Below are 133,423 nucleotides of genomic sequence, written 5' to 3'. Positions count from 1 at the left end.
ATCCAATCCAATCAAGAATCCCAGGGCTGGCCCAGGTTTCAAGGACATCCCAAGGTCAGACCTGGGGGGGGAGGGAGGCTGTTAGGGGAAAGGCACGAGGGTAATCAGACTGGGGAAAAGCCCTAAGTGAGAGGGAAGGGAAGGGTTTCTACCTAACTGGGGGATGTGGTGGACAGACAAGCGCCCCACCCCTTCTCTTTAAAAAGTGCGTGTGACTTTGGCAGAAAACAGCTCGGAAGCAAGGTCACAGAGCAGGAAAGACGGGGAAGGTGTTAATGGGTCACCAGGGCTGCGAGAGGGGGTGCGAGAGGGGGTTCCCCTCCTCTCGGAGGCCAGGGCGGGCGGGCGCCCCCTCCCCCCTCCAAGGCGGCAGCCAGGGGTCCCAGGGGGAGCAAAAGGACCCCTAATGCTTTGCATCAGAGAGGGGGGGGGAGTCCCTTGGTGGGGGGGGGGGGGATATAAGAAGGAGCCGGTAGTAAGATGGCCCTTCGTCCCGCTTCCTCCCCCGCCATGACTCAGCGAGCGGAGCGGCGGCGATGCGCAGCAGGGCCGGGGAGATGCCGGCGCGCGGCGGGGCGGGAGCGGGGCTCGGCGCGGACCCCGGCCCCGGCCCGCGCACGTGGCGAGGGGCGCTCACCTGGCTCGGAGGGGGCGGGCGGAGGGGGGGCGGCGGCGGCGGCGGCGGCGGCGGCGGGCGGACGGACGGACGGAGCCACGCGAGCGCAGTCACCAGGGCTCGGTTCTGCGCGTTCCAAGAGAACGCAGCCTATTCAGCGCCGAGGGGGCGGGCGGGGGCGGGCACCGGGCCTTTTAAAGGCACCGCTCCGCCCTCCGCCGGGCTCCGCCGGGGCCCGGGCCACCACGCCGCCAATGGCAAGCGAGGAGGCGAGCGCGCCGCCGCCCGCGGGCCGGGCCGCGCGGGGAGGCGCCCGGGAGGGGCGGGGCGCCCGCGCGGCCCCGCCCGCCGCCGCCGCCCCCTTTGGACGTGACTCGGGCCACATCCCGCGGGCCGCGGCCCTGCCCCCCCCGCCCCCCGCGTGCTGGGCCCCCGCCGGCCCCGCGCGAGCCAGCGCGGTGACTCAGCGGGAACTGCGGGCCCCGGGAGGACGGGGCGGGCGCGGGGCCGCGGCGCCCCGAGGGACGCGGCGGGCGCGGGCTGCCCGCTGCTCCCAGCCCCGCTTCCGGCCGGCGCCACCTAAGTCACCCCAACCCAAGGGCGAGGTCGGGCGGAGCCGGCCGAGGCCTCCGGGCGGCCACCCACCCGGGGCCAGAGGCGGGGGAAAGGGCGGCGGGTGGGCGCACTGGGAGCGGCAGGGGGCGGCGAGGCCCCTCCGGGCCCGGCCCCGGCCGGGGAGCGGGGCCCCGGGCGCACGCGCACTCCGTCCAGCCGGGCCAGGCCGCGGAGAGCCTGACTCGGGAGCACGGGCCGGCTCGGGCTGGCCCGGCGTGGCCTGGACAGGTCCCGGAGGAACGGCTCCCCCCGCCCGCCCGCCCCGGGGCCTGATTTCCTTCTCCAAAATAAAATCAGCCCCCGAGCTGTCCGCCTTCCCCGTGCTTGGCCTCCCGTTCTTCCAGGCCCGATCGATCGCCTTCCTACCCCCGGCCCCAGCCCACCTGCAGCGAGGCGAGGAGCGGAGCGGGGCCTGGCGCGCGCGCGGTCTGCAGTGAGCCCCGCGGGCCTGGGCTGGGTTATAAGGCAGCCCCTGCCCTCCCCCGCGCCAGTGTCCCCAACCTTCGCGGTAACCCCTGCCCTTTCCTCACCACGGATCCCGCAGCAGGGACCTATATTTAGGGAAACTTGAAGCCCCTGACATTCATGCCAGCATGGGGCCCTGCGTGGGGGCAGGCGGAGGCCTTGGGTCCACCCAGTGGGGAGGGCACCGCATCCCCCCACCCTCCCCCAAACCAACTCACCGTTATGTTTCAGAGGAATTCTCTTCCTTGCAATTCCAGACTGAGGCTATTGGTTGTTACGAGAAATAATCCTCTGAGCAGGGATCTGTGGGTGGAGAGGAAGGAGTAAGGGGGGGGGGGGTGCCTCCCTGCTGCCTGCCACCCATTCCTTCTAACCCCCTCCCGTCCCCACTCTGGGCCGGTTGGTGGGTTTTTTATTTTATTTTTTTTCTGAAGAGGGAGAGCATTAGAAGACAAGACACTCACCTCCAAAATAACCAAGAGTCCACGCATAGGGTGCAGGCGGGCACCCCTACATCCTGACGCTCAAGGCCCACTGGGGTCTTCCCATAATGCCTTCTTGGTCAGAAGTATCCTGGCCCTCACCTGCACCTGCAGTCATTTACTTGGTGAGGGAAGGAGGGGCAGAGGCACGGGCCAGAGAACGAGTTCCTTTCCCTTCCAGCCCTCCAAATTCGCTGCAGGCCAGCCACCCAAAGGCTGCCAGGGGCCAGGCTTTCCACTGGGGGTTCCCAGCCTGGAGAGCTGGGGAAGCCATTTGTAGCTCCAGGAGTCCGGAGAGAAATGTCCTGATGGCCCTTAGGAAGGGGGGCATGTGGGTCCCGGGGGCTGACCGCTCCCCAAAGACCAGGGGTCCTGGGTCCTCATCGGAGCTTGATCTCAAAGCAGAGACAGTTGAGGCTCTGGCAGTCAGGGAGCTGGCAGGCACAGGCACAGTCACAAAGTGGGCAACAGTGAGGGCACTGCGGAGCCCAGCCCTGCGGGGAGAGGAGAGAAGGGTCAGTTGCCCTTCGAAGGGGGAAAGGAACCAAGGGGCTTGCTCAGTGGAACAGAGGGTGCCACCCACTATTGGGGTGAACAAAACCTGTTCGCTATACCGTTGAGAAGTCAGGCTGTGTTCAGGAGCCAGCTGGAGGGGTTCTCTCCTTCCCCCTGCATGAACCCAGGGGCAGAAGGCCCTGTTCCTGCTACAACTTGGGTGTCCCAGGGTCCAGCTCAAGAATGGTTCTGCTGCGTACCCTCAAGGCCTTTTGCCATCGAATTAGTACACAGGAAGTACATACACTCTTCTGTCCATGAACATCATTCTTGGCATGAGACCAGGCTACAGGATATCATTCTGTGTGTGTGTGCGCGTGCGCGTGTGCGCGCTGGTACTAGGGCTTGAACTCAGGGCCTATGCACTGTCCCTTAGGTTTTTCACTCAAAGCTGGTACTCTACCACTTGAGCCATAGCTCCACTCTCTTCCCTCACTCCCTCCCTCCCTTCCTCCCTTCCTTCCTTCCTTCCTTCCTTCCTTTGCTTCTCTCTCTCTCTCTTTCCAGTACTGGGGTTTGAATGTAGGGATTCCCATTTGGTAGGCAACACTGCACAACTTCACCTATGCCCAGCCCAGCCTGTCATTTGTTTTTGAGCACCAAACACCAAATACTTCTTGTTTTGTTTTTGTTCTGGGGCTTGAACTCAGGGCCAGGGTGCTGTTCCTGAGTTTTTTGTTTTTTGGGTTGTTTTTTTTTTGCTCAGGGCTAGTACCACGTGAGCCACAGTTCTAATTCCAGCTTTTTTCGTGCTGAATTGGAGACGAGTCTCCTGAACTTTCCTGCCCAGGGATGGCTTCGAACAGCAATTCTCAGATATCAGCCTCTCACAGGCGTGAACACTGGTGCCTGGCATAATGCTTTCTAAGGCTAGCTCAAGTGGTAGAATGCCAGCCTAAGAAGCATGAGGCCCTGAGTTCAAACCCCAGTACCACAAACAAAAAACCCACTTTCCTAGTTTCCTCTGAAATATTTTAAAGAAATTTTAGTATTTGTTTTGAGACAATGTAGCCTATGGTGGCCTCAAACTCACAATCCTCCTGACTCTGCCTCTCAAGTGCTAGGATTACATATGTGCACCACATTTGGCACACAATTTTAGAGCTGGGATGAGCCAGGGCTGGCTGCCCTCGGGCTTGAGATACCCCTGTCCCCACTGCCGCTGAGGAGCATGAGTAGGGGAGGGGTAGATAACCCCTTGTTCTCCACGGAGCGGGCAGGGAGACTCTGCTGAGCAGGTGTCTGAGACACAGACACTGAACAAGTGGATGAAGTGAAGCAGATCGTTTTCCCTCCGTAGGCAGACAGAAGAGGGCTCTGGGCTCCAAGGAAACAGACTTGTCTCTTGGGGAGAAGGAACATCATGTCCTTAGGGACAAAATGGGAAGCTGTAACCCCTGCAGTGCACGCTCCTCCACCCTGGGAAGGGAATGATTTGCAACTGCCAGGGGCATGGACTGGAGGCCGGCCAAGGGGCCGAAGTGGGACAGAAGACTGGCTCCTCAGGGCCAGAAGGGGAGCTAGTGACACAGTTGCACAGCTCAATCAGAGACCTGGGCCAAGCCAGGAATAGGGAAATGACCTTTCCAACAGCTGAGGTTTCGGGGTGCGGTGTCAGATGACTGGTGAGATCAGCTTTCACTAGGGGCTCCAGCAAGGGGAGGGGATCTGACAGAAGGGGCTATGAAGCTGGCTGTACTATTGCCAACAGCCAGAGAAGGTAGGAAGAACCCTGGTGGGAGACCAGAGGTGGGTTTTGTTGGTGTTGATGAGGGGGTGGTTTGGAGGCATCTCCAGGGAGCCCCATGCTGTGGGTTTTTAGAGGCCTTACACTCATTCTCTGTGCAGAGCTGGAGGCTGAGAGGCCCTGTTGCCTTACCTCAGAAAAGAAGGGCATTAAAAGCATCTCTTGGCTGTGTCCACAGAAGGGTTTAGATGGAGTCATTAATAACAGGCTAATGGATTTCTTGACTCACAACAGTGGCTTCTGGAAGGAATCTGCTGTTTAAGTACATTAAACAAGAACTCCACAAGCCTGTTAACCCCTTACATGCCTCTCTGCTCCTGAATGAGTTTTTCACTTTGAAAGTTTTCCCACAGAAAAAGAATTGTTACTCCTTGCAAACAATTAACATTTGTATCAAGTTTCCACTACTTGGTGACACAGACACAGAGGCCGAGAGAGAGAGAGAGAGAGAGAGAGAGAGAGAGAGACAGAGGGGCCAAGAGAGAGATGGGGGGGGGTGGCAGTTACCATCTTTATTGGTTAGAGTTCAGGCCCTAAAGCTAGGAAGACCTGGATTTAAATCTCAGCTTGGCTAATTCATGTTCTGAACCTCAATTTCATCATCTCTGGAACAAATAGAACACCTGCTTCACAAAGTTACTGCTGGGAATCTGGAAAGAACTGAGTTCCATGTCTGACACCTCGTGAGTGCTGGGAGAAAGAGCACGCTAGCCGGCACCAGTGGCTCACGCCTGTAATTGGAGCTACTCAGGAGACTGAGATTTGAGGACCATAGTTCAAAACCAGCCCAGGCAGGAAAGTCCAAGAGACTCTTACCTCACCAAAAAGCCAGAAGTGGAGCTGTGGCTCCACTAGCCTTGAGCATAAAAGCTTAGGGACAGCCCCCAGGCACTGAGTTCAAATCCAAGGTCCAGCATACACAGAAAGAGAACTAGCTTCATCGTTAGATGAAGGGGCCTGAACTCTGGGTCTGGGTGCTGTCCCTCAGCTCTTCAGCTCAAGGCCAGCGCTCTACCACTTGAGCCACAGCGCCACTTCTGGTTTTCTGGTGGTTTATTGGAGATAAGAGTGTCATGACCTTTCCTGCTCGGGCTGGCTTTGAACCATGATCCTCAGATCTCAGCCTCCTGAGTAGCTGGAATTATAGGCATGAGCTACCAGTACCTGGCTAACTTTTTTTTTTTTTTTTTTTTTAAGTCAATGCTTCTGTTCTATCTTGTGAGGGGCCTGGAGGCCTGACTCTTTTGAAGTGTCTTATCTGCTTCGGATCACACGCAGGCAGAGCTCATGCACAGCTGATCTTTCCCCTACTCTACTGTCATAGCTTACCTATCTCTCTGTCCTGGGAGATCCCCCAAGACAAAGGATTTGGTCTATGGTCAAGTTCCAGGGTCCAGCCCAGAGTCAGCAGTGACTCCATACACACGTGGTGGTGGTAGAGGGGAAATGAAGGTAGGGATTCAACCCTCACCACAGAACAGCACAGCAGGCAGGCTTGTCTCCCAGAGGCAATGAGAAGCCTGGTTTATGGTCTGGCTGGCCCAGCTCCATGACCTCAGGCAAGTCACTGAAGTATCTATGAGCCTTAGTGTCTAAAGCTATTGAACAGGCAAGAGCTTTGTTACCTTTGTGGTTGTTATTGTTACTATAAGGAGAGGAGAACACAGAGACTTCAATGTACTTTGAAGAAAGACAACTCAAGGACAGAATCAGAGCCCCACTCCGGGTTAGCCCAGAACTCTTCCAGATTTCTTCCAGGTTCCAGCAGAAACTAGATAAGGCCAGATCCTGAAGGCTACAGTTTGGGAAATTCCTGAACCAGCAGGTGGAATACTTTGACTCTCTAAAGTCACCTCAGTCCATCCTCTCCTAAGGAGAAAATGGCCAGACTATTCCCTTTGTGTGGCCAGACAGGGAAGAGGACAGTGTCCTCAGGAGAGAGGAAATTCTGTAACTGAGCAGCTCCAACCAGAGTTTTGATAATCCAAGGTCTCCATTTTGTTGGTGGTGGTGGTGGTGGTTATGTGGCTTGAACTCAGGGCTCAGGTGCTATCCTTGAGCTCTTTTGCTCAAGGCTGGTACTCTACCACTTTGAATCACAGAGCCACTTCTGGTTTTCTGGTGGTTCATTGACGATAAGAGTCTCACAGGCTTTCCAGCCTGGGCTGGCTTTGAACTGTGATCCTCAGACCTCAGCCTCCTGAGTAGCTAGGATTACAGGCATGAGCCACCAGCGTCCGGCCCAAGGTCTTCATTTTTTACCCTCTGCCCTATCAACCCAAACCCCTGGAGCCCCTCTCCTGACTATCCCTAGGGAACCAGAAGTAGATTTATGACAGAAAAGCTCCTTACCCCAATTTATTTTGAAACTTAAAACATCTGCCAGGGATTTCCGGACCAAGAGTTTGCCTAAGGCTTAATATATTTTCTCCCACAACTGTAGAAATGGGCTCATCTTCTGTGTCAGGGTCAACCCTGAATATTCAGTGGCAGCCAATAATCCTGTAATCCTACTATTCAAGAGGCTGAGATCTGAGGACTGTCGTTAGAAGGACTTTCCCAGAGTGGGAAAGTCCATGGGAATCTTATCCCCAATTAACCAGCCAAAAAGCTGGATGGTGTTTATGCTGGCTCCACGTAACTCCGGAACCATGCTTGGTATAGAGTTGGTACTCAGTTAATAAAAAGGCTGGAAAGAGAGAATGAAGGACAGCTCATACTCAGATCGAGGATCTGTGGCCCAAGGGTATGAGTGGCACTCACAGTTTCACTGGGCTGGGGGCAGCAGGCATCCAGGTAGTGGGCTGGACTGGGCAGAGGGAAGTCACAGGCTTCTGCGCAGGTCCAGCAGCAATCTTGGGGTTCAGAGGCACCTTGCTTCTTGCAGGTGAAGCTGCAGTCAGTGCAGCAACCCTGGGCCTAAAAGATGACAGCACTCAGGATTTGGGCCAGGCAAGAGGTAGGATAAGACTGGCTTTGGATACCAGGCGCCAGTGGCTCATGCCTGTCATCCTAGCTACTCAGGAAGTCTGAGATCTGAGAATTGTGGTTCAAGGCCAGCCTAGGCAGGAAAGTCCATGAGACTCTTATCTCCAACTAATCACAGAAAAAGTTGGAAATGAATGCAGTGCTAGCCTTAAACAAAAGGAGCACAGGGACAGCACCCAGGCCCTGAGTTCAAGCCCCAGCACCAGCAAAAACAAAACAAAACAAACTGGCTTTTGAGACCGGGGCAGAAGGGTTGACTAGGAGCAGGTAAGTGTGAAGCGGTAGAGGTGTTTCGGGATAAAAGCCTGTAGGTGAGGGGACACACTGATCAGTTCTCGTCCCCAGAGCCCATCCTGTAACTCCCCACCAAGTTCCTCACCAGCAGGCAGTGCCTGGTCAGCAGCACCAGGCCCAGGAGCAATAAATAGATGCCCACGGCGATGAAGACGATGGCAGGAATGGGGAGCAGCAAGGGAGGGCTGCTGACAGAGGCCGGGGCTGGGTTCCACGAGCTAGAGACCTGGGCAAGCAGAGGAGGAAGGGGTGATAGGGAGGTAGCAGGAGCTACAGACACACAGGAGTAACATGAGGGACACAGAGGTGGCTTGGGGTGGGGGGAGAGGCGATAGGATGACGCTGCTGAGTCTCATCATCTTATCCCCAAGCGGGCTTCCCTTTCCTCCATCTTCATTTTACCAAATACTTGTTGGTCATTCTAGAACTTTCCAAGACTGACAACTTACTGCTTTTTTTTTTTCTTTTTCAGAATGCTTCTCCCAACACAGTTCTTGTACCTGACTGCCCGAACCACGGCTTTCACTTCCCCCAGCCCACATTACCTGCACACCCCCAGATTTCATCCAGCTGGCTGGTTTGTCGGTTTTTCACATCAGCTTCCTGTGCATCCCTCTCTCCCCCTCCCTCCCACCCTCCTATCCTCCCAATCCCAGTCTAGCCCTGAGGGTGTCTCTCTTCCTCCCACAAAAACACACACACACACACATACATATACACACACACACACCTCTGCCTGTACTGCTTTGCCCTGCCCACAATCCCACAATGCCTTTGTCCCCCTGATCACACACACACACACACACACCCCCTCTGCCTGTCCCCCTGATCACACACACACACACACCCCTCTGCCTGTACTGCTTTGCCCTGCCCACAATCCCACAATGCCTTTGTCCCCCTGATCACTCTCTCTCTCACACACACACACACACACACACACACACACACACAGAGCCTCTGCCTGTACTGCTTTGCCCTGCCCACAATCCCACAATGCCTTTGTCCCCCCCCCCCCCCCATTACTTAGTAAACCCTTTATCTGGACGGGGATTTGCTGTCCCCTGGGAAGTCCACCCCGCACCGATCGGGTCTTGGCCTTCCCCTCCTCACCCCCTCCTCACCCTCCCCCGGCCCCCCCCCCCCCGTGCGGACAGTGAGGCCAGCGCGGGGCTCGGGGGAGGGGGGCCTGGCGGGACTCACGTCCATGGGGCGGGGCCGCGCCTGCCGTCCGGGAGCTGCGGGGGAGAGACGGAGGTGGGCTCAGGGCCGAGCGGCGCCCGTTCCCCGCCACCCTTCCCTCGGAGGGGGGAACTTGAGGCCCCGCGATGGCCGCGGAGGGGGTGGGACCTCGGGGGGGTGCTGGAGGGCGGCGCCTCCCTCGGGGGAGATCCCCGCGTCGGCCCGAAGCGCACCTGCCCGCCGCCCGCGACGATCCCCGCACCCAGCGACCACCCGTCCGCCGGCCGGCCGCACCCTCGGGGCCGCGGGCCGTTCGCAGATTTCCGCGCCACGCGGGGTCCAATCGGCCGCCGAGCCAGCACCGCCCCGCAGCCCGGCGCGGCTTCCCGCCGTTGCCATGGCGACCGCGGCGCCGCGCTACGGCGGCCGCGGGGACCCAACTCGCTCTTCCCGCCGGGCCTCTCCCGCCGCCCGATCATCCGCGGCCACAGGTTCCATCCTCCTCGCCATCCTCCGGGCTGCGCCGCCGCCACCGGGCCGGGATTAGCGAATTCTCACCATCTCCGGCCTAGATCCCCATCCTCTTCAGGTGCCGGATGTCAGAGGAGGCACCGGGGGTCCTGGGGGGCAGGGGGGGCGGGGGAGGCTCTCCAGAGAGGACTGAGCCCCCCCGAGCTACAGGACCAACTTGCTGTGTGATTTGGGCCAAGTACTGAGCCTCGCTGAGTCCATTTCCTCATCTGCAAGAGGATGGACGGCTTCCTTCACAGGGATTTTTATAAACAACAAAACACCAAAGCCAATTCGTTAATTCTATGGAATCATCCTTATTTTTTCAACCTGACCTCTCTTCTCCATTTTTACTTTTATCCTCCTCCTCCCGCTCCCCAGTCTTCTCATCACTTACAATGATTTCCTCCACCCATGGCGCGTAGATCGTGTTCCTTCCCTTTTCCTTTTTTTCCTGGTGTAGGGCTTGAACTCGTGGCCTGTGCCCTGGCCGGGAGCTCTTTTGCTCAAGGCTAACACTCTACCGCTTTGAGCCACACCGCACCACTTCCGGTTTCCTGGTGGTTCATTGGAGATCAGGAGTCTCAAGACTTTCCTGCCCAGGCTGGCTTCTTCTTTAATCCCACTCCTCAACCTCCAGAAAGGCTTTCCACTGACTCCAGGATAAATTCCAGGTTCACTGGCCCACCCTGAGCTCCACTTACTTTCCATCTGTTCATTCACTACACACCCTGCAAGAGGTGCAGGGAAGATCACAGTTTAAGGCAAAATTTCTGCCATCCAGTTTCTGACATTAAACTGTAGGAGAGAGTTCAGATAATATTTATAAAAACAAAAATCTAGGGACCTATCAACTCTTCAGGGCTCCACCTAACAAGACTAGCTGAAAGTTTGTAAGTCAGTGCAAAGGACCCATCACAAGTCCCCTCCCTCCCCTGATAAACTCCATCTTCCCTCCCATGGGTGCTGATTTTGCCCCTGTAGGTCTTGCTGTCCAAGATGGAGCCGCATACCCACAGGCCTGGATAGATCCTACTCTTCAGCCTGGGCCTGGGCACTGTTCCTCAGCTCTTGAGCTCAAAGCCAGCATGCTACCACTTGAGCACAGCTCCACCTCCTTTTTCTGTGTATGTGGTACTGAGGAATCAAACCCAGGGCTTCATGCATGCTGAGCAAATACTCTACCACTGAGCCACAGTCCCAGCCCTCTTCAGCCTTATCACAAGGTACTGTCCACATCAGCCTCTGGCCCTCACTTACGCAGCTCTGTCTAGTCTTGGGGATCCTAGGAAAATAGATTCAGATTCTCTGAGTGCAGAAGTCCTGTTCCCTTGGCTCTCAGGGCACCCAGGCTCCTGTTAGTTCCTCCTCAGCACAATGCCAAGATGCTCCTCCTATGTTCACTCCATTGTACCTTGCTGCTGTCCCTCGAGTTTTCTCATGCCACAAGGCACCTACAGAAGTTGCCAGAGCCTGGTTTCCCTGGACTCTGAATCATGCCTTCCACATCAACCACACCAAGAAGTACCAGCAGCCCCTGGCTTCTCAGAGGGGATTTTTTTTTCTTTTTCTTTTGTCAGTGGTGGAGTTTGAACTCTGGGCCTGGGCGCTGTCCCTGAGCTCTTCAGCTCAAGGCTAGTGCTCTACCACTTGAACCACAGCTAGAGCACCACTTCCAGTTTTCTGGTGATTGGTTAGAAATAAGAGTCTCAGGGACTTTCCTGGCCGTGCTGGCTATGAATCATGATCCTCAAATCTCAGTCTTATGAGTAGCTAGGATTACAGGAGTGAGCCTGGCTTCAGAGAGGATTTTCAACCCAGAAAATAGGAGACTAGCTGTTCCCAAATGTCACCACTGTTGATTCAAAACCAGGGACAGATTGTCTCATTGGGTCTGTGTGGGTGTGGTGCTAGAATTTGAACTCGAGGCTTCTGCTTGCTAGGCAAGTGTTCTACCACTTGATCCATTTTGACCTCAGTGCTTTTTGCTCTAGTTGTTTTTCAGGTCCCACATTCTTGCCCAGAGCCAGCCTAAAACTTCATGGATCCTATCTCCCAGTTTCCCAAATAGTTGGAATGACAGCCATACACTACCATACCTGCCTTGTAAGTCAAGGTAAAATCTCTAACTTTGTTTTCCCTTTCTTTTTCTTTTTTCCTTTTTGTCGGTCATGGGGCCTGAACTCTGGGCCTGGGCGCTGTCCCTCAGCTCTTCAGCTTAAGGCTAGTGCTCTACCACTTGAGCCACAGCCCCACTTCCAGCTTTATCTGCTGAGGAATGGAACCCAGGGCCTCATGCATGCAAGGCAAGCACTCTACCACCGAGCCACCTTCCCAGCCCCCCCCCCCTTTTTTTTTCCTTTGCCAGCCTCAAGCCTCCCAAACCTCTGCTTCCTGAGTAGCTAGGATTAAAAGTGTGAGCCACTGTGCTCAGCTTGTCTTCTTTTTTGAGAGTCTTAAGAATGAGGCCATTCCCATCTCAGCCCCAGAAAAGACTTCTGGGAATACATCCTCTCTCCCTTCTTCAGCCCTGCCAACAGAGAACCATTAGTCTTGGCAAGGGGCGCCAAACACATCCATGGGCTGCAGTGGTCAGACTCTCTGCTGATGGTGTTCTGTTCCTACTATTGGCTCCCATAGTATGCAGGTCTGCTTGCTGCCAGGAACGCAAGAGGATGGGTGGTGTATTCATCCCACTTTGCCAAGGCTCTGCTTCTGCCCACATGTTACCATCTCTGGGAGGCTGACCCTCACTGACTTCCCAAGAGCTGATAACCACTAGGCCTCCCTCTCCTGGAGGTTCAGAACTGGAGGTGTCAGCTGGTATAGGTCATTTTTGCACTGCCCCTGGGATGGGGAGAAAAGGAGTAGTCACTCTGGGTTGTGAGCTGCGTGAGGAATGGGAGACATAAGAGGGCTCAGGGATTCAGAGAAGAAGAGGAAAATAAGAGGAGGAGGAAGAGAAGGAGGAGGAGGGAGAGATGAAAAAAGAAAAACTGGATAATCCTGCAGCCCTTCCTAAAACTATCAGACAATACTCACCTAGAGATTAGGAAAAAGGTTTGCCAACTTCCATAATACGAAAAATGAGCCGGGTGCCGGTGGCTCACGCCTGTCATCCTAGCTACTCAGGAGGCTGAGATTTGAGGATCTCGGTTCAAAGCCAGCCTGGACATGAAAGTCTGTGAGACTCTTTATCTCCAGTTAACCACCAGAAAACCAGAAGTGGCTCAAGTGGTAGAGCGCTTGCCTTGAGCTGAAGAGCTGAGGGACAGCGCCCAGCCCAGAGTTCAAGACCTATGACTGACCAAAAAAAAAGAAAGAAAGAAAAGAAAAATGAAAGGCCTGTACGTAGTTCATCATCCCGGAGGAAACAAAAAAGCTGTACTGGAGGCTAGTACTCCAGCACTGTGATCCCAGCACGTAGAGGCTGTGGCTGGAAGATTGTGAATTTGAGGCCAGCCTGGGCTACAGAGTGAGGCTCTGAAAATTAATTATACATATATATATATTATATATATATATAAAATATATATATGAGGTGGGGGTGTGGCTCAGTGGTAGAGTGCTTCCCTAGCATGAGGCCCCAGATTAATCCCCTGCCTCACAGAGAACAAACAAGAAGAAAAACAATCATTCATGAATCCCAAAAGGTACACTAATATTGGAACTGTGCCTTACACTGAGCTTTTTGTTGTTATTGTTGGTGGTTGTGGGGCTTGAACTCTGGGCCTGGGCACTGTCCCTTAGCTCTTCAGCTCAAAGCTAATGCTTTACCACCTGAGCTACAGCACCACTTCTGGTTTTCTGAGTGGTTTATCGGAGATAAGAGTCTCACAGACTTTTCCTGCTCGAGCTGGCCTAGGATTACAGGCATGAGCCACCAGCGCCCGACTTACTGAGCTCTTGAATCACTAAGTAGTACTTTGTAAAGTTCTTGCCCAGCTGCAGTGGCTACTTAGAAGGCTGAGATCTGAGGGTCACAGTTTGAAGGCAGCCTGGGCAGCAAAGTCCATGAGACTCTTAACTCCAATTAAACCACACAAAAGTCAGAAGTAGAGGTTTGGGTCAAGTGGTAGAGCACCATCCTTGAATGAAAGAAGCTATAGGACAGCAGCTAGGGGCCCTGAGTTCAAGCCTCAGCACTCTCTGTCTCTGTTTCTGTCTCTGCCTCTCTGTCTCTGTCCGTCTGTCTGTCTCTCTCTCTCTGTCTCTCTCTGTCTCTCTCTCTCTCACACACACACACACACATATACACGCACTCCTACCATTGTCCCATTGATAGCAACTGGAGGCTCACAGGAGTTGAGCAAGTTTCCTGGCTAGTGAGTTGTTGAACTCAAAAATTCAGGCTCAAACAATGGGGCTTTTCTAATATGTGACAGCAGCTCAGAGAGGTTCTGAAACTTGGTCAAGATCACACAGCCAGGCCATGGGAAAACAAAAGGCCTTAGCCCCTGAATTGTCTGCCTCCTCATACCTGTTGTTACCCCCACTTTTCTTTGCAAACCACAGTAGTTTGGAACTGTACCTCACCAGGGGCAGGTGCAAACAAAAAGGACTAAATAATACATGCCTGGACGCCCTGGCTAGGACTCTCAGCGGGGCACGGGTGTAGGGGGGGGAATCGGACCCTGGTGTGGGTATCAGGTGGGGAGCAGGCGCTCCTGGCTGCTCACTGGCCACTTATTCACAGCCTGCGATGTTATCAGAGCTGCACGGCGGCAGCGCGGAGGAGCCAGTGCCCAGGTACAGAGGATGAACACCACGGCGGCCCCTGCGCAGCCGAACCTGAAGCCACGGGGAACCGGTAAAGTCTAAGCCCAGGGTCACCTGATGGCAAGTCCCCGGGGACACCTGGTGAGGGAAGGCACCAGGCCCCGCCCACACCACTGGCTCTGTGCTTTCTGGCTGAGCTCCCAGGCCAGGACTGGCTGGTGGTGGATCTGTCTCTCCAGCTACTTTCTAGAACACCAGATGAGGTTACTGAGGGAGTGGAGGGTTTCCCACTGGCGGGGAGCAGGTGTATTTTTATTTATTTTATATGTTTTTTTGTTAGTCCTGGGGCTTGAACTCAGGGCCTGAGTGTTGTCCCTGCGCTCTTCTTCACTCAAGGCTAGTGCTCTACCACTTGAGCCACAGCGCCACTGCCAGCTTTTTGCTGGTTAATTGGACAGAAGGGTCTCAGAGACTTTCCTGCCCGAAGTGGTTTTGAACTGTGATTCTCAGAACTCAACCTCCTGAGTGGCTGGGATTACAGGTGGAAGCCACCAGCACAGGCTTGGAGGTGGTTATTTCGGATGGCATACAAGTTCAGCAAAAAATGCATGTGCATGCGTGGGTGGGCACTCTCTCTCTCTCTCTCTCTCTCTCTCTCTCTCTCTCTCTCTCACACACACACACACAATTGTCTTTCCAATTCCACCAATTTGCTGCCAAGAGCCCTTTCACACCTTTCTATCTTCTATCTTATCTTGCATATCTTATCTTTTCTTTAACTGAATCTGAGGCAGCCCAGCCTCCCAGGACTGTAGTAGGGGATACTGCTGTCTTGCTTGGATATTAAAGTGAGTCACTTTATTTTACATATGTGTGTTGTGTGTGTGTGTATGTATGTATGCACGTGCTAGTACAAGAATTTGAACTTAGAGCCTGGGTGCTGTCTCTTAGCTGTTTTTTTTTTTGTTGTTGTTGATCATGGGGCCTGGGCACGGTCCCTGAGTTTCTTTTGCTCAGGGCTAGCACTTTACCACTTGAGCCATAGTGCCACTTCCAGCCTTTTCTGTTTATGTGATACTGAGGGACCCCAAGCTTCATGCACACTAGGCTTGCAAGCAAGCACTCTACCACGAGGCCACATTCCCAGCCTAGAGTCTCATTAACTTTTCTGCCTGAGCTGGCTAGCTTCAAGCATTGTTTTTCAGGTCTCAGCCTGAGGATTACAGGCATAAGCCACTAGCCCCCAGCCCATTCCCCCTTCTTAAAACAATTTCAATAGATATTTTTGTTCTATTTTCTTTTCTCTCTTTTTTTTTTTTTTTTTTTTGTCGGTTGTGAGGCTTGAACTCTGTGCCTGGGCACTGTTCCTCAGCTCTTCAGCTCAAGGTTAGCGCTCTACCACTTGAGCCACAGCACCACTTCTAGTTTTCTGAGTGGTTTATTGGACTTTCCTGTCCAAGCTGGTTTTGAACTGCAATCCTCAGATCTCAGCCTCCTGAGTAGCTAGGATTACAGGTGTGAGCCACCGGCGCCCAGCTCTTACTCATTTTCATTTTACACAATTTTCTCAATTTTTAGTTGCTTGTCTATTTACAAATCATGTTGGTGTTTTATTTCCTTCCTTCCTTCCTTCCTTCCTTCCTTCCTTCCTTCCTTCCTTCCTTCCTTCCTTCCTTCCTTCCTTTCTGCCTGCCTGCCTGCCTGCCTTCTCTTTCTTTTTCCTGTGCCAGTCCTGAGCTTGAATTCAAGGTTCTATCCCTGAGCTTTTACACTCAAGGCTGGTACTTTACCACTTGAACCACTGCTCCACTTCCAGCTTTTTTTTTGGTGGTTAATTGGAGATGAGAGTCTCACAGATATTCCTGCTTGAGCTGACTTCAAACCAGGATCCTCAACTCTCAGCCTCCTGAGTAGTAAGGATTACAGGCATGTACCACCAGCAAATGACTTGGTCTTCTAAAAATTACTTCCTCTTGGAAGACAAAGTTAAAAGCCCATACTAGAGGTCAGGCTACTAGGTTCATAGCCCAGCTACTATCTGGATGGGCTTGCTTGACTTCCCTCAGCTGTCTGCAGAGTTAGCCCAGGTAATCTCTCTGGGAGGTCTTAGGGAGAGCTACAATACCTATTGTATATAAAGGTATGGCTGGGTACTGGACACCCAGGAAGTGTACAAATATGAGTAGGTCAAATGGGGCAAAAAAAAGAAAACAAAGCCATTTACTAACTGGGCCCTGGTGGGTCCCACCTGTAAGCTTAGCTACTCAGGAGGCTGAGATCTGAGAATCACAGTTCAAAACCAGTTCTGGCAGGAAAGTCTCTGAGACCCTTCTGTCCAATTAACCAGCAAAAAGCTGGCAGTGGAGCTGTGGCTCAAGTGGTAGAGCACTAGCCTTGAGTGAAGAAAAAATAAAAGCAAAAGGACAGCACTCAGGGCCCTAAGTTCGAGCCCCAGGACGCACACACACACACACACACACACACACACACACACACACACACACACTCTGCTTTTACAAAGCAACAAAGCCTTGCAGTAATTCATTGCGGTCTCCCCTCATCATTCATTTCGCAGACAAGCCTGTGCAATCTTGGACTATTTTGCCTGAAACAAGAAGAAATTGACAAGGAAGGAAAGAAATGTAAGAGTCCAGATTCCAATGAAACTTGAGCATCTTTGCCAGCTCCTGGCAGGGGAGTTTTTTTCCCTTCTGAATTCTACATTCCAGGGTAAGCCACAGGTCCACAGGAAAGCCATCCTTGGGTACTCCAGGGCCATTGTCTCTCCTCCTTCCTTCTCCTTGCCTTCCCTTTGTCTCCTCTCCTCCCTGTCTCCTCTCCAGCAGCTCTGCCACTTACTGTGTGTCCTAGGACAAGGCATTGACCACTCTGAGCCTCAGTTTCTTCAATAGTCAGAGGGGACTTGAGTATATGATTGCAGGAAGGGACAAAGGCAAGCATTTACCAAAAGATAGCTCAGTGTGTATACACTATGGATGCTTGAAAGGATAGCAGCTTGAACACTGTGGGAAGTCATTTATTCTCTCCATTTAACTCTCACAGTGACCCTAGACAGAGTAGAGCAGATAAGAGTCTCACAGACTTTCCTGCCTGGGCTGGCTTTGAGCAGGGATCTCAGCATCCTGAATAGGTGGGATTACAGGTGTGAGTCACTGTATTCAGCTTTGCCGGCCTTTCACAGTGATAGGTGATTGGGTCTTTAGAGGTGGAGGAGGCTGAAAGGAAAAGTTCAGGATGTTGTGCTGAGATGTCCATGGTCATCTTTTCCTTTCTCTTCTTCAGACAGGCATGCTCCTGCTGTTTGTACTAGGTTGCATCTTCTTCCCACTGTGTTTTGCAACCATCCGCTGGGGCCTACAGAACCACACTAGCCTGCAGATGGAGACACGAGAGGCTGTTTTGGTGGCATCCAAGTAAGTAGATAGAGTGAGGGTATCTTCCTGGGGGGATCTCATTATAGGGGGAGCTGGTAGTAGACACTATGTTGGGCCGGGGGTACAGTAAGTTTGAGAGTCAGATCTTGGCTGGGAATATGGCTTAGTGGTAGAGTGCTTATCTTGCATGCATGAAGCCCCGGGTTCAATTCCTCAGTGCCATATACACAGAAAAAGCCAGACATGGCTCTATGGCTCAAGTGATAGAGTGCTAGCCTTGAGCAAAAGAAGCTCAGGGACAGTGTCCAGGCCCAGAGTTCAAGCTCCAGGACTGGCAAAAAAAGAGTCAAATCTTAAAACAATCACACTTTAACTTGGAAATCTAGACCTCTCCTATGGAAAGGAGTTTAAAAATAACACAAGCTTCTTAAAGGGCTTGTGATGTGAAGGTAATGTGAGTGAAAGTCTCTGAGGGATTGAAAATTCTTGCAAAGAGCGGGGTGCTGGTGGCTCCTGCCTGTAATGTGAGTGAAAGTCTCTGAGGGATTGAAAATTCTTGCAAAGAGCGGGGTGCTGGTGGCTCCTGCCTGTAATCTTAGCTACTCAGGAGGCTGAGCTCTAAGGATCACAGTTCAAAGCCAGGCCAGGCAGGAAAGTCAGTGAGACTCTTATCTCCAATCAACCACCAAGCAAACACAGGTTTGAAATCTCACTTTAGCCAACATATTTCACCAAGTTTTTGTTTCCTAAACTTGTTAATTTTTCTCCCTCACCTGAGGAGATTCAAGGATATATAAATCCTTTCTGTGCCCAGAATATAGTAAAACTTAGGAGGTTGGGGGTCTCTTTTCCTTCAGCCCTGAGGTTAGGAAGTCAGGTCTGTATTATTTCTCACTGTCTGGTTATGCTCCGGTCTTTCCTATATCTTGCCACCAGAGGGCAGCATGAAACTGCAAATCACAGCTGTTGGCCTGTAGGAGAGGCCAGAGAATGAGTGGGCTTTAGTCTGGAAAGGCCAATGGCAGAGTTGGTTATAGAGGGGGAATCTCAGGGCCAGAAAGGAGAGCAAAGAACTGTCTGTAGGATAGTTGGGATCAGGACACACAGATAGAGGTCCAGGGAGGCCACGGAAACAGTGAGAAGTACCATCTCAGAGCTGAGCCAGGCTACTGACCTTTGGTGTGACACTGGCCTCAGTTTCTTTATGGGTGAATGAGGGGACTGAATAAAACAACTCCCTTTTTCTCCCTGAGAAACAAGGCTGTTATGTGACATGGCAGAGGAAAGAGAGTCAGGCGCTGGGCACCGGTGGCTCACCCCTGTCATCCTAGCTATTCAGGAGGCTGAGATCCGAGGATCATGGTTCGAAGCCAGCTCAGGCAGAAAAATCCCCGTGAACTTCTTATCTCCAATTAACCACTCAAAAACGGGAAGTGGTAGAGCATTAGCGTTGAGCACAAAGAGGCTCAGGGACAGCGCCCAGGCCCTGAGTTCAAGCCCCACAACTGATGGAGAAGAAAAGAAGAAAAAAGAAGAAAGGAAGGAAGGAAGGAAGGAAAGAAGGAAGGAGGAGGAGGGGAGGGGGAGGAGGAGGAAGAGGAGGAGGAGGAGGAGGAGGAAGAAGAAGAAGAAGAAGAAGAAGAAGAAGAAGAAGAAGAAGAAGAAGAAGAAGAAGAAGAAGAAGAAGAAGAAGAAGAAGGAGGAGGAAAGAAAGGAGGAGGAGGAGGAGGGAGCCAAGAGCACAATGAAAGGGAGAGAAAGTGGTAGGTAGCATTTCAGAAAGCTGAGAAAGGCCAACAGCCCAGGAGAGGCCTACTCAGGCTCCAGGTGGGTTTTCTCTGGAGGCTATATTTTTTGTTGTTGGTGGTGGTGGTTGTGGGACTTGAACTCTGGACCTGGGTGCTGTCCCTGCATTCTTCAGCTCAAGGCGCTCTACTGCTTGAGCCACAACACCACTTCTGGTTTTCTAGTGGTTTATTGGAGATAAGAGTCTCACAGACTTTCCTGCCCAGGTTGGCTTTGAACCTCGATCCTCAGATCTCAGCCTCCTGAGTAGCTAGGATGACAGGCGTGAGCAACTGGTGCCCGGCGGGGGGCTGTATTTTATACTTTTTTCAAGCCCCTTCATTACCTCTCTGGTGCCTGAGGGATGCTGCCTTATATTAACTTTTTATAACCCAGGAGAATATTGTCACCCACGGCTCAGAACCCTTTCCTGATGGTCACAAATGGCCAGGCCCTGCTGCCTGGGGCTGTAAAGCAAGGACCTGGGCCCTATGGAAGCAAAGTCTGGGGTGCATCAATTTCCCCCCCCCCTCACTGGGTTGGGGCAGGGTATGAATAGTGAAGAGGGGTCCAGGTGTTGAGGGACACCAGGCGTGAGGTGTTTGGGGCTTGGGGGGGGTCCTTTCTCTCCAAGGCTTCCTTGGTGGGGGGGGGGGGGCAGCAGGTGTGTGCTTCTTCCGGAAGCTCCTTTTCCCAGGGAGCCCCGGTGGCTGGGGTGGCGGGGCTCTGAGCTGTGATGCCAGGCTGGGCATCTCACACCCTCCTGGGTTGCCTTGGTCAGTTGGGTGGCCTTGTCAGAAAAGGAAAACGCCAGGCATTTCTCCTCTTAGGCCCATCTGGGGGATACAGAGTCCCTTCCTCCCGGCTGGTGTGGCGATCCCCAGGGGTCACCTTCTTTCCCAAGAGAAGCGCCTTCCCCCCCCCCCCCTTGTCTCCAGCAACCTCCTGGTGCTGCAGATGCTGTCTCTTTAAGGGCCTCCCCCTCCCTCTTTCTGTGCTCCCCCCCCCCCCCAATCTCTCTGTCGCAGCCGCTGCTGTGCTCAGAGCTGCTTGGGAGAAGCCCGCTGCAGGTCCAGTTCCTCCGTGTGTCCGGTCGGTGCCATCCTTAACCTCCCCCTTCCCCTCCCTCCCCCCTCCCCTCCCAAGCTGGCCACCTCCCCCTCCCCCTCCCCCTGCAGGGGGCAGGGGGCTGGGCACCAACGCGCTAGGATGCCATGTGCAGCGTCCACGCTGGGCAGCGGGAGAAGGCGGTGGCGGCGGTGGCAGGGCAGAGCTGACCGCTGACCACTCGCCGCCCAGCCGCTCCTCTGGCTCCGTCCTCTCCCTCCCTCCCTTCAGGGCTGGCACCATCGTCTCCCCCCCCCCCCACCCCGCCTCCTCGGAGCCCTCCCAGCCTCTCCACGTAAGCCCCCCCACCTGCTGTGCTGCCGCCCTCCCTCCCCTCCCCGCCCCTCCCCCAGCTGCATCCTCCTGCTGTCCCCTCTCCCTTTCGGTCCTCTCCCCAAGTCCTCTCCTGGTCGCCTCTCACCCGCTTTCCTCCTGCTCCCCCCACCCCGCACCCCCCCCCCCATTCCAGCCTCCAGCTCCTGACCTGGCCAGCCGTCTCCCTCCTAGTCTCATCCAAGTAGCTCTTTTCCCAGCTCCTGGGCCGGCTCTCTCGTCCCGCTGCTGTCCCCACCCTGTCCCCTTTGTGCCCTTCTGCTCTTCCTTTCTCTGGCTTGGAGTCCTTTCTTCAACCTCCCAACTGCCTTCAGCTCCGTGGCCCTGGTCTCTTCTCCATCCGGCTTCCTCTCCCTGCCTGGGGGGAGTCCTGAGCCACCATGCTGGCCCCGATGGTGGCTGGGGGGGTGGTGTTCCCCGGACTCTTTCTCCTCTCCAAGAACACTCTCCAGCGGCTGCCCCAGCTGCGCTGGGAGGAGCCCGACGCCGTCATCGTCTCCGCCAGGTAACCCGCATCTCCCTTCCCTCAGCGCAGCCCCTCTCCTTGTCTGGCCAGGCTTTGTGGGGATCTCTGAGCACCCTTGGCCCCAGGGGTGGACTAGGAACCCCCCATGATGGTCCAAGGGCTTTATCTCCCGCTTCCTTCTCCCCCCACCCCCTCCCGGGGCCTTATCTTCCTAGGAAAATCTCATTGCCACCCAGCTTGCCTGCTTCCACTACTACCGACTACTGTTCTTTCTCTTCCCCCTCCTGCTCACCCCAACATCCACTAAAGCAGGCCAGCATGGGATGACAAACATTCTTATAAGATACGGTGGGGGTGTAGTGAGCCCCATGGATTGCAGGGGCCGGGGCTGGAGGAGGGAGGCATGGGGGGGTTACAAGGCACAAAGCAGTAGATGGTGGAACTTGTCCCCAACCAATACAGGACAAGGGGCCAGCATCAGGGAGGGAGGGGAGCTTGAGAGAAACTTGGGGTCACTGTGGGGCCAGGGGCCAGGGTAGCAATCACCATGGAGACCGGGTGACCCAGTGGTCCAGGAGCTGCTCAGGGATCTCTCTGCCCTCTTAGATGTCCCCTCCGTCCTTCTCCAGGGAGAGGCCTGGCTCTTTGCCGCTGTTCCCTGGACTCTCACCTTAGGATGACCTCCTTCATGTCCTGGGAGGAAGGCCACCCAGTGTCCTCAAACTGAGTTGGAGGGCTGGGGTGGATGAGGTAGTGGTGTGGTGGCAGTGGTGATGGTGGTGGTGGAGCCAGGCCCCCGGGAGGAGGGTGAGCTAGGAATGGTGCTGAGAAGTGGACCAGGTTTCCAGAGCAGCAGAGAAAGCCAGGCCTTATACTCTTGTGCCTTCTGCCCCCTTTGCTCGTCTCTCTAGGCTGGTGTCCTCTGTCCAAGCGATCATGGCCTCCACAGCTGGGTACATCGTGTCCACCTCCTGCAAACACATCATTGATGACCAGTAAGTGCCATGCACCCGCCTCTGCTCATGGCCCCTGGCCTACCCCAGATCTTCAGGGAACTGTCAGTGGCCCCTTAGCCCTTTGCTTGGGTCTGAGCAAGTTCTTACAACCACTGCAACTCAACACCCAGAGATAAATTTATCCCATCCGGTTCTTAAAGGTCAGAACCAGGGGGGGCAGGATTGAGGGGTGGGGGGGAGAGGGGAGGGGACGGAATCAAAGAGAATCCTTAAAGTAGCTCCTGGTTGACTTCCCAGACCTCTTGTATTGTAGTGGCTTCTGAATGTCACCTCTTCCCCAGCCTCCTCCTGCTCTCCCACCTCTCGGACCCCATTTCTTAACCAGCACTCTAGTGGGGGTGTCCCCTCTTCTCTTGGCTCACCCACCAGCACCTCCCAGAATCCAGATGCCCAGCCCAGCTCCATGCATAGAGGAGGAGAGATGACACAAAGCCACTAAGGGTCAGGCAGTGGGGGAGGGAGGAGGGTAAAGAGGGCCAAAAGTTGGCAAAGGCAGTTGCTGCAGTGCCTAATCCTTGCCAAAATGGCCCAGGCCTGAGAGGTGGGGCAGGAGGAGGAGGAGGAGGAGGAGGAGGAGGAGGAGGAGGAGGAGGAGGAGGAGGAGGAGGAGGAGGAGGAGGAAGAGATGGGCCCTGTCCATGGTGCTGACCAGCTCTTAACAGGCCACAGGCTGCTCTGAGATGCTTGTGTCTCTGTCCAGGATGTCCGCTCAGCTTTCAGCTCTGCTTCTTCTTCTCCAGTGTCTTTTGAGACCCAGAAAATATGGCCAGGGTAACCCAGGTGCCCCCCCCTTTTTTTTTCTATTGGCTCCAGTTTTTCCGTAGATAATAAATTCCCTCCATTGTGAAATGAGGCAGGGCTGCCTGGAAAGACTGATGTAAGGAGCAAATGAGTTGATGCCTGGAATTGGTTCTTTGCTCCTCCATAAAGATGCTTAACTCTTCTTCAGACCGAGTACTTGGCTGCTTCTATTTCATATTTACTTTTTGTGCCACTACAGGGACTTGAACTCAGAGCCTGAGCCCCCCCCCCCCCTTGCTCTCGCTGGAGCCACAGTTCCACTGCCAGCTTTTTGGTAGTTTTCACTGGGGATAAAAAGTTCCACAGACTTTCCTGCCCATGCTGGTTTTGAACCAGGATCTTCAGATCTCAGCCTCCTGAGTATAGCTAGGATGACAGGTGTGAGCCAACCAGACACCAGCTACTTGACTTCTCCCCCAACCCTTTCCCACCACCAGGTCCACGATGAGCTTGGGCTTCCAGGCATCGCCTTCTTCTTACCCAGAGGTCACCTTCTCGCTCTTGCCCCTACTCCTCACTCCAAGTCTGTTCTTGCCCCCCCCCAACCTTTAATCCTCAGGTAGGTGGGAGGATCAGGGTTAATCCCAGAGCAACAGCTGCTCTGGCTTCTGAGCACCTAATTGCTGACAGGGTGAGGCTAGGACAGAATACTTCTTATGGTAGCCCAGGGCTTGGGGCCTTTTCTGATTGTCCCTCACAATCCAGGATCTTAGGGGTCTCCTTCTTCCATCCTGTCGGCTGGCTGGCTCTCTAAGTCTCTACCCTGCTTATAACTTTTCCATTTCCTTTCTTGAGTATTGTTGCCAGCTTTTGTTTTGTTTTGTTTTTCGGTCATGGGGTTTGAACTCTGGGCGCTGTCTCCAAGCATTTCAGCTCCATGCAAATGCTCTACCCCTTGAGCCACAGCACCACTTCTGGTTTTCTGGTGGTTCATTGGAGATAAGAGTCTCATAGACTTTCCTGCCCAGGCTGGCTTTGAACCATGATCCTCAGATCTTAGCCTCCTGAGTAGCTAGGATGACAGACGTGAGCTACTGGTGCCTGGCTTATTGCTGACATTCCCCCCCCCCCCAACCAGCTGCCTGTCCCCTGCCAGCTCCCCCATAGAATATGCCCCAGGCCAGTGCAACCATGGGTTCCTGGAAATTCAATAGGGAGGAGGTCTCTTGGCTTTTGCCAGCCAGCCTGCTCGCCACACCCCGCCCTGTCCTCAAGCCCCAGATTTCCCACCTCGCCTCAGCAGCTGCTCACATGACAGTGTGGCTGACTTTACTTTCTTCCTCCAATATCCAAGGCAGGTTCCACCTCGTGTGTGTGTGTGTGTGCGTGTGTGTGTGTTGGTACTGAGGCTTGAACTCAGGGTTTGGACACTATCCCTTAGTTGTTTTTTTTTTTTTTTTTTGGCGGTCGTGGGGCTTGAACTCTGGGCCTGGGCGCTGTCCCTCAGCTCTTCAGCTCAAGGCTAGTAGTGCTCTACCACTTGAGCCACAGCACCACTTCTGGTTTTCTGGTGGTTAATTGGAGATGAGAGCCTCACGGACTTTCCTGCACAGGTTGGTTTTGAACTGGAATCCTCAGATCTCAGCCTCTTGAGTAGCTAAGGTTACAGGCATGAACCCCTGGCACCCGACTTTCCTTAGCATTTTTGCTCAAGGCTGGTGCTCTACCACTTGAGCCATGGCTCCATTTCTGTTTTGTTGTTGTTGTTGTTGCTGTTTTGGTGGTTAATTAGAGATTCAGGGTCTCTCAGATTTATCTGCCCCAGCTGACTTCAAACATGGATCCTTAGATCTCAGCCTCCTGAGCTGCTGGGATTGCAGGCGGGAACCACCAGCTCTGGGCTCCCACACCTGACCTCCCAGCCCTCCCCCAGCCCTGTTTCAAGACCACAGTGTTTCAGGGAAAGTGCAGAGGTGCTGACTCAGGAGGGAAAATGCAATGCTGCATATTCATGTGCTTTTTTGTTTACTCACAAAGTCCATAGACCTTTCTCCATTCTCAGCAGCTTTTTGCTCAGCATTTTCTCCTTCATGCTTGGCCGAACCTGAAGAAACAGGAGATGGGGGGCAGCACCTCTGTTTTGCCAATTAGGTCTGGCTCTGATGGCTCTGAAAACAAAATTTTTTTTTTTTGGTTGGTCGTGGGGCTTGAACTCTGGGCCTGGGCTCTGTCCCTCGGCTCTTCAGCTCAAGGCCAGTGTTCTACCACTTCTGGCTTTTTCTGCTTATGTGGTGCTGAGGAAAGCATGCAAGACAGGCACACTACCTCGGGGCCTCATCCTTGCTAAGAAGGTGCTCTACCACTTGAGCCATTCTGCCATCCCTTTTGCTTTCAATATTTTAGATCGGGTTTTGTGCTGTTCAGAGCCAACCTGGACAGAAATCCTTCTACCTATACTTCCCATGTGCCCTCGGGCCCTGCTCCCATTACATTTGGCTTATTTGTTGAGATGGAATCTCACTAACTTTTATCCTGGTTGGCCTCAAACCATGGACCTCCCAATCTCTGCCTCTCAAGTAGCTGGGATTATTGGTATGAGCCACCCACAGTGGGCCCATCTCTTAAACCTTCTAGGGACAGTGGGATTGAGAATGAGGACTCATTGGTTATTCCTTGGCCACATTGGCTAGCCTCTCCAAGACTCAGTGTCCATGGGGATCAAAACCACACCTCACTTTTATGAGGTTGGATGAGGACCAAACCAGGTTAGCCATGAGAAGTTTGTTGTTTCTTTTCTTTTCTTTTCTTCAAACTTGAACTGAAGGACTCACACTTAACCAGCTTGTTTGCTCAGCTGGCACTCTACCACTTGAGCCATACCTCCAGTCCTGCATCTTACTGGTTACTTTGGAGCTAAGAGTCCACAACTGATTTCCTGCCCAGGCTGACCTGGAACTGCAATCCTCTGGCTCTCAGACTCCTGAATAGCCAGGATGACAGGCTTGAGCCACCAGTGCCTGGCTGAAGATTTGGATATTAATGTCGGTGCTTGGATAGGGCAGGCAGAGACTCTATGTTGGGCTTTTTCCACTGCTGTGTGCTGTAACCTCGAGTTTCTCTCTGCTGTAAGCTGGGTTCAGTCTCTGCTTTTTGACCTATAGGTATTCTGTATTCTGTGGTCTCTCCCTCCAGCCTCCTTCCCCCCCCCCCCAATTATTACAGAAAGACAGATTGGGGACAGAAAGAGGGAGAGGTGGGTTCTGAGGTCTAGCTGGCTTGAGGCCCAGCCTTACGGCTCTCTGGCTTCGTGACTGTGCGACCTTGGACAGGTCTCTCTCTTCCTTCCTTCAGTTCCAGCATCTGTAACTTGAGACTTGCTTCTGTCTCGGAGTTCTGCAGGGCGATCCCTTGAGATCTTGCTCATGTGGCTAGAGCTGCTCACTTGAGAGTTGCCTGCTTCCTCTCTGCTGTGATCTCTCTCTCTCTCAGCTTGAGGGCTGTCCCTGAGCTTTTTCACTCAAGGCAAGAAACACTACCACGTTGAGCGACGGCACCACTTCTAGTGTTTGACTGGTGAATTGGAGCTAAGCGTCTCACAGGGACTTTCCCGCAAAGGCTGGCTTCGAACCGCGATCCTCAGATCCCAGCCTCCTGAGTAGCTAGGATGACAGGCGTGAGCCACCAGCACCGGGCCCCATCTCTCTTTCTGCCCAACAGGCACTGGCTCTCCTCTGCCTACACGCAGTTTGCTGTGCCCTATTTCATCTACGACATCTACGCCATGTTCTTGTGCCACTGGCACAAGCACCAGGTCAAAGGGCACGGAGGGGATGACGGGGCGGCCCGAGCTCCCGGCAGCACCTGGGCGGTGGTGCGGGGCTACCTGCACAAGGAGTTCCTCATGGTGCTCCATCACGCCGCCATGGTGCTCGTCTGCTTCCCGCTGTCTGTGGTGAGTCCTCCTCAAGTCCTCCCAGCACTGAGTGGCAGAGAGCTGGTGCCCCATCGCTGCCCAGCCAGCAGCTGGGGACGGGGTCGGTGGGGGGGGGGTCCTGGGTACCAGCTGGGCGCAGTGTCAGAAGGGAGGCTGGCCAGGTGGCTCAGTGGTAGAGCTGCTTGCCTAGCATGCATGAAGCCCTGGGTTCGATTTCTGGAAGTGGCGCTGTGGCTCAAGTGGTAGAGCGCTAGCCTTGAGTAAATGAAGCTCAGGGACAGTGCCCAGGCCCTGAGTTCAAGCCCCAGGACTGGCCAAAAAAGAAAAACGGAGGGGTGGGGGTGGGGTGGGGGGAAGAATGCAGGCAAGGATCACCTTCACCATCTTCTTCCTGCTAAGGTGTGGAGACAGGGCAAAGGAGATTTCTTCCTGGGCTGCATGTTGATGGCAGAGGTCAGCACCCCCTTTGTCTGTCTTGGCAAGATCCTTATCCAGGTGAGTGGATACCTTAGGAGACCAGAGCTTGGAGGGGTGAGGGGAGGGGAGGAGATGGGGGGGGAAGAACACAGGCATGGAAGGGGGGAGGGGGGCAGATGGGCCCACCCCACCCTCCAACCCTACTCTCTGTCTGTTCCGTCTGTAGTACAAGCAGCAGCACACACTGCTGCACAAAGTCAACGGGGCCCTCATGCTGCTCAGCTTCCTGTGCTGCCGGGTGCTGCTCTTCCCTTACCTGTACTGGGCCTACGGGCGCCACGCCGGCCTGCCCCTGCTGGCCGTGCCGCTCGCCCTGCCGGCTCACGTCAACCTGGGCGCTGCTTTGCTCCTCGCTCCCCAGCTCTACTGGTTCTTCCTCATCTGCCGCGGGGCCTGCCGCCTCTTCCGACCCCGAGGCTCCCCACCACCCTCGCCCTGTCAGACCCAGGACTGAGGGGGAGGCCGGGCGCCCTCCACGCCACGCCCCCACGAGAGAGAGAGAGAGAGAGAGAGAGAGAGAGGGGGCTGGGGTGGGGGTCAGGGCCTCTCGCCTTGACCACCCCAAGGCTGATCAGGCAGACTCCGAAAAGGGGAAGGGGGGTCACCTACCCTCAGGGGCTGAGAACCGGTGACCGAAGGCAGGGAGAGTGGGGGAACCTGTCTCCCCCACAATGCTCCAAGCCAGGGAGGGGGTTGGCGCTCAGAGCCCTCCTCCTGCACCCCCTGAACATGCTCCCTGAGGCTGGAGCATCCTGAGGGAGAGGACAGGGACTCACGGGGACCAGGAGTCAAAAAAAAGACAGGGGTGTGGGCCACTCTGCTACAAACCCCCCCCACACCCCCAATCTCTCGCTATCCCCATCCATCTGGGAAGAGAGGAAACCCCAACTCATCCGCCCCCCCTACCCTACCCCGTGGGCTGTGTTAGGGCAATTGTCCCCCCCCATGGCTTCTCTCTGGAGAGGCCAGCCTGAGGAATCTTATTTATTTTATTTATTCGCCCGTATCACAGTAATCTGTAGGGGTTGGGGGGTGGGGATGTGGCTGCTGCCCTGCCCCCCCTGGCCTTCCCAGTGCTGAGCACCCACCCCACCCCCCAGGGGCAGGTGAGGGGTGCCCCGCCTCCCCCCTCCCACCAGGCTGCGCACGCACCTCACCCTCGGGGCCCTGGCTTGTCCCTGGTGCTACCGACCTCTTAAGGCTTCCTCCAGTCTGGGGTTCCTGGGGGGGGCCTGGGAGGTACTTTACAGACCGCTAATAAAGACGATCTGCGTGAACGCCACCAAGGTGTTCCAGTCCTGGTTTTTAGGGGCTGGGAAGGGATGGGGGGGTGGGAATGGAAAGGGGGGGACGACCCTCCCCCTCCCCAGGACCCTCCCATCCCAGCCAGTCTGTTACTAGGAGGAAGAGGTGAAAGCTAAGACCTTTATTGAATCAGCCGGGGAAGCTGGATCCCAGAAAGCCCAGTGCATCGCGCAGAGATCCTCTCCCAATCCTAAGCCCCTTTCTCAAAACTCCTGTGGGAGAATGGGGGGGATCACAGGGGTGGGTGACACACGGGGTGGGGGGAAGGTTGCGGGGGAGGGCCAGGGCCACAGGGGCGCCTCACATGTGGGTGCAGAACTGGAAAAGGAGAAACAAGAAAGCCAGCACCAGGACAGTCACCAGGATATGATGGAAGAGGCCAGGGTCGGAATCTGCCAGACAAGCCGGGTTCAAAGGGCTGCTCTCCTCCAGCCCTCCCCCCGCCAGGAGGGAGGGGTGCATCCTTCAACTGGTTCATACCTGTCTTAACAAAGATGACAGGTTTCTCTCCGATAATCTGGGCCACAGCCAGAAGGCTGGCTTGGTCCGAGTCTGGATAATCAAAGAAATCAACTCTGTCTACGAAGATGGGAGAATCAGCTTCCAGGGCTAAAGGCCCGCTCCTCTTCCGGCTGGGTGCTAGGACCCAGAGCAAAGTTTGTGACAAGAGCCCTGAAGACCCTGTCCCCAGGCCAACAGGACAGCTGGGGATGGGGAGGTCTAGCAAGGAGGGTGGAGGGAAAGGAGAAAGTCCTGGGATTGGGCTCTCAGTCCCTAGAGGTGAATGCCCCTCAATGTCCCCCCCCCAACACCTTTCTTCCTAGTATCCTCCAGCTGGCTTCCCACCTGTGTCGATGGTGCCCAGCCCTGCCAGCCACACCCACAAAGACACCCATTGCCACAGCCCCATGATCCCCTCCACTCTTGTTCTGGGTTGGGGCTCTATGACGTCATAGTCCAGAGCCATTCTGATGGTTCCCTCCGGCTCAAGGGAAAGAAAGTGCTAGAAGTTGTGACTGTTTCCCCAAGCACGTGAACTACGAGAGACAGGGACCACCCTGTACCTTCACTGGTGCTAAGATAGTGCTAGTGGCTGTGGGAGGAGGAACTGGGGTGCTGCTGGGTGGGGGAGCTCTTACCTAGGATGTGCAGGGCCCTGGGTTCCATTCCATGCACCACCACCACCAAAAAAAAAAACACCAAAAGTAAAATAAAATACTATATTGTGTGAGGCTGGTGCTCACGCCTGTAATCCTGGCTACTCAAGAGGCTGAGACCTAAGGATCACAGTTTGAACCTGGCCCAAGCAAGAAAGTTCATGAGATTCCTAGCTCCAATTAACTATCAAAAAGCTGGAAGTAGGGCTCAAGTGGTAAAGCACCAGCCTTGAGAGAAAAAGCTTAGGGGGCAGTGCCCAGGCCCTGAGTGTAAGCCCCATGATTGGCACACACATATACACACTAAAATACAGTCAGTGTTGCCTGTAGCTTATGCTTATAATCCTAGCTACTGAGGAGGCTGAGATCTGAGGATCATGTTCCAAAGCCAGCTTGGGCAGGAAAGTCTGTGAGAGTCTTAGCGCCAATAAACTACTCAGAAAAAACAGACGTGGTGCTGTAGCTCCAGTGGTAGAGTGCTAGCCTTGAGCACAAAGAGGCTCAGGGACAGGGCCCAGTCTCTGAGTTCAAGCCCCAGGACAGGATGGGGGCCAGGTAGGATGATAAAAGGAGGTTGTTATAAAACACAGGTTCAAAGCTTTGCTCTTTGCTAGTAGACTTGTGTGTTTGTTGGCATGTCATGGCTGGACATAAAATACGAAATCACTTCAGGGTGAGTGACTAATGCTCATTTTGCTCTAGAATATATGGGCTTTCTTCTTTTTGTTTGTTCAGTCCTGGGTCTTTTTTTGGTTGATTGAGGGGCTTGAACTCAGGGCCTGGGCGCTGTCCCTGAGCCTCTTTGTCCTCAAGCTAGCCCTCTACCACTTAAGCCACAGCATCACTTCTGGTTTTTGTGTGGTGAATTGCAGATAAGAGTCTCATGGAGTCTTTTCTGCCTCCGCTGGCTTCAAACCTCAATCCTCAGCCTCCTGAGTAGCTAGGATGACAGGCGTGAGCCACCAGCACCCAGCCAGTACTGGGTCTTTAACTCAAATCCTCACATTCTTGTCTAGCTTTTTTTGTTGAAGGCTGGTGCTCTACCACTTGAGCCACAGCTCCACTTTTGGCTTGCTGCCGGTTACTTAATAAGTATTTTGGATTTGTCTGCCTGGGCTGGCTTCAAACATGGATCCTCAGTTCTCAGCCTCCTGAGTAGCTAGTATAAAAAGGGAGCCATTGGTGCTCAGCTTATCTCTTATTTATGAATGGTCACACAATTCACTCCTCACCAAGACACATTTGTTTCTGCATATGAACAATTGTATAGTGATCAGATTTATTGTTTTTCTTCCCTCCCCCTCCTGCTGGAGATTGAACCCAAGGCCTCATGCATGCTAGCCAACTGATCCACCACTGAATCACATCCCCCCCCCCAGCCTATAGACTGATTATTTATACCGAGGAACAATGTGGGGGGAGCGGAGGGAAGAAATGTGGGGATCACACTATTCATGAAGACAAAAGTTTTCCTTCCTGGGGTGGCAATGGCAGGCTCTCGCCACCAGGTGGCAGCACTGCCCAGGCCTCCACTTCACCTCTTCTCAACCCGCCCGGGCCTCCTCCCGCTTCTTGCCACAGGTTGCAATTGGTGAGGCAGGAAAATGCAAAGCCAGGTGAAGGCCATCAGAGGAAGCCCCAGCCTTTCCCAGGGCAGGTCTCTTGGTCACCCACAGGGCCTCTGCAGGCTCCCCTCCGTGCGTCTATTTCCCCTTTGTTGCCCAGGGCACTCCCCCGCGACGTCTTGTCCCTGCTCCCCTCCCCCTTAACTTCCCAACAGCCATCTGCACTCCAGTGGCCCCATCTCAGCTTGTAAGAGGGAGCTGTCTTCTGATTGGCAGGTAGGCCTGTCAGTCACTGACTCGGTTCAGCCTACCGCAGCCAAGGACACTTCAGGGTCTCCTTGGTCTTAACTCCACAGATGCACAGATGGCCTCGTTGCATAGCCTCTGAGCGACCCGGTGCTATGACTTTCCCTCAAAGCCAGGCATATGTGAGGGCCTCTGCCCAAGGATGTCCTGTCCTCAGTGACCCTAGGTGCTAGCCCACCTGTTTTCCACGCAGCAATCCAGGAAAGGAGGGGGAGAGAGAGAGAGAGAGAGAGAGAGAGAGAGAGAGAGAGAGAGAGAATGCTTTCTATCTGTATGTGTGTGTGTGTGTGTGTGTGTGTGTGTGTGTGCTGGTCCTGGGGCTTGAACTCAGGGCCTGGATGCTGTCCCTGAGCTTCTTTGGTTTAAAGCTAGCAATCTATGATTTGAGCCACAGCTCCACTTTTGACCTTTTTTTTTTTTTTTTTTTGGTCGGTCGTGGGGCTTGAACTCTGTGCTTGGGCACTGTCCCTGTGCTCATCAGCTCAAGACGAGCGCTCTACCGCTCCAGTCACAGCACCACTTCCGGTTTTCTAATGTTTTATTGGAGATTAGAGTCTCACAGACTTTCCTGCTGGGGCTGGCTTTGAACCGTGATCCTCAGATCTCAGCCTCCAGAGTAGCTAGGATTACAGGAGTGAGCCACTGGCACCCAGCTCACTTCTGACCTTTTGTTGGAGATAAGAGTCTCATGGAGGGCTGGGAAGGTGGCTCAGTGGTAGAGCGCTTGCCTTGCATGCATGAGGCCCTGGGTTTGATTCCTCAGCACCACAGAAGAAAAAAGCCGAAGTGGAGCTGTGGCTCAGGTGGTAGAGTGCTAGCCTTGAGCTGAAGAGCTGATGGACAGCACCCAGGCCCAGAGTTCAGGCCCCACAAATGGACCCCCCTCCCCCCCCCAAAAAAAAGAGTCTCATGGAATTTCCTACGCTGGCTGGCTTCCAACTACAATCCTCAGATCTTAGCCTCCTGAGTAGCTAGGATTATAGGTGTGCCAGTAGTACCTGGCTTCAGCTCTTCTTTTCTTTTCTCTTTCTTTCTTTCTTTCTTTCTTTCTTTCTTTCTTTCTTTCTTTCTTTCTTTCTTTCTTTCTTTCTTTCTTTCTTTCTTTCTTCTTTCTTTCTTTTTTGGTTCTGTCGTAGGGCCTGAACTCTGGGCTTGGGCGCTGTCCCTTAGCTCTTCAGCTCAAGGCCAGTACTCTACCACTTGAGCCACAGCGCACTTCCAGTTTTCTGGTGGTTTATTGGAAATAAGAGTCCACGGGCGTTATGTCGAAAAATGAACTTTACAACTTTGGCCGGGAGGGTGGAGAGGGTGGGGAGGTAGGGAAAAAGGGGGAAGCAGGGGGGAGGGGGAGGGAAGATGGAAGGGATGGGAAGGGGAAACTAAGGAGGAGGCAACAATGCTTGATAAGAAATGTACTCATAGGGGCTGGGAAGGTGGCTCAGTGGTAGAGCACTTGCCTTGCATGCATGAGGCCCTAGGTTCGATTCCTCAGCACCACATAAGCAAAAAGAAAAAAGTCGGAAGTGGCGCTGTGGCTCAAGTGGTAGAGCGCTAGCCTTGAGCTGAAGAGCGCAGGGACAGCGCCCAGGCCCAGAGTTCAAGCCCCACAACCAAAAAAAAAAAAAGTCTCAGGGACTTCCTTCCCAGGCTGGCTTTGAATCACGATCCTCAGATCTCAGCCTCCTGATTAGCTAGGATTACAGGTATGAGTCACCAGCGCCCAGCTTTCCCCTGTATTTTCTCTTCAAAAGAGGGAATGGCTGGGCACAGGTGTCTCACACCTGAAATTCTAGCTACTCAGGAGGCTGAGATCTGGATGATCTTAGTTCAAAGTCAGCCTGAGCAGAAAGATCCATGAGACTCCAGCTCTACTTAACCAGCAAGAAGTCTGGCTGGAGGTAGAGCTCAGGTGGTAGGGTGTCAGCTGAGCAGGCAAAGCTGAACAAGCACAGGTCATGAGTTCAAATCCTGGTGCTGCCAAAATAAAAAGGAAGTGACTGGTCCAAGGACACAGGGCATAGGAGGGGTAGCTGGGGCATCCTCACCCAAAAGCAGTTGCTCCTCAGGGTTAGCTAGCAGAAGAGGTCTACAGTTTACAACCCTTGGGGCTGAGTACTGAGCTTCTCGTTCACCTCTAAAGAATACACACAGAGCTGTGGTATGGCTCAGTAGGAAAGTGCTTGTCTAAAATGTGCAAGGTGCTGGGTTTGATCCCCAGCACTGGAAAACAAAAACCAAAAACCAAACCCCAGCTCACACCACCAACAAGCCTAGTGGTACACACCTGTGAACCCAGCTACTGGGAAGGCCCAGGTAGGAGGATCAGAGTCCAATGCCTGCCTAGGCTAAAGCTCTAAGCTCTATCTGAAGAAGAATTTAAAAGCGAAAAATTCTGGGGGCATGGTAGAGCACCTGCCTAGCAAGCTTGAGGCTCTGATGTTGATCCCTAGTGTAGTGAAGGAAGAAAGAGAGAAAAAGAAAGGAAAGAAAGAAAGAAAATGGAAAGAAGGAAAGGGAAGAAAGAGGAAAGGAGAGAAAGAAAAAGGAGCCGGGCACCTATGGCTCACGCCTATAACCCTAGCTACTCAGGAGGCTGAGATCTGTGGATCACAATTCAAAGCCAGCCCAGGCAGGAACCTCCATGAGACTCTTATCTCCAATAAACCATTAGAAAACCAGAAGTGGTGCTGTGGCTCAAGCGGTAGAGCGCTTGCCTTGAACTGAAGAGCTGAAGGACAGCGCCCAGGCCCAAAGTTCAAGCCCCACAACTGACAAAAAAAAAAAAAAAAAGGAAGAAAGGCAGGCAGGCAGGCAGGAAGGCAGGAAGGCAGGAAGGAGGGAGAGAAAGAAAGGAGGAGAGAAGAATATGGGCTGAGAATGTGGCTCAAGTGGTAGAGTGCTAGCCTTGAGCAAAAGAAGCTCAAGGACAGTGCCCAAGCCCCGAGTTCAAGCCCCAGGACTAGCCAAAAAAAAAAAAAAAGAATCCATAGACAAGACACTTTTTTTGGGTGGGCAGGGGTCAGCCATGGGGTTTGAACTTGGGGCTTGGGCACTGTCCCTAAGCTCTTCAGCTCAAGACAAGCACTCTACCAGTTGAGCCATAGTGCCACTTCCAGCTTTCTGGTGGTTTATTGGAGATAAGTTCCATGGACTTTTGTGCCCGGGCTGGCTTTGAACACGATCCTCAGATCTCAGCCTCCTGAGTAGCTAGGGTTACAGGCATGAGCCACCAGCACCTAGCAAAGACACTTTTGGTTCAAATAGTAGATGATCCATTCGTCCATTGATTGCATCATTAAATAAATGTATAATGTATGCTTTTCTGGCTTTGTGCTGGGTGGGACTCCACTATTTATGGCTTAGATGGAAATCACCAGTATGCGGTTTGTGTCCTCAGAGATAGTGGGAGAGAACCCAAGGATGACTGTCATTCTAGAACAGGTGATGTCTATGAGACGTCAACATGCGCTATCTCTACGTTTACTTTGATTTTTGTGTCAGTACTATGGCTTGAACTCAGGGACTCACATTCTCACTTAGCTTTTTTGCTCAAGATTGGTATTCTACCACTGGACCCATGGTAAAGACCCGCCCATCTTGCAGACCTAAGCTTAGCCCTCCATGACAGGGCCTGCTCAGTAGGTGAGGCCCCGCCCACTTCCACCCGGTCCTATAAAAGGGGCTTCCAAGGAGCCAGATGGCACCATTTTGCCCCTTTCCTCATGAGAACTTGGCCTTGTCAGCTCTGCTGGCAATAAATCTTTTCCTAAAAGGGTGACTTCTGTCCACATGGTCTCTTGGGTTACTTTCTGCCTAGGTTACATTTTCCTTTCACCTCTTTTCAACCTCTTTTTCTTGGGGGGGGGGTGGGAGGGGTTTGGTCAGGTGTGGGCCTTGAACTCAGGGCTTGGGCAATGTCCCTGAGTTCTTTTGCTCAGGGCTAGTGCTTTATCACTCTGAGCCACAGCTCCACTTCTGGGTTCTTGGTAGTTCATTATAGTTAAGAATCTCAAAGCCGGGCGCTGGTGGCTCACGCCTGTAATCCTAGCTACTCAGGAGGCTGAGATCTGAGGATCTCAGTTCAAAGCCAGACCGGGCAGGAGAGACCGTGAGACTCCTATCTCCAATAAACCACCAGAAAACCAGAAGTGGCGCTGTAGCTCAAGTGGTAGAGCGCTCGCCTTGAGCTGAAGAGCTAAGGGACAGCGCCCAGGCCCAGAGTTCAAGCCCCATGACCGACAAAAAAAAAAGAATCTCAAGGAGGCTGGGAAGGTGACTCAGTGGTAGAGCGCTTGCCTTGCATGCATGAGGCCCTGGGTTCGATTCCCCAGCACCACATAAGCAAAAAGAAAAAAAACCCGGAAGTGGTGCTGTGGCTCAAGTGGTAGAGCGCTAGCCTTGAGCTGAAGAGCTGAGGAACAGCGCCCAGGCCCAGAGTTCAGGCCCCACGATGGGACCCAAAAAAAAAAAAGAATCTCAAGGACTTGGCCAAGGGCCAGTGGTTCACGCCTATAATCCTAGCTACTCAGGAGACTGAGATCACGGTTCAAAGCCAGCTCAAGCAGGAAAGTCTGTGAGACTCTTATCTCCAATTGAGCACCAGAAAACCAGAAGTGGCACTGTGGCTCAAGTGGTAGAGGGCTTGCCTTGAGCTGAAGAGCTGAAGGACAGCGCCCAGGCCCAGAGTTCAAACCCCATGACCCACCAAAAACAAACAAACAAAAACAAATCTCAAGGACTTTCCTGCCTAGGCTGCCTTTGAGCCTTGATCCTCAGATCTCAACCTCCTGAGTAGCTAGGATGAACCTCCCAGTTTGCCAAATCGATGGTTCCTGCTCTATTCCTGTCTCTCAGCAGGCTGTCCCTGTCTCGCCCTGACTCCAAGCCCAGTTCCACGCCTGGTCTTGCCAGCTCAGCCTTGCTTGGGTCTTCTCTAGCTACATCTCCCTAGGTGATCTCATCCCAGCTTCATGGCTTTAAATATCATCTATATGCTGGTGACTCACAAATGTATATTTCCAGCCCAGACCTCTCCTTTGAGCTCCAGACTCCTGTATCCAGCTTCCTGCTCCGTGTCTTTGGGTATCCAAAAAACATCTCAAACGCAACAGATCCAACTTGACACTCGTGATTCCTACTCCACACTTGCTCCCTGTCTTGTCTTTTCAATTAAAAAAATGTAGCTGGGTGCTGATGGTGGTTTGCACCTATAATCCTAGCTACTTAGAAGGCTGAGACTTAAGAATCGTGGTTCAAAACCAATTCTGGCAGCAAAGTCCATGAGTCTATCTCCGATGAACCACCAGAAAGCTGGAAATGGAGGTGTGGCTCAAGTGGTAGAGTGTTAGCCATGAACAAAAATGCTATAAGGGACAGCACCCAGCCCTGAGTTCAAGCCCCAGGACTGTCACCCACACAGAAAGCAACCATCGTTTTTTTCTAGATGCTCTGCTCAACACAGAAATCTAACACCCTTCTCAGATCGCAGATCCCTCCCTCCTTCTACCTGATGATCCACAAATAAACCCTGGTTGGCTGACTTCCCATAGAAACCTCACATCTGTCTTATTTCCTCTTCCTTCCAGGTTTTCTCTTTCTTTTTCTTTTGTTTTGGTACCAATACTAGGTGGGGCTTGAACTCTCAGTTGGCTTTTCTGCTCAAGGCTGGCACTCTTACCCCTTGAGCCACACCTCTATTATCCCTCAGCTCTTCAGCTCAAGGCTAGCGCTCTACCACTTGAGCCACAGCGCCACTTCTGCTTTATTTTCTTTTCTGTGTACGTGGTACTGAGGAATGGAACCCAGGGCTTCATGCATGCTGGGCAAGCACTCTACCACTGAGCCACGCCACATGAGTTGCTCCTAATCTCACCTTTACACGTGAAGATGAGTTTGGGAACAGAAAAGCCTCCCTTTTCATGGCTACATACTATCTCACTGTAAGAAATCATGTCATTTGTCCAAAAAGAAATGTACTCATTATCTGACTTATGTAACTGTAACTCCTCTGTGCATCAACTTTATAACAATAAATTTTAAAAAATCATGTCATAAGCTGGGTACTGGCGGTTCATACCTGTAATCCTAACTGCTCAGGAGGCTGAAATCTGAGGATCATGGTTCAAAGTCATGAAAGTCCATGAAACTCTTATCTTCATTTAACCAGCAAAAAAGTGGAAGTGGAACTGTGGCTCAGGTGGTAGAGTGCTAGCCTTGAGTGAAAATGATAAGAAATAGTACTCTGGCCCTGAGTTCAAGCCCAAAACAGGCACAAAAAACAAGAGAGAAGAAGGGAGGCAGGGAGGAAGGAAGGAAGGAAGGAAGGAAGGGAGGGAGGGAGGGAGGGAGGGAAGGAAAGGAAGGAAGGGAAGGAAGGGAAGGAGGAAGGGAGGGAGGGAGGGAGGGAGGGAAGGGAAGATGGATGAAAGGGAAGGAGGAGAAAGAGCAGGAAGATAAGAAGAAGAAGAGGAGGAGGAGGAGGAGGGATAAGGAGGAGGAGGAGGAGAAGGAGAAGAAGAAGAAGAAGAAGAAGAAGAAGAAGAGGAGGAGGAGGAGGAGGAGGAGGAGGAGGAGGAGGAGGAGGAGGAGGAGGAGGAGGAGGAGGAGGAGGAGGAGGAGGAGGAGGAGGAGAAGAAATCATGTTTTGACTGATCTTACCGGCCCCCATGCATGGACATTACAGTTGTTCCCATCTTTTGGAATAAGTTGCTTAAGAACCTTGAAGGATGGGGCTGGGAAGGTGGCTCAGTGGTAGAGCGCTTGCCTTGCATGCATGAGGCCCTGGGTTCGATTCCTCAGCACCACATAAGAAAAAAGAAAAAAGCCGGAAGTGGTGCTGTGGCTCGTGGTAGAGCGCTAGCCTTGAGCTGAAGAGCTGAGGGACAGCGCCCAGGCCCAGAGTTCAAGCCCCATGACTGGACCCCCCCCCCCAAAAAAAAAAAAAAAAAAAAAGAACCTTGAAGGAGGGCTGGGAATGTGGTTTAGTGGTAGAATGCTTGCCTAGCATGCATGAAACCCTGGGTTCCTCAGTAGCACAAAAACAGAAAAAACTAGAATTGGCACTGTGGCTCAAATGGTAGAGTGGGAGCAAAAAAGCTCAGGGACAGTGCCCAGGCCCTGAGTTCAAGCCCCAAGACTGGTAAAAGCAAAACAAAAAGAAGAATCTTGAAGGGTTAGATGCAGTGGCTCAGGTTTGTAATCCCAGTTACTCAGAGGCAGAAATCTGGAGGATTGAAATGTGAGTCTAACCTGGAGAAAAAGTGAGATTCGATCTCAAGCAACAAACCAGGCATATGCATGCCACCCTAGGTACCCAGGAAGCCTAGATAGAAAGATCATGTCCAATGCCAGCCTCAGGCAAAAATATGAGAATCTATTAAAAAAGGGGAGGGGGACTCAGAGCATGGCCTAAGTTAGAGAGAACTTGCACATGCCTAGCAAATGTGAGGTCCTGGGTTCAAGTTCTAATACTGCAAAAAAAAAAAAGGGGAGGGGACCAGAACACAAACACATAGAATTTTTTATTTTATTATTATTTTTTTGGTCAGTCATGGGGCTTGAACTCTGGGCCTGGCACTGTCCCTCAGCTCTTCAGCTCAAGGCTAGTGCTCTATCACTTGAGCCCCAGTTTTATGGTAATTAATTGTAGATCAGAGTCTCACAGACTTTCCTGCCTGGGCTGGCTTTGAACCTCCATCCTCAGATCTCAGCTTCTGAGTAGTTAGGATTACAGGCATGAGCCACTGGCATCTAGAGGCACAACAACATTTCTGTCTCTTAAGTCCTCAATACTCAGGGATGCTGGCAAGCCAGCCCCAGTCTGAGGCACTGGGGACTCAGATGAATCAGCCCCTGCTCTCTGCAGAACTCCCTGGCTGAGAGGAGACACACAAACATAAACAAGGCCCAGACAACACTCAGCAGGGCTGTCCAGGTATCTAGGAGCTGAGGGGCAGCTGGGTCCCAGAGCTCCAGGAAGGCTCCTAGGAACAGCTGGTCATTCCCTGGATGATCCTTGAAGGAAGAGCTGGTCTTCTGAGCAAAAGCCCAGAGGCCAGAAACTTGCTGGGGCACTGCAGGAAAGCGGCCAGCCTGGAGTGGACAAGATCTAGTAATGAGGCCCTGCTCTGAGGACCTTGAAGGCCTCTGTAAGGACATGGCTTTCTTCTGAGGGTATGTTTGTGGCCAATGAGAGGGAAGGTGGTAGACTAGGGGTGAGATGGCGGCAGGTGGGGTGACTAGGCTGCTCCCTCATTAGGATTTCAGGGTTCTGGAGGCTTTCAGGGCCAAGCTCTCAGCCCCTGGCCACTTGAGGAGCCGCAGCAGACAGCCGGGGTGAGAGGGGGAGGGGGGGTACCCAATGGTGCTGCAAATCCGGGAGGAGACACCAATCTGGGTGCTAGGTTGTGCTGCATGGAGAACGGCCTGGGGAGGCTGCTGGGGGGCCTCCGTCTCCTCCTCAGCTGGGCTTGATGACCCCCAGATGCCTGGCCAGGACTCCCCCCAACCCCAAGGTAGATTAGATGCCCCTCCCCACCTGCCGGACCCCCCAGGCCACTGCAGATCTCTAGGCCCCGCCCCTACGGACAGGAGGAGGGAGGACAGACGCCCTCCACCCCTCCCAGCGAGCTCTCTGCAGGGAGGGGGTGTGAGGAGGTGGGGGGGGGGGGAAATGAACCATCGTCGTCATGGCAACCGGGCTGGTGGTCTGGCCCTGGAGACCTGGACGCCAGCGTAGGGGGAAGGAGGGAAGGAGGGAAGGAGGGAAGGAGGGCGGGCGGGAGGGAGGCTGCGGGCTCCGCGGGGCGGCGGCCTGGGTCTCCCGGGAGGAGTTGGGAAACACCGGGCAATTCTCGCCGCCGGATCGGCGTGGCGCAGGGAGCCCGCGTGGTGGCGAGTGCGTGTCTGCGAAGTTGGCGGGTGAGTGTGGCCGCGCGTGTCTTGCGTCGGTGTGAGCTCGCACGCACACGTGGGCACAGGCGTGTGTGTGCGCACGGGAGTGCCCGGGCCAGACGTGGGTGGCAGCCCGGGTGCACACGCGTGTGTGTGTGTGTGAGCGCGGGCACACGTGCCCGGGGGGTGCACGCGTGCGTCCCGGAGCGCCCCGGCGGACGCGTGGCCCCCGGGAGCCCGCCAGGCCCGCCCCCTCCCCAGCCCGCGCCCCTCCCCGCCCCCGCTCACCCCCTCCCTCCTCCCGCACTTTCTCCGCGCTCCCTCCCCGCGCGCGGTGCGCACAGCCGGACTCCGCTCCGCCCGCCGCCCCGGGAATCGCCGCCCGCCGCCCGCCGCCGCCCAGCCTGCGTCGGCCGCTGCCCGGAGCCGGGGCACCTGTTGGAGGCGCAGACACAGGTGCAGGGGCCGGGCCGGCGGGGGGCGAGGGCGGGCGGGGAGGGCGGGGGGCGTCCGGGCCTCCCTCCGGGAGGCTGCCTTTCTGACTCCCCTGGGGGGAGATCCACGCTCTGGAGGAAGGCAGGGGTCCCTGCGCCCTGGGCTGCGGGGCGGGGGGGGGGGGGTGCGACGTGGAAGGGGGGGTGGATCAGGCAGGCAGATCCCCGGGCCGAATGGAGGGTCCCAGAGAACACGGTGACACCCGGTGACACCGGCCCGACGCCTGCTGCAGAGGCCCGCCGGACCCGCAGGCGCCCCGGGGAGTGCAGGGCTCAGGGGCAGAGCGGAGCCAGGCTGAGAGGAAAGAGCCCGCCAGATGAGTGATGGCCACTTGAGAGGTAGGTAGGTAGGTAGGCAGGCAGGCAAGGTGACCAGGGGACCCCGGCCTGGCAGCCCAGCCAGAGGAGCCAGGCGCGGGGGGCGGGGGGGGGGTCCGGCGGGCCCAGGCCTCTTGCTGTCCATCCTGGTAGGTGTGAGGAATCAGTTGGCTCCCCCCCTCCCCATGCAGGGGTGCTGCATGAGGGGCCGCAGGGGCGATCGCATGACCATCAGCATCCAGGAGCACATGGCCATCAACGTGTGCCCCGGGCCCATCCGGCCCATCCGGCAGATCTCAGACTACTTCCCTCGCCGCGGCCCAGGAGGGCCCGAAGGGGGCGGCGGCGGTGGGAGCCGTGGGGAAGCCGCAGCCCACCTGGCCCCGCTGGCCCTGGCGCCCCCGGCTGCCCTGCTTGGGGCCACTACTCCCGAGGATGGAGCTGAGGTGGATAGCTACGACTCAGATGATACCAGTGAGTCAGGGGGCTTGAAGGGCTTGGGCAGGAAGCCTGGCTTGGGTGTGCAGAAGGATGTGGGGTGGGGGTGGGGGTGGGGGAAATAGGGCCCAGTCCCCAGCCACCACACAGCTGCAATCTGGGTGGAGATGACAGCTTCAGCGAGGCTCAATATTCAATATTTCTGCTGAGACACTCCACCACCCACACAGCCCCAGTTGGCCAAGCCAGGGACCCAGACAAGCGCTCACGCATATGTCCGCCCAGCGCCCTGCAGGCATATTGGCAGGCCCAGAGAGACCCGACACACCTGTCTCCAGTGCTGGCCACACACCTCACCCATGTCTTGGCACATAAGAACCCCTACTTTCCCTCTTCTGCAGCTGCTCTGGGCACTTTGGAGTTTGACCTCCTCTATGATCAAGCCTCCTGCACTCTGCACTGTCGAATCCTCAGGGCCAAGGTAGGCCCCTGCCCCTGAATCTCCTCCCCTTCCTCCTCCCCCCCCCACCGCCCCAGGGTGCTTCTGATCTTCCCCTCCCTGGTACTGCACTGGTGGGGGGGTTCAGCACAGGGCCAAGAGCCCACCATCTTCTCTGTGTGCCCTCCTCCCCTCCAGGGCCTCAAGCCCATGGATTTCAATGGCCTAGCTGACCCCTATGTCAAGCTGCATCTTTTGCCTGGTGCCTGCAAGGTAAGACTTCTCTCTCCTGTCTCAGATTCTTCCAGCCCCTACCTTTAGCCCCTGGGGACCTGTATTAAAAACCCTCCATAGCTGGTGCTGGTGGCTCACGCCTGTCATCCTAACTACTCAGGAGGCTGAGATCTAAGGATCTCGGTTCACCTGCCCAGGTTGGCTTGGAACCAAGATCCTCAGATCTCAGCCTCCTGAGTAGCTAGGATGACAGGAGTGAGCCACCAGCACCAGGCCCGAGACACTCTTTATCTCCAGTTAACCACCAGAAAAAACCTGAAGTGGCACTGTGACTCAAGTGGTAGAGCGCTCGCCTTGAGCTGAAGAGCTCAGGGACAGTGCCCAGGCCCAGAGTTCAAGCCCCATGACTACCACCACCACCAACAAAAACCACAAAAAAACCCACCTCCATCCTAACACTCCAGGCCAATAAGCTAAAAACAAAGACTCAGAGAAACACGCTGAATCCTGTGTGGAACGAGGACCTGACCTACAGCGGAATCACAGACGATGACATCACTCACAAGGTGCTCAGGTAAGGGCCCCTCCCTGCTACCTGGGGGAGCTGCCACTGTAACCTGTTTGGGTTTGATTTAAATCAGTGGTACTCAAATAGCTCCCTGGCATTGCTGTCCCTAGCGTCTCCTATGCTTCTCCAAGGAGGACTAACTTCTCTGTCCATTTTTTTTTGTAACGACTTCTCATCTTTATGTGCTGTGCCTCTTTTGCCTGGAGTGTTCCCAGCTTTCTCTCTGCCAGCCCTCGTCCAAGATCATTCTCCTTAGAAGCTTTCTGTGGCTGGGCACTGGTGACATATGACCATAATCCTAGCTACTCAGGAGGCTGTGATCTGAGGGTTGAGATTCAAAGCCAGCCCTGGCAGATAAATCTATGAGATTGGTATCTCCAGTTAACCAGCAAAAAGCCAAAAGTGGAGGTGTGGCTCAAGGGAAAATGCACCAGCCTTGAGTGAGAAAGCTAACAGATAGGGGGAGGGGCAGGGAGAGCTTTCTCTGGTCACTGGGACCCCTTCCCAGAGCCCCTGACTTGTCAGGTCTGCATGCCTGAGGCTCTCCTGTCCCATGGCCCGCCCTCCCCATAAATCTAAGGATGGAGGGGCTGGGAAGGTGGCTCAGTGGTTAAAGCGCTTGCCTTGCATGCCTGAGGCCCTGGGTTCGATTCCTCAGCACCACATAAGCAAAAAGAAAAAAGCCGGATGTGGCGCTGTGGCTCAAGTGGTAGAGCGCTAGCCTTGAGCTGAAGAGCTGAGGGACAGCGCCCAGGCCGAGTTCAGGCCCCATGACCGGACCCAAAAAAAAAATAAATAAATAAATCTAAGGATGGAAGGAGTCATTGGGGGCCAAGAAGCTTGCTAACGCTCCAGCACAGGGAGCAGTAAGGAGAGGCTTTCTCAAGGATAGTGAAGCAGCAAAACCCAGGCTTGGGAGAGACGGGGGAAGGTAATGGCTCCTGAGGGTGTGCTTTTGGCCCATCTAGGTCTCACCTGTGGCCACATCCACCAGGCACGTCTGTGGTGATCCATCAGCTCCTGTCTCCAGGGTTAGAATGGGAGCAAGCCCCCAGGTCTGAGCAGATTGTAGCTGGACCGGAGAGCGCAGGGCAGGGAATAGACAGACTCATTCTTCTTCCCGAGTTCTCACCCATTTTACAGCTGAGGTGTAGAGTGAGGGCAGAGCTGCGAGTAATCTAAGGTTTTTCTCCATCTTTCTCACACCAGGGCAGGGTCCCTGATACCCAGGGGGTCCTGACCCTGTCATTCTTCACCAGGATCTCCGTCTGTGATGAGGACAAGCTGAGCCACAATGAATTCATTGGGGAGATCCGAGTACCCCTGCGCCGCCTCAAGCCCTCACAGAAGAAGCATTTTAACATTTGCCTTGAGCGTCAGGTCCCGGTCTGTGTGTGGGGTATGCAGGAGTGTCAGGGGGAGGGGCTCCTGGGGTGGATGAAGTTGCTAGAACCTTCTCTTTGCTTCCTCCCCTCTCAGCTGGCTTCACCCTCTTCCATGTCAGCAGCACTGAGGGGCATCTCCTGTTACCTGAAGGAGGTGAGGTCCTGAGCATCAGTCGCCCTTCATGGGCGGGAGGTGCTGGAAGACCCAGGCTGACCTCTGCATTGGTCTCTTGCAGATTGAGCAGGCTGAGCAGGGCCCTGGGCTGCTGGAAGAGCGAGGGCGGATCCTGCTGAGCCTTAGCTACAGCTCGAGGCGCAGGGGCCTGCTGGTGGGTGTCATCCGCTGTGCCCACCTGGCTGCCATGGACGTCAATGGCTACTCTGATCCTTATGTGAAGACGTGAGTCCTCACTCTTGTCCTCCCCAGGGAGCCAGATCCCAGAGCCCTTCCTCAGAGGCCTGGCCTGGCCCTAAGCACATGGCCCCTGCTTCTCCCCCCAGGTACTTAAGACCAGATGTGGATAAGAAATCCAAGCATAAGACGTGCGTGAAGAAGAAGACTCTAAACCCAGAATTTAACGAGGTAACCTAGGCAGGGCCTGGAAGTGGAGGTGGACTGAGGCAGGGCTGGAGAGGGCCTCAGGGAGAGATGGGGCGCATCTCGTCCTCAGGAGTTTTTCTATGAGATGGAGCTCTCCATTCTGGCCACCAAGACTCTGGAAGTCACGGTCTGGGACTACGACATTGGCAAATCCAACGACTTCATAGGTGAGGGGAAGAACTCAGCTGTGGCCCTGCTACAGAGGGAGGGCTGACTAGAGGAAGCAGGGCCCTGATTGGCCCTCCCTCGGCCTGCACTCCAGGTGGCGTGTCCCTGGGGCCAGGCGCCCGAGGAGAGGCCCGGAAGCACTGGAGTGACTGTCTGCAGCAGCCGGACACAGCCCTGGAGCGCTGGCACACCCTGACCAGTGAGCTGCCCCCCGCCGCTAGCGCTCTCCCCTCGGCCTGAGCGGGCAGCAGCTGCCCAGCACGAGCCCTCTGGGCAGGGTCCAGTACCCAACCTACGCACGAGTGTGTTGCACGTTTACATGAGGCCTCTGCCTCTGCCCTGCACTACCTGTCTTATTTTTGTGAGAGTCTCCGTGACCGTGGGTCTGTCTTCTTGTGAGGGACTGGGGAGATCTATATTCACATATGCAAACTTCCTGCCTGCAAATATGCAAACCACCTCCATGCACACGGGAGGGAAGTCCTGCTGACACCCCCCCCCTCCACCTGCCCACCCTGCTGCCTCTCTCCTGCCTCTCCAGGCTGCCCCGACCCCCACCCCACAGGGAGGAGGTCGGATTCGGGGAGGTCAGGAGGAGATTTCCAAAACAAAAAGTACAAGGAGGGGGGAAAAAAAAGAAAAAAAAAAAAAAAAAGAGCCAATCCTTTAATACAGAATCTTCATTTAAAAGAAAAAAAAAAAAAAAAAGGTCCTAGCCCTGTACAGCTGCCCTTTTCAAGGGGTGGTCTCCACAGGATCTCGGCCTCCATAAGAGGTGGCAGATACTCCTGGCCACTCATTCAAATAACTGTCCCCTGGCAGGGGCCAGAATGTGAGGGCAGGGCCCCTGCCCCCTTCCTAGGGGACAACTGTGCATGTTTACGCCTTTTTCTGATTGTGTCAGTGGCCGAAGTATGGCAACTGGGCATCAATAAACACCTCTGAGGAAGCTGGGGCTCTTGTGCTGGCACAGGGAGGGGTGCTGGGCAGGGCCTGGCACATGGCACTGGCTGGTCACTCCGGGATGTCGATCACCAGGTCATCATCCCCATCCAGGGCGTCATCCCCACTGCCGGCATCGCTGAACATCTGCCGAGGGACGGTGCTCAGGATGGTATGGGGGGGCATCTTAGGAGGGGGGAGGGGGGTCAGAGCTGCCCCGACCCCAGTCCCAGGACCCCGGGCAGGGAAGGTCAGTGGCCCGCCCACAGGGCAGTCAGGAGGTCCCACCGCCATCTGTAGCAGAGGGAAGAAACACAGGGAGGACTTGTTAGTGAGGCCTGGGGCTTCTGGGAGGTTGGGAACTGCCTGTTCAAGGCAGCTGTGGGGGGGGGGGGGGGGAAGGGGTACTGCTGCGGGCAGGGCTGACCCCACCTCAGCCCCTTCAATCTCAAGCTAACAAGTGCCTGGGGGTGAGAGCAGTGATGGAGGCGAGATGAGGGGGTAGGGATGGGGTGTCTGACAGGAAGCCAATGGAAGAGTTGGGCCCTGCTCTCTCCAGGAAGCAGCACTTGAAGCCAGAGTCAAAGCCAGCAAGGAGTGCCCACCTTCTGCCTCTGGGCATCTCGGGTAGCACCTGCCACGACTGGCTTGTTCCCCCTCCTCCTGAGGGGCTCCTGGCTTGGAGGGGGGGCTCCCAGGCAATGCACAGTACCAGAGGCCACCTGAGCCAAGAGCCTGGGCAGCTTTGTTTGCCCTCCCCAGGAAGCTTCTATGATAACTTGGACCACGGGCCCCTCCTGGGATCCCCGCAGCCGCTGGCCTCAGCCAGGCCCTCCTCTCAGCTCACCTGGGCTAGGTACCAGCCTCCTAACTGGACTCCCTGCCTTCAGCCTCTCCCAGATCCAGCTCCTCCTCCACACTGCAGCCAGAGTGATGGCTCTAGAACACAAACCTGAGCATGTCACTCCTCCGCTGTGGGACAGCGGTGCAGTGCGCCTGACCACAGGCTGGCCCTCTACCTGGAGCATCCTTCTCTATCTGACACAGTCCTGCTTTGTCCTCAGAGGCTGGAAAGCAACCTTCGGTTCTGCCGGGCCTTCCAGAGCCAGCCTGTAGATCCTCACACGTCCACACGCACAGCTCTCACGCTATGGGCACACACTTAGCACCTACGCTGTGCAAGTTGAGTTCTGTCAGATCTCCAGTTTCTTTGACCACCATGGATAGGAGGAGAGGTCATATGCCACAGGAGAGAACTGAGGCTCAGATACGAGTTTAAGGAACAGACCTGCCAGGTCCCCACTAGGCAGTGTCTCAATGTGCTATGAGTATGTGGTGCCCATGAAGGCCTCCTGATTAACGTGACATACCTGGTTCCATGGCCTGCTCTGATTTTTTTTAAAGATTTTTTTTTAATGCTGGTCCTGGGCTTGAACTCAGGGCCTGGGTGTTGTCCCTGAGCTCTACTACTTTGAGCCACAGTGCCATTTCCATGTTTAAGTGGAAATAACCGTCTCACAGACTTTCCTACGCAGGCTGGCTTTGATCTCAGCCTCCTCAATAGCTTGGATTTACAGGCCTGAGCCACCAATGCCTGGCCTAGGCTGGCACTCTACCACTTGAGCTACAGCTCCACTTCTGGCTTTTTGGTAGTTAACTGGAGATATGAATCTCACTGACCCTCCTGCTTGGGCTGGTTTCAAACCATGATCCTCAGATATCAGTCTCCTGAGTGGCTAGGATTTCAGGCGGGGGCCATGGCACCTTGTCCTGCTCTGCTTCTGAAGGAACCTCACTTTCTTACCTTACTTGCTTACCCTTTTCCTGTTAACTCATATTCTGGATTTTTTTTTTTGGGTGCTAGTAGCGGGGCTTGAACTCAGGGCCTGGGTGCCAGCTGTCTCTTAGCTTTCTTTCTTTTTTTTTTTTGGTCAGTCATGGGGCTTGAACTCTGGGCCTGAGCGCTGTCCCTCAGCTCTTCAGCTCAAGGCTAGCGCTCTACCACTTGAGCTACTGCACCACTTCTGGTTTTTCTGGTGGTTTATTGGAGATAAAGAGTTTCACAGACTTTCCTGCCCAGGCTGGCTTTGAACTGCATCCTCAGATCTCAGCCTCCTGAGTAGCTAGGATTATAGGCGTGAGCCACCCTCACCCGGCTAGCTTTCTTTCTTAAGCCTGGTGTTCTACCACTTGAGCCATAGCTCCATTTCTAGCTTTTCCTTAGTTAACTGGAGATAAGGCGTCTAGGAGTCGCATACGCTATACGCTTTCCTGCCCAGGCTGGCTTAGATCCTTGATGCTTGGATCTCAGTTTTCTGAGTGGGGAGGATTATAGGTATGAGCACCAGCACCCAGCTCTGTTCTCTTCTGTGTATCTCCAGCTTAGTTTCCTGATCTCCTTTTACCTCAAGACAACGCATCAAGTAGCAAGCTACCAACAACCCATGTCTATGCCACACTTCCCTGTCTGTTCCTTGTTGTCTTCCTGTCACTTGCTTTTTTTTTTTTTTTGGTTGTGGGGCTTGAACTCTGGGCCTGAGCGCTGCCCCTCAGCTCTTTAGCTCAAGGCTAGCGCTCTACCACTGGAGCTACAGCGCCACTTCCGGTTTTCTAGTGGTTTATTGGAGATAAGAGTTTCACGGACTTTCCTGCCCAGGCTGGCTTTGAACCGCGATCCTCAGATCTCAGCCTCCTGAGTAGCTAGGATTACAGGCGTGAGCCACCGGCGCCCGGCTACTTGCTTTTTTTTTTAAACCTACCTTGCTCTATTCCTCCCAGCAGGGGCCAGTAGCATCACCCTGATTTTCAGGTCAAACTCATGCTTGATGCATGCCAGGCTAAAATTCTACAGCTGAGCTACATGTCGGCTCTCAGAGGCCACACCTTCACCTTTTGCTTAGTGGCTTCAGAGACCTGAGAGCTGTCCAGCTTACAACTGTGTCCTGCGCTGGTTCCTAGGGCTCTAGGCCCAGCTCTCTCTTTTTCCCTCTGTGCTAACGACTTCCAAATAAGTACCATGAGCCCCAGGCCTATATATACAGCAGTCTACTTAAATTTTCATAGGGCCGCCAAGGCCTTCCAGAACCTGCTCCTACTACAGTCTTTTCCTTTTTTTTTTTTTTTTTGCCCATTCCTGGAGCTTGAACTCAGGGCCTGGGCACTGTCCTTGAGCCTTTCTGTGCTCAAGACTAGCACTCTACCATCTGAGCCACAGTGCTACTTCCGGTTTTTTCTGTTTATGTGGTACTGAGGAACACAGGGATTCATGCATCGTAAGCAAGCACTTGCTAAGCCACATTCCCAGCCCCTACAATTTTCTCCTCCTCTTCCTCAACCTCCTCTTCCTCTTCTCCTCCTCTTCCTGTTGCTACTATATTGGGCTTGAATTCAAGATCTCTCAAGTTCTGGCTTGGTTCTTTCACTCAAGACTGGTGCTTTACCACTTGAGCCATACCTCCATTTCTGGCTTTTTGACGGTTAATTGGAAATAAAAGACTCTTGGGATTTGGACTGGCTTCAAACCATGATCCTCAGATCTCAGCCTCTGATTAGGTAGGGTTACAGGGGCTGGCTTTGAACTTCAGTCATCTAGGTCTCAGTCTCCTGTGCAAGTGCCCTGCTTATATCATTTCCTGTAAGCCTCACCCTAGAGTACTAACTTTACATAGCTCTCTTGCTGAGTGCCCCACTCCTGCCTCAATCATGGCTTTCTCCGCTGGGACCTGGTACCCACTGCATCTTCTGCACTTGTTCTGGGGGGAAGGGTTCTGCCTGCTTTGTTCACCGTGCAGCTGTGGCCACCCACAATACAGAACAGAATCTACAAGACCTGGACTGTCCCAGAGGCCTGCCCCAAGTCATTCATCTCTCTTTCTTTCTCTCTGCCAGTTCTGGGCTTGAACTCAGGGCCTGGGCACTGTCCCTGAGCTTCTTTTGCTCAAGACTAGCCTTCTACCACTTGAGCCACAGCACCACTTCTGGCTTTTTCAGCTGATATGATACTGAGGAATCGAACCCAGGGCTTCATGTATGCTAAGCAAGCACTCTACCACTAAGCCACATTCCCAGAATGCTTTGCTTTCTTCCCCCACCCCCCTCCCCTCTCTGTTTGGGGTGGCAACACTGGGGTTTGAACTCAGAACCTCACCTTTGCTAGGCAGACAAATCTACCATTTGAGTAATGCCCCTGCCTAGGCCCATTTCCCATGTTATTTTCCTTTTTTTACCTAGGGCTGTATTCAGATCAAGATTCTCCTACCTATACTGATGGTGTAGCTGTGGTGACAGGTGCACTCTACACCATGCTTGCTGAGTGTGATGAGGTCTCACTCACTAACTTTACCCTGGCTGGCCTCGAACAACACTTCTTATTTTTGCCTCCCAAATAGCTGGTATTACAGGTGTGAGCTTCTGCACCTGGCCTAAGTCATATGGCTTTTAACTGGGACAGGCTATATCCCTCAATTCTGGCTGCCATGGGGTTGTTTGGTATCACACAGGATTCATGCCATACTCTGGCCCTGTGACACAGGCAGGACCCCAGGTCTCTTCAATCCCAGACCCAGAAGGCTGACTGCCCACCTTTGTTTCCAAAAGGAACCTGTGAACCAGGACTTCTCTGCTTTGCCCCTAAGTGTCTTATCCTATGATCCCAAATCCAACATTCAAAATTCCTGGAATGATACCCCAAGTCCATCTTGAGCCTCCCTCAGACGGCTGTCCTGCCATTGTGCCCCTCCCTAGCATTCCCAAATCAGGGTACCTTGAGTTTCCGGGGCAGGCGGGGCCGTTTCTCCCGCTTGGGCCTCAGGGGACTGGGCTCGGGCAGCTGCAGGGCCAGGTAGTCAGAAGGGAATGGGGGGTAAGGAGGGGAAGCCAGCTGCTGGTGGGGGTGGGGAGTGGAGATGGGAAATGGAGGGGGTCAGGGTGAGGGGTGAAGGGAAGAAATGCACACAAGAGAAGAATGGAAAAACAAAAGAGATGGTGATGAGTGTGGTTCCAGGGTTCCTGAGAACAGAAGGGGAGGGACAGCAGCAGGACCATGTCCTGGCTCCGTTCTCCTCAGGCATGTCTGTCCCTGATTCCTACATGGGAGAGAAGCGGACAGCCCCGCCTCTCCCTCCATGGATGCTTGCTGGTACACCCAGCCAGATGGTCTCCCGGGCAGGGAGGTTTCACCCCAAGTCCTAACCTCTGGTCCAGACACCCACACCCCCACACCAGTCCTCTACTTCCCCGCCTTGACCCCACTCACCGAGCTCAGATATGGGGAGGGAGCCCCAGAAGCCTGAAGGGGAAACCCTGTTGAAGAAGGCAGGGAGAGGCTGGAGGGGGAGGGGGCTCCCCCTAGCGGAGGGCTTCTCTTCCTAGACAAAGGACAGGGGAGGAGGTCAGAGGTAGCCAGAGGGTCCAGGTTGCCCCCACCCCGCCCCGCCGAACACTGGCTTACCTCTTGGGAGCTGGTGTGTCCAATTTGGGTGTCCCCTCTGTCTCACTGTTATCTGAGGACGCCGTGGCATCGGAGTCTGTGGGAGGAGGGCTGGTCACTGGGGGCTGGGTGCCATTAACTTCAACAGAAGGGAAGCATGCTCCCCAGCTGGCATACATGCCTGCGTGCAGTTTTGGGGGAGACCAGCAGTACCCCTACTTTTCACAACCTACTCCCTGCTCCTCCATTACTTGTTTGCTAAGCACCTGCTGTGTGCTAGGCTTCCTTACCCACCAAGGAGAAAGGAGGAGTCGCCTCTACTTCCCAGAAAACCAGGCTCGGGGCTAGGACTTGAACCCAGGTGTGTGACACCTTGGTCATTTTATGCCTCTCACCTTGTTCGCTGCTCTCAGTCCTGCCTTTGCTTCACTGCCCATATATGGGATCCTGTTAAATCCATCCCTCAAACTTGACCTTTCACCCACGGCTCCCCCATTCCAATGGCCACATCAGGCCACCACATCAATATCACCTGCTCACTACTCCCTGCTACCCCACTGTCTAACGGGGTGGGGAATGTCTGGCCTGGGGTCTGGCCCATAAAATCATTTGGTACATGACAGCACTGACTCATCTGCATGCTACCTAAGGTTATCTGCCTGAATTGGTAATTCTGATGGTCCGCAAATGATGGTATATTACCTAAATGGCCCTTGACAGGAAAAAAAAAAAAAAAAAAGGGTTCCCCGTATTAGGCCACAGTCCAACCTAAAAACCTGATCACACCTTTTCCTGATGGTGCTACCTACTGCTTATAGTGGCAGTGCTACGAGCCTCAACCTATTTTTCTGGCCTCTCAGTAGAGAGGTGGTGCTGGGGATGGAACCAGGAGTCTTTCTTGTTCATGCTTGGTAAGATGTGTTATATGCCATCTCCCCAAAACTTTTTACTTCACAGCAACCTTCTTCTTCAAAAAAAGTTCAGTACTTCTGCCTAGAAGGACCATCATTCACCTAATAATAGCTATACACAATATATACTATCCTCAACTTCTGTTCTTTCTTTGGTTGGGGGGGGTGGCGCTTGTATATACTGGAGTTTGAATTCAGGGCCGGGGTGGTATCTCTGAACTTATTTTTTGGGTTCAAGGCTTACTTGAACTGCAGCTCCACTTTTTCTTTTTTTTTTTCTGGTCGTGGGCTAGCTTCAGACCGTGGGCCTAAAAGGATTACAGGTGAGAACCAATGGCACCTGGTATTTTTTTTTTTTTTTTTTGCTGGTCGTGGGACTTGAACTCTGTCCCTCAGCTCTTCAGCTCAAGGCTAGTGCTCCACCACTTGAGCCACAGCACCACTTCTGGCTTTTTCTGCTTATGTGGTGCTGAGGAATTGAACCCAGGGCCACATGCATGCACGGCAAGCACTCTACCACTAAGCCACCTTCCCAGCCCATACCTGATACATTTTTGAGACAAGGTTCCCCTATGTGACTCAGGTTGGTCACAAACTCACAGCCTCCACAGTGCTGGGATTACAGGTGTGTACATTCAGACTGAATATGTCCTCTGAGAGATTGGTTGCAGAACTCCCCAGAGCTAGTTCACTGCTAACCCTCCTAGAACCCTTTTCTCACACTGTGCTAGGAGGTGGCATGATCAGATTGTGTGCTCCTCCACGGTGGCAGATTAAATCTTTGGCTTTTGCTCTTCAGACTTACTGTGCTAGGTTCTCAGGCTTCTGGTCCTGAAGTACCCCTCAGACAGAAAGCTAAGTAGACGGCCTTAGGGATGGGAACAGCAGGGAATGAGGGGCCAGAATAAAAGGGAAACTTCTTATGGCCTATACACCCTGGTCTCAATTTCTCTAGCTGTTACCTACAATTCTCCTATACTAATTAAAGAATGGGGGTTATGCGGTGCATCAAAACATTACTTACAAAAACTAGCTCTTATTTGCTTTATATCTGCCCTAGGCCAATAGTTAAAGGGCCTGAAGAGAAGTTATTTATGTGATTCCCACTTGCAAAAGGGTTACAAATTCTCACCTTCCATCTTTTCAACCTGTGGGATTCATTAGAGGCCATGAAATCAATTTATCAGTTTGATCAGCATTAAAAGGAGGAAAAAACCAGTTTAAAAAGTATCAGAATGAAGTGTAATCCTAGCCAGTCAGGAGGGAGAGTTCTAAGGATTTTGGTTTGAAGCAAGCTGGGGCAGGAAAAGCCATGAGACTCTTACCTCCAATTAACCATCAAAAAAACCCCAGAAGTGGAGCTGTGGCTTAACTGGCAGAGTGCCAGCCTTGAACAAAAAAGTTCAGGGACAGCACCCAGGCCCCAATAGCAGTGTGCGTGCACACATACGTGTACATATATGTACATACATACACACACACACACACACACACACACTCTCTCTCTCTCTGAATGGTAGAGGCAACTAGCTAGGTTTAAGTGCCATTGGAGGCTGCATCAGCTTCCACAGGATGGGACCAAGAAGACTTGAAGTGCCAGGAGCCTTGTCTTCCAAATTTTCATGACCCTGCTCACCAGAAGAGTCCTCATCCACGTTCTCATACTGCAGAAGTCGGTCTAGAAGGAAACTGAGGAAGGGGTGGGAAGAGTGTGAATCTTCTCATCTCAGCATTGATCTTGTGAGCCCCTGTCCCTTCTAGAAGAATCACTGGATCCTAAGATCCCAAGCACTTACGGTCCTATGCCAAGACAGGGCCAGACGTGGGTCTCCAGCAGTCCTACCGCCCGTGCCCCGCACCGTGCCTCACCTCTTGTCCCGGGACACCTTTAGTAATTTCCTCTGCGCCTTCCTGAGCTCCTCCTGGAAGCACTCGTGTTCCTGTAACACAGGTAGGGTAGGCGCTTAGTCAGGGGCGGCTGGTTAAGAGGTCCAGACCCTGAAGACAGCTCACTCCGGCTCCCCTTTACACATGGGTAAACTGAGGTCTTCCCAGCGGCAGGCCTTGCACTCCACAACCTCCCAACACCGGCACTCACGTAGATGAGGAACTTGAGCTTCCGCTTCAGATTCCGATATTTCTTCTTGTAGTCCACTTCGCCGTCCGCCGGCCCGTTCATGACCGGCGCGGGAGCAGCGCCCCAGTACCCGGAGTCCCGCTACCCCGAACCGGCTCAGCTCGGCCTCTCACGCGGCCACTTCCGGGGACTCGGCAAGGCCGGGCCCATCGGACTACAGCTCCCAGCGTACCCCGCGCACAGGGAGCGTAGACGCAAGGACCGCCCCCGCCTGAGGGAAGACGGGGGAAGCACGCCGCTTCTAGTGGCTACGCTGAAGATGGTGTGGCCGCGGCAGGTGACGTCACAAAGATGGCGGACGCCGGAGGGCGACGTTACTGATCCTAAAGGTGCTCGGCGAGTTGGGCCCACAAGGTTTCCCTCCGAGAGTCCTAAGGTCTTGGCAAGAGACTCCGTTCCTTCTTCTGCCTTTCGAGATAACAGCAGGCCCCGCTGGCTGCACGAGACCTTGGAGGACGGCAGCGTCGCGAGCTGATTACGTCTCAAAGGTTTTGCCGGCGCCGAATTGTTTTCTACCGAGAACGTTTCAAAGACGATTCGTTCCACTAGGGACGGGGCCCGCGAGATCCACCAACTGCCCAAGGGAAGGAAGGTTTGCACGGCCAAGTCTTCAGCCCCAGGGGTCCGAGACCGAGGTCCAACGGCCCTTCGCCCGGGAGTGCTGCGGGTGCGCGTGCGCAAGCTGCTGTAAAAGGCTCCGAGGAGTGCCCCGCCCCCCCAAAAAGGCGGGAGCCACCAATCCCAGGTGGGGCAAAATGGCGCGGGAGGATGAGCTAAGGGAGTTCACGCGCAGTTTCTTCAGGGGCCGACCTGACCTCAGGTGCCTGGGGGGACTTAAGAGCTGGGGTTGGGTGGGCAGGGTGGGACTCGGTCTTGACACCTGTCTCTCTAGCACGACCACACACTCCGTCGTGCGGCGGAAGTACTTGGCCCACGTGGGCCGCGACCACTTGGAACCCGAGGAGAAGCAGGTGCTGAAGAGGCTGGTGGAGGAGGAGCTACTGCAGATGCTGGTGTGGGCACCAACCTGGGCTTGGGAGGCAAGGTTTGTTGCTGAGGGGGTGGGGCAGGACATAATCATGGTGTGTCTGCCCAATGTGCACATACAGGCAGATGACGCCGCAATGAGGGAAGAGAAGCTAGACCTCACCAAGAAGTTGAAGAGGTCGCCCAACTCCTCCAGTGACCCAGCAAGAAAAAGATCTCGCTTTAATTCAGAGTCAGGTTAGTTCTGTGCCCCAGCACCTGTGCCCTCCATCATGGACTCAAAAGATATTCATTTATCATAAGTCATCGGGCTTGAACTCAGGGTCTGAGTGCTGTCCCTTAGCATTTCTACTCCAGGCTAGCGCTCTACCACTTTGAGCCACAGCAGCACTTCCGGTTTTCTGGTGGTTCATTGGAGGTAAGTCTCACAGATTTTCCTGCCTGGGCTTACTTTGAACTGTGATCCTCAGATCTCAGCTTCTTGAGTAGCTAGGATTACAGCCACCAGCACCTGGCTCAAAAAGCTATTGTAATTCATGTATTATGTCTCAGAGCATTAGTTGACAAGGCGAGGAGTCAGGAACCAGGAATAAGGTGGAGGGATAATAGCTATGTTTCATTTTGACCTTCCATCCATCTCGAGAGACGAGGCAACCTAACCCTGTCTTCTTTGCAGAGTCCAGCTCTGCAGCCTCCAGCCCAGGCTGCTTGGCATCCCCAGCCAAGGAGAAGGAAAATCCAACTGGAGCCTCAAAGGAAGTAGTTGGGAGCAGTGATGAAGAACCACAAAGGGACATGATGGCAAAGACAGGATCAGAAAGCAGTGAGGAGTACAGTGAGAGCAGGAGCAGGAAGAAACCTGGGACCAAGAAAAAGCAGGCAACAGGCAAGGCCTCAGCCAAGAAGCAGACCAGGGAAGACAGTGAAGACAGTGAGGAAGAACCGATCCAGAGGAAAGCAAAGCAGGCAGGGGGCCGTGGAGAAGCTAAAAGCCACCGGGAAAGTGAAAATGAGGAGGAGCAGAGCCTAGCCAAGAAAAAAAAGAACAGTGAGGAGGAAGAGGAGGAGGGTGTTTGGAAGCCCAGAGCTGGAACCATTAGGGAAAGTTCAGCACAGAAAGGGAGAAACTGTAAGCAGAAAAGCAGGGCAGGGACACTAGTGAGCGACTTGGGGCAGAGTGAGGAAGAGGAGAAAGAGGCAGCTGGCAGTGGGGATAACCAAGAGCCTCTCGCGCAGACCAAGAATGTGGACAGGACTGTGTGTAAGGATAGAATACAAAGTGGAAGCAGTGAGGATGAAGACAGCGGGACGGTGCCAGTAACTGTTCAAGGCACTGCAAAGACAACCAGCTTGGGCAGTGGCAATGGTGAGGACAGTGACACAGAGAGGGAGGTGAGTGACGGTGAGGAAGGGACAAGTCCCAAGCGGGAGAGAAAGAACCGCTCTTCCAAGAACTCCAAGAAAGGCAGGACACGAAGCTCATCTTCCTCTTCAGATGAAAGTCCAGAGTCCAAGGGTGGCAAGGTGAGGATGCAGACAGGGTGGGAGGCCACCATGAGAGAAGAGGGAGACCTTGACTCCAGCCCAGGAGCCTTGGCTTCCAGCTGCTCCTTCCTTGGTAGGCTGGCTCTGGTCGCCGTGGAGAGGACCACCCAGCAGTGATGAGACTAAAACGCTACATTCGGGCCTGTGGCGCCCATCGAAACTACAAGAAGCTCCTGGGTTCCTGTCACTCACACAAGGAGCGTCTGAATGTACTCCGCGCTGAGCTGGAAGCCCTGGGCATGAAGGGTAAAGTGAGGTGTGCCCTGGAGGCTGGGAGAGGGAAGGCCTGGGCTTTGTGGGAGGAGAGGCTCATGAGCTGCTTCTGCCACAGGCAATCCTTCCTTAGAGAAATGTCGGGCACTAAAGGAGAAGCGGGAAGAAGCAGCTGAGGTGGCGTCACTGGATGTGGCCAACATCATCAGTGGTTCAGGTCAGAGTCTTGCTTCCCTTCTGCCCAGGAGAGCAAAAGGTCTGACTGACAACTGATCTGTTCACTTGTCCCCAGGCCGGCCTCGCAGACGTACTGCCTGGAACCCTTCAGGAGAAGCAACACCCCCAGGGGAGCTATACCGCCGGACCATAGACTCAGAGGAGGAGCGGCCTCGTCAGGCACCCCCAGACTGGTCCCATATGCGTGGCATCATCAGCAGTGACGGCGAGAGTAACTGAGCCCCATACCCTTGCCCTTCAGGAAGGTCCTCCCACCACCTGTGCAAAGTGTACATAGCACCCCTGCTGAGCCTGCAGAGCAGGAAGCAGCCTTCAGAGAAGACAGAAGCCCTCAAAATCTCGGTATATTATTTTTCTTCACATTCTCTGTTTAGGGTGTCTACAGGGGTTATTTTTTAAGACTCAATAAAGGAATGTTTATAATTACATCAGAACCAGCCCCCGACTCTTATCCCCTGTACTTTGGGAACCAGGAACCTGAAGATAAGCTACTGCTGCTAGTAGCCAGAGGTCTGGTTCCTTACTGGGCCCCCAGTCCCTGGACCCTGTTGTCTGGTCTGTTACCAGGCCGTATCAGCAGTATGGCTCCTAACCTTCCCCCACCTTGACCAGTGGACCCCTCTCTGATCAATGTTAAGATACAGCTGCTAACTAATGTCCAGTTGGAAGATCAGAATAACTGGCCTTAGAATGTGAAACACAAACTGGCACAGCTGGTGATTGTCATCCTCCTTTGCTGTTTAGTTAGCCCAGGGCTCGCTCTCAGCCTTTAACAGATGAGAGAGACCTAACTCATCAGTTAGGGTCGTCCTACAGACCTGTGAGGGAACTCTTGCTGTTAGGAGGCTAGTAAGGTGGGGAGACACTCTGGGAGTCTGGGCTTTAACTAGACCTTCTGAGAATCTTTGAAACCAAAGCAAAGGCAAGCAGAGGAATTTGAGATCAAGAGATTGGCCTGCTTTTGAGTCCCTGGATCCAGTTAGGCCTGAAGTCACTAATACCACTGTAAGTTTTGGTTACACAGCCAGTCCTGGGACTTGAACTTAGGGTCTGAGCACTGTCCCTGAACTGCTTTTTGCTCAAGGTCAGCACTCTACCACTTAAGCCACAGGGCCATTTCTGCCTCCCCTCCCCTCCCCCTCCCCCCTCGCTTTCAATCCTGGGGCTTGAACTCAGGACCTGGGTACTGTCCCTGAGTCTCTTTGTGCTCAATGCTAGTGTTCTACTACTCTGAGCCACAGCTCCACTTCTAGTTTTGTGGTAGTTAATTAGAGGTTAAGAATCTCATGGACTTTCCTGCCCAAGCTGCTTTGAACCACGATCCTCAGATCTCAGGCTCCTGAGTAGCTAGGATTACAGGCATGAACCACCAGCACCTGGTTTCTGGCTTTTTCTGATAATTTATTGGAGATAAGCGTGTCAAGGAGTTTCCTAGCCATGCTTGCTTTGAAGGATCCTCAGATCTGTCTCCTGATAGTGTCAGCTAGGATTACAGGTGTGAGCTACCAATACTCAGCTAAATTCACTTTTTTATTGTTGGTCATAGGGCTTGAACTCAGGGCCTAGGTGTTGTCCCTGAACCTTTTTTGTCCAAGCTTAACACTCTACTACTCTGAGCCACAGCTCCATTTCCAGTTTTCTGGTAGTTAATTGGAGGTAAGAATCTCATGGACTTTCCTGCTCAGGCTGGCTTTGAACCATAATCCGCAGATCTCAGTAGCTAGGATTACAGGTGTGAGCCACCAGCACCCGGTGGTTAAATTCATTTTTAGACAGTATCATTTGCCATTGAACTGTCTTTCATATGTACCTTCGACAAAAAGGTGAGTCCTGGGATCTGTTAGAATAACCAACAGTTTATTAAAAGCTTGTCTTGGGGCTCGGTGCCAGCCCCACAGCTGAGGGGGCTCCCGTAACTGCACCCAGCCGGGGAGCAGCCCTTTTCCAAGGTACTTCCCTTGTTCCCTGCCCCAGCCCTGATCCCAATTGGAAAAAAAAAAAAAAAAAAAGGACAAGACGGCACAGGACGTCAGACAGCAATGGGGGATTGGAGACCTAGGCATCCAGACCTCACCCCACCTCAGGTCCTTCCCACGGAAGGCTTTCACCCACTCTCCCGACCTTGGGCTCCAGTCCTGCTCTGCCACACCACAGGTCTGGGGCCCTGTCATCCCCAGTCCACAGCCCCACTGCAAGGGTAGTATAGTTCTCTGAATATAATATATCTAGACCCGCCCTTTCCCTCCCCCAGGGAACCAGATGAATATTTGACACGCACAGCTCCCTCCTTGCCCAGGTGGTTCCGGAGGGAGACCCTGGCACCATGGTGGGGAGGCAAGGCTCCTGGTCAGCCTTAGAGCACTGATGCCCAAGCTGGTGTGGGGCTACTGGCCAGCCCCAAGAATCTCATGAGATGAGGTCTGAGGGGAGCTGAGCCAGCATCCTGTCCCACCACCCTTGGGTGGGCCTCAAGCTGATAGCCTGCCAGGATCAGGCTCTACCCACCCCCACCCGGCCCCAGTCCTCTGTTCACCACCCTGCACTTCAAGAATAGAAGTGGGAGGATCCGTTGAGGATGTGGGAAGCAACACTGGTGCTGCGGCTCAGAGGCCCAGGCACTGCAGCGGCAGGGGGGCCCACGTTCTCACTGCCACCGCCCCCCGAGGCTGCCCGCCGCAGGGGCTGGGGGCTGTTTCTTAGTAGCAGCAGAGCTCCACCACGGGGTGCCCCACTCTGTGATGGGGGTCCCAGCCAGTTTGGGGGACCTGGAGGAGCCAACAGAGCTGGCTGGCGCCACGCTGGGGGGGGCATGCCTGGTGGGGGAGGGCCGTGGCTCCAGTGGGCCCCTGAGCGGGGGACAGGGCGGGAAGGCCAGGCAGGGGCAGGAGGTGGGGCAGGGTAGCCCTGGGCAGCAGCCTCAGCTGGGATGCCCCCCAGAGCCATACTGGAGAAGCCCAGTCTCATGCTCTCAGCATCGAAGGCCTCGATCTCACGGGCCTGCCGCTCAAGCAAACTCCGTATTCGCTCGGAGCGCCCTGTCTGCAGGGCCAGCAGCTCTTCTTCCACCTGGGGTACCCAGAAGAGGGGTGAGAGTCTCAGAATGGGGAGCTTGCCCTCCATACCTCACCCTGGAGGCAGAGACCCTTACCCGTTGCTCCAGCAGTGCCCGCCTCAGTGCTACTCTCTGCTCTAGCTCCCGCAGCTCCCGCTCGTGCTGGCTCTCGGTGCGGATCTTGATCTTGCTCTGGTAGGCGTTAAGCAGCTCTAGCTCCTGTTGAAGCTGCTGCCTCAGGGCCTGGAACTCTGCCTCCTGGGTCTCATCAAGCCGGAGCTGGAGGGCAGCAAGAACCAGTTTTAGGGACCTCTTCCCCTTCCCCCACCGTCCTCCCCTGCCCCAGGTAGGCCTGGGCCCTAAGGTGGCAAGAAGCAGCGGTCTCAACGTCTATCAGAATGGAAGATGATCATACCCTGTGGCACAGCAATTACACTTGCAGGAATTTATCCCCCAGGTATACTTGCACAAGTGCTCGAGGTGTTCACGGAAGCGTTGGGATAGCAAAATGCTGGAAACAACCTAAATGTCCACCAATAAGGGATGGGTTAAATAAATTTATGATACATCCATACTAGGGAAAATTCTACATTGTAGCTGGGCTTGGTGGCTCACCCAGTGACACCAGCACTCAGGAGGCCAAGGGAGGAAGATTCTGAATTTGAGGTCAGCCTGGACTATATAGTGAGACCCTGTCTCAGGAAAACAAGATAAAACAAAAACACCAAATTCTATATTATTTAAAAAAAAAAAAAGTATATGTACTGATATGTAACCAGGTCCAAAAAAAATTAAGGGGGAAAAAGAGAGGAGTATGCAAAGTATAATTCCATTTGTATTTAATATTTGTAATTTTCCAAATATGCATTGGGAAACATCTACAAAACAGTTATCATTGGCAAGTTACCTCTGAGAGGTGCAACTGGGTGAGAATGGGGCCCTCTGACCGCTTATACTCCATGTACGTTTTAAGCTGCCCACTCCAGTGATGCATGTGGTTAGTTTTTAGAACAGCAACCTTCCAAATCTCCTGAAGTTTTGAGTAAATGAGCCCCAAGGGCCACACTCACTATAATCTGCTCCCTGTTCACATAGTTATAAACTAACTCAGGCCCAGGAAAAAATTATAGCCAACTCTTTTCCTTGGTGGTTCTTTGTAGAGTAGATAGGATGGCTTTGTCAAGACCTTAAGAAAATGCTAAGAGAAACAGTAAAACCATCGAGAATATGAAATAACAAAACCTTTGGGGAGAACACCAACAGTGAAAGCATTATCAGTTTTCCAAGCATAAAAAGGCTCATCCTTTTTGTCCGTACCTCCCACCTTCCACTGCCCGTTAACTAAGTTGGAAATACAGAGGCCAACCTCCACTGTCTCCCTCTCAGGTCCCCAGGCCTCACCGCCTGTGAGCTGAGCATCTCTGAGATGGACTGGTCATACTGCTCCGCCAAGATCGCCAGCTTTCGGGTCTGTTCTTCCTTGAGCCGCTTAAGGAGGCTCTTGTGCTGAGCTTTGGGTGTAGTTTCCAGCAAGTGTGCCCGCAGAGCCTTGTACTGCCGGGTCTGGATCTTACACGTCTCCTGGAACTGCTTCTTGATCTGCAGCTCCTTCGACTATGCAGCGGATGATCAAGGGGAAATGGGGGCAGGGGAGAGGAAGAGGAAGAGAAGGAACAACCAGGGGAAAGGGAGAGAAGAGGAGGAAGGAGACAGAAGCAGAGACAGGGAGAGGGAGAGAAACAGAAAACATGTTAGACAGAGGGGGCGGGGGGAGCTGTATACAGACAGACATGGAAAGATGGGATGGTGTTGAGACAGATCAGGAAGGTCTTGATGGGCAAGAGATGCCAAGAAAACAAGACAGATTCCAAGGGTACATCCAGAGTGGGTGGAATGCCACGGGAAGGAACATCAGAGTTCATGGACAGGGTACTGAGAATCTTTAGAGGACTGAGAACACAGAAGAAGCTTTGACCATGCAACAAGGGAGAAAATATGACCTCCGGATAGGAGCATGTGAGCAAACATAAGAATGTGCAAAGGACTAAGTGAGAAGACTTGAGTCACACAGAACACCCACAGAAGGCAGCACAACTAAGGAGAGAGGAAGGCCCAGGTCCAGAACCTCAGGGAGGAAGACAGGGAAGGAAAAGCACCGAGCTGAGAAATGGATAAGAAAGGTTTGCCCACTTTGGGCCACAGAGGGAAAGGGGGCAAAGGAGGTGGCCAGAAAGGGCTTGACATGTTCAACAGGCAGCATCTGCCACCTGGACCAGATCCACATTCCAGCCTGGCCCTACAAACTCAGCTCCCACTCCGTGCCCAACCCCTCCCATGGCTCCCACACTCTTAACTGGGCCCCAGCCCACCACCCTCAACTGTGGAGGGTCTGTGGTCCCATCCCCCAACCCTCTAGGCTAATGCCTGATGCAGGGAAGAGATGCAGCTCCCAAACAGAAGGGAACCCAGTAGGCAATGGGTTGGGGAAAAGACCGAGGATGAAGAGACCTAAGGACTTGGGCCCTAAGGGCTCTCGGGAAGGAACCCACAAATAAGCAAGTGATGGGACCAGGAGGCTCTGGGGCAGCTCTGTAGGGACCCACAGCCCAGGGCTGGTAGTGGTCATGGTGTGATGAAGCTATGAAGGCAGAGGATGAGGTTGAGGAGTGAAAGGAATTGAGATAACGCAGATGGGGTGAAGAGGTCATGGAGCTGGGGGCCAAGGGTCCAGATTGGGGGCAAACCAGGAAGGCTAGGCGGCAGGACAAAGCAGACAGAGGCAGCCTGGGCCAAAGGTATAGTTCCGCTCAGATATTTTATTTGTGTTTGTCTTTTTCTTTTTTTTTCTTTTTTTCTTTTTCTTTTTTTTGGTAGGGGAAAGGGGACAGGTTGGAAGGGAGACAGAAAAACAAAATCAAAGAGGAGAAAAAACAAAAAAACAAAAAAACTGTAATTTTGTTCCCACCCCACCCCCCTGGCCCCAGGCCTGAGTCAATGAGGGTGAGGATGAACACACACACAGTGGGAGAACAGCAATAACTTAGGGGTCAGGAGAACACAAAGTGTGACTTGTGGGCTCTATGGTGGAGGAGGCTGCCTGTCTAAAGGCCCCAGAGGCTGGGCTGGCCTGGGGGTGGGGGGACATGCTGAGGGAGGAGGGGTGGAAGGAAGGAGAGGACTTGGGGACTGAAAAAAAAAAACCATCACTGAGTCCTGGGAGATAAAGTGCTCGCTGCTCTAGATTTGGGCAGGAAAGATTGGAGTTGGTTACCTCCAGGGAGGCAGGGCCCGGAACTGGCGCGTCCGGGATCTCCGCCCAGTTAAGGCCCCTGGTGGTGGCTGGCGGGAGGCAGGAGGACCAAGTCGGCGCTGGCTGCGTGGTAGCAGCCGTGGAATCCGACTGGGCCTTTCACCACGAAGCAAGCCCCAGCTGGCCAGTGTGTGGATGGCCCAGGGGGGCAAACGGGAGGCTAAACCTTGACTGGCCCGTGCTAGGCGCCAGTTCCAGCCCTTGCACAAAGCCCAAACCCTTGACAACAAGGCGAATGGGCGCCGAACAGTGGGAGGATTACCCCTCCGAGGTCCAGGAACAGGCAGGCGGCTTCGGAAGCCATCTTTGTTGGTCTTGGGGTAGAGCGCAAACAGGCCCCTGTCACCCACAGCCCCAAAGCCCTGTAGGGCCTGGAAGGCCTTGGGTGATAGGCGCAACAGAACCCGCAACCAGAGTCGAGAGATGCTCCTGCGGATCCAGGGGCCTTGCTGCCGCACCCATTTGCCTCCAGCTGCCATAGCTGCCAGGGGTAGAGCCAGGCCTGGCCAAGCCAGGAGCCAGGCTGCCCCAAGCCCCAGAGGCACACCCATAAGGCCTCGGCGCCAGCTCAGGCTCAGGACAGCCCCTAGTGCGCTGCTCTGGGCCAATACCAGAAACAGACTGGGGGGCAGATGAAGAGCTGTACAAAGGAGTAAGTAGGAGGCCCCCAGGCCTACCAATCCCACTTCGAGGGCTAACAGTGCTGCCTGCAGGCCACCCCCACCCTGGGCTGCCAGCAGTGGGAGCAGCAGCAGAAGTAACAGGGGCAGGAGACCAGAGGAAGACCCCACTGCGAAGGAGAGGCCAGCAAGGAGGCCGTGGGACAGGAGTCCAGGGAGCTGGCTAGCAGGGCCAGGCCTTAGATGTGGTGGAGGTGGTTCTGGAGGGATGTCTGGGGAGGGGCAACCATCTCCAGGATCCCTAAGGGTTCCAACTGGAGCCCCTTCCTCGTCCTCCTCCTCCTCCTCCTCTGGCACTGGAGTCAGTGCTGGACCCTGGACCCAGCAGAGATCCAACTCCTCATCCAGAAAGCTTCCATTCTCCTGTTCCCACAGCCTCCATGCCCCAGCCGCCTCCTCGCCGGCAATGCTTCTTTCCTCAGGTGCCAGCGATGGGACTCTAAACTCCTCTATCTTCTCCTCTGGTGGATCCCAATCTTCCTCATTATCCAAATTCCTATGTTTTTGTGAGCTGAGACTAAGGGTTCCTGACTCTTCCCCCAAAATCCTCTGCTCCTCTGGCTCCAAGGTGCTCCCTTCCTTTCCCAGAATCCTCTCTGATACTGCTTCCTCCTCCTTTCCCAGCACCCTTTGGTCCAGGACTGTCTCCTGGCCAGATGAGCAGGGCTGCTCTTCACTAGGAGTGCCTGTGCTAGGTGGTCTCAGAATGCCAGTAATGGGGTGTTCTGGGGGGCGCTGGCCTGCACGTACTTTGAGGCTCTTGGGCTGCTGGCGAACCTGGGCCGCATGCTTCTGTCGTAGCTCTTGTTCACGTCGCTTGTTGTACTCCAGCTGGTTGCCCAGCTCCGTCTGGTGCTGGAGGCGGGTGAGTTCGGCTCGTGTGCGCTGGACAGCCTGGAGCTGCCGAAGCTCCAGCTCCCGAGTGGCCTCATGCTGCCGCAGCAGCAAGGCACACTCCAAGTCCTTCTGTGTCTGTTTCTTGTTCAAGTCCTGAAGCAGAAGGGAGGCAGGCAGGGCCCAGGGCCTGGGTCAAGGAGCTTTGTTTGTATCAAGGCAGGAAAAATCCCCAACTCCTTGGCAAGGGGAGCCGATAGTGGGGTGGAGGATAGCTGGCCTGGGAACAGAGGTCTAAGGACCTTCTTGCAGGACCCAATGAGGATGGGAAGCAAGAAGGGTATTAAAGAGAACCTGAATCACAACATCACTCCAACAGAGGGGAAAGAAAACTTGAGGGAGGCAAATAAGAGAGAGATGCCAGAATGCTTGACTCATGGTGGGTGGGGCAGCCTACCTCTCGCAGCAGGTCCTGGTCCAGGCTATGACGGGCCAGCAACATCTTGCGCTTATACTGGCGACACTGCAGCTCAAAATACTGTCGCTGGCGCCTCAGCAGCCCTGCCTCCTCCTCTGCCTGGCACTGTTGCAGCTGCTCCTTCTGCCGCAGCAGCCACTCTGCCTTCTCCCGCTTGGGTGTGCTGGGGTTCTCCTGCAGTTCCTGGATGGGGCAGTGGGGAACAGGGTCAGGACCTTACTGCCCACCCTCGGTGCTCCCCCCACTGCAACGGCTCTAGCCTACCTCCTTCAGTTGCTCCTTCCGAAGCTTATAGGTTCGCTTCTGTGCCTCCAGCAGGGCAGCCAGCTCTTTTTTCTGCTGCCCGAGGATGTGCTGCTGGAACTTCCGTTCCTCTGCCTGGGCAGCTCGTGCCTCCTTCTCACCAATGGCCTGGTGCCGCCGGGCCAGCTTCTCAGCTTCAGCCCCAAAGCCAGCCCGCTGTGCCTCAAGTTCCCGCTGCAGCCGTGCGCTGTGCTCCTCACGTTCACCCCTCAACCTTGACTCCAGGGCCAGAAGCTGCTTCTGGTGCTGTCGCCGCATCCGTTTGTAACCACTTAGCTGCTCCCGCAGGGCTGAATCCTGCTCATGCTCCTGGATCTGCCGGCTGACCTAGGGTGGAGAGGGGATCAAAACACACTCAGCACTGGCCCTCATTTTATTCACACAGATCATCTTGGTGCTCCATGGGGAAGAATACAGCTTTCAGACTCATGGTTTCATTCTTATTCTGGACCTTCCCCACACTTAACCTCTCTCTTTGAGCCTGTTTCCTCAGAGATGGTAGAAATATTATCTTACTTCATGGGTTGGTGTGATCCAATGAGGAAAAAAAAAGGTGACGAGCACAGAGCCGGCACAAAAATAGAAATAACTCAGATTTAGTTCATAAGAGTGAACAGTCAGACCTGGGTTCAGATCCCAGCTCTGCCTCTTCCTCCCATGTGACTTCCTTTAGCATTTCTTGCCTCATCCATGGGCAATTCATATACATAGGCACAGCGGCAAGCTCAACACTTACACAGAAGAGCATCCGCAGACTCTAAACACAAGTGCTGTGTCCTTTACCTTCAACAAACATGGAGGACACATCACACCTCATGGCCTAGCTGGGATGGATGCTGGAGAAAGAACACTGGGTCTAGATGTCCTCACCCAAGGGTGATTGCTGGTCCTATTTGCAATTACTATCACTGGCTCTTAAGCTAGTCCAGGTGGTCAAGGTATTGGAAGCCAAAGACCTCTCTGCAAAGCACCACAGAGCACGAAGAACTGTGGCAACTGAAGAGCTGGCTTCATGGAAGCCCTGGCCTCAGACAGAGGCTACAGGAATACAACAGACCTACTCGGCAGCCGTTACAGGGACAGCTGGCACCCAAATGCAGCCAAGTGGGAATGTGACCTTATAGGTTTATTAAAAGCATGAATAAATAACTTTGTCTTATGAAAACCTTAACACTTTTTTTTTCCTGTAGACAGAGAAAAAAATGGGAATGACTTAATTCAAGGAGAGGACCAAGATACTGTCTTCAGGACTTAGGACCCACCAAAGAACCTGGGCAAGATTCTCCCAGGGTGGCTGAAAAAATGAAGCATACCACTGAACCCCATTCTGCCCTCTGCCTCCTGAATCCAGTAGGCCTGAAGGTACGATACATGGGCTGCACATGCCCATGGGTGCAGAGCACCTGACTAGCCAGAGGAGCCGGGGAAGCCCCCAGGAGCTGTTATTTATGGCAGGTTGTGAAAATGGATTAAGAATTTCCCACATTACAATACCAAGACCGGACAATGTGACAAAAGTCTGCTGGGAAAAAGGAGTAGAGTCACGGAGAGGAGAAAACTAGGGAGAGCAGCAAATGAGAACAGAATCTAATTAGTTGTTTGTCCCGGAACAAAGTCACTTCAAGACTTGAAGATAGTCTGGAGTATCCAGGTAACTTGGAGAAGGTGATGAGCGGCTGCACTCACCAGAGAGGCAGTACGAATGGTGGCAAAATGGTCCCGGTTGCGGCAGTAGGCCCGGCGGCGGGCAGAAGAGGTGGTGGAGGTGGGAGCTGGGGCTGCAGGTGGCTGGAGTGGGCTCGGAGTTATCTCCGGCTGGTAGGGATCATCATACAGGTTGTCAGAACCCTAGAGGAAGTGGAGGTGAAAGGAATACCCATCTCAGAGGCCACTGAACCGAAAGGGAGTTACTAGAGGAGGAACAATCATGTTCCTCAGATAGCTCCTGAGGACAGTTCAAGCTAGGCTGCTTAACTGTCAGGCCCGCTCAGGGTGAGCCACATACCGGCAGGCGGTGGATTATAGAGCTGTGGGAAGTAACCGTGTGCTCGCCCTCCTGCATCATGGCCATCTCTCGGGCTTCAGGGCCTTCTTCTTCCTCCTCCTCCTCCTCTTCTTCCTCCTCCTCCTCTTCATTGTCCGAGGCATCTGCTAGGCTGTTGACTGAGCTGCTCTGGCTGGAAGCACTGATGGACATGCTGGGCACAGAGTGACTACTCTCCAGACTGGTCAGTGTCCCTGCCCGGTGCATGTAGGGCTCGGTCTCCTGTGAACAGGGCGTGGTCTGTTGGGCAAGGAAGGGGAAGGACAAGGAGTGTGTGCATGGAGGCAGCACAAGCAGTCAGAGGGTATGCAGAAGTAGGGGGTGGGGGAAGTGGGAAAGGTGGCAGGGTCAGCTGGGTCACCTCCTCCTCCTCTGGTGCCTCAGCACCAGGACCATTGGGGGCCTCTTGGAATAGAATCTTTTTCATCTTGCGGTACTGCAGGTTGTCCAGTTCCCGCACAGCATCCTTGGTTCTCTGGATCAGGTCCATGATGACTGTGGGTGGCCGCTCCCGGAGCACAAAGCGGTGCTAGGGGAAGAGAACATTGAGACTTGCTGCAACTCCCACCCCATCATCCCATTCCAATCCAAGGCTCTGAGTATTCTCACTGGCCTGAAATATTCTCCTGAGGCCCAAACCCACCATGGTGAATACTTTCTTTGTCTCAAACCCCTCTCCCACAAAAATATGTCTACCACTCAATCTCCATTCCTTAGACAGGTCTCTTGTTTTACAGATGTGCTGAAGGCCACGTCAATCAGGAGATCTGAATTCTAGTCTAGTTCCACTATTCAAGTGTTATGTAGCTGGGTGCTAGTGGCTCATGGTGGGCACCAGTGGCTCACATCTGTAATCCTAGCTACTCAGGAGGCTGAGAACTGAGGATCACGATTCAAAGCTAGCCTGGGCAGGAAAGCCCATGAGACTCTTTTCTCCAGTGAACCACCAAAATGCCAGAAATAGAGCTGTGGCTCAAGTGGTAGAGTGCTAGTCTTAAAAAAACCTTAGGGACAGTGCCCAGGCCCAGGATTGGAACAAAACAAAACAAAAAAATAAGTGCCAGGATTGGCACACACAAGAAACATGCCATGTGATCTCGGATGTATCATAAGGTCTCTTTGGGCCTCAAAAGCTATTCCAGAATTATCAAATAAGTAGGTCAAACTAGATTGTCTAAATCAGTCCTAACTAGAGATCCTTATGGACCCTTCAAAAGTGTTTCAGGGGATACCGGGTTGTGTCTCAAGTGGTAGAATGCCTGCCTAGCTAGTATAAAACAGAATTCAAACCCCAGAACTGCCAAAAACAAACAAAATCAAAACACCAAGTGAAATCATACATTGACCCATGATAAGACACCCTAGGTTTGAGGCTTGAATTACATCAGATGAGTGTGGCATCGCCGATTATCTCATGCTAATCAAAAGCTCTAGCTCACAATAAGATATGGGGGAAGTTATTATTATTTAGAGATTAAAGCAGTCTGATAGAAAAAAATCTTTCAAAAAGGAGTCTACTGGGCATTAAGGATGATTTGTGAATGAAGCTCCTAGTAGAGAAGGGCGTTGGGGAGGGTTTCTTGGCCTCCACCAATCTGCAGTTTTAAGGGAATACAAGCCAGTAAGCCCTCACCTTCAGAAGAACCTCTGAGGTGGGTCTATCTTGAGGGATTTTCTGAAGGCAGGAATCAACAAAATTCCGGAAGTACTCAGACCTATAAGTCACAGAGGGCAGGGGACAGGAGAAGTAAGAATGAGCCAGGCAGCTTGACTCCATGGTCTAGCCCAGTTCCAGATACCCCAGTACTCACCAGTGTCCTGACTGGAGTGCGGGGGACTCATTCTGTGCAATGTGGTATAAGGCACTCATCGCGTTCATGTTAAACAGTGGTGGCTTCCGCTCCGCTATGGGAAAGTCAGTAGGGGAGAAGGTGAAAGATGGCAGGTGCACAGAATAGACTAGAATGGAACTTAGCAAGGTTTCAAATCCCAAAGTCTGAATTAGGAATAACATGACCTTGAACAATTCACAATTATGTTGAATTTTCACTAGTTCCTTCCTCAGTAAATGTAGTATCTCCCCTCTCTGATACGAGCAGAAAAGGGATCAAAGAAAATAGCATTCAGGACTGGGAAGGTGGCTCAGTGGTACAGCGCTTGCCTGGCATGCATGAGGCCCTAGTTCAATTCCTTAGCACCACATAAGCAGAAAAAGCTGGAAGTAGTGCTGTGGCTCAAGTGGTAGAATGCTAGCTAGCCCTGAGTTGAAGAGTTGAGGGACAGCACCCTGGCCCAGAGTTTAAGCACCACGACCAACAAAAAACAAACAAACAAAAAAGAACATTCACAAATGCCCACAAAAAGGCAGATAGAATCACACATTCAGTTATTAAATAGTACTTATTAAGAAACAAATAGGAGCAAAAAACTTGCGAAGCATTATGGGGAAGATAAAAGAATCTACACGGGCTGGGAAGGTGGCTCAGTGGTAGAGAGCGTGCCTTGCATGCTTGAGGCCCTGGGTTTGATTCCTCAGCACCACATAAGCAGAAAAAGCCGGAAGTGGTTCTGTGGCTCAAATGGTAGAGCACTAGCCTTGAGCTGAAGCACTGAGGGACAGCGCCCAGACCCAGAGTTCAGGCCCCACAACCGACAAAAAAAACAAACAATCTAGACTTGCTCTCAAGGACCTTTTACTCTAAAAGAAAGGTTAAACAGGAATGATCAAGTAACATCAAGTCAGGCCTCGGTTCAGTAGGGAGCACTTAACTAAGGTAGTGGACAGAAAGCCATTAACTACTACAAAACCTTTAAGGCTAAGAATTGGCAGGATTTGACAGGTGCTGATAATCAAAGCTCCAGGATGGTCAAAATGGACTCGAGTTTGGAGGTCTAGGATGCCATCCCCAGAGGATGGGATGGGACGAGGACAGTAATGGCAAGGAGGAAAGAAGAAAGGAGGGAGTAAAGGGGAGACCATACTTACCCAGCTCAATGCAGGTTATCCCCAAGGACCAAACATCCACTTTGCCATCGTACTGCCCTTCATCCATGGCCAAGATCACCTCTGGAGCCATCCTGAGAGAATGAGAGGAAAGAGGTGAATCACCTCTCAGTCTCCACAACTCTTACTCCTGCCACCCTGGGAGCTCTTTCCACCCACCACCACCCCTCACCAGTATGGGGTGCCCACGAAGGAGTTGGCAGGTGCCATGATGGATGCGGAGCCGAAGTCCCCCAGCTTCACTAAGCCTGGCTCTGACAGCAGGATGTTTCCAGCCTTCACATCCCTAATGGAGACAAAGAAGATATGAAATGTCTCAAGAAAGTTGGGCAGGGATGTTAGCAGTTCCCAAGACAGTTGCAGACCAGAGAAATGAGGGGTGTGTGGCAAGCACTCTTATTCTAGCCATCTCTGGCACTGCTGTACCTGTGGATCATGTTGTGGGAGTGCAGGTAGGCCAGGCCTTGAAGCGCCCCATGGGTCACAGCTGCAATCTCCACTTCCTGAAGGGGCTTCTTGTGCACTGAAGAGGGGAAAAATATCAAATTAAAGGGGTTGGTAGGTGGGACTGGATTACGATCCCTTTATCCCTTCCCTTATAGCTTCTTTGCGCCCTTATCCCACTTATTGACCAAGTCACTTACCTTCTAGAAGGTCAGAAGCTGAGCCCAGACAATACTCCATCACCAGCTATGAAAGGGTCAAGCATTAGAGATCAACAGATCCTGGCTACACCTGGCCTAGCATCCGTGGGAAGATTCTCAAAACAGAGCTACCTATCCCTTCACTCAGGTGATGCTCCAGAAGACATGACAGGAAGGAAGGGCAACTGGAGAAAATGAGGAGGTGGTGGGAGAGTCCCTGGCTAGACAAAGCCCAAGTTATTCCCCACTACTTCCATTTGAATCCCTTTAACCCTCTATTCACTCTTCTCCTCCTCCAGACCACATGCCCCCTTCCACCTGCTACCTACATCACTCTTCAGCAAACCTCTTTCCCCCCAGACTGATCCTATTGCTCTTGAATTTGTCTGAGAACTAAAGTAGTCAGGAAAGACTTCCTCTATCTTAAGATCCCACAATGGCACTCTGAACAAGGCCCACTAAAGAAACTGGGCCAGGACAAGATGGGCATGAGGAGGGGGAACAGCTTACCCAAGCTGTGTGCTCCCTCAGGTAACAGCCCCGGTACTGAATGGTATTGGGATGTCGGAGCTTCTGCAAGAACCGCACCTCCTTGATGATGTCCTGCCATTTCTATAAAGTCAGAGTGGAAGGGAGTTACACAAGCTGCATCTTGAGATTGAGGTCCTCTGTACCACAGCCTGGTCTTAGGGAGCTTGACTCACCTCATTTGATTGCTTCCCACTGTAGGACATCTTCTTGATGGCCACCACCTCACTATTTCGAACATCCCGGGCCTAGAGGACCAGATCAGAGGCTGGTGATACATCTTCTTCTCCTCCAGCACAGGGCAGGGGGAGATTTGCTGACCCAGTAGGAGGAGACAGGAAAGGTTGGTCTCGTGGAATGGCTTAGAAGGACTGTCTGGAAGTTCACAGAGTGAAGAGAGTCCCCATCCGTACTTTACTCCCCAAGCCCCAACTCACAAAGTACACAGCTCCAAAGCTGCCATGGCCAATTTCCCGGAGGTCAGAGAAGAGCTTTTCAGGGTCATCCTTGAAGAAGAGCTCAGCCACATCAGGGTCCTTCAGGCTCCCAGCCCGGCCCCCAGCTGGCATGGTGGCCCCTGGGGGCCCTGAGAGTAGGGCCTCACCTGGGAAAGGAAGATGGGATTCTTAGCACAGGCCAGGACCCACAGGGAAAGGAAGAGGCCCCTCCAGTTCCTGACTTCTCCTCCCCACTCATTCTGATGAGGAGGAGGCACTGCTGAGAAAGGACAGGGGGAGATCAGGAGCAACATCCAAGCTCTGAAAAAAATGAAGTTGCCTTGGCAACTAGATCACGGGGGCTGCGGCCCTGGAGTCCCTAAAATTGCTAGGAAGGCACTGCGAAGTCAAACACTCACCACCCCTTTCACCCCCTCAACAAGTTCACATTTCCTTATAACCTGTTTTCCCTCCAGATCCCCACGTCCTGTCCCTCAAGTCCCATGCTCCCAACAATTTCCAGGCACCTTCCTGTTCCCGTTGGTGCTGAGGCCCCCTCCTCCTTCAACCTTTCACACCCTGGAAGAGAACAGGAAACAGCTAGGCCGGAGGTAGTGGAAATCCGGCCATTGTTCCAAGTGGGTACTAGCCCAGAAGAACCTGGAGACTCACTCTCACAAAGGGTAGGGATACTGTGGCAGGGAGATCTAGAATGGGAAAGCCAGGGATGGAAGTGGCATCTGACTTTGAGGGCATCTCTGTGATCTGGGATGCCTTACTTGTCTAGTCCCATTGCATAAGCAGCATATACACAGGATATCTGTGGTATGAACAGCATTTGTTGACCATGGGTAGTAAGTACCTCACTGCATGCTCATCTCAATTTTATGGGGCATTCTCTTTACTCCTATTTCACCAGTGAGGAATACAAGCTTAGAAAGGATAAGTGACTTGACCAAAGCTGTCTCACCACCAGCAGGCTTTTGGAACAGCTTTATGAAACCAGCAGGGCAGGGTTAGAATCAGGATCAGCATTTATCAGACAAGTTGCTGAGTAGCAGAGGAAAAAAGGACTACAGGCTCAAACCTGTAATCCTAGTTACTCAGGAAGTGGAGAGTTGAGGATCGCGGTTTGAAGCCAGCTCAGGCAGGAAAGTCCATGAGACTCTTACTTCCAATTAACCACCAAAAAGCCAGAAATGGAGCTATGGCTCAAGTTGTAGAGCACCAGCTTCGAGTGAAAAAGCTAAGAGACAGCACCCAGACTCTGGATTTAACTCTAGTACTGGTGCGCGCGCGCGTGTGCGCGCACGCGCGCGCACACACACACACACACACACACACACACTTTCTCTAAGGTCAGAGACCAGGCAGGACTTTCTCTTCACTAAAGCCTAATTGCTTGTCACTCAAGCTTGGTCCTGTCCTACAGGAAGTCTCCCTTGACTACTCCAGGCCTTGGAGGGTGTTCCCTGATCACCCAGCCAAATACCAAGAAAAAGTTGCTGCTGGTGATCAGAATCAGACTCTCAAGGGGATTCCAGGAGAGAATCCAAGCTAAACACAAAGGCTCCTTCAGCAGAGCTAGCCAAGAAAGAGTTCTAGCTGCTTAAAAGCACCTAACAATTTTAGCAGGTAATTATATTTGGTTGTGCACTGTTTCCTGTTGTGTTGTTAAATGTTGTCTCTTCAACTCAACTGGAAGCTGAAGGGCAAGGAGGGAGTCTGACTGTTCAGGGGCCCAGGAGGGTAGAAGGCTCAGAAAGGCTGAGATCCCTTGTCCTCAGCTCAGCCCACAACAGCAGCCAAGTTACTCAAGGCCCCCTTCTGCCAACAATGGTGCCTGAGCACTCCTCACCTGCATCACAGATCACACAAGAGCAGGTGCTCACAACCTGCCAAGGCAATCTTCCTGACCTCTTTACTAGCACCAACCTCATGGCTGCCAGGATCTCAGACCACATAAAAAGGGTGCCAGCCATTGGCACACAGGTTCTCTTCCTCATAAAAACAACAGCATTTGAGCCATTACCAAGGTCTGTGCTAAATCAAAACCATGTTTTAAAAATCAATGTTCATATCCTTGTGTCTGAAGAGAAATCTGTCCTCATCATTGAGCTGCCCTACCAGTATATTCCATCTGCACTGTTCAGCAACAGCTTTAGATAACTCCTTTCCATTCTTGGTCTTCTCCGGTTAAATGGATTATTGTAGTATGGGACTCATGAGATCTCACTGAAACACTATGCAGACACTCAACATATGGATTTTTTTTTTCTTTCCCTGTCTCTAGGGTTGCCATAGGCTTAATGCTTCAGGAAATCATCTTACCCCAACTGCCAAGCTTTAACTGTCAAGAGAGGCCACTATGGCCATCGTTTGTCAGAAGGGCCAGCCCTTTCAGAAACCCAAAGTCTGAGAATGTGGTAAAGATGAAGGTCATGTTAGACAGAAAATGCACAAAGCAGAAGCAGGAGTCACAGGCTCCCCTCATGAAAAGCTCCTTAGTATATACAGCCCTCCTAGAAAGGAATCTCATCACACCCCCATTTTCAGCCCTCACCCCAAATCATCTTCCTGTGGGCCTCTCTGGCTAAGCCTAAGCTTGGAAGAAACATGGCCAGAAACAAGTGTGGGTCAAGGGCGAGACCTGGCTGAGGACTTAGTTTAAAATTCCCATTTAGCTGTGTGACCTTGGGCAACCTCTCTGGGCCTCAATGTTCTCAACTGTAAAATGGGAAGACAGCATTAAAAGAGCTTTCATAGGGTGAATGGGATGTGTGAGGCCAAAGAGAATGGATAAGAAGTAATTTGTAAAGGAAGATCACTTGATAAATGTATGAAATGTATACCAGCAAGGTTAATTGTGGCCAGGTGAAAACATTCTCACACACACACACACACACACACACTTCCTTGCAAGGACAAGACATCCAACCAAATCAGGCATGAAAAGCAGATAAGCAGACCCACCATGGCAATCAGAGGCATGTGAACCAACACCCCAGAGCAGTCAGGAAAAAGAAGTATAATCATGAAGAAGAGGTGGCTACGAGGGACAAAGTTAACAGAGAAGACCAGAAAGGTACAATCCATGTAATTAACTCAAGTACCCTAGGGCATGACATTAGAGACCTGTCACCTGAGGTCCCCCATCAACCAGACACAATGAAGGGAAGAGGATGGGGAAGAGGGTGGCAACACAAGGCAAGGCGGGCCAGAGGCTGACCACGGGCCCAGCTGGGGTTCCCCATCCTGAAGAGAGGGCCTGCCCCAGCCCAGCCTCTCAGAAAGGTCTGCTTCTTCTGTGCTAGACACAGGGACCCGCGCCCCTGCACCCCGTGTCTCACCTGGTAGGGGTCACTATGGTGCCCCAGCGCCTCCGCTTCCGCCTGGAGTCCTCCAGCGGCTCTGCCAAGCAGGGAGAGGGGCAAGGAGACCTTTCCCCTTGCCACCTCTTCCTCGGCTTTCGCCCTTCCGGGGGGGCGGGCCCGGGAAGCCGCCCCTGGAGGGGAGGGGGTGACAACCTGATCTGACCTCGCGGTCCAGTCCTCCCCCAACTCGAGGGCGAGAGTTGCTGAATCCCGGATTCCTGGTGTGGGGGGGGTCTCAACCCCGTATTTTTACGCACGGAGAAAATGAATCCGCTCTCTGAAGGCCTGGGGAGTGAACCCCGGATACTGGTGCACACAGGGGCCTGAACCCCAGAGATCGGAAATTCTGTAAAACAGACCCCCAGGTTTGGAGAGGCTGGGACCCGAGTCCCGGCTATCTGGAACAGGAGGGCTGATACCTGGGTATTTGAGAAGCGGGGGGGGGGGGGGGCGCAGCCCGGAAATGTGGACCCCGGGAGCCTGAACCCGGGTCTCCGGCCACCGTCCGGGGGGCCCACCCCGAGGACGCCCGGCCGCACGGCCCCTCTCACGCCGGGGTCCGAGAGTGACAGCCCCCGCTCCCGCCCTGGCCTCCTTCCTTCCTCCTCCTCGCTCTCGAGGACAGCCGAGAGACTGTAGCTAAGGCGCTGCCGACTGTCTCCGCGCCCTCTCTCCCTCTCCTCTTCTCCGCCTCAGCCTCTCTCCGCACCACAGCCCGGTCTCGTCCCGGTCTCCCTCTCCCTCTTCCTCCCAATTCCAAGATGGAGACCGGGCGGGAGCGCGCAAGCGCGGTAGGAACGCCAGGCCAAAAGAGGCGGAGCCCCAGGGAAAGAACCCCGCCCCTCCCGCCTGGCGGCTGCAGCCCGAGAGACTCGGAGTCACCGGGCCCGAGTGCGCGCGCGCCCCGCCACGCGGACCCTGGGTGGGAGGGGGCGGGGAGACGGCTGGGCTTGCCGGGGGAGGAGCCCAGCGCGCAATCCGACGACTGGTGGCGGACGGAGCAGGGACGCATGCGCTCACCCCGCCTTCGCGCCTAGCTCGAGCTTGTTGCTAGGGCAAGCTTGGGGGGGCGCGGGTGGAAGGAAAACGATAGTTTGCGCCTGCGTGCCGGAGGGAGGCTGGGAGGGGCTGGGGGAAGGCTGCGGTTGTTGCCGTTGCTGGACGCGGAAAAGGCGGGAAAATGGACCACTGTTAAGGTAGTAACTATTCCGTTTAGAGTAAGCCCCAAATGCAAGGAATTGATCATGCAGTCAGTGTTGGGAAACTCTACCTGTAAAAATACAGCCCCCCCCCCAAAGACACGGAGGCCTTGCAGGGTTGCATGACTTACCCAAGGTCACAGTGCATTTATATTAAAGCATTTTCTATGTATTTAGGTCAAACCCCCAATTATTCATAAAGTTCATGGAAAGAATCAAGACACTGAATGGCAGAGCCAATGTTTTCCAACCTCGGGAAAGAGCTGAAGTAACTATGCGCTATGCCTACCTGTTCCCCAAACTAAAAAAAAAAAAAAAATCAACAAAGGGAATGGGCTGAGATGGCACTGGTCTGAGTTCCCAGCACTCAGGAGGTTGAGGCAGGGGGACCTCAAGTCCAAGGCCAGCCAGGGACAGGGATAAAAAAAAAAAAAAAAAAAGCCTTTTATTTCCCCCAACTCTCCAGCTCTTCACTTTTTGTACATTTCTTCCAACTCAGAACAAAGCCCAAGAAGTTGATTCACACCTGGAGAAAACAAAAACAAAACACAAAACAGGTCAGAGAGTTCTGAGAGGCAGCTCTGGGGTGAGAACAGATTGAGGGAAAAGCAGAAATGACAACTAGAGCTAGATGTGGGTGCTAAATCCCACTGGGGTGGCCACCAGACTGTGCGATCTGCCAAAGACCAGAAAACCTTCCTTTCCCAATGTAAGGCTGAGAGGGCTACATCATTTCCAGTCCCAGGTAGATGGTTCAGGGCAGTGAGGTCTAGCCCAAAGCAAAATTAGCAAAGTGGATCCTGAGCTTCCAGTTCCTCTGGCCAGAGCAGTTCCCATTTCTCCCAGAGGAATCTCTTAGAACTCTGAGGCCATTTGAAGCTGAGGACAGCTTAAAAGAGGATGCATCATGATGTGGTTTTCACTGTAGACTAGACAACCTGATAAGATCTTTTTGCAGAAATACTTTCTCCCTTGATCGACTGACATATAAACTAGTTAGCCAATATGTCTTCCCTCCACACAACCCTTCACCCCACTCTTCTGGTTCTTTGGGAAACTGATTCCCTCTAAATATCTTGTCAGCAGAACCAAATTTTTCTAAGTGGAATGATGATTGAATGTGGTACGTGTAAAGTGTTTGGACACACAGACTGGGCATCTTTCTTTTGGGCTGTTAAAGTTGAATTTTACAATTTTACATAATTGGCATCATAAACTTACTTCAAGACAAAAGGAAGAGAAATATGATTCATGTCCAGAATAAATCATCAAACTTCAACTTTTTTTTTTTTGAGGGGGTACCATCCTGGAGCTTGAACTCAGGGCCTAGGTGCTCTCCCTGAGCTTTTTTTCTCTCAAGGCTGGCACTCTTATCATTTGAGCCACAGCTCCACTTCTGGCGTTTTGGAGATAAGTTTTATTGGAGATAAGAGTCTCTGGACACCAGGTGTTAGTAGCTTACACCTGTAATCCTAGCTACTCAGGAGGCTGAGATCTGAGAATCATGGTTCGAAGCCAGCCCAGGCAGAAAACAAAAACAAAAAACCCAGAAGTGACTCTGTAGCTCAAGTGGTAGAGCACTAGCCTTGAGCACAAAGAGGCTCAGGGACAGAGCCTGAGTTCAAGCCCCACCAAAAAAAAAAAAAAAAAAAGTCACAGAATTTCCTGCCCAGACTGGCCTTGAACCATGATCCTCAGATCTCAGCTCCCTGAGTAGTTAGGGTTACAAGTGTGAGCTACCAGCACCTGGAGAAACCCTCTTAACTCATCATCATAGTCAAAAAGTGGACACAAACTACGGCTATGGATCAATCTTTTTAGTAGCCATAGAGTACCACCAAACTCAGGGCCTTGCACTTGCTGGGTGGGCACTCCATTGGGAAGCCACATGCCTAGCCCTTTTTTTTAAAAAAAAAAATACAGATTTTTTTTTTTTTGGGGGGGGGGTCCAGTCGTGGGGCCTGAACTCTGGGCCTGGGCACTGTCCCTCAGCTCTTCAGCTCAAAGCTAGCACTCTACCACCTGAACCACAGCACCACTTCTGGCTTTTTTCTTTTTGCTTATGTGGTGCTGGGGAATCGAACCCAGGGCCTCAGGCATGCAAGGCAAGCGCTCTACCACTGAGCCACCTTCCCAGCCCCAAATACAGATTATTTTTGAAAGAGGGACTCATTTTCTGCTTTGGCAAGTACCTGGACACCTATTCTACAAAGCTAGGATGACAGGCACTTGCCTGTCAGGAAGGGGTATTAGGAGCCCAACCCTGAGCCTCCTAAGTCATTAGGATTACAGGTGTGAGCATCAGCCCTTAGCTCAGTTATGGATCAGTCTTAGAAATTAGAAGACTGAAAGAAATCAGTCACAAAATATGGGTAAGTCTATCAACATAAAGGTCACAAATAAGTAAAACTAAACCACATTCACCTATGGAAGGTGTACTTTCATGAAACTAAAGTAAGATGGTTAACTTCTAAGGAGACACATGACATCTCAGGAAGCAAGGAAGATGGGAGTTTTAGGGAATATTCAATTTCACAAGTGTCTCTAAGAATTTGCCAAGCATATTTTAATGCTTCTTTTTACTTTCCTAGTTGAATTTGTTAACTATTTTGTAATTGAAAATAAGAAGATAAATGTTATTTGTGGTATAAACTGTTCCCAGTTTCTCAAGAGATAGATGTGGGGACTGATAAGCAGTATTTAAAGATGGACTCCAAGAATCTCTCTACCCCAGTTACAGTCTCCACTCCCACCCCATCCCCTGTTCTCATAGGAGTGAAGATCCTCACCTGAGAACAAGGCAGGAACTAGGCCAGTGCCCTCAGAGCCGGGCTCTAGACCAGTGGGACTCCCGGCGTGGGTGGAAGCATTTAGCAGTGATACAGCAGAGAAGGCCACAGAAGAGAAGCAGGAAAGAGCCCAACACCAGCAGCCTGGAGCCACACAGCGCCAACTCCTCCTAGGGGTGGGAGAGAAGGGGAAAAAGATGGAGAGTGGGAGGATGCCTTCTCTTGGGAAGACATCTTGCCCCCAGCCCAAGAGTTATGGGTAAAGACTACATAAGAGAGAGGCTCTTTAGCATCTAGGGAGAAGCTAAAGGGAAAAATGTTATTGTGAGACAAGTTGACATTTGGCTCAATGGTTTACAGACTGCTCTCCTGCCCAGCCATGGACAAAATCCAGAATGACTGCTTGAGCCAGGAACATTCTCTCTTCTTCACATTTGAAAGGCTATGCAAACAGAGCATGAGTGAAGACTAGCAACAAACTCCCTAACTGCTCCCCTCTTTCACTCAGCCCATCTCCACCTAACACCAGGGAGGGAGGGCTTCTCTCCCCTCCTTGAAGGTCCTCAGAGACTCCCACTTCAGTGTCCAGTTGCAGCATCTTTGCCTGGATTCACAGTGCGCCCTCCAGTGCAGTCCCCACAGTCTTTCTTGCTTCTTCTAGGCCCTTCCTAAACTGCTTAGCATGCAGTACCCTCAAAGACTAAGCTCTTCCCAATCCCAAGGCTTGTGGTCCCTGGTCTATCTCCACTCCAGACTCTTATTCTTTAAGAATGGCAGGTGAGGGGCTGGGAAGGTGGCTCAGTGGTAGAGTGCTTGCCTTGCATGCCTGAGGCCCTGGGTTCGATTCCTCAGCACCACATAGCAAAAAGAAAAAAAAAAAGCCGGAAGTGGCGCTGTGGCTTAAGTGGTAGAGCGCTCGCCTTGAGCTGAAGAGCTGAGGGACAGTGCCCAGGCCCAGAGTTCAGGCCCCACGACCAACGAAAAAAAAAAAAAGAATGGCAGGTGAGAAGGCGGACATTACAACCCAGGCTCTGACACAAAACCAGTTGTGTGGCCTTGGGCAATTGACTCCCTCTGTCTCTAAACCTATTTCCTCATCTGTAAAATGGGCTAACAGCACCAACCTCAAGAGGTTATTTTAAGATCAAATGAGATAATGAACCTGAAAACACTTTGTACATTATGAGCTACTGTACATGATCCTTTCTTAAGTGCCACCTTCTCCAGGAAGCGCACTCTATAAATATTCGAGTTAAGGGTTAATTGCTCCTTACTTTGTGTTTGTATATAATACTCTGTTTATATTTCTATGACAGCAATTAGCCTATTCTGCCTCTTGTTCACAGCTGCTACATTCCTTAGAGATAGAGCTCAGGTTTTATCTTGCTTGAGGACCGTCCAACTGCCATTTATCAAATCTACTAGGTATCCTCTATAGGGCTGAGCATTTTTGACATTCATTCTCATTCAATCCTTATTTGCTGGAATTCAGAGTGGTATCTTCTGTTTTAGGAAGCAGCAGAGATTCAGAAAGGTTCAGATTCTTGCTCTAGCCCACCCAGCTTCTCAAGTAGTGTTGGAAAGTCTAGAGATTTTCTTTCTTTCTCTTTCTTTCTTTCTTCCTTTCTTCCTTTCCTTTCTTTCTTCCCTTTTACTTTTTGCTAGTCCTGGGGCTTGAACTCAGGACCTGAGCACTGTCCCTGAGCTTCTTTTGCTCAAGGCTAGCACTCTACTACTTGGGCCACTTCCGGCTTTTTCTGTTTATGTGGTACTGAGGAATTGAGCCCAGGGCCTCATGTATGTTAGGCAAGCACTTTACCACTAAGCCATTCCCAGTCCAAGTCTAGATATTTTCTACTAGGTGAAATTCCTACCTGGTACTTTCCACACACAGCATTCAGCAATGGCAGTTTACAAAACCAGGGGATCAACCTAAGGCTCTTACCGAAGTGAGCAGCTTGGTGAGTGCAAGGCCTTCGTGGCTCCAGACCCTGACACACTCCTCACCCATCTTAGGGCTCAGGGTGGCATTTCCTGCTCCCTCCTCTGAGCAGGATATGGGTGGCTGACTGGAGGGCAGGATTCCTGGACCAGCACTAAAATATAGACAGGTTCCTGGAGTCCTTTCTGGAGCCACTCTGGCTGTGATGAGGATCAGCTCTGCTGCAGAAGACCCTGAAAGAGGGATGGGAAAGAAAGAAATCACAGGTAGTCAGGTGTGGCGACTCAGGCCTGTAATCCCAATCACTTGAGAGGCAGCTACTTGAAATGGAGAGACAAGAAGATCAAAGTTCAAGCAAAAAGGGAGATTCTAATCCCAGCCATAAGGAGAAAGACCAAGATGTGAGGCCTGACCCCCCAAAAGTGAAAAACCCTATATATATATTTTTTCTGTCAGTCCTGGAGCTTGAACTCAGGGCCTAGGCACTGTCCTTGAGCCTCTCTGTGCTCAAGGCTAGCACTCTTCCACTTGAGCCACGGCGGCACTTCCAGCTTTTTCTGTTTATGTCGTACTGAGGAATTGAACCCAGGGCTTCAAAGCATGCTAGGCAAACACTCTACCACTAAGCCATATTCCCAGTCTCAAAAAACCCTATCTTAAAAAAAAAAAGGCTGGGTGCTGATAGCTCATGCCTATAATCCTAGCTACCCAGGATGCTGAGATCTGAAGATCCTGGTTCAAAGCCAGCCCAGGCAGAAAAGTCTGTGAGACTCTATTCTACAATTAACCACCAGAAAAGCTGGAAGTAGAGCTGTGGTTCAAGTAGTAGAATACTCGCCTTGAGCAAAAGAAGCTCAGGGACAATGCCAGGTCCTGTGTTCATGACTGGTACACACACAAAAAGCATACGTGTATATGGTATTAAAAATGAGCTTGTTTAACAAGTCTCATTCTCTTCAACTCTCACAAATACCTTTCTCTCTCTCTTTGTTTTGGTCAATCCCGGGGCTTAAACTCAGGGCCTCGGTGCTGTCCTTAGCCTCTTTGTCCTCAAGGCCAGAGCACTCCTACTTGAGCCACTGTGCTCAAGATTAGAGTTTCACAGATTTTTCTGCCTGGGCTGGCTTCGAACCATTATCCTCAGATCTCAGCTTCCTGAGTAACTAGGATTACAGGTGTGAGTCACCAGTGTCTGGCTCTAAGGCTTTCTATAATGCCAGGTGCTTGGGCATTCATGGCTGTTCAAGAATTCCACATACTTTAGCACTGAGAATGAAAATAGCTGTGCATCAATGAACACACAAAGTGACTGAAATTAGGTTACAATCAATGTAACAGTCACACAGAGACCCATGAGGTTATAGCAGAACAGGCAGATGCACCCTGCCCAATGTCAGTTTGTATAAATTGATTTGTCCTTTTTTTTTTTTTTTTTGGTGGTGGTGGAGCCTGAACTCTGGGCCTGGGCGCTGTCCCTCAGCTCTACATCTCAAGGCTAGCGCTCTACCACTTGAGCCACAGCGCCACTTCTGGCTTTTTCTGCTTATGTAGTGCTGAGGAATTGAACCCAGGGCCTCAGGCATGCAAAGCAAGCACTCTACCACTGAGCCACCTTCCCAGCCCCTTATTTGTCCTTTTTAAAAAAGCAGTTTTCCACTAGGTATCAAAATTCATTACAAGGTTTCCACTCTGTTTTAAATTAGTAGGAAAAAGATGATCCACAATTTCCATGTGAAAAAACATTTGAAAACACACTGTTATCTTGCACTATAAAATAAAACCCATATGTATTAAAGAACAATGCAGCTGGGAAGGTGGCTCAGTGGTAGAGCGCTTGCCTTGCATGCCTGAGGTCCTGGGTTCGATTCCTCAGCACCACATAAGCAAAAAGAAAAAAGCCGGAAGTGGTGCTGTGGCTCAAGTGGTAGAGCGCTAGCCTTGAGCTGAAGAGCTGAGGGACAGCGCCCAGACCCAGAGTTCAGGCCCCACAACCGGACCCAAAAAAAAAAAGAACAATGCAAACCTAAAAAAAAAAAAAAAAAATCAAGTGTTGGAAGAAAATAACCACGAGGTGTTTGTTGTTTTTTTTGTTTTTTGTTTTTTGCCAGTCCTGGAGCTTGAACTCAGGGCCTGGGCACTGTCCTGAGTTTCTTTTGCTCAAGCACTGGACCACTTGAGCCACAGCACCGCTTCTAGCTTTTTCTGGGTATGTGGTACTGAGGAATTAAACCCAGGGCTTCATGCATGCTAGGCAAGCACTCTACCACTAAGCCACATTCCCAGCCTACCACAGGTTTTGAGTTCAAATCTCAGTACCACAAAAAAAAAAGTTATTGAAAAAATAAAGAAGACAGTTTTCCAGTGAGGAAGGTTTTCCCACCAAAGACATGAAATCTAAAAGCCTTAATAAAGAATAATAACCTTAACCTCATACAAGTTAGACAGTGCTATGTGCCAGTGGCTCACTTTCATGCCTATAATCCTAGCTACTTCAGGAGGCTGACATTTGAGGATTATGATTCAAAGCCAGCCCAAGCAGGCAAGTCCAGGACATTCTTATCTCCAATTACCACCAAAAAGCCAGAATTGGAGCTGTGGCTCAAGTAGTAGAGTGCTAGCCTTGAGCAAAACAGCTCAGGGACAGCATCCAGACCCTAAGGTCAAATCCCAGAACTGGCGCACACACACACACAGAGTCTCTCTCCCCTCTCTCTCCCCCCTCTCCCTCTCTCTCCTCTCTCTCTCTCCCAAATAATGAAAGGTAAGTTAAAGTATCAAGGAACAAGTTCCACATAGTGGTTCATGTCTGTAATCCCAGAACTCAAGAGACTGAAGCAAGAAGATCACAAGTTCAAGGCCAGCATGGGTTACATAATGAGACATTGTCTAACAAAAACAAAGGCCATCCTCTTTGAATCAGAAATACCACTTGTAGAAGGCTGGTTCTGGTAGCTCATAACTATAATCCTAGCTACTCAGGAGGCTGAGAATTCAGGTTCCAAGGCAGCCTGGGCAGGAAAGTCTGTAATACTCAGATCTCCAATTAACCACCAAAAAGCCATAAATGGATCTATGGTTCAACTGGTAGAACACCAGCCTTGAGCAGAAAAGCTCAAGGATAGAACCTAGGCCCTGAGTCCAAGCTCCAGTACCAGCTCTTGTCCCAATATTAAAAAAAAAAAAAAAATTAGGGGGCTGGGAAGGTAGTTCAGTGGTAGAGCGCTTTCCTTGCATGCATGAGGGCCTGGGTTCGATTCCTAAGCACCACATAAGAAGAATAAGTCAGAAGTGGTGCTGTGGCTCAAGCGGTACAATACTTGCCTATTATTATTGTTGTTGTTGTTGTAGTTGTTGTTGTTATTTGGTCATAGGGCTTGAACTCCGGGGCCTGGGTGCTATCCCTAGCTCTTCAGATCAAGGCAAGCACTCTATCGCTAAACATATTATTATTGTGGTTCCGACCTATGTGTCTTCTATTCTCTATGGCTGGAACTGCTATACATTCTTCAAGCTTCAGCTTAGGCTCTATCTTTGGAAAAGTCTTTCCTTGCATATCTGTGAGACTCATCTTCAACTAACTAGCAAAAAGCAACAACTTCAAGTTCCAAGTGGTAGAATAATGGCCTTGGGCTAAAAATGCCAAGTAAAGCTGGGCATCAGTGGCTCATGCCTATAATCCTGCTATTCAGGAGGATCAGGGTTCAAAGCCAGCCTGGGCAGAAGAGTCCCTGTCAGACTTTTATCTCCAATTAGCCACTCAAAAACCGGAAGTGAGCCCAGCTCCAGTGGCTCACGCCTGCAATCCTAGCTGCTCAGGAGGCTAAGATAAGGGAATCATGGTTCAAAAGCCAACTCATGCAAGAAAGTCCATGAAATTCTTCTCTCCAATAAGCCACTAGAAAACCGAAGTGTTGCTATGGCTCACGTGGTAGAGTGCTAGCCTTGAGCTGAAGAGCTCAGGGACAGTGCATAGGCTCAGAGTTCAAGCCCCTAGACGGACAAAAAAAAAGAAAAACAAAAACTGGAAGTGGAAGTGGAGCTGTGGCTCAAAGTGGTACAGTACTAGCCTTGAGCAAAAGAGCTCAGGGAAAGTGCCCAGGCCTTGAGTTTAAGCCCCATGGCCGACAAAAAAAAATAAAAAATAAATAAATAAAATAAAATTGCAAAATGAATAAAACTGCCAAAAGAATATGAGGCCCTGACTTCGGGACACAGTACCAGCACAAAAATGAAACAAAAAAAAGTTAGGTGCCGGTGGCTCATATCTGTAATCCTAGCTACTCAGGAGGCTGAGATCTGAGAATCACAGTTCAAAGCCAGCCCGGGCAGGAAACTCTGTGAGACTCTTATCTCCAATAAACCACTAGAAAACCTGAAGCGAGGGCTGGGAAGGTGGCTCAGTGGTAGAGCGCTTGCCTTGCATGCATGAGGCCCTGGGTTCAACTCCTCAGCACCACATAAGCAAAAAGAAAAAAACTGGAAGTGGCACTGTGACTCAAGTGGTAGAGTGCTAGCCTTGAGCTGAAGAGCACAGAGACAGCGCCCAAGGCCAGAGTTCAAGCCCCATGACCAACAACAACAAAAAAAAAATTAAAAATTTAAAAAATAAAACCAAAAAAGTAGATTACTAAATACATTCCTTCTTTTTTTTTTTTTTTTTTTTTGCCAGTCCTAGCGCTTGAACTCAGGTCTGGGCACTGTCCCTGAGCTTCTTTTGCTCAAGGCTAGCTCTCTACCACTTGAGTCACAGCGCCACTTCCAGCTTTTTCTGTTTATGTGGTACTGAGGAATGGAACCCAAGGCTTCATGCATGCTAGGCAAGCACTCAACCACTAAGCCACATTCCCAGCCCCCCTCCACCCTCCACCCCCCACCCCCGTCCTTATTCTTATTCCTTGTTTACATGTTTACATACACGTACACTTAGACATACACAGACTTAACCCTATGACATACATGTCTGTAACTCACAGAAGAATCTTAGGATGATATTGTTGGAAAGAACCCCAGAAGGGGCTGGGAATGTGGCTTAGTGGTAGAGTGCTTGCCTAGCATGCATGAAGCCCTGGGTTCGATTCCTTAGTACCATATAAACAGAAAAAGCTGGAAGTGGTGCTATGGCTCAAGAGTGCTAGCCTTGAGCAAAAAAAGCTCAGGGACAGTATCCAGGCCCTGTGTTCAAGCCCCAAAACTGCCAAAATAAAAAAAAAGGATCCCAGGGGCCAAGAAGGTGGCTCAATGGTAGAGTGCTTGCCTTGCATGCATGAAGCCCTGGGTTCGATTCCTCAGCACCACATAAGCAAAAAGAAAAAAGCTGGAAGTGGGGGCTGGGAAGGTGGCTCAGTGGTAGAGCATTTGCCTTGCATGCCTGAGGTCCTGGGTTCGATTCCTCAGCACCACATAAGCAAAAAGCTGGAAGTGGTGCTGTGGCTCAAGTGGTAGAGCACTAGCCTTGAGCTGAAGAGCTGAGGGACAGCACCCAGGCCCAGAGTTCAGGCCCCACGACCAGACCCAAAAAAAAAAAAAAGGATCCCAGAAGTCTGATGATTCTACTTTTCTTCTCTTCTTTTTCTTATTTTAAAATTTTCATTATAGCCGGCCCCCGGTGGCTCACACCTGTAATCCTAGCTACTCAGGAGGCTGAGATCTGAGGGTCGAGATTCAAAGCCAGCCCCTGCAGGAAAGTCTGTGAGACTCTTATCTCCAATAAAACACTAGAAAACCAGAAGTGGCGCTGTGGCTCAAGTGGTAGAGCACTGGCCTGGAGCTGAAGAGCATGGGGACAGCGCCCAAACCCAGAGTTCAAGCCCCACAACCAACCAAAAAAAAAAAAATTTTTTTTTAAGTTTTCATTATAAAAGTGATGTACAGGGGCTGGGAAGTTGGCTCAGTGGTAGAGCGCTTGCCTTGCATGCCTGAGGACCTGGGTTCGATTCCTCAGCACCACATAAGCAAAAAGCCGGAAGTGGCACTGTGGCTCAAGTGGTAGAGCGCTAGCCTTGAGCTGAAGAGCTGAGAGACAGTGCCCAAGCCCAGAGTTCAGGCCCCACGACCGGACCCAAAAAAAAAAAAAAAAGTGACGTACAAGCCCGGAGCTGGTGGCTCAAGTCTGTAATCCTAGCTACTCAGGAGGCTGAGATATGAGGATCACGGTTCAAAGCCAGGCCCAGCAGGAAAGACCATGAGACTCTTATCTCCAATAAACCACCAGAAAACCGGAAGTGGTGCTGTGGTTCAAGTGATAGAGTGCTCACCTTGAGCTGAAGAGCTCAGAATAGGGCCCAGGTTTCAAGCCCCACAACAGAAAAAAAAAAAAAAAAAGTGGTGTACAGAGAGGATATTGTTATGTAAGTCAGGTGATGAGTGCATTTCTTTTGGACATTGTCACCCTATCCTTTGGTCTCTCCCAGTTTTTCCTTCCCTCTTTCTTCCTTTTTCATTTCCTTAGGTTTTTTTTTTTTGTTGTTGTTGTTGTTTGTTTTTTTGTTGGTCGTGGGGCCTGAACTCTTGGCCTGGGTGCTATTCCTCAGCTCTTCAGCTCAAGGCTAGTGCTCTACCACTTGAGCCACAGCACCACTTCTGGCTTTTTCTGGTCCTGAAGAATTGAACGCAGGGCCTCATGCATGCAAGGCAAGCACTCTACCACTGAGCCACCTTCCCAGCCCCTCCTTATAGTTTTTAGATAAGATACCTAAGGTCAAATGCCACCCAGGAATCAATGACACTAAGTCTCTCTCTCTCTCTCTCTCTCTCTGTCATTTTCATAGAAGCTTTCTGGAAAAAGATGCTCTGTGTGTGTGTGTGTGTGTGTGTGTGTGTGTGTGTGTCCCTCTCTCTTTTCTGCACACAGAACTATTCTGAATACACAGTGTAAGGTCCACTCCAGGATGGCTAGCAGACTCCATCCTCCTCACAGCAAAGTCTCCACCCAGTACCTGTGTTACCTAGGCAACTGGGACACCTGGAAGAGTCACATCTGCATCCCCTGAGGCCACATCTGAATTTGATGTGGCCACACCTTTCTCCACCCATACCCTAGATAAGGCCTCGCCCAGGCCCAGACGCCCTCTCTCTGCTCTTTTCTAGCTCTTTCTCAGCTCTTTCCTTCTCTTCTCTTTCCCAGCTCCCTTCTCTTTCCTAGCTCTCTCTTTCCCACCTTTCCCAGATGCTCTTTTCTAGCTCTTTTTTCTAGCTGTCTTCTCTTTCCCAGCTCTCTCTTTCTCAGGCCTTTCCCCACCGAGTGGAGGGCCAAGATGGCCTGGTGCCAGCCAGAATGATGAATAAACCTACCCCTTACCTGAATACCACGTGCATGGTGCTGTTCTTACTTGGCTACCTCTTTTTAAAAACCTAACACATAGCAGGTACTTAAAATATTAGTTTAGACTGTTATCTGAAAAAAAAAATTTTAAAGCCTGGCACCAGTGTCTTACACCTGTGATCCTAGCTACTTAGGAGGTTGAGATTTGAGGATTGTGCTCTGAAGCCAGTCCTGGCAAGAAAGTCAGAAAGTTTCTTTCTTTCTTTCTTTCTTTTTGCGGGTGATAGGGCATGAACTCGAGGCTTGGGCACTGTCCCTGAGCTCTTAGGCTCAATGTTAGTGCTCTATCACTTGAGCCACAGTACCACTTCTCGTTTTCTGAGTGGTTTATTGGAGATTAGCGTCTCAGGAACTTTCTTGCCTGGGCTATCTTTAACCCTCTATCTTTGAACCTCCATCCTCAGATCTCAGTGTCCTGAGTAGCTAGGATTATAGCCGTGAGCCACCAGCAGCCTGCTTGGTGAGATTCTTAACTACAATTAATCACCAAAAAAGCTAGAAGGGGAGTTGTGGCTCAAGTAGTAGAGCACTAGCCTTGAGTAAAAAAAAGCATAGGGAGGGGCTGGGAAGGTGGCTCAGTGGTAGAGCACTTGCCTTGCATGCCTGAGGCCCTGGGTTCGATTCCTCAGCACCACATAAGAAAAAAAAAAGCCAGAAGTGGCACTGTGGCTCAAGTGGTAGAGTGCTAGCCTTGAGCTGAAGAGCTGAGGGACAGCGCTCAGGCCCAAGAGTTCAGGCCCCACGACTGGACCAAAAAAAAAAGGAAAAAAAGGAAAAAAGCACAGGGACAGTGCTCAGGCCCCAGGACAGGCGTGTGTGCGCGCGCACGCGTGCACGCACACACAGACAGACACACACAGAAATACTAGTTTAATTGGACACATCATGCTTTTCCCCTAAGAGGAGATTGCGACAGGGTTGGGAAAGAACACTGAATAAAACCGTGCTCATCTTTTTTTTTTTTTTGCCAGTCCTGGGCCTTGAACTCAGGGCCTGGGCACTGTCCCTGAGCTTCTTTTGCTCAAGGCTAGCACTCTACTACTTGAGCCACAGCACCGCTTCCAGCCTTTTCTGTTTATGTGGTTGGTACTGAGGAATCAAACCCAGGACTTTGCATGCTGGGCAAGCACTCTATCCCCCTAAGGCACAGTCCCGATCATCCTTACCCATCCCAGCTCATCACACTTCTAAGGCCTGAATCAAGGGGCTCAGAACCGAAAGAAGAAAGGCAAAACTAAGAGTTACCTACATTGTGGGTAAAATGTTTACTGAAAGTAGGCCTTATTATAGCAGAAGTGATGAAGACGCAGGGTTAGAACCCAAGGTCAATAGGATGGTGATGTCAGAGGCAGGATGCAGCTCTGAGCATTCTCATGCTGCATCCCACCCTCAACCCTTCAACCCCAAGTTCTCCCTGATCTCACCTTTCAATCCCATCTGACTACCAGAGATCTTGGCCTGGAATGTCTGAGTCTTGTTCCTGTCTGGACCATCCCCAAAGTTCAAGGTAGTCAGTAAGCCCACGACGTGCGACCCTTGCCACTTCCCTGTGACTGTACCATTCATAGGGCACAGGGTCAGCTGACCAAAAGATCTCAAGAAAGAGACCCAATCCTGTGAGCAAAAGAAAAGTAGAACAGACGTGAGCTTAGATCAGCAGCAGCAGCAGCAGCAGCAGCAGACCTACATGGGAAAGGTGAGCAGTGGAGTACTTACCTGTGGAATGTCAGGGCTGCGAAGGCCAGTCCTATGGGTAAGGAGGAAGCCACCCAGGCCCAGGCCTGAGAAGCCAAGAAGCAGCAGGATCAAAGTGGCACAAACCAGAGGTGGGTGGTGGGCCAGACAGAGATGCAGGTTGTGCCCTGCCTGGCAGCTGCCCATGGGAAGCAGAGGAGTCTGGGCCTCCACGGAGAGCCTGCTGGAGGACAGCAAGGGAGAAGTAGACAGCCTACTGGTCAGATGGTACTCACCCATGTTATGCAAAAGGAAGCTAGAGCTCAGAGAAGACAAGAAACTTGCCCAAGGCCACACAGTCAGATCCTAGCACAGGCAGATGGAGAATCTAAGACTCTGGATTCCCAAAGTTTATCTCCCTGTTCTACTTAAATATTTGCTGCATTCGACTTCTAAAATAAAGCAGAAGCAGAACTGAGCATTCTATACAGGCAAAGGGAACTTGAAAGGGAGAATTCTCAGCAGGACAAAAAAGCAGCAGCAGCTGCGACTAGGCTTTGGGGGGAGACCAGATCTAAGCAGAACTGAGACAAGGGGAAGTGTCTAGAAGGCTCCCATTTGGGAGCTCACGGGCTAGGTAGGTGCGAATCTCCCTTGCGACTCCTTGCCTACGTCCCATCAAGCCGGTTAACCGCTGTCAGCTTGTAAAATGGGAGTTCTCAGATGAGGAAATCAGAAGGTGGCTTCCACGTGACCAGACAGCACGGTCTGCACGAATTTAGCCAGTCAGGAATTCAACAGATGTCCTTTCTCCCGGTGTCATACCGGTCCTCAAGACCAGGTGAGGCAAGGCAACACTACGGTAGGGGAAACTGAGGCTCAGTGGCTTTCCCTCACACAGGAGTGGTAGGGCCAAGGACCCACTTCCCGCCTCTACAGTGGAGTAATTGATCCCGCACAAAGCGGCGACAGGTAGACGAAGAGGAGTTAAAGCATACGGGGTGAACGGAGGCCGGGAAAGGGCAGGTGACACCGACGCTCAGCCCCTGCCCTGCAGCCTCGAGCCCCAGCTTATCTGGAAGGGGGAGGCGGGAAGCAACAGGAGGGAAAAGGGCCGAGCCTGAGGGGTCCGACGGCTGGGGGCGCACCCGGGCCTCCCCTCCGACTCCAAGCCCCCCCCCCCCCCCCGTAAGGATCTCAACACCCGCATCCCTCCCCCGATCTCGCGGCATTGGGTCCGCCCGCCGCTCGCTCTCACCGGTCGGAGCCGGGCGGAGGCCGGCGCCCCCCGCGACGTCACGCGTGAAGCGGCGGAGGGGCGGGGTCCCGGCTTCGCTCTCCCCCCCCCCCGACCCTCCCTCCCGGGGGGTGGCGGGGTGCGCATGCGTAGTGGCCACGCGGACGCCCGTTCTCACGCTAGGAGAGCGTACCAATAGGACCTGCGACGTGGGGGGGGGGGGGGGGGAGAGATAGCGGGGAAGAGGAAGCAAACTCCAGAAGTGGCGAGGAAACCAAGGAAAGCCAGGCCATGCGTGCTAGCTACACTGCAAATTCCCCCGGTCGCTCTTCAGCGACACGCTGGGAGGGTGTCAATGGGAGACCCGTCTCCCCGTATTCAGTTATTCGTCTCCCACCTGCGCCCAATAGCACGGCCCAGCCGCGCCCAGATCGCGGGGCAGGGATCGGGGTCCGCCCCGGTGGCGTGGCGCTCGCTCGGGCTGGCGGAATCTGTGCTCCCCGGCCGGGTTGCCTCCCCGCTGTTCTGCATCCAAAAGAAGGCTCACTTAGCTACACCTTGGACCCAGGTCCCGGTCTTTATGACTCCCTAAAATGCACAGGATCAGAGATGAGATCATCTTACCCGAAATAGCCCGCTCGGAGAGCCAGGAACTCTCGAGTTCAAATCCGGTCTGCAGGTGCCCCTGCCTAGGCCATACTCTGTTGAAAGGAGCAGTCTGCCGGGCGCCTGTGGCTCACTCTTGTAAATCTTAACTACTCTGGAGGCTGAAATCTGAAGATCAGGGTTCAAAGCTAGCCCGGGCAGTCCTTAACTGCTGAGCTTCCAGTGAACCACCTGAAAGCCGGAAGTGGAACTGTGGCCCAAAGTGATACAGTGCAGAAAACAAAAACAACTCAGGGACAGCACTTGGGCCTTGGGTTCAAAGCCTCAGGATCGATCGGGGCACACACACTAACACACTGTCTCTGGGCCTGGGCGCTGACCCTCAGCGCTTCAGCTCAAGGCTAGCGCTTTACCTTGAGCCACAGGCTGCTTGCAGCTTTTTCTGCTTATGTGGTCCTGAGGACTCAAACCCCGGGCTTCATGCATGCAAGGCAAGCACTCTACCACTGAGCCACCTTTTCAGCCCTCCACGATCACTTTCTTAAGATTTATACCATATTTTTGTTGTTGTTTTGGTTTGGGTTTTGGTAGTGGTAGCACTGGGGGTTTCAACTCGGGACTTTGCACTTGCTAGGCCAGTCACTAGAGCCACGCCTCCTCAACCCTTTTTGCAATTATTCCCAGCTAAGCCTAGATCTTGAGTCTCCTATTGACCTCCTAAGTGGGATAACACATGCATACCACCACCCCAGTTTTCACTGGTTTGCCCTGGCTAGTGTTGAGCCAACTGAAATCCTGCACACCACAGCAGCCTTCTGAGTAGCTAGGATTACAGGGCTAAGCCACTATGTCTAGGAGAGAGAGAGAGAGAGAGAGAGACCATGTCTTTTCTATACCATAACCCATGACAGTTTACACCACAAAACCTATAAGGGTGTCATGACCTTTAAGTGGGGGAAATAAATATTTTCCATGCATGGAAGAACACAACAGGCAGCCCACATAATTGGAGGAAATATGTAAAAATTATGTATCTCTCTGATAAAGTGTTATTACACAGAACATATTAGTAACTTAATAATAACAAAAGCCAAGAGAATCTAACAAAACTAAGAACCTGACTAGATATATTAAAAAAAAAAAATGCGGGCTGGGAAGGTGGCTCAGTGGTAGAGCGCTTGCCTTGCATGCCTGAGGCCCTGGGTTCGATTCCTCAGCACCACATAAGAAAAAAGCCAGAGGGGCTGGGAAGGTGGCTCAGTGGTAGAGTGCTTGCCTTGCATGCATGAGGCCCTGGGTTCGATTCCTCAGCACCACATAAGCAGAAAAAAAAAAAAGCCAGAAGTGGCGCTGTGGCTCAAGTGGTAGAGCGCTAGCCTTGAGCTGAAGAGCTGAGGGACAGCGCCCAGGCCCAGAGTTCAGGCCCCAGGACCAGACCAAAAAAAAAAAACAAAAACAAAAAATGCTTCACATGCACTAATCATTAGAAAAATGTAACTCACACGCTCTCCACATCTGGGAACTCGGCTTTTTTTTTTTTTTCCAGTCCTGGGGCTTGAACTCATGTCTAGGCACTATGCCTGAGCTCCTTTTGCTCAAGCACTTGAGCCACAGTGCCACTTACCACTTTTTCTGTTTCTGTGGTACTGAGACATTGAACCCAGGGCTTCATACATGCTAGGCAAGCACTCTACCACTAAGCCACATCCCCAGTCCTCTCAGTTTCTTTACTCAGGGAGCAATGCCTCTTCTTCTGGGTTTTTTGAGATAAGTCTCAGGATTGTTCTACTTGGCTAGCTGTGAAATGTGATTCTCAGATTCCAGCCTCTGAGTAGCTAAGGTTATAGATGTGAGGGCCACTGGTGGCTGGCTTTTTTTTTTTGGCACTGGTGAGACTTGAACTCAGTACTTCTTACTAGTGCTTGTTTTTGTTTTTGTTTTTTCTCACAGCTGGTGTTCTTACCGCTTGAGCCATACCTTCACTTCTGGCCTTTTGCTGGTTAATTAGAGATAAGAGTCTTACAGAGGCCGGGCACCAGTGGCTCATGCCTATAATCCTAGCTACTCAGGAGGCTGAGATCTGAGGATCACGGTTCAAAGCCAGCCCAGGCAGAAAAGTCTGTGAGATTCTTATCTCCAATTAACCACCAGAAAACCGGATGTGGTGCTATGGCTCAAGCGGTAGAGCGCTCACCTTGAGCTGAAGAGCACAGGGATAGCACCCAATCCCAGAGTTCAAGCCCCATGACTGACCAAAAAAAAAAAAAAAAGTCTTACAGACTTTTCTATAACCACTGATTTTGAACCTTGATCCACAGATCTCAACCATCTGAGTAGTCAGGATTACAGATATGAATCACTAGGCCTTGGTTATAGCCTTGTTTTTGAGACAGAATCTCACTGACTTTTGCCCAAACTGCCCTCGAACCATAGTCTTCTTGTCTCTATCTCCCTAGGGGCTGCAATTACACCATACCTGGCAACTTTCTTTTCTTTTTCTTAAAAATGTTGTAATCTAGCCAGCACTGGTGGCTCTCGCTTATAATCCTAGCTACTCAGGAGGCTGAGATCTGAGGGTTGAGATTTGAAGCTAGGCCAGGCAGAAAAGTCCTTGAGACTCTTATCTCCAATAAACTACTCAGAAAAAGCCGATATTGGGGTTGGGAAGATGGCTCAGTGGTAGAGCGCTTGCCTTGCATGCCTGAGGCCCTGGGTTCGATTCCTCAGCACCACATAAGCAAAAAGAAAAAAGCCGGGGTGGCGCTGTGGCTCAAGTGGTAGAGCGCTAGCCTTGAGCTGAAGAGCTGAGGGACAGTGCCCAGGCCCAGAGTTCAGGCCCCACGACCGGACCCAAAAAAAAAAAGAAAAAGCTGAAATTGACACTGTGGCTCAAGTAGTAGAGTGCTAGCCTTGAGCAAAAGAAGCTCAGGGACAGCGCCCTGACTCTGAGTTCAAGCCCCAGGACAGGAAATAAAAAGTTCAAATCCCCTTACTGGCAGGAAAGGTATCATTGGTGGTGGTTTTATGTTGTTTGTTGTTTGTAGTCCTCCGAGTTGAACTCAGAGCTTTGTACTTGCTAGGCAGGTACTCTACCATTTGGGCCACACTCAACCCACGTTGCTTTAGTTATTTCTGGGGTATGGTTATTATTGGGTATGGGGTATGTGTGCCCCAGCTGGCCTGTACTTCCATATACTTCCCATATAGCTGTGATGAGAGGCATATGCCACCACACCCAGCTATTGGTTTAGATGGGGTTTCTATGAGTTTTTATCCAGGATAGCCTCAAACTGTGAGATCCTCTACATCTTTGTTTCCTGAGTAGCTGAGATCAGGAGCTACTTGATTCTTTTTTTTTTTCTTTTTCTTAGTTTTTTTTCTAACTTGTGGTAAAACATATTATTTCATCACCCCAGAAAGAAATCTTGTAACTACTGAACAATAATAACCCCTCATGCTTCCTTAAACTTTATCCTAAACACTTTTGTCTACTTTGTAGATAAAATTTTCCTAGAAAAGCAATTTTATACAAGCTGACTAAAAATACTTGTCCATTTGTAACTGGCTAGCTTCACTTATAGCTGCATTTAGCATAATGTTCTCTCTCTCTCTCTCTCTCTCTCGCCCTCTCTACCTTTCTCTTTCCCTCTCTCTCTCATGACAGTACTAATGCCTGGGCACTGCCCCTGAGCTCTTTTGTTTAGGCTAATGCTCAACACTTGAACCAAAGTTTCCAGCTTTTTCATAGTTAATTGGAGATAAGAGTCTCATGGACTTTCCTGCCTGGGCTGGCTTTAAATCATGATCCTCAGTCCTCAATTTCCTGAGTAGTGAGGATATCAGGCCTGAGCCACTGGCACCTGGCTCTCTCAAACTTCTATGCTTGGCCTGGGCTCAAACCACAATTCCCATATTTCTACCTCCCAAGTAGCTAATATTACAGGCTTGAGCCACTGCACCCAGCTTACAATATATACATTTTTTAATGGTAAATAACAAGTGTTAGCAGGGATGTGGAGAAATTGAAATCCTTATATCAGGGCTGTATATTACCTATGCTGTGGAAAACAGGTTAGCAGCATGTCAGTAAATTAATCATAGTATTATCATGTGACCCAGCAATTCTCCTAAGCGTTTACCTCAAATCTGAAAAGATGTTTAAGAAAAAAAAAAAAGCATATTGATGTTTACAGAAGCTCTATCCGCAATAGTAAAAAGCAGAAATAACCCATATGTCTAACAACAGATGAATGGATAAACAAAATGCAGTGTATACATACAATGAAATATTGTTTAGCAGTAACAAGAAAAGAAATTCTGGTCCAAGCTTCAACAAAATTAACCTTGTTGTCATGATTTCAAGTAGATAATATTTATACTGAAAGGAAGTACTATATGCTTCCACTTACATGAGACATCTAGGGTATAAAAATTCATAGAGTCGGGGCTGGGAAGGTGGCTTAGTGGTAGAATGCTTGCCTTGCATGCCTGAGGCCCTGGATTCGATTCCTCAGTACCACATAAACAGAAAAAGCTGCAAGTGGCGTTGTGGCTCAAGTGGTAGAGTGCTAGCCTTGAGCTGAAGAGCTGAGGGACAGCACCCAGGCCCAGAGTTCAGGCCCCACTACCAGACCCAAAAAAATAATTAAAAAAAAAAAATAGAGCTGGGCATTAGTGGCTCATGCCTGTAATCCTAGCTACTTAGGAGGCTGAGATAGGAGAATCGTGGTTCAAAGCCAGCCCAAGCAAGAAAAGTTCATGAGACTCTTATCATCACTGAATCACTGAAAACTGGAAATGGAATATAGAAATAAAGTGCTAGCCTTGAGCAAAAGAGCTCAAGGAATCCAGGCTTTGGTGGTTCATGCCTGTAATCCTACTCATTCAGGAGGCTGAGATCTGAGGATCACAGTTCAAAGCCAGCCTGGGCAGGAAAGGCTTATCTCCAATTAACCACTTAGAAAACTGGAAGTGGTGATGTGGCTCAAGTAGTAGAATGCTAGCCTTGAGAGTTGAATTGCTGAGGGACAGCACCCAAGCCCAGAGTTCAAGCCCCACAACCAACAAAAAAAAAAAAGAAAAGAAAAGAAGGACTGGGAAGGTGGCTCAGTGGTAGAGCGCTTCCCTTGCATGCATGAGGCCCTGGGTTCGATTCCTCAGCACCACATAAGAAAAATCTGGAAGTGGCGCTGTGGCTCAAGTGGTAGAGCGCTAGCCTTGAGCTGAAGAGCTGAGGGACAGCGCCCAGGCCCAGAGTTTAGGCCCCATGACCGGACCCATAAAACAAAACAAAACAAAACAAAAAAAAAGAAAGAAAAGAAAAGGGAAAAAAAAAAAAAAAAGAGCTCAGGGACAGCACCCAGACCCTGAGTTTAAACATCATGGCTGGAAAAAATACACGGGAGAGAGCAAAGGAAGGAATGACAGTGTCCAAAAAGAAATGTACTTATCATCTGACTTGTAAAACGGTAACCCATCTATATATCACCCTTCTAATTACGATACAAACATATTAATATAAAATATAGATAAGCAAAGGGCTAGGTGTGTGTCAAGTGGTAAAGCAATTGTCTATCATGCCAGAGGCCCTAGTTTGATCCTCAGTATTGCAAAAAAAATTTTAAAAAGGTAGGCTGGGGTTGCACAGCTGGGAAAATGGTAATGGGAAATTAGTGCTTAGATGGTATAGACTTGCAATTTAGGGAGATTAAAAACTACTACAGCCGGGTGCCAGTGGCTGACACCTGCAAATCTACTCGGTAAAGCTCCTCAGGAGGCTGAAATCTGAGGATCACAGTTTGAAGCCTGACCAGGTGGGAAAGTCTATGAAACTCCTAGTTCTAATTAACCATCAAAATGCTGGAAGTAGAACTCTGGCTTAACTAGAATGCTAGCAAAAAAGCTCAGGGATAGTACCCAGGTTTTGAGTTCAAGTCCCAGGATGGATGAAAAACAAAACAAACAAAAAAACACTTTTGGAGATCAGTGGTGCTGATGATTCTACAATAATGTAAATGTACTTAATGCCAAACTGGACACTTTTATTTTTGTTGTTGTTGGTTGTGGGGCTTGAACTCTGGGCCTCAGTGCTATCCCTGAGCTCTTCAGGTAAAGGTATGTCTACCACTTGAGCCACAGTGCCACTTCCAGTTTTCAGGCGGTTCACTAGGAATAATAGTCTCAGACTTTCTTGCCCAGTCTGGCTTTGAATCATGATCCTCAAATCTCAGCCTCCTGAGTAGCTAGGATTACAGGTATGAGCCACTGGCACCCAACTGGACACTTAACAATAACTAATATGAGCTTTAGGATGTGGCTCAGGTGGTAGAGAACCTGCCTAGCACACACAACCGTCACTAATCAAACCTCACTGTGGCCAAAAAGGTTTTTTGGCTTTTTTTTTTAAATTTTATTTTATTGTAAAGATGCTGTACAGAGGGGTTACTATTACATGAGAAAGGTAATGAGTACATTTCTTGTCGAGCATTGTTACCCCTGCCTTTATTTTTCTCCTATTATCCTTTCCCTCCCCCCACCTTCCTCATCTCCCCCCCCCCCCCATTGTAAAGTTCATTTCCAACAGTATCTTGTGAGTGTCATTGTTGCAATGGGTCATCCTGTGTCCTTGTTTTACCATTTTGTTATTCTCCTTCCCAAATTTGATATATTTGTGTGTATATATATATATATATATATATATATACATACACACACACACACACACACACACACACACACACACACACACACACACACAAGATGCAGGGTACCAAAATCAAGTACAGTGACAACAAGGGATATACCATAGGAGGAAGAGCATACAAAGGAAACAAAAAAATCACATAGTACATTAAAAACAACAACCACAAAGATGGTAAATTTATGTAATGAGTATTTTACCCCAATAAAAAAAAAATAGAGGCATCAAGGCCACACTGGTGGTTCATCCTATAATCCTGGGTGCTCAAAGGGCTGAGATCTGAGGAATGAGTTCCTAAAGCAGCCCAGGCAGACAAACCCAGGAACTTTTATTTCCAGTGAACCAGAAAAAAGCCAGAAGTGGAGGTGTGGCTCAGATGTCACAGTGCCATAGTGAAAAGGCCATATAGAAGAGAGTGAAGCACTGAAATCAAGCCCCAGAACTGGCACAAAACACATACATACATATACATATATACACATATACATACACACATACCTGCATGCACGCATGCATACATAAATGAAGGAAAAAGAATGAATTACTACTACACGATACAACATGGAACATTGAAAACATAATTCTAACAAAATAAAAGTCTCCTGTTGTATGATCACACTGCTATGAGCTACCCCAGAGAGACAAATGAATACAGATGCCAAGTAGATCAGTGAGTGTCAGGGGAGGAGGGGAGGAGGGAGTAGGTGGGGCTGAGGCTTCCTTTGGGGTACTGAAAATATTTTAGATCGAAACAGAGGTGAATGCCACACCAAATTGTGCATTTTGAAATGGGTAGAATGGTAAATTGTATGTCAAGTGTAATTGACTTACAATTGTTTAAAATGCTGAGCTGATTTTGTCTTAAATACTGTCTTCTTACTGGATCTGCATCTCAGGTAACAGTAGCACCTTCTCCCCCTCACCCCCCCCCCCCTCCCAAGCAGGAAATTTGAGTCAACCCTGACTCCACCCTCTGCCCTTCTCCCACACATCCCCATCCATCATTAAAATTGTCTCTGGAACCTTCCTGACTTTGGGCTTTCATTATCTCCCTTCAGGACTACTGTAGCTGTCACCTAACCCTCCCCTCTGCCTCCACTCTCTCCTCCCTTCACTGCAGCCTCCACATTTCCTACTGAATTGGATTCCTAAAAGAACAAGTTCAAGGTTGCTCGGCTCCCTCCTTCAGCCCAATGTCAATCTTGTCCCTCCTCCTTCTCTGTGCTTTTCCACCTTTACTCGTGCAACAAATATTTACAGAGCACCTCGAGATGCCCGGATGCTGGAATTATGATGAGGAAAGAGAATGGTTTAGCCTTCACGGTCTTCATTTTAATGAGAAAGAGAAGTAAACAGAAGAGTTTTTTTTGAAATGGACAGGAAGGAGGATTGCAGGCATTCAAGAGAAGATTTCTTTGTGAGCTGTTGCTAGTGGGTGTGGTGTCAATCTTCCTGCAGTGTGCAGTTCTGGAAGGTGTCAGTTTCAGGCAAAAGGACCAGCAAGGCAAAGATCCAAAGAGGAAAAGATTGGCTCCCAGGATGGTGAATTTTCTGGGGTCATGGCTCTGTAAACAAACCATGGCAAAGAGACTGGAATTTGTTAGAAAGCCAATGGAGGGTGTGTGTGTGTGTGTGTGTGTGTGTACACTCGCGCACCAGTAGTACTGGGGCTTAGTTATGACCTGGGCCCTTAGCTCTTTCATGCAAGGCTGGCACTCTACCAATTGAGCCCCAGCTTCACTTCTGGCTTTTTGATGGTTAACCTGAGATGAGAGTCTCCCAGGAAGTGGTGCTGTAGCTCAAGGGGTACAGTAGCTTTGAGCTGAAGAGCTAAGGGACAGCACCCAGGCCCAGAGTTCAAGCCCCATGACGGACAAAAACAAAACAAAACAAAAAACAAACAAAAAGAAGAGTCTCCCAGACTTTCCTGCTCCAGGCTGGCTTCAAACCTCAATCTTCAGATCTTAGCGTTTTGAGTAGTTAGGATAAAAGGGATGAGCCAGGGATGCCTGGCCTTTTTATTTTATTTTATTTGTGCCAGTACTGAGGCTTAAACTCAGGGCCTCACATTCTTGCTTAACTTTTTCACTCAAGGTTGGTGTTCTACTACTTGAGCCATACTTCCACACTGAATAATAAAATATTAATTTGCTTTATTTTTCATATCTGTTATTTGCTATAGTTCACTATAATGTGAACTTCATGAAGGAGTCTGTTTTGTTCATCAAAGTATTCCAAATACTCAACATATATTTACTAAATAAATAAATTCTTTCACATCTATATCTCTATCTATCTATCTATCTATCTATCTATCTATCTATCTATCTATCTATCTATCTATCTATATTTTGGTTGTTGTTGTTGGTCATGGAGCTTGAACTCTGGCCCTGGGCACTGTTCCTTAGCTCTTCAGCTCAAGGTGAGTGCTCTACCACTTGAGCGTCAGCACCATCTTTTCTGGTGGTTTATTGGAGATAAGAGTCCCATGGACTTTCCTGCCTAGGCTGACTTTGAAACTAAATCATCAGATCTCAGCCTCCTGAGTAGCTAGGATTACAGGCATGAGCCAATGGCACCCGGCTTCACCTATATCTTAAACTTCAGATTCTACATAAATCTTTTCCCAGGTGTGAACAATTCTCACTCTTCCCACAAACAAGTAGAAATTATTCTCTCCCTTTTTCTTTTTTTTCCTTTTCTTTTTTTTTTTTTTTTGCCAGTCTGGGGCTTGATCTCAGGATTTTTTTTTTTTTTTTGCCAGTCTGGGGCTTGATCTCAGGGTCTGGGCACTGTCCCTGAGCATCTTTGGCTCAAGGCTAGCACTCTACCACTTGAACTATAGCACCACTTCTGGCTTTTTCTATTTATGTGGTACTGAGGAATGGAGCCCAGGGTTTTATGCATGCTAGGCAAGCACTCTACCACTAAAGCCACAGTCCCAGCCCCCTTTTGCTATTTCTGCACCTTGGACTATTATTGCATTTTCCAGATAATTTTTGTCATTTGCATGCTGAGATTATGAGGGCAAAAGTCAAGAGCTGATTCATTTGTACATTCATGTACTCAGCCTAAGATCTGTACATAATAAAGATATCATGATTTTTTGTGTGTGTGTGTCGGTTGTGGGGCCTGAACTCTGGGCCTGGGTTCTGTCCTTCAGCTCTTCAGCTCAAGGCTAGCGCTCTACCACTTGAGCCACAGTACCACTTCCAGCTTTTTCTGCTTATGTGGTGCTGAGGAATGGAACCCAGGGCCTCATGCATACAAGGCGAGCACTCTACCACTGAGCCACCTTCCCAGCCCTAGATTAATGATTTGTGTGTGTGTGTGTGTGCTTGTAGTGGGGCTTGAGCTCACTTCGGAGTAGGGAGGCCCAAGCCTGTAATTCTATCTACTCAAGAGGCTGAGATCTGAGGATCGTGGTTCAAAGCCAGCCTGGGTAGAAAAGTCCATGAGACTTATCTCCAATTAACCACCAAAAAGCTGGAAGTGGAGCTATGTCACAAGTAGTAGAGTACTAGCCTTGAGAGGAGAAGGTAAGGGGCAGCGCTCAGGATCTGAGTTCAAACCCTAGTACCATATTAAAATGATGTTTTAGGTCATCAGTTTCTTCTATAGCAAAACTTGCCTTGACACTGGGAGCATAAGAAGATGATCCTGGGCTGAAAAGGTGGCTCAGTGGTAGAGTGCTTGCCTCGCATGCATGAAGCCTTGGGTTCCATTCCTCAGCATCTCATAAACAGAAAAAGCTCAAAGTGGCGCTGTGGCTCAAGTGGTAGAGCACTAGCCTTGAGCTGAAGAGCTCAGGGACAGCACCTGGGCCTAGAGTTCAAGCCCCACAACCAACAACAACAACAAAAAAAGGTGATCCTGACCCCAAGGAACTTGGGAGTAGCCAGGGTCAGGAGTAGCTTTTGTTCTGGAAAAACAATGTTGCAAAGCAAGGAAACTGAGACAGATATCTTGTCCCACAGAGCAGAGCAAAGGGGGATGACAGGAGTGTAGTAGTCCTAAAGATCCCCAGGACTATTCTAAGGCAATCAGAGGATATCTGAGCAGAGTGAAGGGCATACTATTATATGAGAAATGGCAAGGAGTCAGAAAAGAAGCTGAATCAATAGAGTTCAAACTCCCTTAGCCCAGGGCTATTTCTGTTCATCCCAACTCCACAAGCCAAAGCTGCCATTACAGATCTGGGTCCCTCTCTCCTGTGATTTCAGGGCTGGAAGAGACCTTAAAGATCTTCTAGCCAGAAGTCAGGATGCTGCTGGAATTTAGTCTATTCTTAAGGTGCAATCTACACACTCCCCAAACCAATAAAAGCCTCAGAGCCTCCCTCTCCCACCTCAAGGTTTGGTATGCAAGGACCCTCTTTTGCTTTCTCCTCTGAGAAGCAAACCTTCAAGAAAGCTCCTGGTTGCTTCTCTTTGTCTGGCTCAAGTCCCAGTTCCTAGTAAGAAGTCCATACCTGAGACAGTTCCACTTTTTCCTCCTCTGGAGCCAGTTTAAAGTCAGGAGGTGGCACGATGCTGAGTAGCCCAGAGTCCCCCAGATTCCTCTGTGGTCAAGCCAGCTGTATTAAAATGAACTTTGTTCCCTGAGGATTTGTTCATGGAGGTGTTATTGTGTACTTGATCACAGTTCCCATGGCTACAGGCTCACGGGGAGAAGGGAATGGGTATGCATCAGCATCTTCTTGTGAAATAAGGATTTGACCTCATTTATAGTCAAACATACAGCAGGAAACCTTGCAAATGGCACGGCATGAATAGAATTTGGAGAGTGCTGAATGACTTAGGAGAAAAGAACATTAAATAAAATAGTCCACGTGGAAGGATGTGTTCTATCCCTGGCTCAACCTAGGTGCAGAATTGCTTCCATTGTTCCTAATAGTACTAACCTTTATCCAGAAAGGAGATTATCTAACTGAAAGGTGGCAAACTGGAAGATTTTAGGCCAAATCTAATCCACAGACCTGTTTTCTGCAGAGTGTTTACAACTTGTTTTGTGGAGGCCAGGCATTGTGGAGCATGCCTGTAATCCCAGATGCCATGCAGGAGGTATGACTAGGAGGATCATGGTTCAGGCTCACTCAAGGAAAGAAGTATAAGACGATGTCAAAAAGACAACTAGAGCTAGAACACACACACACACAATGCATACATGCACATGCATACAATACATACATGAACATGCATTCACACACACACGCACATACAAGCTTGTTTTGTGTGTCAACTTTTTTTTTTTGCTAGCCCTGGGGCTTGAACTCAGGGTCTGGGCACTGTCCCTGAGCCTCTTTGTGCTCAAGGTTAGTACTCTACCACTTGAGCCATAATGCCACTTTCATTTTTTTTTTTTTTTTCTGAGTGGTTTATAGGAGATAAAAGTCTCTCAGACTTTTCTGCCCAGGCTAGCTTTGAACCGTGATCCTGAGGTCTCAGCCTCCTGAGCAGCTAGGATCACAGGCCAGCTTGTGTGTCAACTCTAAACATCCATCTCTTTAGGTTGAGGATGTACCTTAGTGGTAGAGCACTTGATTAGGGAGGCTTTGTGTTCCATCCTCAGCACCCCCCAAAAAAATCAGTCTCACTGAAAAAAAGAAGAAGAAAATCATGCTTCTGATGTTAATGTTAATACCCTCTTGTCAGGGGCATCAATAATATACCTAAAATTGAACAGGGTTGGGTTTATGACTCACTACAAGGAGAGAATGCAATGGGAGGAACTGCAAGGCATCTGAGAAAGAGGATGTAGAAAATGACTTATTACAGAACTTCAGCTTGTGTTGGGTTTTTGAGGAGGACTAAGGGAAACTGGCTTTGCCCTGCTAAAGCATAGTCAGGATGCAGGGAGAGTCTGATGATTGGGAATTTGCATAATGTCTACCCAAAATGTAAGAGGGAAAGAGCAAGACTAGTTTAAATAATGTTCGTGGCCAGGCATTGGTTGCTTACACATATAATCCTAACTACTCAGGAGGCTGAGATTTGAGGAGCGCGGTTCAAAGCCAATCTGGGCAGGAAAGTCTATGAGACTCTGCTCTCCAATGAACCACCAGAAAGCCAGAAGTGGTGCTGTGGCTCAAGTGGTAGAGCACTAGCCTTGAGCACTGAGTGGCTCAGGGATAGCACCCAGGCCCTGGGTTCAAGCCCTACAACTGAAAAAAAATAGTGTTCATGGTTTTGACTGAGTCCTAATGTGACTAAAACTGTCTTGGTTTTTTTGTCTTATACATCATGGTCACAGACTGGTCTTGTCCCTGTCAGATTGGGTATTCTATAAAACTGTTAGCCACATGTCTGTGGCTTACCAATGCAAAATTAGGTACTTAAGGGTCTGAGATCTGGAGGATCACAGTTCAAAGCTAGTCTGGGCAGAAAAGTCTGCTGAACTCCATTTCCAAAATACCCAGAAAAAAAAAAAATCCAGGCTAGAGGTGTGTTCATAGCCATAGAGCTCTAGCAGTGAGCAAGAAAGCCAAGCAAAGGCTGGGTATGCGGCCTAGTGGTAGAGTGCTTGCTAGCATGCATGAAGCCCTGGGCTCAATCTCTCAGTACCACATACACAGTGTTACTGTGGCTCAAATGGTAGAGTGCTAGCCTTGAGCAAAAGAAGCTCAGGCCCTGAGTTCAAGCCCCAGGACTGGCAAAAAAAAGAAGAGAGTCAAGCAAAATACAGGGTCTGGAGTTCAGGCTTTTGTTCCATTAAAAAAAAAAAAAGAAGCCGGGCGCTGGTGGCTCACGCCTGTAATCCTAGCTACTCAGGAGGCTGAGATCTGAGAATCGCGGTTCAAAGCCAGCCCGGGCAGGAGAGACCGTGAGACTCCTATCTCTAATAAACCACCAGAAAACCGGAAGTGGCGCTGTAGCTCAAGTGGTAGAGCGCTTGCCTTTTGCTGAAGAGCTGAGGGACAGCGCCCAGGCCCAGAGTTCAAGCCCCACGACCGACAAAAAAAAAAAAAAAAAAGAGCCAGGCACCCGTAGCACATGCCTGTAATCCTAGCTACTACTCAGGAGGCTGAGATCTGAGGATCATGGTTCAGAGCCAGCCTGGGCAGGAAAGCCCGTTGAAACTCTTATCTCCAATAAACCACCAGAAGACCGGAAGTGGCACTGTAGCTCAAGTGGTAGAGCGCTATCCTTGAGCTGAAGAGCTGAGGGACAGTGCCCAGGCCCAGAGTTCAAGCCCCACAACTAAAAAAAAAAAAAAAACAAAAAAACAGAAAACAAAAATCAAACAACCAAAAATTTATTTATAATCAAAAGAATACAATGGCCTAGCTGTATTATTCTAGGTCCTGTCAACATCACAGCCTAATGGTTGTGCCAGGCAAGCCCCATACTGTCAAGGTCTTCCTGTCTCTTGAGCACAAGCAAGGGATAGAACTAAGCCTGGAGTTCAAGCTCCATGAACAACAAAACAAAAACAAAACTGGAAAAAACTGAATTGTGCTAAAGGTTCTTCTACCAGCTTTTTTTTTTCCTACTGGCTTTAAAATTTTTATTTTATTTTATTTTTTGCCAGTCCTGGGGCTTGAACTCAGGGTCTGGACAATGTCCCTGAGCTTCTTTTACTTAAGGCTAGCACTCTATGACTTGAGCCACAGTGCCACTTCTGACTTTTTCTGTATATGTGGTACTGAGGAATGGAACCCAGAGCTTAATGCGAGGCAAGCACTCTATCACTAAGCCAAAATCCCAGCCTCCCTACTTGCTTTTTGATGTAGATTTAATTGTAGATAAGAGTCTCTCAGACTTTGTTGTTTGGGTTTGGCTTTGGACTGTAATCCTCATATCTCAGCCTCTTGAATAGATAGGATTACAAGTGAGCATCACCAACACTTGGTTAAAAGTTCTTTTTTGTCTTGGAATAAAGACTTTTTCTCACCTTGTAGCTAAAATAACAAAAAAGTATTACAGTGCCCCAAAAGGACAAACATTTGAACAACTTTTAATTTGTTTCACAATTCTATTTAACTGCACTAGATTTCTGTGGAGTGTGGGCATCTGTGTGTGTGTGTGTGTGTGTGTGTGTGTGTGGTGTGTGCAGGTCCTGGGGCTTGAACTCAGGGCCTGGGTGCTATCCCTGAGTTTACTTACCCAAGGCTAGCACTCTACACTCTACAACTTTAGCTACAGCTCTACTTCTGGCTTTTTTGGTAGATTGGAGTCTCATAGACTTTTGGAGATAGGAGTCTCACATACTTTCCTGCTCAGGCTGGTTTCAAACAGCGATCCTCAGATCTCAGCTCCTAAGTAACTAAGATTACAGATGTGAACCACCAGTACTCAGCATGGAGTGTGTACATCCAAATGCACAATTTTTTAGTTAATCTGTGTGTGTGTGTGTTGGTACTGGGGCTTAAACTGAGGGCTTGGGCACTGTCACCTCACACAGCTCCACTATCACCTCCTCTGGAGACCCACCCCGATTTGGCCTCCTTTAAGAGCTTCCGTTGGTGCTCAGTGTGCACCTGTTCGGGTGCACGGGTGCTGATCAGTGCAAGGGGCTGGGAGGTGGGAATCTTGCCCCATGCCCTGCCCTGTTAGGATGCACTTTCCCTTCCCACCAGTAAAGGAACAGTTGGCCAGCAGAGACCCAGCCACGGGGAGTGGGGAGGACTTGGCTTTCCTCCTCCATCTGCCTGGCGGCGCCCCCTTCTTGCCAAGCCCAACCCAGCATCAACGCTAACCCTCCACGGCGTCCACAGTCGCGCATGCTCCGCACCAACCGCCTCCCGCCTCCCAGATCCAGGGGCGTGCCTAATGGGGGCGTGGCCTCAGTGCGCCTGCGCAACTGCCCAGCACCGGCTTCCGGGTGGTGAGGGCGCGATGGGGCTGCGGGCCGGAGTGGCGGAGTAGCGGCTGCGAGTGGGCGTGTTCGCCGCGAGGTCTGGCCCCGGGGCTGGAGGCCCGGGGACTTTGGGGAGCAGGTCAGAGGGCGCTGAGAGCGTCACTCACCGCTCGTCGCCCCCAGCCGGTATGTCGGCCGAGGCCTCCGGCCCGGCGGCAACCGCGGCCCCATCCCTGGAAGACCCTCAGCCCTCGGGGCCGGAGCCTGGCTCCGCCGCCTTCGGCCTGAAGCCCCTGACTCCGAATGGGAAGTACGTGAAGCTGAACGTGGGGGGCTCACTGCACTACACCACGCTGCGGACCCTCACGGGACAGGACACCATGCTCAAGGCCATGTTCAGCGGCCGCGTGGAGGTGCTCACGGACGCCGGAGGTACGCGCGCCCGCCTCACAGTGCCCCCCCCCCCCGGCCCGTCCCCCCCCCCCCGTCCGTCCCCCCCCTCCATCGTGTCTCCCTCCATCTCGCCCCCATCCCCTCGCCCCCCAGCTCCACTTGTCCCGGGCCCGGCATAGCTGAGCTCTTCACGCCCCGTGCTGGACTCAACTGCTGTCTCCAGTGGATCCCCCTTCTCCCTCCAGCCCATCCTCTCTCTGTCTTCTCCCTGCTTTCCCAGCCCCCTGATCCCCAGCCTCACCAACATTTTATAGAACCCCTAAGCGATTTCACCAGCAACATTTCATAATCCTCATTACCTGTCCTTCCACTGTCCACTCTCAGCCCAAAAGACTTGGGAACCAACCCCGTTGTCCATCAGATTCTTTCCCACTGTTCAGCTGTTACCCCTCTCAGCCTCAGGATCACTAACAGCCTGGAGAGCTGGGACATTACTACTGCCTGAATTCCCCTGGAGAACCTACTCCCACCCAGGTTAACAAGGATTGTGAAAGTGCAAAAATAAAACAGTTGGAAAGTGGAATTAGGTTTACACATATTGAAGGTTGCTGGGTGCCGGTGGCTGTAATCCTAGCAGCTCAGGAGGCAGAGATCTGAGGATCAGAGTTCAAACCAGCCCAGGCAGGAAATTCCACATGACTCTTATCTCCAGTTAACCAGCAAAAAGCCAAAAGTGGAGCAGTGGCTGAAACGGTTGAGCACTAACCTTGAGTGAAAAAGGTAAGGGACAGCCCAGGCCCTTGAGTTCAAGCCCCAGTACAGGCAAAAAAATATTGAAGGTGGGCCTGGGAAGGTGACTTAATGGCAGAGTGCTTGCTTTGCAAGCATGAGGCCCTGGGTTTGATTCCTCAGCACCACATAAGCAGAAAAAAGCCAGAAACGGAGCTGTGGCTCAAGTGGTAGAGCACTAGCCTTGAGCTGAAGAGCTGAGGGACAGTGCCCAGGCCCAGAGTTCAGGCCCCACGACTGACCAAAAAAAAAAATTGAGATGGTCAAGTAATTTATTTCATAAGTATTTGTAAAGTATTGGTACTGAGGACACTTTGGTAAAGGAATCTGACAAGAATCAAGTTTCCAAGTTTCCTTTTTGGAGTAGGAATGACCAATAAGCAAGCAAACTACAAAATTTCAGTAAGTTCTGTGAATAATGTCAACTTATTACCTTATTACCTTATAACTTTCTAGCTAACTAGAGGGTGGAGTCGACAAAAAACACGGTCAGAACTAATACCAGGCATTAGAGGTTTATTAATAAGGTAAGTCTGAAAGAAATTCCTCATGGAAACGGTCTTTTGACCCAGGACAATTTTGGGAGAACTCACTGGAGAGGTTTGAAAGAGGTTTTTATAGATATGCAGAAGGGGTGTGTGTGTGTGTGTGTGTGTGTGCGTGTGCGTGTGTGTGTGTGCTTGTGTGTGCGTGTGTGTGTGCGTGTGTGTGTGCGTGTGTGTGTGCGCGCGCGTGCGTGTGCCCCCACCCACAGTAGCACTTGAACTCAAAGGCCTTAAGCTTGCTCAAAGAGCTGGCTTTTTGCTGGTTAACTGAAGGTAACAGAATTTGTCTCAAGAATTTTTCTGCTTAGCCTAGCCTCAAACCTTTATCCTCAGAAATCAGACTCCTGAATAGCTAGGATTTATAGGTAAGAGCCACTGGCACCCAGATGGCAGATACATCGGTATCCAGGTTTTCTTGTGACTTTGGAATTCTATTTTTGGTGGGGTTTTTTGGTTGTTGTTTGATTATTTAAATAGAAATTTAGTTAACTCGAGCCTTTTCCTACCCCAGAGCCATCTTTTCTCCTTTCTCTCCCCACCCCACCAGGTTGGGTACTGATTGACCGGAGCGGCCGCCACTTTGGTACCATCCTCAACTACCTGCGGGATGGGTCTGTGCCACTGCCAGAGAGTACCAGAGAACTGGGGGAGCTGCTAGGGGAAGCCCGCTACTACCTGGTCCAAGGCCTGATTGAGGACTGCCAGTTGGCACTACAGGTGAGGGTCCTCCCCCACTTCCTGAATCCTTGTGCCCATGGGTCTGGAGGGCTCCCCAGCAGTGAGCATTAGGATAAGAAAAAGGAAGTACAGGAGCTGGGAAGGTGGCTTAGTGGTAGAGTGCTTGCCTTGCATGCATGAGGTTCCGGGTTCAATTCCTCAGCACCCCATAAGCAGAAAAAGCTTGAGCATTGTGGCTCAAGTGGTAGAGTGCTAGCCTTGAGCTGAAGAGCTGAGGGACAGCGCCCAGGCCCAGAGTGCAAGCCCCATGACTGACCAGGAAAACAAAAAAAGGACAGGATTTGGCTAAGAAAGCCTGGCTCTGACTGGCACAACTCCCAAGAATTTGGGGGTACTGGCTTCTGCATTCTTCCTGCCTCAGGCAGAGTCCCCTTTCCACCTGGTGTCAGGATTATTGTGATGATTAATTAGTTGCTCTGCTTCTTTCTGTTCCTGCCCAGCCAACCCAGCTGTTACACAGCTGAGCAATTATCCTTAAACACAGCCCTTGTCTATTCTGTTCTTTGCTTAGAAGTCCTAAATAGCTTCTTATGCCACTAGGGGAAAAATGTAAGTTTAAATTGGAATATAATAACCTCCATGATCTGGTTCTGTCCTGGGAGGCAGCAGTAACAGTCTCTTGGGTTTCTCTGTCCCCTAGGGGATTTTTTTTTTTCTTCCTGCCTATTACAATTTGAATTTGAGTCCTCATACTTGCTCAATTTGAGTCTTGACTCTTGCCATTTTTTGATAGGGTCGTGGGCCTGAACTCTGGGCCTGAGCGCTGTCCCTCAGCTCTTTAGCTCAAGGCTAGCGCCCTACCACTTGAGCCATAGCGCCACTTCCGGCTTTTTTTTTTTTCTGCTTATGTGGTGCTGAGGAATCCAACCCAGGGTCTCATGCATGCAAGGCAAGCGCTCTACCACTGAGCCATCTTCCCAGCCCCACTCTTGCCATTTTTTGCTGTTTTTTTTTTTTTTTTTTTTGTCAGTCGTGGGGCTTGAACTCTGGGCTTGAGTGCTGTCCCTTAGCTCTTCAGCTCAAGGCAAGCGCTCTACCACTTGAGTTACAGCGTCACTTCCTGTTTTCTGGTGGTTTATTGGAGATAGGAGTCTCACGGTCTTTCCTGCCCGGGCTGGCTTTGAACCGCGATCCTCAGATCTCAGCCTCCTGAGTAGCTAGGATTACAGGCGTGAGCCATCAGGGCCCGACTTTTGCTGGTTATTTTGGAGGTAGAGTCTCTTGGACTCTTCTGCCTGGGCTGGTTTCAAACCATGATCCTTCAAGTCTTACCCTCTTGAGTAGCTAGGATTACAGGTGTGGACCACTAGTAACTGACCTCTCCCCTCCCATCCTTCTGTAAGCAATGAAATTCTCACCTCAAATGGAACCCTGCAGATGCTCTCTGTAAAGTAGGGTTTGGAGGTACCTGAGGCCTGTCTGTTTGGCTCCATTTCTTTAGGTCCCTTAGAATTCTGAGGAGCAAGGCTTGGTAAAGAGTCAGCCTCAGGGATTCTAGGTGACCTTGCTATTGTGGGAATGAACAACCTTGAGCCAGTCTCTTCCTACCTCTGCTTCTGTTCTTAAGTTCCAAGAGAGAAAAAGCCAAAAGTTAGTACAATGTAATGATTTTACATAAGACTTTTTTTTTTTTTTTTTTGGTTGGTCATGGAGTCTGAACTCTGGGCCTGGGTGCTGTCCCTCAGCTCTTCAGCTCAAGGCTAGCACTCTACCACTTGAGCCATAGCTCCACTTCAGGCCTTTTCTGTTTATGTGATGCTGAGGAATCAAACCCAGGGCCTCATACATGCAAGGCAAGCACTGTACCACTGAGCCACCCAGCCCATCTGTTCAGTTTTTACAATGTTAAAATATCTTCCTTTATGATACAACAGAAATAGGAGATTACTTTGAGTTTCTCTCTGTGTGTGTGTATGTGTGTGTACGCATGCGTGTGCCAGTGCTTGGGCTTGAACTCAAGACGAAGGCACTGTCTCTTAGCTTTTTCTCTTAAGGCTGGTACTCTACAACTAAAGCCATACCTCCACTTCCAGGTTTTTTTGTTTTTTGTTTTTTTGTCGGTCGTGGGACTTGAACTCTGGGCCTGGGCACTATCCCTCAGCTCTTAAGCTAAAGGCTAGTGCTCTACTTCTTGAGCCACAGCAGCACTTCCGGTCTTCTGAGTGGTTTATTGGAGATAAAAGTCTTACCTGACTTCGTGCCCGGGCTGGCTTTGAACTGAGATCCTCAGGACTTAGCTTCCTGGATAGCTAGGTAGGTATGAGCCACTAGTGCCCAATGAGAGTTTCTTTTTTCTGTGTGCCGGTCCAGGGGCTTGAACTTGGGGCCTGGAAACTGCTCCTGAGCTTTTTTAAAACTCAAAGCTAGTGTTCTACCACTTAAACTATAGCTCTATTTCTGTGATACTTTCTTTTTTAATGTCCTTTGTAAATTAATAAGTGAACAACTTCCTTTTCTGTGGAGGGACTATTGATTAGCTGTTGGAATTCAAAGCATAAAATTTATTTGAACAGTAGCCATGTATTTCAAACTTTTTAACTGTAGCCTGTAGGGAAAAATGTATTTCGTAAGTGTGTATAACTGTAACTGAAATTTGTGAAGGGATACTTTTAGTGGAATGTACTGCTATATATTCTATTTTAGTAATCCTTTCTCCTTCCCTCCTTTCCAATCTCCCTTTTTTTCTTTCTCTCCCTCCCTTTCCACCTCCTCTTCTTCCTTCCTCTTTAATACTGTTTGACTTCCACTACACTTATTTCATGACTCACTAATGAGTTACCACTTGGAGTTTGACATACATTGAACCAGATCTTGGAAGTACATCCCAGCTCTAATTTTAAGTTAAGCTAATGTTACTACACACTTGTGTGTCAGGAGTGATTTTTGCTATCTGCTTGTATATACATCTTACACCCTAGGTTGACATAAAAAAAACAAAACAAAACCATGAGAGAAGTTGGATGGTGCATTCAAGGAAGGTCAAATGAGCTAGTAAGTGACAGAGCTCAGACTCAACCCCAGGTATTGGACTCTAGGTCTGGTGCTTTTCTTCTATGTTCCGTACCTCCTTCACAGGTTTCCCACAGATTCTTTCTACAGCTCAGTGTGCTCCTCACAGTACACCTAGGTTTATGCAAGTGTCCCTGTTTCTTTGATTATTTTCCCTTCCTTCTCAATTCCTTGCCCACTTCTCTTTTCCTTAGGGGACCTTGGATATGCTTGCATTGTGTGCATACCTTTGAAAAACTTAAGCACTGTGTCGTATGTGTATGCATTTTATATTTCCACAAATGGCACAGAGCTGTGGGCCATTTTCTGTTGATCATTCAGCACTTCTTTCAAGATCTCTTCATGCTGCTGTATGTACATCTAGTTCTTTGCTTCTAACTGCTGCACAGGAATCTATAGTGCTTGCTCACAGGATTTTATTTATACATTCCTCTGAAGTTAAAGACTTAGATTGCCTCTTACTTTCTGCCCCCACAAACAGTGCCACTGTGAGAATTCTAGTACATGTCCCCTTGTGGTCCTATGTCAGAGTTTCACATGATTATAACTGAGAGAATTGCTAAGTTATATAGGAGATATGCATCAGATTGTGCTCCCAAATGTTTATAGTACTTCATACCCATGATCAACAGTGCATAAGAGATCCCATGTATAGCATACACTCAATAATATATTTTTCTAATTTTGGCAATCAGATGGGTTCATCATTGTGAACCCATCAGATTGAGCTGAGCTCTTTTGCTCAAGGCTAGCACTCTACTACTTTGAGCCACAGCTCCACTTCCGGTTTTTGAGTGGCTAATTGGAGATAAGGGTTTCTTTTTTCTTGGTCTGGTCATGGGGCCTGAACCCTGGGCTTGGGTACTGTCCCTCAGCTCTTCAGCTCAAGGCCAGCACTCTACCACTTGAGCCACAGTGCCACTTCCGGCTTTTTTTTTTTTTCTGCTTATGTAGTGCCAAGGAATGGAACCCAGGGCCTCATGCATGCAAAGCAAGCACTCTACCACTGAGCCACCTTCCCAGCCCCTGGAGATAAGGGTTTCATGGGGACTTTTCTGCTCAGGCTGGCTTTGAACCTCAGTCCTCAGATTTTAACCTCTTGAGTAGCTAGGATTACAGATGTGAGCCACTGGCTGCTGGCTGGGCATCTTCTCATGTGTAAACATGTTTTTGGATACAGTCTCATTATGTAGCTCAGACTGGCCTTGAACTTCTGATCCTCCTGCCTTAGCTTAGTGTTAGGATTATAGGTGTGCATCATGCACCTGGTGATTCTGTATATTCTTTACAAAATTTTGTACTGCTTCCTTTTTCTTGTTGCTTGACAGGAGATTCTTGCATAGTTTAGTCTCCAGGGAAAATTAAGCCCTATTACATAAGACTATGTATTAATATATACTTTAAAGCATGTGCTGTACATAATAACTTAGTTTTTCTTTATAGCTACTAGTATGATTCTATTATCATACCATGCCTGAGAGAGTTTAGAAGTTACTTAAATTGCTAGATGTGGTGGCACACATCTATAATGCAACCTTGGGGAGGCTAAGGCAGGAGCATCAAGAGTTTGAGCAAAGTACCTATGGTTCACACCTGTGATCCTAGCTATTCAGAAGGCTGAGATCTGAAGATTAAGGCTTAAAGCTCAGCCGGCTCGGCAAGCCCTGGAAGTCCATCAGACTCTTATCTCTAGTTAACTATCAAAAAGTCAGAACTGGAGCTGTTGCTTAAGTGCCAACCTTGAGCAAAAAGGACAGCAACCAGGCCTTGAATTCAAACCCCAGGACAGGAAAAAAAGAAAAAACTTTGAAATTATCCTAGGATACTGAGCAAAACAGTCTGGAAAAAAAAAAAGCCTAATAATTTGAAATTATTTCCTGGGCTTTGAGATTCAGATGAAGAACTTAGTTATCTGCTTTAGATAACAATTTGTAGGGCTGGAAAGGTGTCTCAGTGGTAGAGCACTTGCCTTGCATGCTTGAGGCCCTGGGTTCGATTCCTCAGCACCACATAAGCAGGAAAAAAAGGCGGAAGTGGCGCTGTGGCTCAAGTGGTAGAGTGCTAGCCTTGAGCTGAAGAGCTGAGGGACAGCGCCCAGGCCCAGAGTTCAGACCCCACGACCAGACCCCCCCCCAAAAAAAAAAAAAATTTGTATTCAGTTTTAGATATTGCCAGAATTGTTTCTTCTGTCTCATGTCTGGCATGGAATATAAATCCCCAGTGATTACTTAATACTTTAAAGCAAGAATTATCAGTTGTAGAAATTAAGGAAACACAGATAACCAAAAAAGTAAAGCACCATTTTTTTCCAGGTCTTTCGGTGTATTTGTGTGCATCCACACAAACGTGTCTATTTCTCAAATACAGTCATAGCATTATATGTACTATTTTGTAAGCAACTTTTTTTTTTTTTTTGTCATGGGACTGGAACTCAGGACCTGGGTCCTTAGTCCCTGAGTTTTTTCACTCAAGGCTAGTGCTCCACTATTTTGAGCAACAACACCACTTCTGGTTTTCTGGTAGTTACTTGTGGATTAGAGTCTCACAGACTTTCCTGCCCCGTCTGGCTTTGAACAGAGATCCTCAGATCTCAGTCTCCTGAATAGCTAGGATTACAGGTACGAGCCACTGGTGCCTGGCCCATTCTTCTTTTTAAATTAGCTTTTTAATTGTATATATATATATATATATATATATAGATCTTCGTATATATGGATCTTTTCAGAGAAATACATTTTTGTAAATGAGTGATGAAGGGGTTTGACTCTTTTGGAAAGCTTATTCTCCCAGTACCATCTATTACACAGTCCTTGGTAACCAGCATTATTAGTATCTAAGATGGCCATCAGAGATTCTTCTTGCCTTCTGGTATCCAGATTCTTCTTTATACCCCTTCCAACATCTAATAACCAGTAGGATATTGCAGATACTTTAGAGTATCTTAGAACTAAGTTATAGACGATATTACAGCTTCTGCATCTCTTTTTGGATCATTGACCTTGGGAATCCAGCTGTTATTTGAGAAGCTCAAGCACAATTGGGAAAGGCCTACTTGGTAAGGAACTGAAGCATCCTGCCTGCAGCCAGCATAAACTCTCAGCCATAGGCATCAGTTATCACAAAAGTAGATCCTCTAGGCTCAGTCAAGTTTTCAGGTATTGTTAACCCTGCCTAGCATCTAGACTGAAACTTTGTGATAGATTTTGGGCTGGGGCCACCTAGATAAGACCTTAAATTCCTGACTTTCAGAAAATGGGTGGGAGCCAGGAACTGGTGGCTCACGCCTATAATCCTACTCAGGAAGTTGAGACCTTGAGAATCAAGGTTCAAAGCCACCCCAGGCAGAAAAGTCCTTGAGACTTTTAATCTCCAATTAACCACCAGAAAACCAGAAGTGGAGCTGTGTGTGGTTCAAAGTGGTAGAGCACTAGCTTTGAGCAAAAGAGGTCAGGGACAGCACCCAGGCCCCGAGTTCAAGCACCACAACAAAAGAAAGAAAGAAAGAGAGAGAGAGAGAAAGAGAAGGAAAGAAAGGAAGGAAGGAAGAGAAAGAAAAGAAGGAAAATGAATGTGTGGAATAATATATGTTTATATTGTTTTAAGTTCCTAAACTTGAAATGATTTTTACCCAGCAAGAAATGACAGATTGTGAGTTCTAGGGTAAGGAGATTTCTGGAAAACACCACCACCAACATACTACTAAAATGTGAAAATAATTTTAGAACTGGGAAGCTGGAAGGACTTTAAAGAGAATATTAGTAAAAGGAGCTCAGAGTACTCCTTTAAGTTTGACCTTTCAACAGGGAGGTAGCAGGGAAGACTGAAAAAATGATAGGACAATGTTACTGGAAACTGATAGAAAGGAATCCTCCTTATATAGTAGCAGAAAGCCTATTACCATTGTTACCTCCAGTGATGGAGAAAGTTGAAAATGTGGCAGATAAACTGGGTGATCTAGCTAAGATTTCCAGGAATGTTGAAGGTCAAGCTACCTGAAGAGGAGAGGGAAGCTAAAGAAGAAAGAATTGAACAAAAAGCCAGAAATTGTTGGATTTGAAAATTCTCAAGCCTTTTCAGATAACAGATGGCTTAAAAGCAAAGATTAAAAAGTGCATATGGGGCTGGGAAGGTGGCTCAGTGGCAGAGTGCTTGGCTTATATGCATGAGGCCCTGGATTCAATTCCTCATACCACATAAGCAGAAGAAGCCAGAAGTGGTGCTGTGGCTCAAATGGTAGGGCACTAACCTTGAGCTGAAGAGCTCAAGGACAGTGCCTAGTCCCAGAGTTCAGCTCCCAGGACCGACCCCCCCCCCCCAAAAAAAAAAAAAGAATGCAAACTTGGGATAAAAAGGGTCTAATGATAAATCCATGAGTGTGATTAGAAATTCCTTTGTTAAGACCTCAGAATATCCAAGAAGATGCCTTAGAGAACCATTCAACCAAATGATAGGATGACTTGTGAGGTGGGGTACTAAGGTTTGATCTCAGGGTCTAGGTGCTATCTCTTACCTATTAATTAAAGAGTCTCAGGGACTTTTCTGCCTGAGCTGGGGGTGGGAAAAAGTCTGGGGCTTGAACTGAGGGCCTGGGTGCTGTGCCTGAGCTTCTTTTGCTCAAGGCTAGCTAAGTAGTTTATTGGAGATAACAGACTCATGGACTTTTCTGCCTGGGCTGGCTTCACACCATGATCCTCAGATCTCAGACTCCTGAGTAGCTAGTCTTACAGGCATGAGCTACCAGCTTGGCAGGATGACTTTTTGAGGCAGGATCTTGCTCAGGCTGGTTTTGAACCCAATATCATGGTGTCTCATCCTTCCCTGCTGCCTCCCTGTTGAAAGGTCATCAAACTTTTTTTTTTTTTTTTTTTGGGGGGGGGTCCGGTCGTGGGTCCTGAACTCTGGGCCTGGGCGCTGTCCCTCAGCTCTTCAGCTCAAGGCTAGCGCTCTACCACTTGAGCCACAGCGCCACTTCCGGCTTTTTTCTTTTTGCTTATGTGGTACTGAGGAATGGAACCCAGGGCCTCAGGCATGCAAGGCAAGCGCTCTACCACTGAGCCACCTTCCCAGCCCCAAGGTCATCAAACTTAAAGGAGTACTCTGAGCTCCTTTTACATCCTCAGTATATGTCACCACTCTTTCTCAACTAAGAGCACCTCTAAGAAATGTATAGTCACTAGGTGTCAATGGCCCACACCTCTAATCCTAGCTACTCAGGAGGGTGAGATGGAAGAATTGTGGTTCAAGCCAGCCCAGGCAAGAAAGTCCATGAGATTCTTATCTCCAGTTGACCACCAGAAAACTGGAAATGGTGCTGTGGTCAAAGTAGTAGTGTATTAGTCTTGAGCAAAAAACAGCTCAGGGACAGTGTCCAAGCACCATGACCAACAAAAAGTGACAAAAAAGAAAGCATGAGCACAAGCCCAAAGTAGAGATGTTGATCTTGAAGACATTTGCGGTTGTAGCTTTTCTCTTACAAAGCAATTCCTAAGACTTAGAAAACACTCAATAAATATAGATGATTTTGTTGGCAGAAGAACTACCAGCTCTATGAGCTTGGACTTAAAGGGACAGGGCCTAGAATAAAAGGAGAGGAAGACTTTGGCACTCAGACTTCCTCCCTCCCTCCTTTTCTCCCTCCCTCTCTCCTTCCCTCCTCTCACCTCCTCTATTTTTTTGGCCATGGTGGTACTTGAGTTTGAACTTGGCCTTGTGCTGTTGCTAAGCGGGCACTCTACCACTTGAGCCACACCTCTTAGTGTGGACTAAGAGTGGCTGAGGAACTTAGAGCTGAGACCATCTCTTACAGGTATAGATGCTGTGCAGAAACATTCCTGATCAGGAGTAGGCTTCAGAGTTCCCAATGTTTGTTCTAATGACTTCATTGATCTCTTATCCTTCCCCACCCACTTTGAACAAGAGCACCCCTAGTGGTTATCTTGCCTGCCCACCATGGCACATTGCATGTGTGGAGTCTCTTCTTACTGGTCTTCTGCTTAAAGACAAATGTCCTTCAGGAGCAGTAGTTGGGGAGCTGCTGTGATTTAGGGACAGCATTCTGTACTTGGAGCTGCTTCTATAAAGAGAATGAAGCTGGGGAATCTTGAGAGGAGATGGTTTTTGCATATGAATTAATGGAGGCTAGAAAATGGGTAGACTGTTGGGTTAATCTCCAAGGCAACTTCTAAGATTTTTGTCTCCCAAGTATTCGTTCCCTGTGTCATCTCCTTGTACATTAAAGAGAACACATCAAGCCAGGCATAGTGGCTCATACCTGTAATCTTAGCTACTCAGGAGGTTGAGATCTGAGGATCGAGGTTCAAAGCCAGCCTGGGCAGGAAAGGTCATGAGACTTATCTCCAATAAACCACTCAGAAAACCAGAGGTGGTGCTGTGGCTCAAGCACTAGCCTTGAGCTGAAGAGCTGAGGGACAGTGCCCAGGCCCATGGCCCACAAGCCCCATGACCCACAAAAAAAGAAAGAAAAAGAAAAACAAGAACAGATGAAGCAATGAAGCTATATCATAAAAGACAATGAGGTTTCCATCTTGCTCTCCCTTGGGTTGTTTATATAGGGAAGGGAGTTGGCCATATCAAAAGAATACGCAAAGCAACCCTATAGAAAAGCCCAAATGGCAGGATTAGATGCCTCCTGCCAAGAGCAGGTAGGAATTTACCAGCCATATGTGTAAGCTTTCCAGAAATGGATCCTCTAGAGGTAATTAGACCTTCAGATGCCTACAGCACCTGCTCAGCACCCCCACATGAGACCCTGTGCCAGACTTGGCTAGGCCTCTCCTGAATTCCTAAGCCATGACACTGAAATTGGAACTATTTTTGTTAATTTTAGCTACCGAACTTGAGGCCATTTATTATATAGCAATAGATAATACCCACTCCATACTTCACTTTCACTCATTTGTGGTCTTTTGTAAAATAGCAGTTCTCATATGCATGCATGCATGCACACACACACACACACACACACACACACACACACACACACACTTGTATCTGTGCTCTCTGTTGTGATTTTTGTTTGTTTTTGTTGGTTAGGGGGCTTGAACTAAGGGCCTGGGCACTGTCCCTGAGCTTTTTCACTCAAGGCTAGCAATTTATCACTTTGAGCCACAGTGCCACTTCTGTTTTTTTTCTGGTAATTGTAGGTAAGAGTCTGATGGACTTCCCTGCCCGGGCTGTCATTGAACTGTGATCCTCAGATCTCAGCTTCTTGATTAGCTAAGATTCCAGGTGTGAGCCACTGGCTCCTGGCTTTCTTTTGGGTTTTTATTTGCTTCTGCACCAGAAGTATGCTGTTTCCATTCTATGGCTTTGTAGTGTATTTTAATATTTGGTAGAGTCAATGTTTCCTCTTTGCTCTTAGCTTTCTAAATTGGGGGCTGGGAATGTGGCTTAGTGGTAAAGTGCTTGCCTAGCATGCATGAAGCCCTGGGTTCGATTCCTCAGTACCACATAAACAGAAAAGGCCAGAAATGGCACTGTAGTTCAAGTGGTAGAGCACTAGCCTTGAGCAAAAGAAACTCAGGGACATTGCCCAGACTGTGAGTTCAAGCTCCAGGACTGGCAAAAAAAAAAGAAAGGAAGAAAGGAAGGAAAGAAAGAATGAATTTACCAAATAATAGATTTTGAAATTTGGGCCAGGGTGAGAATAAGCCGCATGTATGAAGGAACAGGAAGGTGGGGGTCTGAAGCCCAGCCATCTGGGGGAGAGTGTTAAGGCTGAGATTGAAGACCTCAGTAAAGGTGGATTCCTGCAGAGCCCCAGGCATGGTGGGCAGCTTTGGAAGACTTTTAAGGGGGATGTGAATGACCTCTGGCTGTACTGTTAACTGTCTTCCACTTCTTCCCCAGCAAAAGAGGGAGAACCTATCCCCGCTGTGCCTCATCCCCACGGTGACATCTCCCCGGGAGGAGCAGCAGCTCCTGGCCAGTACCTCCAAGGTGAGGCCCCTGGCCCTAGAGGGTGGAGGCTGAATGGAGATGGAGGCTGAGGACTTCTTCCAGCCTCACTAGGTCCTCTCCTTCTCCCCCAACAGCCTGTGGTGAAGCTGCTGCACAACCGTAGTAACAACAAGTACTCCTACACCAGGTAACTGGCATGGGGGAGGGGGGAGGGGGTATATACGTGCATGTGCCCCAGAATCCCCAGGTTGAGTATAGCCCTGCTGCTGGCCCAAGGGGAGGGTCACGTGGAGGGTCCAAGTATACATTCCAGCTCTACCTCTTGCCCCCCAAGTACCTGAGCAAGTATTCTCCCCTTAGCTTCAGTTTGTTATCAGCAAGCAGGATGTAGGCAAGGACTAAATGATAATGGTTGACATGGACTAGGCACTTATTTTCCAACAGTATTGCTCTCTGTCTCTGTTGATTTACCCAACCCTTACAGTAGTATGAGGTATGTGTTATGATCTAGCTATAGAAGAGATTGAATCTTGGAGAGGGAAGTAACTTGCTTAGTGTCACTCTGTTAAGAAGTAGCAGATAGCAGGCATCAGTGGTTCATGCCTATAATCCCAGCTACTCAGGAGGCTGAAATCTGAGAATCCCACTTCCAGGAAGACTAAGACTTTTTTTTTTTGCCAGTCCTGGAGGGCTTGAACTCAGTGCCTGAGCACTGTCCCTGAGCTTCTTTTGCTTAATGCTAACACTCTACCACTTGAGTCACAGCGCCACTTCTGGCTTTTTCCATTTATGTGGTACTGAGGACTCGAAGCCAGGGCTTTATGTATGCTAGGCAAGCACTTTACCACTAAGCCACATTCCCAGCTCTAATCTAAGACTTTTATCTTCAGTTAACCAGCAAAAGGCTGAAAGTGAAGGTGTGGCTTATGTGGTAGACCACCAGCCTTCAGCATAAAAGCTAAGTAAAAGCCAGGCATTGGTAGCTCACGTCTGTAATCGTAGCTACTCAGGAGGCTGAGATCTGAGGATTGTGGTTCCAAGCCAGCTTGGGCAGGAAAGTCATGAGAGTCTTATTTCAAGTTAACAACTAAAAAAGCTAGAAATGGAGCTGTGGCTCAAGTGGTAGAGTATTAGCCTTGAGCAAAAGAGCTCAGGAACAGTGCCTAGGCCTGGAGTTTAAGCCCTATGTGTGTGTGCGTGTGCATGAGCATGCATGCACACACAGCTTAAGCAAGAGCTTGATGCCCATGCCCTGAGTTGGAGCCCCAGTACTAACACATAGAGTGCCAGGGCTGGGATGCTAGATGAGACAGCCTGGCTGAGAGCTTGCATGGAGAGCTGCTGTGGTTGGATTTGCTTAGCTGGAAGCTTTCTGCTGAGCAGGACCAGAGTGCCAGGAATCTGGGCCCCTTTGGGGGGAGTGGAGTAGGAAATCCATCACACTGAGGCCTGCTGGCTCCCTGGTCTTCAGCACTTCAGATGACAACCTACTTAAGAACATCGAGCTGTTTGACAAACTGGCCCTGCGCTTCCACGGGCGGCTGCTCTTCCTCAAAGATGTCCTGGGGGACGAGATCTGCTGCTGGTCTTTCTACGGGCAGGGCCGCAAAATCGCCGAGGTGTGCTGCACCTCCATTGTCTATGCCACAGAGAAGAAGCAGACCAAGGTCAGAGGGATTCAGGGCCTGGTCAGGGAGGGAGGTGAGGGTGCAGCCTGGGGCCCTGGACAGAGCAAGCTCAGTATATCAGGCTTGGGAAAATCCTTGGGAGTCAGGAGCCAGAGTTCTGGGGTCTTGGCTGTGAATTTAAGGGAGTCACTTTACTTGGCAGTCTCCGTTCTTCTACTTGTGAAATGAGTGGAATTCTATTTTATTTATTTTTGCCAGTCCTAGGGCTTGAACTCAGGGCCTAGGTACTGTCCCTGAGCTTCTTTTACTCAATGCTAGCACTCTACCGCTTGAGTGAGCCACAGCGCCACTTACGGCTACTTCTGTTTGTATTGTGCTGAGGAATTGACCCCAGGGCTTCATGCATGCTAGGCAAGCATTCTACCACTAAGCCACCTTCCCAGCCCTCTATTTTGTTTTAATTTCTGTTTTGGTTTTAGTGCTAGAGACTGCTCAAGGCTTTAAGTAGAACATTCTTCTTAATTGAGCCCATAGTTTGAAAGCTGTCTGCCTTCCCTTTAAAATAGTATGCAGGTTTGGAGGTACACATGTATTTAAAGTCTCAGAAGGATCTATTTCCAAAAGTGGTTTTGTTTCTTGTTATTGTTTTGGTTTGGTTTTTGTGTGTGTGTGTTCTAGTACCAGAGCTTGAACTTAGGGTCTCAGACTCACTTAGTTTTCTTGCTTCATGGCCTATGGTCTGCCAGTTGAGCTGTGTGCCTCCAGTCCAGTATTTTTCTGATTAGAATCTGGAGATAAGAGCTTTGCAGACTTTTCTGTCTAGGCTTCCTTTGAACTGAGATCTTCAGATCTTATCCTCCTAAGTAGCTAGGATTATAAGTGGGAACCACTGTCCCCAGCTTTTTTTTTTTTTTTTTTTTGGTCGGTCATGGGGCATGAACTCAGCCTAGGCGCTGTCCCTCAACTCTTCAGCTCAAGGCTAGTGCTCTACCACTTGAGTCACAGTGCCATTTCCAGTTTTCTGGTGGTTTATTGGAGCTAAGAGTCTCATGGACTTTCCTGCCCGGGCTGGCTTTGAACCGCCATCCTCAGATCTCAGCCTCCTGAGTAGCTAGGATTATAAGCGTGAGCCACCGATACCTAGCATTTTTTTTTTTTTTAAGTTTAAAGTTTTAGGTATTTTTGCAGTACTGGGATTGAACTCAGCTTTGAGCTTGCCACGCAAATACTCTTACTTCTTTTTTTGTTGTTGTTTTTTGTTTTTTTGGGTCCGGTTGGGGGGCCTGAACTCTGGGCCTGGGCGCTGTCCCTCAGCTCTTCAGCTCAAGGCTAGCGCTCTACCACTTGAGCCACAGCACCACTTCCGGCTTTTTTCTTTTTGCTTATGTGGTACTAAGGAATCGAACCCAGGGCCTCAGGCATGCAAGGCAAGCGCTCTACCACTGAGCCACCTTCCCAGCCCTACTCTTACTTCTTGAGCCACACGCTTTGTTCTCAGGTTTTGGTGACATGGGGGTTTGAACTCAGCACTGTCCACTTAATAGGCAGATACTATACCTCTTAAGCAATACCCCAGATCTTTTGCCTTAGTTACTTCTAGGACAGGACTGGACTGGGCCACAATCCTCCTACTTAAGCTTTCTATGGAGCTGGGATGGTGGCATATGCATCGCCATGCCCAACTTTTTTTTTTATTGGTTGAGAGAATTTTGGTAACTTTTTGTCCAGGCTGGTCTCAAACCCTTAGCCTCCTGATATCCATCTCCCAAGTAGCTAGGATTACAGGTGTGACCCATTCATCTTGATTTTGTTTTTTTCTTCTTTCCTGGTGCCAGTCCTGGGGCTTGAACTCAGGGCTTGGGCACTGTCCCTGAGCTGCTTTTGCTCAAGGCTTGTATTCTACCAAGCCACAGCTCCGTTTCCACCTTTTTTCTTTTTTTTTTTTTTTTAAGATCTGACTGTGTAAACTCCAGGCTAACTTCAAACTTGAGATCCTCCTTTTTTCAGCCTCCTAAGAATTGGGATGATAGGATTGTGCCAAAATAAGTTGTGCCAAAATAGGTTCTTAAAACCTCAGGACCAGGGGCTGGGAAGGTGGCTCAGTGGTAGAGTGCTTGCCTTGCATGCCTGAGGCCCTGGGTTCGATTCCTCAGCACCACATAAGCAAAAAAAAAAGAAAAAAGCCAGAAGTGGCGCTGTTGCTCAAGTGGTAGAGTGCTAGCTTTGAGCTGAAGAGCTGAGGGTCAGCGCCCAGGCCCAGAGTTCAGGCCCCACGACCGAACCCAAAAACAAAAATCTCAGGACCACAGGTCTCTTAGAACAGAGCCTGACTCATGGATCTGGCACTTATCAGCTAGTATTTACCTGCTCTGCACTAGGCACTGCCCCAGGCTCAGATATACTGCAGTCATCACTAGTCTCTCAGCAACCACTCTTCTCTTTTCTTGCCATTTTCCCCCTCTTCATTTGCCTAAAGAACTTGTACTTAATTGTTAGAACCCAAGCTAAACATCATTTTCAATAGGACACCTGTTCCCATGAACTTTCAGCCTAGCCAACCCTAGATAGTTAGTCATGCTCCATTTTTTATCTAGTGACAGTACTTACCATTGTCTGTAGGTTGGGTTTTATCTCCTTAGTACTAGCCCAGACCTCACACAGTGGAATCTATGAAACATTTGTTTTTTATTTATTTATTTTTTTGGGTCCAGTCGTGGGCCTGAACTCTGGGCCTGGGCGCTGTCCCTCAGCTCTTCAGCTCAAGACTAGCACTCTACCACTTGAGCCACAGCGCCACTTCCGGCTTTTTTCTTTTTGCTTATGTGGTGCTAAGGAATGGAACCCAGGGCCTCAGGCATGCAAGGCAAGCGCTCTACCACTGAGCCACCTTCCCAGCCCCTCTATGAAACATTTATAGATGCACATGGGTGTGTGCGTGTGTATGTGTGTGTGTGTGTGTGTGTGTGTGTGTGTGTATGTGTGTGTGTGAGAGAGAGAGTGAGTGTGTGTGCACGTACCAGTACTGGGGCTTGAACTCAGGGCCTGAGCGCTGTTCCTTAAGCATTTTTGTTCAAAGCTAGTGCTCTACCACTTAAGACACAATTCCACTTCCAGCTTTTTGCTAGTTAATTGGAGATAAGATTTTTGTCTGCCCAGGCTGGCTTTAAACTCAAACTCATCCTCAGATCTCAGCCTCCTAAGTAGCTAGGATTACAAACCATGAGCCACTGGTGCCCAGCTTCAGGAGATTTCTTTTGTAATTGGGAAGACAGGAAGATAACTAATTAAAATACAGCTTTTTTTTTTTTTTTTTTGTCGTGGGGCCTGAACTCGGGGCCTGGGCGCTGTCCCTTAGCTCTTCAGCTCAAGGCTAGCGCTCTACTACTTGAGACACAGCACCACTTCCTGCTTTTTCCACTTACGTGGTGTTGAGGAATCGAATCCAGGGCCTTATGCATGCAAGGCAAGCGCTCTACCACTGAGCCACCTTCCCAGCCCCAAAATAGAGCTTTTTAAGAGCTGCATTCTCCTGGGTTTGGTGGCTGTAATCTTAGCTACTCAGGAGGTTGAGGAAGGAAGATCACAAGTTCAAAGCCAACCTTTACAACTTTTTAAGACTATGTCTCAAAATAACATTAGCTAAAAGGGATGGGGACATAGCTCAGTGGTAGAATGTTTATCTAATATATACAAGGCCCTGGAGTCAATCCCTAGCCCTAGGTTTAATTCCCAACACTAGAAAACAATTGAGAAAAAAAAAAAAAAAACTACAGAAGTAGAATGCCCTAACTTCTTGGACTTCATTCCTTTCTACTCTGCTCCATGGCCTAAGCCTCCTTGCTGGTCTTTAGACAACACACTACTGGACACCCCTGGCTCAGAGCTTTTACATTTGCGGTCACAGCTCCCCAGTCTGCTTTCTTTAGCTACACACCTGTCTCCCTGCTTTGGTCAAATGCCATCTTGCCAATGAGGCCCTCCCTGAATTCTCTTTCGAAAGATGTAACACTCCTAGTCATGGCTTTTCTCACCCCCTTTTCCTAACTTCCCTTCCCACATAACATTTGTCATTATCTGATGCAGTTTATGCTATATTATGTGTATGTCTGAGAAGTCCTCTCCTTAGATTATAGTGAAGGAGAGAAAAACCAATCATTCTGCCTGCCTGGTGGTGGAGGCTGGGAGGGGAAGCAGCGCAGAGCTGCTGAGAAAGAAGCTACAGGACAGGGCGAGAGAATCGGAGCCAGGGGTTCCTGCCTTTTGCAGGTGGAATTCCCAGAGGCCCGAATCTTCGAGGAGACCCTGAACATCCTGATCTATGAGACTCCCCGGGGCCCAGACCCAGCCCTCCTGGAGGCCACAGGGGGTGCAGCCGGAGGTGGTGGAGCAACCCGAGGGGAAGACGAAGAGAACCGAGAACACCGGGTTCGGAGGATCCACGTCCGGCGCCATATCACCCACGATGAGCGTCCTCACGGCCAACAGATTGTCTTCAAGGACTAACCTTTGACCTTTCCTCTGCCTTCCTCCTGCTTCTTGGACCCAGTCTTCCTTTCTTTCTTCTCTCTTCAGACTTTTGCCCCGGCTCTGCTGGCCAAGTCGTGGGTTTTCCTTCTGTCACATCATTGCATGGTACAGTTGACTTTGGCTCTTTCCCTTCATTTGCACTTATAGCTAATAGCACGGTACATTCCAGCCCCTCCCCTCAGGCAGGGCCCCTCAGAAGACTGATACTCTCCCCCTCCTTCCCCATTTATGTTCTCTGGTCCTCTGGTCTTTCCCTCACAGCTAGTTTAGAGCAATTGGAATTCCCTCTCTCTCTCTCTCTCTCTCTTTTGTAAAGTACATTGTACATAGTCAAGTATTGAGCCAGCCCTTAGTAACACCCACCAAGTTCTGAGTTCTGAGCCACCTCCTACCCTGACCTCCCTCCTACCCCCAACCCTCCTCCCTTCCTCCTTAACTCTGTACTAAGCTGGCCTGGGCCTGCGCCAGCTCAGCTATTTTCTTGTTCTGTTTCATATTATTTATTATTTTAATTTTCTATTAAATTATTGTAATAAAGTTGAGTCAAGGCACTGCTGCTGGCTTCCAGGGAGACCGCTGGGAGGACCATGTCAAGGACTACTTTTATCACTGAAGACCAAGGAGCCCCAAGCCCTTCCCTGGGCTGGCAGCTGGGAAGAAAGCAGTCAGGAATTGGGAGAGGATTCAGAATTTATATTTCAAGGCTCACCAGCCAATTCTTACCCTTGGCAATCCTCCCCCCACCCCTCCTTCAGTGGAGAGGAATCCTGGCTGCCACTCATGCTGTCCCTGAACCCCAGAGTGCAGCATCTCTTCATCCCAGGTATCTGAAGGGCACACCTTCCTTCAAGGGTCTGGTGCAAAAACAAAGTCAAGGGCCTGACGCTCAGCCCCAGCCACGTTAGGGTGCCAAAGGTCTACAATGAAGACCACTCGAGGCCCATCTTCAGGGGAACCTAGGACACATGGGATAGAGACAGAATAGCTGACATCAGTTTTCTCTGTCAAAGTACATTTACCACATATGCATAAAAGCAAACAGTAAACAGGCCAGGCCCTTTTCTAACCCTTTGTTGGTTTCTATATAGCCCAGGCTGGCCTTGAACTGAGTCCCCCTTGCTCAGCCTCGCAAGTGCTGGACTTAAAGTTGTGTACCGCCACACCCAACATCATCTGAATAGATGTATGGATCTGAGGCATCAAAACAAACAGGTAGTGGGCTGGGAAGGTGGCCCAGTGGTAGAGTGCTTGCCTTGCATGCATGAGGCCCTGGGTTCGATTCCTCAGCACCACATAAGCAAAAAGAAAAAAGCCGGAAGTGGTGCTGTGGCTCAAGTGGTAGAGTGCTAGCCTTGAGCTGAAGAGCTAAGGGACAGTGCCCAGGCCCAGAGTTCAGGCCCCACGACCAGACCCAAAAAACAAAAAACCAGGTAGTGCCATAGTTATCCCCTTATAAAATTGGGCAAATAAGCCAAGGTCTCACAGCTGCTAAATGCAAGTGGTAGGACAGGACCCCAGGTGATCCAGGCCAGAGTTCTATCCTGGTATCCATTTTATGTGCTACCTGGCATTCACTGAGCCTTACAGTCACTTAATAAAGAAGGCAGATGTCCCACAGGTCATCTGAGGAGTTGCATATGACTTGCTCAAGACGAGGTACCTAGAAAACCATGCTACTGGGACAAGGAGTCAGCCAGCTTGATCTTGTACCCTCTAAACTAGCTTGCTCTTTGGTCCCTCACTCCTACCCCCAGAAGAATGGGAGCTCCTTACCATTGTGAGCCACTGTGTGCAGGAAGGAATCATCTACCAGGAGGCAATGTCCTTCGGCCCAGCACTGGGGCTCGCCCCCGACGACCAGCTCACAGCCAGGAGGAATCTTCAGGCCTGTGTGAAGAGATGTGGCATCCAATACTCCTGCCTCTAAGGTGTCCACTTCCCTTAGACCAGGTCTTGTGGTGGTCCTCCCTTGCTGTCTGAAAGGTGATGCGTGTAACCTATATATAGTACTAGATGGAAAGGGCGAGGATAGTGGGGAACCAGTGGCTCACACCTGTAATCCTAACTACTCAGGAGGCTGAAATCTGAGGATCACAGAAGCCAGCCTGGGCAGGAAAATCTGTGAACGTCATCACCAATTAACTATCAAAAAATCCAGAAGCTGGGGCTTAGGTGGTATAGGACTAGGCTTGAGTAAAAGAACTAAGGGACAGTGCCTAGGCTGTAAGTTCAAGCCCCAATGCCAACACACACACACAAGCACACACAATTCTAGGAGATAGGGCAAGTGTGGGAAGCATCATCTATAGTTTCGAAAAAACAAAAGAGAAAATACCATCTCTTTCTTAGCTTCCTGACAATTCAGCTCCAGAGCCTACTGTGTGCTAGGCTCTCTATGTAGGTTGACTAGCAACTCCAATAAACCATCCGAAAACCGGAAGTGGCGCTGTGTCTCAAGTGGTAGAGTGCTAGCTTTGAGCTGAAGAGCTGAGGGACAGCGCCCAGGCCCAGAGTTCAAGCCCCATGACTGACCAAAAAAAGTGGGAGGGGAGCTACTGGAACTTGAACATCTGCTGGCATTACCATCAGTAAAAGAAATGTAGGCTTTGGGCATGGAGCATCTAGAGAACTAGAATATTTCAGGTGTGCCTTTTTTTTTTTTTTTTTGGACGGGGTCTTGTGATATAGCCCAGCCTGGCCTTGATCTTATAATCCCTCTATCAATCTCCTGAATGCTAGTGCAGACATTCAGCTCAAGGCTTAAGTTTCAATTTCATTTGATAAGTACTTTCTTAGTGCAATGCAGATGACCACATACAGTTCTGTAAAGATTCCTTTTAATTAAGTATAACCAGCTAGTCACTGGATGGCTTGCACTTGTAATCCTAGCTACCCAGGAGATTGAGATCTGAGGATCAAGATTCAAAGTTAGCCCTGGCAGAAAGGTGGATGAGACTCTTATATCCTATTAACCAGCAAAAAAAGCTGGAAGTAGAGGTGTGGCTCAAGTAGTAGAGCACGAGCTTGGAGTGAAAAAGTCAAGTGAGTACATGAGGCCATGAACTCAAGCCCCAGTAGCTGGCACAAAAATAGAATAAGTAAAGCCAGGCACTGGTGGCTCATGCCTGTAATCCTAGCTACTCAGGAGGCTGACATCTGAGGATCACAGTTCAAAGTCAGCTCAGGCAGGAAAGTCTCATCTCCAATTAAAGAAGACAAAAAGCCAGAGGTGGCACTGTGGCTCAAGTGGTCAAGTGGTGGTAGGGTGCTGTGCAAAAACCTCAGGACCAGCAGGAATAAAAGTAAAACCAAAGGTGGGGGAGATTGGCTGTGAGGAGAAAATGCTGTGGGCAACAGGGAATCATGGGAGATTTCTGAGAAGAGAGACAGGTGGTCTGGGCAGGATCTACTTACCCAGATGGCATCTGACCCGAGCATTTGTAGGCCCACAGCAGCCCTCCAGCCGGGCCCCAGGTAGAAGGACAGAAAAGCCAGCATTGCCGAAGGTGTTGGCGCTCATGAAGCTCCGAAGCCCCCTCAGTGCCCGATAGGCTCCGGGGCACCGGCGGCAGTTGCTAGGTTGGCACCGGCCTGCTTGGTACAGCAGGAGCTGGTAGCACCCAGGGGCCCGGGGCGGGGACCAGCCCCGAGGCAGAGGAGTAGTCCCTGAGAAGTCCCAGCTTATAGCCCCAAAATCCCGCAAAATGGCAGGGAAGTTGCTCTCTAGAAGCTCCACATCATGCCGCTGGGCATCTCGAGGCACAAAGGGGGCTGAAGGCAGGTCTGGTAGGAAAAGCAAGCCTGGACGCTGAATGCCCAGGACCCCTGACCCTCCTCCAAGGCTTGGGCTACCCTGAGCTGCACGCCTCACCCTACCCATCCCAGCCCAGGAGTAGCGCCTAGCATAGGCCCGAAGTCGACGGCTCACTAGGCCTTCTGTCCCAGGACCTTCTGCAGAGTCTCCAGAGCTCCTCAGGCCAGGCCTGCCAGCTTCAGGGCATCCCCCAGACCCGCCATTAACCCCCCTAGCCTGGCTCCCAGCCCCTAAGGTCTGCATGTCTTCAGAGCCCAGGCGATAGCAGTACCAAAGGAACAGGGATGTGAGGGCTCCAAGGAGCAAAGTGAGGGCTGAAGAGGCCAGGGGTAGTGGCCAGGAGAGCATGATGGGCAAGGAGGCCCTGGCCAAGAGTCCTGGGGCATCTTCCAGTCCCCAGGTTCCCTGTCCCCCTAGCTCTCCACCTGTCCCCTGTATGGCTGCTTCCTGGTCTCCCCCTGGGCCATTTCCCTTCCACATCCCCAGCTTCTCTCCAAGATCTCTCTCCTCCTTCTGTTAGGTATCTCCAACCGTTCCTTTCCCTTTCTTTCCTCTAGCTCACTCTCTTCTCTCCTGCCTCTTCCTCTTCTTCCTCCCTTCTCTAGATCTCTCTCCTCTCTTCCCTCTATGGCTTCCCTTTCTTCTTTCTCCTTCCCGCAGTCTCCTCTCTTTCCCTCTGCCTCTCCTCTATCTCCACCGCTCTCCCACTCTCCTCTTCTCTCCTCCCTCCACTCCCTCCACCCCTCCTTTTGCTCGCTCTCCCCCTTCTTTCTTATAGCTCTCCCCTTAACCGTTCCTACCCCCCACCTGGACCCGCAGCCCCAAGACCCCGCAGCTTGTCTTCCTCTGTGCGGCGTCTGTCCTTCCTCCCTCCTCTCCCTTTCTTGCCCTTGCTTCTTACTTGACCTGACCCGAGGTCCTGCCTCGCTCTCGCTCCCTGTCTCCCACACGCTCCTTCCCTGGCTCCCACTCACCCTGACGTCACTCCTTCCCGCAGCCCTCTCTTCTTAGCTACCTCCAACCCCTCCCGGTGGCAGCCGCAACTCAGCCCTGGGGGAGGGGGAAACTCCTCTCCAGATTTGCCTCACTACCCGCTCCCTCCCCCCACCCCAAGCCTGACCGGGCGCCACGTGGGGTACAGGGGGCACCGTGCCAAGCTCTAAGCACCCTGCAATGCGAAAAGAAGGGGCGTGGCCTCGCCGCGGGCGTGGTGGGGGTGGGCGGGGACTGGCGGGTGGGCGGGGTTTGCTCAAGGGGCGGGGCGAGGGCTCAGACTGAGGGCCCAGGCCGACGCTCTGGGACTCCGGGCGGGGAGGCCGCGGCGGGTCGGTCGCGCCGCGGGTCCCCGGAGAAGTCGGTCCGTGATCTCCCCCACACCTCCCACATCCCCCTCTTTGGTCTCCACAAC

The 133,423-nt window shown here is 50.8% G+C and overlaps 11 protein-coding genes across 30 annotated transcripts in view; 4 read left to right on the top strand and 7 right to left on the bottom strand.

Annotated features, from left to right (window-relative positions):
* Positions 1-701, bottom strand: part of Aldoa (aldolase, fructose-bisphosphate A) — a 4,130-nt gene extending 3,429 nt beyond the window's left edge. The window contains exon 1 of one of the 2 annotated variants that reach the window (XM_042666655.1): positions 638-701. The gene's annotated coding sequence lies outside the window, so the exon portion shown is untranslated. Of the gene's footprint in view, positions 1-636 lie in introns of both variants that reach the window. The other variant, XM_042666654.1, reaches the window with a different exon arrangement.
* Positions 702-1,915: 1,214 nt separating this feature from the next.
* On the bottom strand, positions 1,916-9,276 carry LOC122096215 (keratin-associated protein 10-2). 2 transcript variants are annotated; one of them, XM_042666658.1, is made up of 6 exons: positions 9,239-9,276; positions 8,966-9,000; positions 7,848-7,988; positions 7,244-7,399; positions 2,161-2,672; positions 1,916-1,999 (listed from the first exon to the last, which is right to left on the bottom strand). In XM_042666658.1, the coding sequence occupies exons 2-5, from the start codon at positions 8,969-8,971 to the stop codon at positions 2,559-2,561; spliced, it is 417 nt and encodes a 138-aa protein (XP_042522592.1). In that variant the 5' UTR covers positions 8,972-9,000; positions 9,239-9,276; the 3' UTR covers positions 1,916-1,999; positions 2,161-2,558. The 2 variants fall into 2 exon arrangements, with proteins under 2 accessions (XP_042522592.1, XP_042522591.1); XM_042666657.1 differs by lacking the exon at positions 9,239-9,276 and adding an exon at positions 9,178-9,216.
* Positions 9,277-16,890: 7,614 nt separating this feature from the next.
* Positions 16,891-27,920, top strand: Tlcd3b (TLC domain containing 3B). Its single transcript, XM_042666811.1, has 6 exons — positions 16,891-16,903; positions 17,477-17,607; positions 22,171-22,254; positions 26,734-26,968; positions 27,350-27,445; positions 27,594-27,920. Exons 2-6 carry the CDS (start codon positions 17,483-17,485, stop codon positions 27,879-27,881), a joined length of 828 nt encoding a protein of 275 aa, XP_042522745.1. The 5' UTR covers positions 16,891-16,903; positions 17,477-17,482; the 3' UTR covers positions 27,882-27,920.
* Positions 27,921-28,922: 1,002 nt separating this feature from the next.
* Positions 28,923-29,642, bottom strand: CUNH16orf92 (chromosome unknown C16orf92 homolog). Its single transcript, XM_042666575.1, has 4 exons — positions 29,579-29,642; positions 29,213-29,371; positions 29,037-29,124; positions 28,923-28,944 (listed from the first exon to the last, which is right to left on the bottom strand). The coding sequence occupies exons 1-4, from the start codon at positions 29,640-29,642 to the stop codon at positions 28,923-28,925; spliced, it is 333 nt and encodes a 110-aa protein (XP_042522509.1).
* Positions 29,643-41,664: 12,022 nt separating this feature from the next.
* Doc2a (double C2 domain alpha) lies at positions 41,665-45,874 on the top strand. Its single transcript, XM_042666788.1, has 10 exons — positions 41,665-41,938; positions 42,304-42,383; positions 42,540-42,614; positions 43,040-43,149; positions 44,403-44,529; positions 44,623-44,682; positions 44,765-44,928; positions 45,030-45,111; positions 45,200-45,296; positions 45,392-45,874. The coding sequence occupies exons 1-10, from the start codon at positions 41,665-41,667 to the stop codon at positions 45,535-45,537; spliced, it is 1,215 nt and encodes a 404-aa protein (XP_042522722.1). The 3' UTR covers positions 45,538-45,874.
* A 78-nt stretch (positions 45,875-45,952) lies between these two features.
* Ino80e (INO80 complex subunit E) lies at positions 45,953-54,912 on the bottom strand. 3 transcript variants are annotated; one of them, XM_042666692.1, is made up of 7 exons: positions 54,677-54,912; positions 54,448-54,518; positions 54,215-54,267; positions 51,689-51,764; positions 51,494-51,605; positions 51,002-51,121; positions 45,953-46,533 (listed from the first exon to the last, which is right to left on the bottom strand). In XM_042666692.1, exons 1-7 carry the CDS (start codon positions 54,755-54,757, stop codon positions 46,312-46,314), a joined length of 735 nt encoding a protein of 244 aa, XP_042522626.1. In that variant the 5' UTR covers positions 54,758-54,912; the 3' UTR covers positions 45,953-46,311. The 3 variants fall into 3 exon arrangements, with proteins under 3 accessions (XP_042522626.1, XP_042522627.1, XP_042522628.1); XM_042666693.1 differs by having other exon boundaries at positions 51,002-51,118; positions 54,677-54,904; XM_042666694.1 differs by lacking the exon at positions 45,953-46,533 and adding an exon at positions 47,092-47,178 and having other exon boundaries at positions 51,002-51,118; positions 54,677-54,764.
* A 461-nt stretch (positions 54,913-55,373) lies between these two features.
* Hirip3 (HIRA interacting protein 3) lies at positions 55,374-58,128 on the top strand. Of its 2 annotated transcripts, none has more exons than XM_042666690.1 (7): positions 55,374-55,460; positions 55,608-55,728; positions 55,825-55,939; positions 56,379-57,226; positions 57,325-57,493; positions 57,579-57,677; positions 57,753-58,128. In XM_042666690.1, exons 2-7 carry the CDS (start codon positions 55,723-55,725, stop codon positions 57,914-57,916), a joined length of 1,401 nt encoding a protein of 466 aa, XP_042522624.1. In that variant the 5' UTR covers positions 55,374-55,460; positions 55,608-55,722; the 3' UTR covers positions 57,917-58,128. The 2 variants fall into 2 exon arrangements, with proteins under 2 accessions (XP_042522624.1, XP_042522623.1); XM_042666689.1 differs by having other exon boundaries at positions 55,453-55,535.
* Positions 58,129-59,533: 1,405 nt separating this feature from the next.
* Positions 59,534-77,418, bottom strand: Taok2 (TAO kinase 2). Of its 5 annotated transcripts, none has more exons than XM_042666578.1 (19): positions 76,362-77,418; positions 73,012-73,178; positions 72,751-72,822; positions 72,557-72,658; positions 72,047-72,092; positions 71,829-71,925; positions 71,575-71,688; positions 71,385-71,476; positions 70,210-70,303; positions 70,032-70,113; positions 68,760-68,927; positions 68,360-68,638; positions 68,041-68,202; positions 66,316-66,681; positions 66,031-66,234; positions 65,490-65,729; positions 62,151-62,363; positions 60,846-61,028; positions 59,534-60,763 (listed from the first exon to the last, which is right to left on the bottom strand). In XM_042666578.1, the coding sequence occupies exons 2-19, from the start codon at positions 73,141-73,143 to the stop codon at positions 60,242-60,244; spliced, it is 3,168 nt and encodes a 1,055-aa protein (XP_042522512.1). In that variant the 5' UTR covers positions 73,144-73,178; positions 76,362-77,418; the 3' UTR covers positions 59,534-60,241. The 5 variants fall into 5 exon arrangements, with proteins under 5 accessions (XP_042522512.1, XP_042522513.1, XP_042522514.1 ...); XM_042666579.1 differs by having other exon boundaries at positions 68,360-68,620; positions 76,362-77,145; XM_042666580.1 differs by lacking the exon at positions 59,534-60,763 and adding an exon at positions 61,165-61,271 and having other exon boundaries at positions 60,898-61,028; positions 76,362-77,144.
* Positions 77,419-77,697: 279 nt separating this feature from the next.
* On the bottom strand, positions 77,698-104,417 carry Tmem219 (transmembrane protein 219). 10 transcript variants are annotated; one of them, XM_042666711.1, is made up of 6 exons: positions 104,325-104,417; positions 91,353-91,554; positions 91,061-91,250; positions 82,319-82,548; positions 80,374-80,543; positions 77,698-78,110 (listed from the first exon to the last, which is right to left on the bottom strand). In XM_042666711.1, exons 2-5 carry the CDS (start codon positions 91,515-91,517, stop codon positions 80,406-80,408), a joined length of 723 nt encoding a protein of 240 aa, XP_042522645.1. In that variant the 5' UTR covers positions 91,518-91,554; positions 104,325-104,417; the 3' UTR covers positions 77,698-78,110; positions 80,374-80,405. The 10 variants fall into 10 exon arrangements, with proteins under 10 accessions (XP_042522645.1, XP_042522638.1, XP_042522636.1 ...); XM_042666704.1 differs by having other exon boundaries at positions 91,353-91,551; positions 104,325-104,404; XM_042666702.1 differs by lacking the exon at positions 104,325-104,417 and adding an exon at positions 93,172-93,282.
* A 4,254-nt stretch (positions 104,418-108,671) lies between these two features.
* Kctd13 (potassium channel tetramerization domain containing 13) lies at positions 108,672-128,792 on the top strand. Its single transcript, XM_042666713.1, has 6 exons — positions 108,672-109,084; positions 110,927-111,096; positions 121,996-122,085; positions 122,181-122,233; positions 123,518-123,713; positions 127,941-128,792. Exons 1-6 carry the CDS (start codon positions 108,841-108,843, stop codon positions 128,175-128,177), a joined length of 990 nt encoding a protein of 329 aa, XP_042522647.1. The 5' UTR covers positions 108,672-108,840; the 3' UTR covers positions 128,178-128,792.
* Positions 128,793-128,955: 163 nt separating this feature from the next.
* On the bottom strand, positions 128,956-133,014 carry Asphd1 (aspartate beta-hydroxylase domain containing 1). Of its 2 annotated transcripts, XM_042666748.1 has the most exons (4): positions 132,990-133,014; positions 131,616-131,984; positions 129,975-130,088; positions 128,956-129,157 (listed from the first exon to the last, which is right to left on the bottom strand). In XM_042666748.1, the coding sequence occupies exons 2-4, from the start codon at positions 131,719-131,721 to the stop codon at positions 129,048-129,050; spliced, it is 330 nt and encodes a 109-aa protein (XP_042522682.1). In that variant the 5' UTR covers positions 131,722-131,984; positions 132,990-133,014; the 3' UTR covers positions 128,956-129,047. The 2 variants fall into 2 exon arrangements, with proteins under 2 accessions (XP_042522682.1, XP_042522681.1); XM_042666747.1 differs by lacking the exon at positions 132,990-133,014 and having other exon boundaries at positions 128,974-129,157; positions 131,616-132,519.
* Positions 133,015-133,423: the final 409 nt, after the last annotated feature.

This window comes from Dipodomys spectabilis, unplaced genomic scaffold, assembly GCF_019054845.1.
Source record: "Dipodomys spectabilis isolate Male_0828 unplaced genomic scaffold, ASM1905484v1 ptg000366l, whole genome shotgun sequence".
Taxonomy (NCBI): domain Eukaryota; kingdom Metazoa; phylum Chordata; class Mammalia; order Rodentia; family Heteromyidae; genus Dipodomys; species Dipodomys spectabilis.
This window is presented reverse-complemented; position numbering and strand designations above follow the sequence as displayed.

What these genes read in the sequence shown, in the direction of transcription:
- LOC122096215 (XM_042666658.1), bottom strand. An exon ending in TGACCAGGCACTGCCTGCTG is followed by an intron (nt 7,400 to 7,847) that starts GTGAGGAACTTG and finishes GTCATCTTTTAG; the next exon opens with GCCCAGGGTTGCTGCACTGA. An exon ending in GCCCCCAGCCCAGTGAAACT is followed by an intron (nt 2,673 to 7,243) that starts GTGAGTGCCACT and finishes CTCTCCCCGCAG; the next exon opens with GGCTGGGCTCCGCAGTGCCC.
- Tlcd3b (XM_042666811.1), top strand. Translation starts at nt 17,483, where the DNA reads ATGCTCCTGCTGTTTGTACTAGGTTGCATCTTCTTCCCACTGTGTTTT. An exon ending in TCTGCTTCCCGCTGTCTGTG is followed by an intron (nt 26,969 to 27,349) that starts GTGAGTCCTCCT and finishes CTTCCTGCTAAG; the next exon opens with GTGTGGAGACAGGGCAAAGG. An exon ending in TTGGCAAGATCCTTATCCAG is followed by an intron (nt 27,446 to 27,593) that starts GTGAGTGGATAC and finishes TTCCGTCTGTAG; the next exon opens with TACAAGCAGCAGCACACACT.
- CUNH16orf92 (XM_042666575.1), bottom strand. Translation starts at nt 29,642, where the DNA reads ATGGGGCTGTGGCAATGGGTGTCTTTGTGGGTGTGGCTGGCAGGGCTG. An exon ending in GCTGGGCACCATCGACACAG is followed by an intron (nt 29,372 to 29,578) that starts GTGGGAAGCCAG and finishes TCTGGGTCCTAG; the next exon opens with CACCCAGCCGGAAGAGGAGC. An exon ending in TGTCATCTTTGTTAAGACAG is followed by an intron (nt 29,125 to 29,212) that starts GTATGAACCAGT and finishes CTTGTCTGGCAG; the next exon opens with ATTCCGACCCTGGCCTCTTC.
- Doc2a (XM_042666788.1), top strand. Translation starts at nt 41,665, where the DNA reads ATGAGGGGCCGCAGGGGCGATCGCATGACCATCAGCATCCAGGAGCAC. An exon ending in ATCACTCACAAGGTGCTCAG is followed by an intron (nt 43,150 to 44,402) that starts GTAAGGGCCCCT and finishes ATTCTTCACCAG; the next exon opens with GATCTCCGTCTGTGATGAGG. An exon ending in CAAATCCAACGACTTCATAG is followed by an intron (nt 45,297 to 45,391) that starts GTGAGGGGAAGA and finishes CCTGCACTCCAG; the next exon opens with GTGGCGTGTCCCTGGGGCCA.
- Ino80e (XM_042666692.1), bottom strand. Translation starts at nt 54,757, where the DNA reads ATGAACGGGCCGGCGGACGGCGAAGTGGACTACAAGAAGAAATATCGG. An exon ending in GACACACCAGCTCCCAAGAG is followed by an intron (nt 51,606 to 51,688) that starts GTAAGCCAGTGT and finishes TCCTTTGTCTAG; the next exon opens with GAAGAGAAGCCCTCCGCTAG. An exon ending in GCCTGCCCCGGAAACTCAAG is followed by an intron (nt 46,534 to 51,001) that starts GTACCCTGATTT and finishes CCTCTGCTACAG; the next exon opens with ATGGCGGTGGGACCTCCTGA.
- Hirip3 (XM_042666689.1), top strand. Translation starts at nt 55,471, where the DNA reads ATGGCGCGGGAGGATGAGCTAAGGGAGTTCACGCGCAGTTTCTTCAGG. An exon ending in AGGAGCTACTGCAGATGCTG is followed by an intron (nt 55,729 to 55,824) that starts GTGTGGGCACCA and finishes GTGCACATACAG; the next exon opens with GCAGATGACGCCGCAATGAG. An exon ending in TCGCTTTAATTCAGAGTCAG is followed by an intron (nt 55,940 to 56,378) that starts GTTAGTTCTGTG and finishes TCTTCTTTGCAG; the next exon opens with AGTCCAGCTCTGCAGCCTCC.
- Taok2 (XM_042666576.1), bottom strand. Translation starts at nt 73,143, where the DNA reads ATGCCAGCTGGGGGCCGGGCTGGGAGCCTGAAGGACCCTGATGTGGCT. An exon ending in GTGGGAAGCAATCAAATGAG is followed by an intron (nt 72,659 to 72,750) that starts GTGAGTCAAGCT and finishes CTGACTTTATAG; the next exon opens with AAATGGCAGGACATCATCAA. An exon ending in ACCAGGACCTGCTGCGAGAG is followed by an intron (nt 65,730 to 66,030) that starts GTAGGCTGCCCC and finishes CTTCTGCTTCAG; the next exon opens with GACTTGAACAAGAAACAGAC.
- Tmem219 (XM_042666711.1), bottom strand. Translation starts at nt 91,517, where the DNA reads ATGGGCAGCTGCCAGGCAGGGCACAACCTGCATCTCTGTCTGGCCCAC. An exon ending in GCAGCCCTGACATTCCACAG is followed by an intron (nt 91,251 to 91,352) that starts GTAAGTACTCCA and finishes TTTTGCTCACAG; the next exon opens with GATTGGGTCTCTTTCTTGAG. An exon ending in TCACCAAGCTGCTCACTTCG is followed by an intron (nt 80,544 to 82,318) that starts GTAAGAGCCTTA and finishes TCCCACCCCTAG; the next exon opens with GAGGAGTTGGCGCTGTGTGG.
- Kctd13 (XM_042666713.1), top strand. Translation starts at nt 108,841, where the DNA reads ATGTCGGCCGAGGCCTCCGGCCCGGCGGCAACCGCGGCCCCATCCCTG. An exon ending in AACAAGTACTCCTACACCAG is followed by an intron (nt 122,234 to 123,517) that starts GTAACTGGCATG and finishes CCTGGTCTTCAG; the next exon opens with CACTTCAGATGACAACCTAC. An exon ending in CAGAGAAGAAGCAGACCAAG is followed by an intron (nt 123,714 to 127,940) that starts GTCAGAGGGATT and finishes TGCCTTTTGCAG; the next exon opens with GTGGAATTCCCAGAGGCCCG.
- Asphd1 (XM_042666747.1), bottom strand. Translation starts at nt 132,495, where the DNA reads ATGTGGAAGGGAAATGGCCCAGGGGGAGACCAGGAAGCAGCCATACAG. An exon ending in TCGGGTCAGATGCCATCTGG is followed by an intron (nt 130,089 to 131,615) that starts GTAAGTAGATCC and finishes CTCTTCACACAG; the next exon opens with GCCTGAAGATTCCTCCTGGC. An exon ending in GCACACAGTGGCTCACAATG is followed by an intron (nt 129,158 to 129,974) that starts GTAAGGAGCTCC and finishes CATGTGTCCTAG; the next exon opens with GTTCCCCTGAAGATGGGCCT.